General features: G+C 40.9%; 3 protein-coding genes across 3 annotated transcripts; all 3 read left to right on the top strand.

Moving 5' to 3' along the window:
- Positions 1 to 42822: 42822 nt before the first annotated feature.
- On the top strand, positions 42823 to 56992 carry LOC311078728 (uncharacterized protein). The gene is made up of 9 exons (XM_084107709.1): positions 42823 to 42928; positions 44924 to 45244; positions 45334 to 45684; positions 54423 to 54452; positions 54541 to 54615; positions 54911 to 54939; positions 55031 to 55105; positions 55255 to 55323; positions 55444 to 56992. Exons 1-9 carry the CDS (start codon positions 42868 to 42870, stop codon positions 55492 to 55494), a joined length of 1062 nt encoding a protein of 353 aa, XP_083963835.1. The 5' UTR covers positions 42823 to 42867; the 3' UTR covers positions 55495 to 56992.
- A 10820-nt stretch (positions 56993 to 67812) lies between these two features.
- On the top strand, positions 67813 to 84404 carry LOC311078700 (uncharacterized protein). Its single transcript, XM_084107678.1, has 10 exons — positions 67813 to 68089; positions 68460 to 68789; positions 68879 to 69268; positions 69560 to 69646; positions 82805 to 82864; positions 82952 to 83026; positions 83335 to 83363; positions 83455 to 83529; positions 83955 to 84023; positions 84160 to 84404. The coding sequence occupies exons 1-10, from the start codon at positions 68029 to 68031 to the stop codon at positions 84214 to 84216; spliced, it is 1233 nt and encodes a 410-aa protein (XP_083963804.1). The 5' UTR covers positions 67813 to 68028; the 3' UTR covers positions 84217 to 84404.
- Positions 84405 to 99918: 15514 nt separating this feature from the next.
- On the top strand, positions 99919 to 118430 carry LOC311078689 (uncharacterized protein). The gene is made up of 12 exons (XM_084107667.1): positions 99919 to 100066; positions 100456 to 100776; positions 100854 to 101204; positions 101509 to 101595; positions 110246 to 110308; positions 110435 to 110473; positions 110765 to 110827; positions 110916 to 110990; positions 111301 to 111329; positions 111421 to 111495; positions 117946 to 118011; positions 118141 to 118430. Exons 1-12 carry the CDS (start codon positions 100006 to 100008, stop codon positions 118162 to 118164), a joined length of 1254 nt encoding a protein of 417 aa, XP_083963793.1. The 5' UTR covers positions 99919 to 100005; the 3' UTR covers positions 118165 to 118430.
- Positions 118431 to 122177: the final 3747 nt, after the last annotated feature.

Genomic DNA, 122177 nt, shown 5'->3' with positions numbered 1-122177 from the left:
TAGCACTGTCACTCATATGGAGTCTGTATACTCACCTGCTCATCCTTTCTCCACATCTCTACCTCAGCAGTTGATTGTTCCTGTAAATATTGACTCTTGGCAAGGCCAAGCTTTGGTTGACACAGGATCGTCATATACACTGTTAAATGAAAAATTGTGGGTAACCATGGGTTATCACACTCAACAGCTCAGACCCTGGACTGAGGGACCCATTTATCTAGCTGATGGAGGAGCCCGGCAACCATTAGGATGGGGTGAAGTACAAATTGCAGTAGAAACATTAACTGTTCCCTTACCAGTGGTTGTCTTAGCCCCACAGATGCTTGCCTTTCCTGTTGTGTTGGGTTTAGACTATCTTTTCTTCAGTGGGCTGCAAATGGACATCCGGAACAATGTCTATTGGTTTCATCCTGATCAAAAATATTCTTTTCTGAAAAATGAAGCTCACTTCCATGAATGGCATAATTCTTCCCCTCTTGCTCTTTTTTCTGCGCTTCCCCCTGGTACCTCAAAGGAAGAACCAAACCCTCTGCATGTAGCGTGCCAAAACACCTGCCTAGATGAGAGAGGAAAGGAACGTTTTCTGATCCAACTCAAACAGAATTCTGATGTCTGCACAGAGGTTTTGGGTAAAACAAGTGTTTTGACACACAGAGTTTATGTTACCCAAGATGTTCCTATAAGACAAAAGCCTTATCGTGTTTCTCCTACGAAACAGAAGGTCATCAAACAGCTGATTGATGAGATGTTAGCTGCTGATGTCATCGAGCCTTCCTCTTCAGCATGGTCTTCTCCAGTGGTATTGATTCCCAAGAAAACGGGTGGTTACCGTTTCTGTGTGGACTACCGAAAGGTAAATTCAGTCTCTCAATCAGATGCCTATCCACTTCCTACAATCCAGGAAATTCTTGAGTCCTTGAGTGGTGCTGTTGTTTTTTCCACCCTGGATCTCAACAGTGGATATTGGCAGGTTCAAATGGAAGAGGAAAGTCGAGATAAAACTGCCTTCATTTGCAATCAGGGGTTATTTAATTTCAAGGTCATGGCTTTTGGCCTCAAAAATGCACCAGCGACCTTCCAGCGGTTGATGGAGAGAGTCCTGGGAGAGCTACAGCGAAAGAACTGTTTTGTCTACTTAGACGATATAATTATATACTCTTCATCAATGGAACAGCACTTCCAGGACATCCAGGCTGTTTTGGATAAATTGAAAGAGGCAAACCTGACTGTTAATATGAAGAAAACACATTTCTTCTGTACTTCTCTGAAGTTTCTTGGCCATATTGTGTCTGATACAGGTATCAAGGCAGATCCAGAGAAAACCAGAGCAGTCCAAGATTTTCCTGTGCCAAAGAACATAAAGGAAGTACAGAGATTTTTAGGTATGGCTGGTTGGTATCATAGGTTTGTACCACACTTCTCGCAAGTGGCTGAACCCCTGAATGCCTTAAAAAGGAAAGGTGTCAAATTCCTTTGGACTTCGCAATGTCAAACTTCCTTCCAAGCTCTGAAACAGCTCCTTGTGTCTCCACCTGTGTTGGGACATCCTAATCTGAATCTACCATTTGTCATCTACACTGATGCAAGTGAGGTCGGCTTAGGAGCTGTTCTCGTGCAGCAAACAGGACTGGGCACTGAGGAAGTCCTGGCATTTGCCAGTCGTACCTTAAATCCGGCAGAAAGAAATTACACGACCACTGAGCAAGAATGTTTGGCAGTCGTGTGGGCCCTCGAAAAATGGAGGTACTACTTGGAAGGAAAATTCTTCACAGTCGTTACTGATCACTCTTCCTTGATGTGGGTCTTCAAAACACAGAAACCTAACACTCGTCTAATTCGGTGGGCTCTTCGACTCCAGGAATTCAACTTCACAGTGGAGTATAGGAAGGGGAAGTATAATACGGTTCCTGATGCATTGTCTCGAGCCCCTGTTGACATTAATGAACTGGCCCTTCTAACTTGTTCCACTGCTTTATCTCTGAAGTCGAAGGGGAAACCCGAGAAAACAGAGGATCTGCCAATCACCGATCATGACATCTGGAAAGCACAGCAGACAGATCCAGACATTCACCATCTGTACGAACAAATAGTAGAATCAGGAGAAATCACTGTCAATTCCTCTACCAAATTTTCCATATTAGAGGATAAAGTCTACAGAGTTGTCCAGTTTCCACACAAAATTGTGTACCAAGTTTACATACCAAAACCTCTCCGATCTCAATTACTCCAGTTTCTTCATGAAGACCCTCTTGCTGGTCATCTTGGCAGATTCAAAACATTCAAAAGGTTGCAAACTTTGGTGTACTGGCCTAACTTGAACCAAGATGTCAAAGAGTTTGTACAAAACTGTCCCATTTGTCAACGTTACAAGCCTGAATGTCGTCGAATTCCCGGCCTCTTACAACAAACCATTGTACAACGTCCATGGGAAATGCTGGGAGTGGATTTGATGGGGCCATTCCCCAGGAGCTCCTCTGGGAATGTTTTTCTGATAGTTTTTGTGGACTACTATTCTCGCTGGATTGAGCTTTTTAGTCTACGCAAGGCCACAGCTGAAACTGTCTCACAGATACTCATCAGAGAAATACTTACCCGATGGGGGGTCCCAGATTACATCTTGTCTGATCAAGGATCACAGTTTGTCTCCTCCGTGTTCCAGGAGCTCTGTAAAAAATGGAACATCGGACGCAAAATGACAACTGCCTACCATCCACAGACAAATCTCACTGAAAGAGTGAACCGTACACTCAAAACGATGGTGGCCTCGTACGTCAGTGACAATCATAAACATTGGGACAAGCTCCTACCAGAGTTCAGATTTGCTCTTAATTCTGCCGTCCATGAGTCCACAGGAGTAACACCAGCAGAGTTGAACCTCAATCGCTCGCTCAGAGGTCCCATGGATGTGCTATTGCAACCACGAGATGTGTCTCCTGATGATTCTTGCTATGACAAATTGGCAGAATTAAATCAAATGAAGAAGTATGTTGAGAAGAAACTTCATTCAGCACGTCAACGTCAAAAACGTAACTATGACAAAAATCGGAGAGTAGTGTTGTATGAGGAGAAGGACAGAGTCTGGATGCGCACTCACCCTTATTCCAAGGCAATTAAGTTTTTTTCAGCAAAAATTGCTCCAAAATGGCAAGGCCCCTACAGGATAGTCCAGAAATTAGGACCTCTGAACTATGAAATCGTCCTGGAGGACACTGGAGAAGACTTAAGAGTGGTACACGTCTCTAGGCTCAAACCTTGCTTCCCCTCTGCACGAGAACTTGAAACACAACAACAACATCTATTACTAGAAATCTTTAAGGAGGACAGTGATGAGGAGGAGTTTCTTGGATTTACTGAGAAAAATATTGAAGACATCTGATTTGACGCCTTACCCTAATGGCCGGCTTTTCTTAAAGAGGGGGGAGTGTGACGATGTAGTCATATAATAAGCAATTAAATGTTCATTCATCCTAGATTATCAGTCATCTTTCATTTGTAAAATAATCCGAGTTCATTATCCATAAAAATCAAAACAATGTATATAGTATATGAATGTGTGGTCGTCATAAGATAGCGACGAAGATGGTGACGTCTTGGGGACAGGCCAGTTACCTTTATCTGGATGACGTGCGCTGCTCAAGGAAGTTGAGGCGGCTGCCGGAAGCAATGCAGTGAGTGTACCTCGCGGAGCTCCGCTCGAAGACTCCCGCGATTCATTGTTTTATCCGTGGCTAAGTGCTTCGTCTGCGTTCTAATCTTCCGCGCTCTGGATCATTAAAAGGAGAGCATTGTATCCTCGTTATGGTGTGACTAGCGGATGGTCGTTGAGACGCTGCAGGGCTAACAGTACGAGTGAGCAGTTCTAAAATCTGGGTGGAATTGACGGATTGGGAGCCTCCAGCCTGTATACTCACGTCTGGGAAGTTTCAGGAAAACGTGGACCAGACTAATAAAGGAAAACGGGGTCGTGAGTACATTACTAGGCCAGTTCTGGATGACTGTTTTCAAGTGACTTGACTTTTGACTTTTTGACTGTTTTTGATCGGGGAAATGTATGATTATGTGAACTATTGAACTATATTAACTAAACTGTTGGAATTACTGCTGATCATGTGACTTGAGCTTATTTTGTTTATTTTGTTTATTTTTTTGTAGCCTTTGTGGGGAACAATTTGGGAACTAATTTTTGTTTTTCTTTTTCCTATTCAACCCAAAAAGTCAGTTTTGAGACACTTAAAACTGTGTTGACATTTAACAATATACATATTTGAATGAATTCTAGTGTTTGTCATTGAATGCAGTAGTGGTCTATTTAAGAGTGTTATATATTATTATTATATATATTATTGCATTGCAATTCTTTTCTCAAATAAGTGAGGGGTTTTGTGAAAGACAAACAGACTACCCAAGACCTTTGTACGTTTTTGTACTGAACTAAATTAATGACAGAAAACCTGTCTGGCACCCCAGCATAAAAAAATCCAAACCAAAGAGTGTGCGAAAACGTTACAATGCGTTGTGCATCAGCACGGCTCCTCAGCACGGATGAATAATATCTTGAGTTGTATGTGTGGGCTGTCAGTCAATGCACCAGTGTGGATATTCACTGTACTTCAGAATTACAGATACGACCTTCAGGAATTATTTCCAAAATAAGAAGGAAAATGTCATCTGAACAAGTAACATGTCAGCCACTTTTGTTCTGATCAACTGATGATTAAATCTTATGATCACAAAGTTAGCTCAGATCACGTCAAACCGTGTAAATTATCGTTATACTTTGTTCTCAAATTGTTAATGTTATCAACACTACGTGACTATACAGTGTGGAAAATAAGTATTTGAACACCCTGCTATTTTGCAAGTTCTCCCACTTGGAAATCATGGAGGGGTCTGAAATTGTCATCGTAGGTGCATGTCCACTGTGAGAGACATAATCTAAAAAAAAAAAAATCCAGAAATCACAATATATGATTTTTTAACTATTTATTTGTATGATACAGCTGCAAATAAGTATTTGAACACCTGTCTATCAGCTAGAATTCTGACCCTCAAAGACCGGTTAGTCTGCCTTTAAAATGTCCACCTCCACTCCATTTATTATCCTAAATTAGATGCACCTGTTTGAGGTCGTTAGCTGCATAAAGACACCTGTCCACCCCATACAATCAGTAAGAATCCAACTACTAACATGGCCAAGACCAAAGAGCTGTCCAAAGACACTAGAGACAAAATTGTACACCTCCACAAGGCTGGAAAGGGCTACGGGGAAATTGCCAAGCAGCTTGGTGAAAAAAGGTCCACTGTTGGAGCAATCATTAGAAAATGGAAGAAGCTAAACATGACTGTCAATCTCCCTCGGACTGGGGCTCCATGCAAGATCTCACCTCGTGGGGTCTCAATGATCCTAAGAAAGGTGAGAAATCAGCCCAGAACTACACGGGATGAGCTGCTCAATGACCTGAAAAGAGCTGGGACCACCGTTTCCAAGGTTACTGTTGGTAATACACTAAGACGTCATGGTTTGAAATCATGCATGGCACGGAAGGTTCCCCTGCTTAAACCAGCACATGTCAAGGCCCGTCTTAAGTTTGCCAATGACCATTTGGATGATCCAGAGGAGTCATGGGAGAAAGTCATGTGGTCAGATGAGACCAAAATAGAACTTTTTACCATCCCAAGAACACCATCCCTACTGTGAAGCATTGGGGTGGTAGCATCATGCTTTGGGGGTGTTTTTCTGCACACGGGACAGGGCGACTGTTAGAGCATTGAAGATGGGTCGAGGCTGGGTCTTCCAACATGACAATGACCCGAAGCACACAGCCAGGATAAACAAGGAGTGGCTCTGTAAGAAGCATATCAAGGTTCTGGCGTGGCCTAGCCAGTCTCCAGACCTAAACCCAATAGAGAATCTTTGGAGGGAGCTCAAACTCTGTGTTTCTCAGCGACAGCCCAGAAACCTGACTGATCTAGAGAAGATCTGTGTGGAGGAGTGGGCCAAAATCCCTCCTGCAGTGTGTGCAAACCTGGTGAAAAACTACAGGAAACGTTTGACCTCTGTAATTGCAAACAAAGGCTACTGTACCAAATATTAACATTGATTTTCTCAGGTGTTCAAATACTTATTTGCAGCTGTATCATACAAATAAATAGTTAAAAAATCATACATTGTGATTTCTGGATTTTTTATTTTTTTAGATTATGTCTCTCTCAGTGGACATGCACCTACGATGACAATTTCAGACCCCTCCATGATTTCCAAGTGGGAGAACTTGCAAAATAGCAGGGTGTTCAAATACTTATTTTCCTCACTGTATATATTTAAGGCTATAAATGATCCGCTACCTGCAGCATCCTCACACGCAAAAAAGCCTACTAGCTGGTACTCCTTCTTTATGTATACAGACATGACGTAATGGCGCAGAGACGAACCGCGGCAAACTTGTATTTCACGTGGAAACCCACCAGTACCACTCAAATTAGAACCCATTAAAAGCTCACAGCTGTGAATCAGGCTACGGTAAGGAGATGGAAATGTTGTAGAGGTGGGTCTAAAAGACAATTTTCACCTGAGATTCAGACCCAGACAACAACCTAGTACTACCAGATGTGGGCCGGATCACTCACTCACTTACACACTCACTCACACACCTTTTCAGTGTTTTCAAGGATGCGGAGTGGGTGGGCCGTGTCAGTAGGGTGATTCTGCGAACACAGAGACAAACCTCGGTTGGTATGCGGGTTGCCTTGAGCCAGGCTGAGGAAGCTGTAAGTTTCATTGTGACACAAAGAGTAGTTTGCTTACCACCAATGTTTTAAATGTAATAACTTGGACTTTTTTTCCATAGATATTGCACCAGTACTACCAGACAATGTCCCACAGTGTTTAGGAAGAGAAAGGCTGCAACTGTTTTTTTTCTTTCTTGTTCTGGTCATGCGGTCCACAGTGTCTCCCAGGACATGAACCATCTCCATTCGATGTGCATACCTACACAGATACATGTGCACATTATCTGAGTGTATACACTCAGTTACATCTTGTCAGTCACAGCCATTTCATGATTACCATTTCCTTTTAAATTTTATTTCAGCAGGTATAGACAGGGCATGTCAACCAGCCAGGGTGTGCGTAGGGCAGTTGGGGTGGACGCCAAACTTTTATCAGCACACCAACTGGACTTAATCAAATTGGCCCGTATCGCCGGTGCGGTCCTTGATGAGGACTTGGTGGAGGCAGCCGAGCTCTTATCCTCTATGGCTGGGTATGTCTCTTCATTTATCAAGGACATAACACAAACTATTTGTACATTATATTACTATAAATGTTGTATTCCTCACTTATACTATAGTGGTGGGTTCTTGACCACTATTTCAAGGACAATTAGGAAGAAAAGAAATAAAAAGCTTTTATGTAACTCTCTGGGCGTGGGCCTGGTACTTCCGGGCCTCCACCGCTTGAAGCTTTAGAGCTGCGGCTTCCTGCTCCAGGTCTAGGTTGCTCCTTTCACTGAGCTGTGCCTGGGCGACGAGATTGTGAGCTAGACTCTCGATGATCCTGGCGAATTCTTTGTGGGTGTTTACTCTGGATCGGGTCGGGACATACTGGCTCACTGTAGGCAAGAGAAACACAGCACACACACACAGAGACCAATGCAAGTTCGTTCCAAGGATAACGAGCTATGTTAATACGGGCTATGCCGTCTATGAGAATTTGGGCTAACTGATGCAGACGGTGCCAAATAACTTGGGTCAACGAAGGACCTGAAATAGAGATTCTGACAGGCAGTAGCCTAGCGGGTCACGTGGTGACACCGGCTGCTTTGTTGTCACTCTATGGTTTAGCTTCCTTGGTGGCTTTAACAGGTTACTTTCTCTAACTGAAATAAAAGAAACAAATCACAACAGAACAAAAGGATAGAAAACGTCAAGGTAAAACAAAACACTAGTGATGACTAGGTCTGAAATTAAATAACACAGAATAGTAACACAGTACGTGTTAGGGAGAATAAGGAGGCCTAAACCTGCTACCTCTCGTAAGAGTTTCTGATAGGGTCAACAGCACGTGGGGCTATTGGGGTAGGAAACCCAAGAAGAGGGTGTGGCTTAGAGAGGAAAAGTGGGCCAAACACCTAAAATATACCCGGGAGAATATCTAATATTCTGTGGCTTATAATAAGTGAATGGGTTTTATAAATTTTAGTGTTCTATTTGCAGCGCGTTTCTGTATTTGTTTGTGTTGTGAACTTTTGCAGTGCGTTTCTGTATTTGGTTGTGAGTATTTGGAGCACACATGTGTTGTGAAACTGATGAAGATGTTTTCTTAATTTGCAGGTGTTTTTCTATTTGCATGTGTTTTCTTCAGTTGCAGCGCGTTGAGCTCTCTCGGCCACCGTAGCTTTGTGCCTTAGTCAGTGAGTGAGTTCGCGTTGCGCTACTTGTCTCACAATTCGAAACGCGCATGCACAAAATTATTAATAACCATACACACGTAGATTGAAACTGAATTGCTCACAAAACAAAGTTTGAAATGCTGCCTAAAATATTTCCACCATTAATGTAGCAAATTAGCTCTATGAAATATTAATAATCAATAATAACTGGTTATAATTGATTATGAATATTTGGATCAGTTAATATAATTAGCTTACTGTCATAAATTAATATTACAATCAATTAGCCTGTTTGTCCCATGAACACTCATGATTAATTGTTTATTAACTCTAAGAAATGTACATTTCCGGGGCATGGGAAATGTCTTTCTTAATTTACAGTACTACTAAGAGCAGTAGCCAAAATCTATATGATTAGTGACTCCAGTTATGAGCTTGAGACACGGACAACTTTACGTGTGACATGAGCAAGATTTTATTAACTAGTCTAAACACTTAAACTACTCTAACATACACACACATACATGCATACAGTTTACCAAGGGAAAGAGAGCTGAAGCAGAATACAGGAAAGCAAGAAGTTATAGCATTTTTGGAAATTCAGCAGATCAACAGCCTTGAGCAAACCATCAGTTTATTCTAACACGCCCTTCTTTAAAGGGGTAAGGATACTTAATGTATCAAATAATGAGACTAAGTTTGATACTTGCATGTCTCGCCCATCTGAATTAAACTGTCCTGATGCAATTTGTTGAGGCTCCAGCTGATCTTTGCTGATGTGGTCTTGATGAGAGAGAACCAGTGGTTTCCAGAGTATCTTTGATGAATGGAAAGACAAGGCCGCAGCCTGGCACAAGCTTGGTGGGTCCTTAGAAACTTCTAGTTCAACATCATCTTCACGTCAGCATTTCAGTACAGGAGTAAGAGAGAGCTAAAAGCTGATCTTGGGTTTTTTAAGTGTGAAGAAGTAACACCTTCTGGAGGTGCAAGAGCCAATGAGAGGATTTTCCTTTGAAGGGAAATTCTTTTACGACTATTGTCTTTGAACATGTAATCTGACTGGATGTTTAACACAAGAATCTTTAAGATGCTTATAATACTAATGATTAACAGAACGTAATGTAGATTTACACATCGGAGACGAAGATTGGATTTTTTAGATACCAAACATGCCACACAAATGATTTGGTTAACCATAATATGCAAAGTCTGAAACATTAACCCAATAGAGTTTACAAGAATACAAAAGACAACCACATATAAAGAAAATCATGAGGTGGGAAAATTAGATACATGTTTACACATTTCTCAAGTGGTTATATATAGAATATAGAGGATTAACAGGGTTTTTATTTCTCTTCCTCTGCAAGAATTTAAGTGAGAGTCACAGCTCTCTGGACATTCCTTTCGATCGTAAAATCAGTTTCAGTGTGTGTCCTGTAACAAGACACCGCGTCCTGCCAGTGTGTTAGCCTCATTTGGGATGTTAGACTTTTGGGGGATGTTTCACAGGCATTTGTTGGGAAAGTGAGTTTGCTGGATTATTCATTAAATAAATGAATAATTTGTGTGTGTCTGATTGGTCCAGACGCTACAATTTTTTGTTGTTGTTAAATATTAATTTAATTGGTGTGTACCTAAAAAGCTGATATCGGGTGTTTTTGATCAGAGAGAGAAAACATTTGCACTGCTAGGTGTACCCCAGAACCAGGTTTGGGAATCACTAAGATAGTTTATTATCACTCAAGATTTTTTCAGATGTTTTCCCTAATTTGAGTGTGTTTTATCTGCTGTAGAGTCTGAGTCATCTTTGACTGAACTTCACACAATGATTGAGTGGCTAAAGAACAACAGAAGCCCTCACAGCCAAGTCGAGGAGTCAGTGATACGCACAGCACCTCATCGTGCTGCATGGATTCAATCCTCTGGTACAAAAACTGTTGAGGAAATAAACAGAGAATATCCCAGATTTTACGATTTTCCTGGACTATAATTACTTGCATTTTAGGGAATGTACTGAAGGGTTGTCTTGGCCTGTAGTAGAAATCCTACATTATTTAGAAAAGTAAAATGCTTCAATTTAAATGTTTTTGTTTAGATATCACAGGACTTTGGAGTTTTATTCCCTGACAATGCAAACCGCCTTTATGAGTTTTGGGCTCCTGTCTTCATTGACCGGATTTTACTTTTTGCACTTGAGACTTGATTTGATCCATTGGTTTTTGAAAACTGTAAGCATTCTTTCTGTAAACTTGTCGTTCAAGATGTTTGTGGTGAAGTTGCCTTTAAAACCCTTCCTGCTGTCCTGCTATCATCGCCACACCGCACAGATGGGAAAATGGTCCAACTTATGCTGAAATAAAGCGCAGCTTCTTTGACATTAAACCAGTAAGTTTAAGCAACACTGTAACATCAGCTGTTAACTGGCTTTATATATATATTATTTGAGGTTCATTTATATTGTTGATATATTTTTTTTTACAAAAAGTTAATGCTTTGGATAAAAGCGTCTGCTAAATGATTAAATGTAATGTATTCACAAAACAAATTATTAGTATGTTTTTGCCTCATTTGCAAAACAATCTGCAGTTAAATGTTCTGAACAAACATAATCTTCTGATTATCCAGAATGATGTGCAGAAACACAAACATGCTGTTTATTATGGACATGTCAAAGCGCATGTTTCAAAAAAAGATCAGCTCTTTTCCAGGAGTACATCAGAAAATAGAATGGGGCATCGGTCTACAATCTAAACCCAGTGTGTTCACTGTTGCGTTTTATTTGCTTTTGACATGACGCCAAACTCCTCCGGTGTAGAAAGGTGTTTGCTGGCAGGTGCAAATATGTGACATGGTAACATAGTAAAGTCACAGAACTAATGACAGGACTACAAATGAGGTGTTTCAGGCAGTTCAGGAACATTGTTTTCTGTTAAATAGAAAGTCCTATGGCACTAAGTAGCCTACGTAATTACTTCAAATTCAAAAAAGCACTGTATAGGCCAATTAAATTGCATTGCTCTGTATACATATACTCTTTCTTTCAATGATTCTGCTTATCCACAGGTGTCATGACTAACCATGAGTTAACCTACTTTAATTATAGGGTTAGTTCACTCAAAAATAAAAATTCTGTCATTAATTCCTCACCCTCAATTTTATTTATGGGTGAACTAACCCTTTAACTACAATACTTTTACACAGTAAACGCTGCTGAATTTTTCTGCGATTCATTTGTAAATAAATATATTGTGTCCATGGAATGTTCGTCTGTAACTGTCAGAGAAGTCAGTTAATATTTCATGTTTATTTAACTATTCTGCTAAAGACTTTTATTTTGAAACTGCTTTGTAAAGAGCTGTTTGAGTGGAGACTTTTATTATGAAAAGCACAGTGACTCAGGAAGAAAGTTGTCTACACCGCATGGCGAGTTGAAGCTGTATTCCACATTTCTAATGAGTATTTAAGTTAATTTACTCATCTGAAGTTACAGAAGATATCACAAGATGCAAGATTAAGTTCTCCTTTGGTAATAAGCAGCCAATGAAGTAAGTTTATCATTTATATTGTATGTGATTAATGTGGATTGTGTTGCTGTGTGGAAAAGAGTGATATCTATACAAAGACTAGTTGCTGTTAAAGTGAATTTAACTCTGTTCGGAAAGTTTACAAAGATAACATTTATTTATTTGATTTATTTGTGTCCTTTTATATTTTTTATTGTAACTTTATTTTTGTATGTTTAGTTCTCACGGCATCTTGAGTTGGATGGTTATCCTCATGGTGAACCAGTCAATAAATCGCCTGTCATCAGAGAATCCTTGTGCTCGTGAAATTACTGGGGGGAGCTACAGTGAGAATTCATCTGCTCTTCACGGGTAGGAGAAGGAACGTTTCCAAATAGCAGTCAAGTGAGCGTCAAGTTAACTTCAAGTTCCATCATTCTGGATTCTACAAGCATTGTATACTCTGGTAACCAAGAAGCTAGTGACATGCACATGCACAGAGTTTAAAGGCATTGTCAAGTTAAGGCCGACAAGAAGATAAGCACAACCAAGTTCAAATTAAGGTGCTTGAAGTGGACTTATTCTTGCCATTTGCTAAAAAAGGACTCTTTAAGTGTTCAGTACAGTGTTTAAAGAAGTGCTGGTGTTGTGTACTTACCTTTTCGAGTTTAAGTGATTTTTTGAGCAGGTTTCAAGCTGCAAGTAAGAGAATTAATTGTGAAAAATAGCAAAGTGCAACGTCTAAAAATAACTTGATCTAAGTGTTATTGAATTTCGGTTACAAGTTTAATATACAGGTGATTTAACTGATAAAATACTAATTTAACTATAGTTAATCATCAAAAGAGAAACATCTGTCTATTTAAGTTCAGTACAGTTCACGTTACATGTACAACTATTCAATTAGAGTAGTCAGTGTAACTAAGAGATACAGAAAATGGCAGAAGGTGGTCAGTCTGCTAAGAGTGGCAAAGAAAATATAACAGATACTGTGCAATCACAGCAGCAGCTAGAATCCCAAGAATGTGTAGACACACAAGCATTATTAGCTGTTGATGACACAACAGAGCAAGAGCCACGAAGAAGTCAAAGAGCACGCAAACTTACTGAGAAAGGTAAAGAGTTACATGATGAAAGGCTGACTAAACTTAAAAATTGCTTTCAACGCTCTTATGAGAAATGGAAGATTCTTGCTAGAGATGCTAGACAAAGACTCATGGGGCGTCTCTCCAATGACATGTTGCACAGCCTCATAGATGCAATCAGTGGTTCTTCAAAGGATGTAAATGTTGCTTATGAAGAGTTGCGACAAAATGTGAGTCCAGACAGTGATACTCGCCGCAGAGTAGACACTTGTGAAGCAGTCACAAAAATGATAGTTGAGTCTGCATGGAGTCGTCTAGGTGAGGGAGTTGAGGGTCAAGATCCTCTTAGACCAGAAGCATGCTGTATTGATACAGGTTCGGTGTTCTCATCCATAGCCTCCAAATCAAGTTATGGACATTCCAGGTCTTCCCAGTCGAGCTCCAGAGGTTCAAGTTTTTCCTCCGCTAAGAAACAAGAGGCTGCTGCAGAAATTGCTGCAACTGAAGCAACATTAGAAATATTACAGCAACAAGAGCATGAACTGGAAGAACTACAAAGACTTGAGGCTGAAGATAAAAGGAGAATAGCAGAACAAGAAGCTGAAGAATTGAAGCGACGACTAGAAAGAGAAGAAGAAGAAGCTAGGCTACGTGTTAAGATTGAAGCTGAAAATGCTGCTAGACGGATGGCATTAGAAGACAAGCGCAGAGAGCTTGAGCGCTTGGAGACACTTAAAAGGTTGAATGCTGCAAAAGCACGAATGCAAGTCTACGAGCAGAACGAAGACTCACAGGAAGAAACAAGAGAGCTACTTCGTGACTGCACATCTGTAAAAAAGAAGCATGTACCAAAGTTAAGCAGCTCCGTGTTACAGAGCATACCTCCACAGGAAAGTGTAACAAAATCACATCAAGAAGCCAGCACTGCAGACCTTGTTAAGGTGTTAGCAGAATCTATCAGCTCAAGTCGTCTTCCTATACCTGAACCTGCAACATTCTATGGAGATTCTCTCAGATTTAGTGATTGGAAAATCTCATTTCAAACTCTGATCGACAGAAAAAACATACCAGTGAATGAGAAGCTTTACTACTTGCGCAAATATGTGGAAGGACCAGCTAAGAAGGCCATTGAAAGTTACTTCCTGCTAGGCACAGAGTCGGCATATCAAGCAGCATGGGACGTACTAGAAGAAAGGTATGGAAACCCATTCGTCATTGCTAAAGCCTTTCGAGACAAGCTTAATTCATGGCCAAGGATTGGTTCCAAGGACAGTGTTGAGCTGAGAGAATTTACTGACTTCCTCAGAGGCTGTGAAGCAGCTATGTCTCAGATTAAGGGTCTTGAAGTCCTCAATGATTGTAATGAGAACCAGAAAATCCTTTCCAAGCTTCCTGATTGGTTGGCCTCAGCGTGGAATCGTCAGGTCATAGAAATTGAAGAAGAAACTAAGACATTTCCTACCTTCAGTCGGTTTGTCAAGTTTCTAACACGAGAAGCTAAGATAGCTTGTAACCCAGTGACATCACTTCATGCACTGAAGTCTAATGAGATCGGAAAGGGAAAGGTACCAAGAAGTCAAGACACTAGAGCAAAGGTGTTAACAGTACAGTCCAGAGAAAAAGCAGATGCTGCAAAATGTACCTTTTGTGAGAGACCAGGACATGGTATTCACAAATGTCGTAAGTTTATGGAGAAGAATGTTGCAGAGCGAGTCAAGTTTGTCCAAATGAATAAGTTATGCTTTGGATGTTTGAAGCCTGGTCATCACTCAAAGAACTGTGAAGACAGGAGTGTCTGTGAGAAGTGTCAGAAGAAGCACCCATCATGTTTACATGAGGATCGTATCAAGGAAGCAAAGAGGACTCCACATTCAGGTCAGTCAAAAGAGAAGTTAAAGGAAAGAAACCCAGAGTTGGTACAGGATAAAGATACTGCAAGTGAAGCAATATCTAATCGAGTAATACAGGATGTAAATAATACTCACACCTCTACAATTGTTCCAGTATGGGTATCAGCTACCAGTGAACCAAATAATGAAGTTCTGGTATATGCACTTCTTGACACCCAGAGTGATACTACCTTCATCCTGGAAGAGATCGCTCAAGCTCTTGACACAAAGAAGGAATCTGTGCAGCTGAAGCTCTCAACGATGGTATCCAAGAGTACAGTTGTTCCATGTCAGAAGATAATTGGTTTAAAGGTGAGAGGATTTTATTCAGATAAGAAGATCTCTTTGCCAGTAACCTATTCTAGAGAGTTCATTCCTGCAAACAGAACTCACATTCCTACACCCAAAACTGCAAGAGTGTGGCCTCATCTAATGCACATAGCTGAGAAGATTGCTCCTAAACAAGTTTGTGATATTGGCCTCCTGATTGGCTACAACTGCCCTCAAGCTCTTCTTCCTAGAGAAATTGTGTCTGGTAAAGAAAATCAGCCATTTGCTCAAAGAACGGATCTTCTTTGAATTCCTCTGTAGATTACGGGGATGCTATTGGAGTGAGTCATCACATTATAGTGAAACAAGTGCTGCCAAGTCTACAGTCTTCTCTCAATCTTACAAGTGAAGTTCAGTACATATGTAGAACACAAATCAAGGAAGTAATCACTCCACCAAATGTCATCAAAGCTCTAGAGTCTGACTTCAATGAGAAAGCAGCAGAGAATAGTTGTATTTCTCAAGAAGATCTACGTTTTCTGTCAAAAATGGAAACAGGCATCAGACACAAAGAAGATGGTCATTATGAAATGCCTTTGCCTTTCAAAGAGGACAGACCAAACTTGCCCAATAATAAAGGATGTGCTATTCATCGCCTCAAAAGCTTAGAAAAAAGGCTTAAAAGAGATGAGAAATACTACAGAGACTATGTAGACTTTATGAATGAGCAACTACTTACGGTTCCTCTGGTGGGAGAAAGGAGATCTAGAATCCAAGCCACAGGTCTATAGGATGAAAGTACACCTTTTCGGTGCAGCCTCATCACCCGGGTGTGCCAATTACGGCCTCAAGCATATTGCTGCTCAAGGTCGTGGTTGCTTCAGTGAAACTTCCATTCGATTCATAGAAAGGAATTTCTATGTCGATGATGGGCTGACAAGTGTCTCAACTGTAGATGAAGCTATCACACTGATAAAGGAAGCAAGAGAACTTTGTAGCACAGGAAAGCTTCGTTTGCATAAATTTGTGTCAAGCAGTGAAGAAGTAAAAGCATCAATTCCTCAGGAAGAATGTGCTAAAAGTGTTGTCGAACATGACTTGGCTTTGGGTGAGCTTCACATGGAAAGGGCACTTGGTGTGAAATGGTGCATCAGATCTGACAGCTTCCAGTTCAGAGTATTCGTTAAGGAACAACCACTCACTAGAAGAGGAATCTTGTCCACAGTGGCTTCTATATATGACCCACTTGGCTTTGCAGCACCCTTCATTCTTGTTGGTAAGCAAATACTGCAGCAAATGTGTCAAGATAAGGTGGGCTGGGATGAACCACTTAAAGATGAGTTGTTGACAAAGTGGGAAGTTTGGCTTACAGATCTGCGAAACCTGGCTGATGTGAAGATTCAGAGATGTTATCTTCCGTTGACCTTTAAGGAAGTTCAGCGTTATGAGCTTCATCATTTCTCTGATGCTAGTGCATCGGGATATGGAGAATGCACATATCTCAGAGCTATTGGCAAATCAGGAGATGTTCATTGCTCCTTGGTTATGGGCAAAGCCAGAGTTGCTCCTTCTAAGGTGACAACCATACCAAGGCTGGAGTTATCAGCGGCAGTAGTTGCTGTACAAATAAGTGACTTGCTCAGAAAGGAACTGGAGATGGACAACCTAGAAGAGTACTTCTGGACTGACTCAAAGGTTGTCCTTGGGTACATTAATAATGACGCCAAAAGATTTCATGTCTTTGTTGCAAACCGCGTTCAACGCATAAAACAAAGTACAGATAATAAACAATGGAGATATGTGGCGTCTGAAGAGAACCCTGCTGATTATGCTTCCAGAGGACTTACAGCAGAAGAGCTCATATCCTCCAACTGGTTCACAGGACCAAAGTTTCTGTGGAAAGCTGAACTGCCCAGAGATGTTAAGGTGGGAGATATCATAGACAATGACCCAGAGCTACGAAAAGCTCAAGTTCATAAAACTCAAACAAAAGAAGAAAGATCATTGCTTGATCGACTTCACAAGTTTTCGGATTGGACAAGAGTGGTAAAAGCTATTGCAAGACTTCAGAGATGTTCCAAGGAAGTAAAAGGTCTAAGTGTAAGGGTTAATGAAGCCACCAGTATTGAAGAAAGACAGGATGCAGAGCTTACCATTATCAAAATGGTTCAACAATCAGCCTTTTGTGATGAGATCCAGAGACTCCGGCAACAGAAGGAGATTGAGTCCAACAACAGCACAAACAAACTGCATCGCCTGAATCCCTTCTTAGATGAGCATGGAATCCTCAGGGTGGGAGGTCGCTTAGTACATTCTGCATTACACCCACATGTAAAACACCCAGCAATTCTACCACGACATAGTCATATATCAACATTACTCATCAGACATTATCATGAGCAAGTGTATCACCAAGGGAGAGGAATGACTATCAATGAACTGCGATCAAACGGTTTCTGGATTTTGGGATGTAGCAAAGCAGTGTCTTCATATATCTACAAATGCACTAGGTGCAGGAAACTGAGAAGATGCACCGAAGAGCAAAGGATGGCGAACCTTCCTCAGGAACGTATGGAGACAACCCCTCCTTTCACATACTGTGGGATGGACTGTTTCGGTCCTTTCTACGTCAAAGAAGGAAGAAAGGAGTTGAAGCGCTATGGGCTTCTACTTACATGTATGTGTTCCAGGGCGGTCCATGTAGAAATGCTGGATGATTTATCCACTGACGCATTCATTAATGCTTTGCGTGCTTTCTTTGCCATACGTGGACCTGTGCGTCAACTTCGATCTGACCAGGGCACTAATTTCGTTGGTGCAAGACGAGAATTTGCTGAAGCACTAAAGGAAATTAACCAAGAACGCCTAAAGGAGTTTGGCTGTGAATTCATCATGAACACCCCATCAGCAAGTCACATGGGTGGCATTTGGGAGAGGCAAATTCGAACAATAAGAAGTGTTTTGACATCCATTCTGAATCAGTCATCTCAAAGACTTGATAGTGCCTCACTAAGAACATTTCTCTATGAAGTCATGGCTATCGTGAAATTACTGGGGGGAGCTACATCGTCACTATATATGCCAACTAAAGTATGTTTATCTTTTAAGATTGGAACTAATATGGTGCATTACCTAATTAGCCAGGATCCACACATCTTGGTGCTTGGGGACAAAGTGAACTCCTCCTAAGTTTTCATCATTTTCAACGGGGAGGCAATTGAAAAAGAGACCATACTTCAAGCAGTGGATGCAGGGGCGTCACTAGGCCCTTTTTAGGGGGGCTTCAGCCCCCCTAAACTTCTGCCCAGTCCCCCTAAAAAATATTTGATTAATACATTTTTTATCGCTTCAGTCCCCTTTTAAAAAACTCATTTGAAACGGCGAAAAGCTGCGTCAAGTTTCGGCTCCTCCCCTTATCTGAGTCTGCTTGGATTTAGCGCATTTTTCAATCTGCAGGGGCGCCGAGCAGAGCGAACATCAGAGAGTACAAGGTGTGTCGTGAGTGCATTTATTGATAGATTGCTATGATATTACATCTGCATCGGTGCAGTTCTTTGTCATAAATGCATTGCAGTTTACATAATGTAATGTTACTAGAGCATTGGGAGCAACACAGGACGGTTCGGTTTCTCATCCGAGCGCGAATTTTAGCAGCACGACTGACGCTTCAGTTTACGGTCAAGTACAAGTTAAGCATAAGTAGCTAAACTAAACATTTTATATTTGACAGTTTTTTAGGTCATAAATGTTAAACGAATGACAAAAATAATTAGAACACTAATAAACTTTTGTTGAGAATTAATATAATACAATTTGTAGCCTTCAGTAAATTAAAAAAGTTCAGCTTTAGGAGGGGAAGAGACAGGGCATGATCAGGAGACTGAGGGAAAAAGACAGAGTGATGGAGATGAGGAGAGAGCAGGTTTTAAATCTATTTCTTATCCTTTTTTGGCCTTCAAACGTCTTGAAATGCACATATCAGAGAAATAAAAATGTTTAACCCCATAACAACTTCAAATTTATGTCCTCTTTGATTATAAAGCCCTGTCTACAGCCATATATTAGGCCTAGATCAATAATGAATGTGTACATATTGTGAATGAATTTAATAAACTTAGTTACCTAGCTTTCCTGGTAGCTTTGTCTGAGAAAATGATTCATAAATCAACCTATCAGTTTACCCTATGTTTACTTTATTCACTGACAGACAAAAATGAAAAGCCTATATCAGTCAAAGCTCAGCTTTAGGAGGGGAAAAGACAGAGCAAGATAAAAACAAAGAGAAAAAGAGTGTGATGCTGATGAGGTGAGAGAAAAAAAAAACAGCTGCCGGCACATGGTTTTAAAGCTATTGTTATCCAATTTTTTTGGCCTTCAAAACATCTTAAAATGCACATATGTAGATCAGAGAAATCAAAATTTTCTCGGGGGAGCATGCCCCCGAACCCCACAAAATACCTTACATTCGGGACCTCAGTGATTATATAACCCTGCCATATGCATGTTACTGGATGAATGAATAAAATTAGTTAATAATGAGCATTAGACCATAAACTCTTTTTTTTTCATCATCAAATCATACCCTCATTGGGGGCTGAGCCCCTCTAAAATGAAAATCCTAGAATCGCCCCTGAGTGGATGTATGCTTCAGAATATTCTACATCTATGACATTAACTACCCAAAGCCTTCTGCTCTCATCTGAAAGTTTTTCCAGCATGCTGTCTATAATATTCCTGGAGGAGTTCCTTCATTACATTGTTACCTCCTTAAAAGCTTTGTTTTCAATGTTACTGATCATCAGTAGGTCCAGTAGCCAAACACCATATTAAGGTGTTTATAACACAATGCATAAAGTGTACAGTATAGCCTTTTTTAATAAGCATGTTTATTTTTTATTGTATTAAATTTGTGTACTGTATGTACAGATATATATATTAGGGGTGTCCCCGATTATGGATTTGCATAGTTGAATCAGAATCGTCAAGTCTTGCCTATAGTCGACTAATAGTCGAATCATGTGAATGGGGGCGGGGCTTTAACATTTTAAAGTTGCGATGTACAGAAAATCACACAAAGATATAGAAGAAATGTATAAAAAACATTTTGGATCAATAAAACTAAGAAAAAACACAATGACGGGGTGAAATGGGCTGTGATGCATGGGGCACCAGGTAAAATCTTGCCTAGGGCAGCAAATTGGTCAGGGCCGGCCCTGCTTGTACCCTACCTGTTATCCAGTCTTTCACTCTGTCTGTGTCCGTTGGAGTCTTTTCAAATTGTGCGCGCGGATAAAATACATTCTAAAATGTGAAAAGCGTTTACGGCTTAATCTCCTAAAATAATTAAATTAAAATATCAAATTATGTAAAGAAAACGCTTTACTATAAGGGTAACGCATTGCGTACATATTCTGGGTTCATCTGCTTATCTGCACATAGTATGGTTTCTTAATAAAGTATGTACTGTGTACATGCATTAAGCCACGTTAAAGTGCCTTTTAAGCGTTTTAAAAGCTCTTTTCACGTTAAACATTTTAGAATGTCCTGTGGAAAACCAACTTGTTAACGTCGGCAGAAGTGCGAACATGGTTTTCTTGATGCTAAATCCAGCCTTGGAGAATATCCTTTCTGACGGTGTACATCCACACTTTAGATTTTCTTATCCCAGACATTGTTAAAGATTTAAATCCTTGCCGTGAAGACGCTCCTCTGTCAGTCACGGATTGAAAGTGAAACTTAAATCTGTCACGGGGTGTTTGGATTTATTCACGCACATTAAAAAATATTTATTAAAAGCTTCTTTCTCTGCACATTTTTATGTACAGCATTATCATAATAGGCTGAATATTAACGTATTGACAGAAAACCGGTAGTTCTATGTGAAATCAGACATTGAGCGCGCTCATATAGCCAAAGTGACATGATCCTCGTTTCATAACACCTCTGCGAAGATTCGACCATGAGATCGGTAGTCGAATCAGGCTCCTCCAATCGAAGCATCGAATCTTCGACTATTCAGGGTCACCCCTAATATATATATAATATATAATATATAATATATAATACTAATATATATATATATATATATATATATATATATATATATATATATAAAATATATATATATATATTATTTTTGTGTAGGCACATCTATGTACGTTTTTAATTTATGTACAGTATAGCCTTTTTTAATAAGTATGTTTATTTATTTTTATTGTGGCACATCTGTGTATGTTTTTAATTTATGTACTCTGTGTGCACGCATGTTTTAAATGTAATATGTATATTTTAACATTTGCACATCATAATTGTTTGTTCTATTTATACACGTGTATATTTACATACTAGGCTCACTAATATTTATTGCATTCATAATGTAATACTTAACACATGTTAAAACATATTTATTGTGTTTATACAATGTCTATTTTATTTATTAAAAATTAAAAAAATTACTCAACTGTTGGGTTATTTTAACCCAGTGCATTGGGTTAAAATAACCCACAGTTGGGAAGGTGCTATACCACCCCATAGTTGGGTTATTTTTAACCCAACATTTTTAAGTGAGTACATATTAGTACCTGTGTACAAAGGTGCCTTTTGAAAAGGTTCTGGCCCAGTGACAGCTTTTGTTCCATTTTACTAAGAGTGATTTCTATCAGGATGACTCTGAACCAGACTGTCGATGTGGAAACAGACGATTCAGAACAGGACTATGTCTGGGTCAATATTACAGAAAACAGAAGTACGTTTGGCAGTAACTGCTATTTTAAGAAAAAAAAATCTATATACAGTACCAGTCAAAAGTTTGGAAACATTACTATTTTTAATGTTTTTGAAAGAAGTCTCTTATGCTCATCAAGCCTGCAGTTAAAAAAAAACAAACAAACAAAAAACAATAATATTATGAAATATTGTTACAATTTAAAATAATGGTTCTCTTTTTTAATATATTTTAAAATGAAATTTATTTTTGTGATGCAAAGCTGAATTTTCATCAGCAAGTACTCCAGTCTTTGGTGTCTTATGATCCTTCAGAAATCATTCTAATATGATAATTTGATACTCAGTTATTATCAATGATGGAAACAGTTGTGCTGTTTAATATATTTTTTTGGAATACTTTGTTCAGGATTCATTGATGAGTAAAACGTTAACAGCATTTATTCATAAAAACAGCATTTATTCAAAATAAAAACATTTCTAACAATATAAATCGTTACCATCACCTTTTATCAATTTAACGCATCCTTGTTGAATTAAAGTACTAATTTCTTTAAAAAAAAATAGTTATTGTTCCCAAACCTTTGAACGGTAGTGTATATTGTTACAAAAGATTTCTATTCTAAATAAATACAGTTCTTTTTAACTTTTTATTCATCAAATAATGCTGAAAAAAGTATCTCAGGTTATAAAACAAATATTAAGCAGCACAACTGTTTCCAACATTAATCATAAATCAGCATATTAGAATGATTTCTGAAGGATCATAAGACCCCAAAGACTGGAGTACTTGATGAAAATTCAGCTTTGCATCACAAAAATAAATTACATTTTAAAGTATATTAAAAAAGAGAACCATTATTTTAAATTGTAATAATATTTCATAATATTACTGTTTTTTTGTTTTTTTTAACTGCAGGCTTGATGAGCATAAGAGACTTCTTTCATAACATTAAAAATAGTAATGTTTCCAAACTTTTGACTGGTACTGTATATTACTGATTTAAAAAAAAAAAAAAAAATAGAGGGGACCTAGGATGATAACAGCACTGAACATTAGACAAGACAGTCCATTACCACACTCTGAGCTACAAGGAAACGCTGAACATTTCGACATAGCTGTGTTCCAATGTGAAGTCGAGAAGCACCTGGCTGCAGCCTGCAGATTTGGGCGGGGGTGCACCTCCACCACCTCTGTGCAGCCCCGCCCACAATGCTTCTCATTGGTTAGTGGCAAGTGATGACATCAATTGAGGCGGGGCTGCACCTGGGGCGTGGCTGCACGTCTCTTCCCTCCAACATCTCTTTTCATTGGTTAGTGGCGTGAAGTCATGACGTTCTAGCATGTTTTCATTTCCTAAGGTCATCGCTGCATGGTGAGTACACTACAGGCAAGCTACTCTTTTTTTTTTTGTTCTAATTTTATTTACATTTTATTTGACCATTTTTAATTCTGAAGTGGCGTTTAGTGTGATGTTAAAATGAAGTGGTGTAAAAATGAGATCGTGTAACTTTACTCATCATATCACACAAATAACTATAGGGCAGCGTAGGTCTAAGTGTGGTGTGTGTGTGTGTGTAGTGTGTAGTGTGTGTGTGTGTAGTGTGGGTGTGTAGTGTGTATGTTGTTTATGTGTAGTGTGTATGTTGTGTGTGTCTGTGTGGTTTTGGTGGGATTAGGATATAGTGTTAAAGCTGGGGTAGGTAAGAATGGTCTAAAAAAATAATTTTTCAAATTTGTTTAAACTTTATGTATATATCAATACATAATTAAAATGTAAGTATTCTGAAAAAGAAAGTATAAAAATCGAGTGTATGTAGACCTCTCACGGCTGTTTTAAAGACAGCTCATTATTTCCATTAAGTCCACCCTCTCCCTTCTGGGGTCCTTCCAAAGCCACGCCCCCAAAACACATGAACGCGCGACTCCGACAGCTGAGCTGAAGACGCATTATTTACCTGAGACGAGCGGAGAGGAAGGAGCGCAGTGCATGTAGCATCATGTCAGAATCACATGTAATAAAAAAATCTAACTTTATCATTATGAATATAAACAAATAAGATGTATTTTAGTAGCCTACTCACTATCAAGCTATCATATCGATATTGGTAAAGTTTAAAATATATATTTTTTGATTCGCTAACGAGCTAGTTATAACTATAAGGCAAAGCTAAAAACAGGTTGCATTGATACACGTTTTTCCATTTCCATTAGTTGCACTGTGATGAAGATGAATTTCGTGTAAGATTCATAACATATAACGTTAGGCCTACTAGCTGTTAAACTTGTATTTTGTTATGTAAAGTTCCCCCCACAGCGGAGCCTGCCGTGAACGCGCAGGCTAGTAAACATGCAGGGTCACCGATGACGACGGATAAACAGTTATGGCACATTCACTGGTAGGGACGAAATGCTTTACACTGACTGGCCTGCCCATACTTTGACTACAAACTTGGTCCTCAAATCATTACGTATTATGCAATACATGTAATGTAACTTTATAACGTTGCACTCTTTCTATGAGTTATAAATAGCTAGTAAGATAATATAACGGTAACTAACGTTGCAGTAGGCTATGTAAATAATTATTCTAGCGATATGTAATGCTAAATAAGGTTTGCTAGTACATTATTTTAGCAACATGACAAGCCAGTGAATTAGCAGGTTTCAATTGTTGCTTTGCGCAGTGCGTGAAATTTTATCTGTATGTTATGCGGCTAGAGTTTTAACTCGGAGTCAATGGGCTCCGACGGGCTTGTTTATCGTCATCGGTCTTTTTCCGTTTACCTGTCTTTGTTGTATGAGCAGGTTCCACTCGAGAAATTGGTAGTTTTGGTTGTTTGTCCGCCATTAGCACAGCTGCTCGGCACACCGGCAATCTTAATTTTGAATGACGGTACGCGCTGTGCAAGAGAGGGGCGATCAGCGCGTACGCGAACTTGATTGACACTACTAAGACACTCCTCCTGGCTCTGAAGGGATCTGATTGGTTCTTTACACTCGGACCGAGTGGCAGTGATTGGTCAGAGTTTTTACTGTCCTGCAGCTGCTACAGAGGTCTGATTGTTTTCATTCCTTTTTCTGAACACATAATGTATTGACTACTCTCAGGATGGAAGGACCATTTCACCCAGTATAAAAAAAGTGTTTCTGAACAGGATTACCTACCCTAGCTTTACAACCATAGGTTAAAACAAGGCCCTTAAAAAGAAATACAGTGGCAAAACTGAACCAGGAGAAGAAATATAGGATTGAAAAGTTAATAGTAATACAAAGTTATATTGTAGGATATTTTTTTCCTATGAATAAATTGATTAAATATATTTTGATATTATTGTTATTTATATATATAAATATAAGGTTATGAAAACCTTCAAGCTTTTAAAACTATTTGGAACTTTTAGGATAGGCTTTCTCAAGCCAAATTAAAGTTTGTGTTGACAAACTTTTTTAACTAGTTTGTTGTTCATAAAGTAAGTCTCTTAGGTACTTTGCAGACAAAGCCAATAACACTCATGCATATCTTGTCTAACATTTTCCTATAATATGTTTAAAATATATAAAAAAGAAATTCCTTGTATGACTGTACTATGTTAATGCCTTTCTTTAAAATTATTCAATCTTGTTTGTTCTGTATTTGATCTAAATTAGGTGTTGTGAACTGGAGTGCATTTTCCAGACAATATAGGCAAGAGTTCTGGGTGCCCTACTCGCTGACTCTGTGCTTGCACTGCACTGAAGTATTCAAAGACTGCCCACCTGGGTCTGTGGGTGATGGCAGAAGGAGTCCTGCGGGGCTTTTATTCTGAGAAGGAGGTTGAGGGCTATTGCTCGGTTGACTGTTTTTTTTCAGGCTGAGTAGATTGTGTGTGAGTGTACGTGTGTGTGTGTGTGTGTGTGTGTGTGTGTGTGAAGGCCTCATTATACTTCTGCGTCGGACCTACACCGGAGCCTATACGCCGTAGGCAACGTGTTGGTTTTAATTTATACTTCTGCGTCGTTGTCCGCGTTGACACACCTAGGGAGCATGTGAAACCCCGAGGAAGGGGTTCTGGCAGACCAATCACAGCGCTTGCGTCCGCGTAGAGTTGACGCGTTGTTAGATTTTTGGAGAGGTGCACGTCAGGGTACGCCGTAGGGTACGCGCGCTACACACAGCCTACGACGTAGCTACGGCGGCAGTTTGACACAGAAGTATAAATAGGCCTTAAGTGTACGAGTGTGTGAGTGTATGTGTGTGTGTGTGTGTGTGTGTGTGTACACGTGCGTGTGCATAATATGGGATACAGAGATTGACAGTGTAGTAGCTACAGTACATACAGTACAGTACAGTACTACAAAACGAAGGATACAAAAATGGATACTTCGCGGCCTACTCTTCCCCAGAATTCATAGCGCGACGGTGATGACGCAATTTTATTCAAAGAAAATGGCGGGTGTTAGTAATTAGTAAAATGTTGGCCGAGGAATTCACTTATAAATGTAAGTATTCTGTTTTAATTGATTAAATTAGCTAGCGAAACAAGTGTTAAAGGCATAACAAATATGGACCAAGCACTGAACCACCTGTGGGAAAACAATCAACTGAGTTAAATAAAGCAAATAATAAATTTAATATCAACAAAATGCCTTCTTGCTTAGTTTTTTGGTCTTGTTTCTAGTACAAATATCAAAAAATGATTACATTAAGAAGCATTTACTAGACAAGCAAAAGTTATTGTATTGTTTTGGGAATAAAATAACTCAAGTGAGTTTTTGCTTAAAAGAAGTCAAGTCAAGTCATCCTCATTTATATAGCGCTTTTAACAATGTAGATTGTTTCAAAGCAGCTTTACAGAGATAGACATATAATTTATGGTAACAGAGATTGTTTTGTATAATAAATAAGCAAAATAATTAAGACACACCCTGATGAAGGCATGTAGCCGTAACGCGTTAGGTGTACTTCTCACCAATTTTTTAAGTAAGCCAGGAATGAAATAAAGGCTTTTTAACTTGTTTCACTAACATTCGAGTGCCTTGGAATTCTTGTCTTCAGAGATATACTATCCCACAACCAAAGAGCACTGAGGCATACACCCCATGCAGCACTTCTTTTTTGCATTAAGCTTTGAAGCAAAATAATTATTTTAATAAGCAAAATAATCTGCCAAATGGGGCAGGTAAAATAATCTTGTTTTCAGTTTGATTTAAGATTATTTTGCTTAACCCATTAGCAGATTATTTTAGTGTTTTAAGCAAAAACTCACCTAATTTTAAGTTATTTTTCCCCAAAACAAGAAATGTTTTACTTGTCTAGTAGGCTAAATGCTTCTTGATTTAAGAATTTTTAGATGTTTGAACTAGAAACAAGACAGAATATTAAGTAAGAAAAGCATTTTTGCAGTGAATTTCAAGTAGGAGGGTATATTCAAGTAAATAAAACAGCAGCACAAATCCAGCTGAAATGTGGTAGATAAAAATACCTGAAAAACATAGCAGTGTCTGCAATACATCATTTAATTTACCCAAAATAGCTAGCGAAACAAGTGTTAAAACCCAGGGGTGTTTCTTAAAAAAACCTGAACTTAAACGAAAAAACTGCAGCTTCATTTATCAGGTGGTCTGAGGCAAAACCTGTTGTAATTCTGTGTTTTGTTTCAGGGGCCGAGGAGCAGACAACTGAATTTATCAAATAAAGGGCTGAAAATGATCATTTATTTACAGGGGCCAAAAACTCAGCCACTGTGGCTTGGAGGGAAAAGTCATAAAGTCATTAAAGTCATTGACCATTTGTAATATTTCCACTAGCTGCCTCTTGTATACAAAAATTAGCCCTCACCCTATACAAAGCTCACAGCAATGAAAGAACAACTAGATAAGGCAAAAGTCTTTCACTTAGTAGTTTTTTGTAGTTTTTTTTTTTGTCTACAAACGTTTTAAGCAAACTTGAGGATCCAGGAATATAATTTCTGGAGTATTTTGCATGCATGTACTGCTGTGTGATTTTCTAATGTTAAGATTACACCCCTGTCTTAATATTTTTCGTAAGTCTTTCCTTTTTCTCCTTTTTTAGGAGAATTCTGGAGAAAATGGACCTGCTGGGGAAGGTCACTTAAAAAAGAAGAAAATGGGACAACTTAAAAAAAAAAATCAAAGAAAGCAAGTTAATTGACACATCTTTGCTGAAATGTATTGTGGTGTTCTTGTTGTTAACAACAGGTATGGTGTATTTGCTCTGCCTTAGGATTGCAAGTGTCCTGGGACAGGTGAGGGGTTGAGCGGGAAATCCACTGCTGCAACTTGTCCGTGGTTTGTCCTCATGGATGAGGTCTTGGGACAGAGGCCTTCCAACAACCCCCCTGTCCTAATTGCCTCCATCCCCGAGGACAAACCAGGGCCAAGTTCAGCAGTGGCTGACCAAGATGAGGAGCCAGCCCCACCAGCCCCAGCCAACAGAAAAAGAGGCCATGACGAGCTCATTGAGCTAATGAAGGAGGACATGAGGTTTCAAAGGGAAACTGAAGAGAGGTGAGCACAAGAGAGCAGGGAGAGAATGGACAGACTGTTTTCTCTCCTTGAGAGAATGATCGAGAAACAATAATATAATTTACATTTGGTTATTAAAGCAATTTTTGTATGTATGTTTTTTGTCACTTATTAGTAAATGAAACAAAGTAATTTCTGTACACTGTTTGTGTTATGTAAGTTAAAACTGATATATGGAATTTAAGTTATTTGTAAATGAAGCAAGGCAATTTTTGTACATTTATTTTTGTAATACGAGTTTACATCTGGAAATAAAACACAAGTAATTGTTCTGGACTGTAACCGCACTGGCATTAGTACATTAATATTAATATTAGCTCAAATGATCTATAGGGAATTTTAATAATTAATCATGAATATGATTAATATTTTGCATTTTACAGTTACATTAATTTATTCGAAGTTGAAAATAGATCGATTTGTATATATGAATAATCAATCACAACGAATTATAATTCATCATTCATATATCAAAAATCCTATTTCAGATCGATTATGAGATAACCCTTAATGGAAATGAATAATCATCAAACGGGAAAACTTTGTCCAGCAAAACGGCCGTAAGATTAACTTAACAATTTCCCAACAAAAATTATCTCTTTCTTATAATTTGAAGAAAGCTATTTTCTGGCCATAAAAACAACTCTCCTGTTCTTATAAGATTAGGTTACTTAAAGTAACAAATCAGCTTTGTAGCTTAAGATCGAAAACATCTCATTGACTTTAGTTATGAGCAGGCAGACAGAATCAATCAAGTATATATGGAATTTAATAATTGGACTAATACATGGAACTAATGAATACAAAATACTACAATTTACACGAGTAAATATGTATGTACAGGACACGTAAACAAAATACAAGACTAAACGAATAACAGATGAGAGAGGGAGAGGATGAAAGGGAGAAAGTGAAACTAAAGTTCAGGATGAGAGAGATCACCGAAATGATCTCAGCATGGCAAAAATCACAGACAGTAACCTTGAGAGACAGCAAGGAATCAAATCACATTAAAAGTTCAATAAACTTATCTTGCAAAATGGTTCTCTTTGTTGCTGAAGAACGCAGAGTCGTGCGTGTGTCTCTTTAAGAAAGCAGGGCTTGCTTCGGTGAGCGCGTGCTGTGTCTTCCATGCGAGCGCGAGCGCGGGAGGTTCAAAGAGTCTCTTTCTTTGAGGTGAAGTTGCCGGGAATGATTCAGGCTAAGTTCATTCAGCCCGTGAATGAACAGAGGCGAATAGGAAAACGAAACTAGACTATAGAAAAACATAAAAAGAAATAAAAGAGAAGAAAAGAGAAGCAGGCCGAAGCCGGTCCGGACTTGGGTTTCCAAAGTTTTTGAGGAGGGAGAAGAGCGTGAGGAAACTGAAGGTTTAGGCTTTTATCAGTGTCCCGTGTACCGTCCCCTTTTTCGTGGTCGACGAATCCTCTTAGAGCATTCCGAGCAGAAGATTTTCTTGTGTGTTAATGTAGCCCGACCCTCGTGTGGAATCACGAGGGGACAAAGTATGATATTATGCTCAGGGAATTAAAAACGCATGGAACCATAACGTTTATCACAGTCTCTTATCAAAAATCTTCTTCGTCATGCAGAGGAGATCAAAACAATACTAAGGACGTATATTGACAAAGATAGCAACATAGAGATACATTCTTTTGTTGAACCAAGGCACTTAAAGATTACATCACTGTAATTCAAAAACACAACTATTCTAATATCACACTGGTGAACATGCAAATCACCTGGAACACTCTCTGTACATTTTTAATAGTTAGTAAAATGAAATTTTACTAGTGGAAGTCCATATATGTCAATGTGTGTGTGTATCTGTGAGGTCGGCATCTGTTGCATCTCGTGGTGCATACCACGTGAGGGGTTGGGGGCTGTTTGAGAATGTGTTACTCGGCAAAAACAAAGGTAGTTCTGTGGGCAGACTAACTTGACAGCCTGAGGCGTCATATAATTTTGCTGAGAGAAGCAAGATAGTCCTAGTTGTCCCAAAACAACTGAATGGGGTAAGTCTTGCAATTTTCCTTCAGTACACAAAGAACAAACGTTAGACACAGTAAGGGAATTGTGGTCGCAGCACGTGATAGTATGAGAAACAAACAGGGGCCTGTTCGTTGATTTCATTAGGTCGGGTAAAACATTAACCAGGGCCTGCTTGTAGAGACTTGTGTCAGAAAGCTAGTCAATTAGGGCTTTCTGAATATGAACGTGTAGTGTTCATATTTAGTCAGCATGAGAAGAACAATCATGATTCGCTACTTCAGAACATCTGACCGGACAGACGGTCAGTGTCGTTACATCTCCCCCTTTTCGTCGGATGAAGTCCCTGTGTGGACTTCATCGGACGACAATCATCACGATGGGCTGATGGCAGGTGAATCATGATGGTAGGATTGCAGGTGGATCATGATGGGGGAAGGCAGGTGGTTCTTGGAGCTGAGGCTTCAGCTCGATGAGGTTTGGCGTGGTCTCTGACTTGACACCCCCTTTCCGGGGATTCCATCTGAGACCTTCGGACACAGCTTTCGTGAGCTCGGCTGTATCGCATCTCGCTGAGTCTTCTGTACAGGATGGAGGCCAACCTAGTGTTAGGGTGTGGCTGATTACCTGCAGAGACGCACAGCTCAATGTCGGCAGCATTCCAGCCTCGGACCGCAGATGAAGTGTTCAGAACGGGCCGTCGAGCCGGTGCTCGGAGGGCTGTGTTGACAGGAGCAGGGTCAGTGAGTTGGGACCCCCTTTTCTCAATCCAGAGTTTCAGTCCTGGATTCAATGTGAAGTTGAAGTTCTTGGAGGATGGTAGTTTCAGTGCTGTCTGGTATTCTTTGCTCGGAAGAATGTACAATGCTAGGTCATCAAGGTGTAGGGTGACACTTTTCGGTACTTGAAGTCCCGTATTCTGGTTAAGCATGTTGACACGGCTGGTTATGTCATGCTGGTCGTGAGTGAGAGTGGCTGTGCGCACGGAAGTGTTGACGAGCCCTCTGTCACCTGCAATCTCTGCTTGCGTCTCGGTGACTTGTGTACGAGGCTTAGCGTCGGCAGGGCAGAGATGATGAATGTCTTTAGTCAAAGTACACATGTGCGGGTTTGAACCCGAGTACCGTTGTGTATTGCTGTCGTGGTAGGCCCCCACGTCTGGAGGGCGTACCTTGATGTGGGTGTCGCGTTCCCAAAACCTGACTTTGACAATGTCTGTAAGTCTGTAGACTTGGCTTGACTCGATGATAGGCAGATTTGGGAGAAAACCCACTTCTCTCTGCTCAGGATAGACGTAGAGTGGGATGGCGCTACCCAGAGAGTAGGCCAGGTGTTTTTGTAGAAGGTCAGCTGGCATGTCGATGGCGGAAGCCAGCACAGTTAGCACGAGGCTTGAGGGTATCAGGTGCGGTAGGATTGCGCCTGTGGCTAGGCTGTCACTGGAAGAGTTAACCTCCCACAGCATGTCTGTCGTTAGCGCTGTAACCAGCTGAGTCTGGACAAAGTCACTCTGTAAGACAGTAAACAGCGGCTTTATGGAGTTTGCGGTCTGGTTTGCTGCATTTACACTGGACGTACCAATGTTAAACAGAGTTCTGGTGGCAGCTACGACTCGGAGCAACACTCCCAGGAGCCGTCTGGAGTGGTGGTTGGTGCTTAGGAGTCCCGATTGTGTGACAGTCACTTTCTCAAGTTGGTTGAACATGTGTTCGACCTTGGCCTCGGCATGAGAGAGGGAGTCCTCTGTCCGTCGGGCACTTGTCCCGATGTATTGGGCTACGGAGCTGGGGTAGTGTGCTCTGTAGACCGGGCAGGCCTGGATGAGTCGAACATGCACTTGCTGGGGGCAGGTCTTGCGGTCGGTGATCTGGGGTCTTGGTCGTTCTCTCAGTGGCAGCTGTTCTCTGGTTAGCTGACAGTACAGCATGGCGAACCACAGCAGCAACCTGGTACAGACAACAGGGAGAGAGAGAGAGAAAGGGGAGGAAGAAGCCAGCAAGGGTTGTCTTTGATTGGACAGGGCAGTCTTTTTACTTCGTGGGCGGCGACTGGGTTTAGTTCGCCTTGGCCCATGTTTTGCCACATCTTGCTGTCGGCTTGTCGCTTGCTTCAGTGTCTCGTCAGTGTCTCTGGTGCTGCTGTGTGTAGCACATGATGCGTTATAGACGAACATTAGCAGTTTACCCCCCTTTGTGCGCCGTGGCATTACAAGCCTTGGCATTGTGATGTCAATCGGTGCACAACTCAGAATGTTTTTCTGTTCACGCAGCATGTGCGTTGTGTCATGCAGTGGTCTGAGGCACTGGTTGTCAGTGAGGTCAGATGGAATGAAAGGGTGGTTGGAGGGGTTTGAGAGGTGGGCATTTAAAGTCTTTATGTAGATGTCAGAAGCCCGCATGTCCGTTATGGTTGTCTTTGCAAACAGCGGAGCCAGCGTAAGCGGCTCTGAGGTAGGCAGTTGAGCTTGTAAAGTTCTTATGCTGTGTTTAATCTGCACTTTCTTTAGGGTGGGTGGGTGGGTTGAAAGTGACCACAGCTTGTTGTTTAGTGCGCCAGGCATGGCGATGGCTTGAGTGAGGTCATGTCGCTGCCGGTCAGTCATGACCTTGAGGCAGCAAATGTCAAAGTCTTTGGTGGGCTGTAAGGTGCAGGGTAGCGGATTCGAACCTTCAGTTGGTGCTGAGTCTGTGTCTTCCTGGCTGGCTGTGGGAGTTCCCATGAACTCTGTGACCTTTGTGACCTGACCGTCTGGCTGTGACTGGAGGGGGCAAAGTTCTCGTACTTGAGCCCAGACTTTGAGCTGTTTCAAGTCCAGTAACGGTTCAAAACGATCTAGAAGGTCTCTGCCGATGAGGAACGGAAAAGTGTCCATTTTTGAGATGAACACTGGATGGAGTAGACTCAGAGGACCAATTGTCAGGTGAATGTGAGCTACCTGTTCGAGCCGGATGTCATGTTGACTGTATGACTGTACGTTCAGTTCACAAGTTTGAGGTGTAAGAGTTTGATCTTGTCTCTTAGCTTCAAATTGGAGTCTTTTGAAAAGTTGATTTGAGATCACCGTAATGTCTGATCCTGTGTCTATCAGGGCTTCCATGCTCACTTCCTTTTCCAACGTGATGTTCAGGTAGAGTTTTTGGGCCACCCCCTTTTTGATCAGGTTGCCCAAAAACATTGGCATCGGGACAGGTGTAACGGTCATTGGGTGGTTAGGACCGGTCTCGTGTAGCTTGCTGTGGAGGCAGTTAGACAGAACAGCGTTTCCTGGTACCTTTGTATTTTGGTACCTGGTGTGAGGAAGTGTGCCGTCTCGTTCAGGGTGTGCAGCTGTCAGTTGTGGAGCTTTGGTGATGCTGTCACCTTGTGATGTGACAGTTAGCTCTGTGGTCTGTGGATGATGAGCAGTGTTCGAGGTGCTTGGCTCAGTCAGATGGCGGTCAGACGGTTTGGTTTGAGTTCTTATGCTTAGGCATAGGATGTCTGGCTCGTCCTTCTTGTCTTTCTTGCGACGTGTCTGGTGAAGAAGCTCTTTCAGCACCCTTAGGATCTCTGCTGTTTCAGACGTGGCTGCACTGTGGTTATCTGATGTGAGCTCAGGCTTGAGCTTACCAGTGTCGTGTCGAGAGTGGTTCCACTCTCTGTCGGGGCTTGTTGTCCTGGACGGTGGAGATCGGTTCTTCTTGGGTCGCCAGCCGGCTTCCCAGAATCTTTCAGAGCGCTCGCTCTGGTGCTTTGGACGAGCACCACCGCGATTGTGTTGCCCTCTGCTGGTTTGGAACGGTCGTGACTCTCTGTAAAAATGTCTGTGACTGTGGTGTTGTGGGGCACCCTCTAACGTCAGTTCTGAACAGTGCTCAGAGACAGAATAGATTGTGGGGTTTTTCACAGTCTTTTCAGAAATAGTCTTTTGCTTGGTGTAAGCTTTATGGGCTAAGTCACGCAGCTGTTGGGTAGACATGGTCCGTGCATCGGCCAAAACCCCAATATGATGGGATAAGGTTGGATGGAGATTCCGCAGGAAAAGAGTTTTAAAGGTAACATCCTGTTCCATCCCGGGCTCATTCCGTGCTCCGAAGAAGGCTTGTCGGAGTCGGTTGTAGTAGATCTGGGGGTGTTCACGCCGACCTTGCTTGAGGTCTACAGCAACGATGAAACCTTGATCGGAGTCTGGATCAGAGAATTCACGGATCAAAGCTTGCCGTAATTGTTGGAAGTCCGTTTTGACAGCCTCAGTTTGACGGTCTAGGAAGCTACGAACATCACTGCTAGCCGTTATTCTTAACAGATACAAATTGTCCCAAGCTGTCACGTTGGCGACAGTTTGCAAGTGAAAGTCAATGTCTTTTAAATAAGCATGAATGTCACAACCTTCTGCAGAATCTGGATCGAACATAGGAATGTTTCGAGCTAGCTTGTCAAGTTCTCGGGGGGTCGTGCCGTGGTTAGTGGCATGGGTTGTCTGAAGGGGTCCTCCCCCTTTTGCTGCTGACAGGTGTTCTTGAAAGCTGGCTGGTGATGTCTTGAGCCGTGGGCTTACATCTCCCTTTTCAGTTTTGGGTTCTTGGCTGAAAGGGTTGGGGTGGCTGGCCGGGAGAAACTCTGTGATGTGTGTTTCTCCGTTCCAGCCACTCTGCAGTCTGTAAGATTGTCTCAGTTCTGCATGAACAGTGTCAAGTTCATCTTGGAGCTCGTCTCTCTGCAGAGTAAGCTCGCCGATTTTAGCTCGGGCCGTTTGCAAATGTTTTTCGCAGGCCCTGGCTTTTGCTTCTGCTTCTTTTAATTCAGTCTCGGCTCTCTCTAGGAGAGCGTCACTTTGTTGGAGTTTTTCGGCGAGTTCTTTTCTGGTTTCTCTCTCCAACTGTTCTCTTTGGTCTGTGTCGAGGCGCAGATCTTGCAGGGCATTTCGAAGTCTTTCTACTTCTTTCTGTAGTTCTGGATCTGTGGCGTCCTCTTTCTCGCGTCGGTACTGGGTCTCGAGGAGGAGCTGATCTAGACGACTCTGGGTTCGGGCCTGGTCCCTCCGGGCCTCCTCCGCTTGAAGCTTAAGCGTTGCGGCTTGCTGCTCCAGGTCGATGTTGCTCCGTTCGCTGTGCCTCGCCTGGATGGCGACGCTGCTGACGATCCTGGCCCCGTCTTTGTAGTTGTAGCTTTGGGTAGGATCGTGTGTTATCAGTTCATCTAGCTCGGTGTCCAGTTGCGTTTGGCTCAGATGCTGCAGGTCACTGGCGTCCTTGGCTAAGTGCTCCCGACGGACCGCGGGACTGGATGCACGGGACATATTGGCTTCACTGTAGGCGAGAGAAGCACAGCACACACACAAAGAGACCAATGCAAGTTCGTTCTAAGGTTAATGAGCTATACTCATACGGGCTATGCCGTTTATGAGAATTTTGGGCTAACTGATGCACAGTTAGACAGTTAGCGGAGCCAATTGACTTGGGTCTAAGGACCCGAACTAGAGATTTGACAGGCAGTAGCCTCGCGGGTCACGTGATGACGCCGGCTGCTTGGTTTGTCACTCTACTATTTAGCTTCCTTGGTGGCTCTCAAAGGTCACTTGTCTCTAGGTGAAATGAAAGAACCAAATCACAACAGAACAAAGGATAGAAAAGATCAAAGTGAAACAAAACACTTGAAATGAGATAAAACAATAGTAACACGGTATGTGTTAGGGAGAATAAGGAGGCCTAAGCCTGCTGCTAGGGTTTAAGATAGGGCCAACAGGTGAGTGGGGCTATCGGGGTAGAAAACCTAGGAAGATGGTGTGGCTTAGAGAAGAGATGGGCCAAACACTTAAAGTATCCGGGAGATATCTAGTGTTCTGTGGCTTATTGTAAGTGGAATGGGTTTTACCAAATTTAGTTTACCTGCGGTGATTTGAGGCCACTCGGGTGGAAACCAGTGGCTCGGTCAACCTCTCCGACGGTTCTCCAACACTTGACCGCAGTGCTCTCGGGCAACCTCGTCTCTCGGTACCACGGTGTGCCCACTCAAACCACTTGCGACTTTAAACACAAAGTGGCAGCGCCAAGGTGTCAATCATCAGACGGCACGGAAAGATTGAGTTTTCCTCGGAACTCTCCTTTCGGAGTGGTCCTTTCAGCAGACCCCAGTTCGAGTGATTGTCTCAAAATTGCCTTGTGTGTCGCTGACGTTGACTTAACCTTTTGGCGGGCCAAATTGCTGATGTCGGGGTGGCGTGCCACAACCAGAGGTACGAGATTCGGAAGAGTCCGAGACACACGGCCAGTGCCAGGTAGCGTCGGACAGATGACCTCGCTCGCGGAAACCAACCCGAGATGACTGCAACTCACCACAGTGCTCTAGTGAATGCCACCTATAAATACACAAAGGATAAACAAGTGAAACTTAAAGTGAATTAAGGCTAGTTTGTTTAAACCAAATGGATTAATTATTTGTGTAGCAATCAGAGTCACAGGGTTTACTAAATAATAATAAAATGAAAAGGAAATTATGATAATGATGGTAATTATCGAAATAACCTAACCCAAAAGAGAGATAGAAAAGTAGAAATAAAATAATAGAATAAAAACAAAAATTGAAAATAAAAATCAAAATGAAATGACAGGAGGTACCCAGGAGAAGAGGGAGGCCGCAGTAGTGGGTTTTCACCACAAGGGGGCGTGGAGCACTCTCTGTGCTCAACCTGGCAAACCGAAAACTTAATTCAAATTAGAAATTCAAAATTTGTTTAAATTAAAATTTGAAATAAGCATGCAAGGAAATGTAAAAATCAGAATGATATCTTATAATAATCCAGATACACTAAAGTATCAGTCCTATTTATAAAAATAATCAGGAGAGAAAGACGATATAATAGAGTGAAAGGAGGAAAAATTTACACGAGTAAATATGTATGTACAGGACACGTAAACAAAATACAAGACTAAACGAATAACAGATGAGAGAGGGAGAGGATGAAAGGGAGAAAGTGAAACTAAAGTTCAGGATGAGAGAGATCACCGAAATGATCTCAGCATGGCAAAAATCACAGACAGTAACCTTGAGAGACAGCAAGGAATCAAATCACATTAAAAGTTCAATAAACTTATCTTGCAAAATGGTTCTCTTTGTTGCTGAAGAACGCAGAGTCGTGCGTGTGTCTCTTTAAGAAAGCAGGGCTTGCTTCGGTGAGCGCGTGCTGTGTCTTCCATGCGAGCGCGAGCGCGGGAGGTTCAAAGAGTCTCTTTCTTTGAGGTGAAGTTGCCGGGAATGATTCAGGCTAAGTTCATTCAGCCCGTGAATGAACAGAGGCGAATAGGAAAACGAAACTAGACTATAGAAAAACATAAAAAGAAATAAAAGAGAAGAAAAGAGAAGCAGGCCGAAGCCGGTCCGGACTTGGGTTTCCAAAGTTTTTGAGGAGGGAGAAGAGCGTGAGGAAACTGAAGGTTTAGGCTTTTATCAGTGTCCCGTGTACCGTCCCCTTTTTCGTGGTCGACGAATCCTCTTAGAGCATTCCGAGCAGAAGATTTTCTTGTGTGTTAATGTAGCCCGACCCTCGTGTGGAATCACGAGGGGACAAAGTATGATATTATGCTCAGGGAATTAAAAACGCATGGAACCATAACGTTTATCACAGTCTCTTATCAAAAATCTTCTTCGTCATGCAGAGGAGATCAAAACAATACTAAGGACGTATATTGACAAAGATAGCAACATAGAGATACATTCTTTTGTTGAACCAAGGCACTTAAAGATTACATCACTGTAATTCAAAAACACAACTATTCTAATATCACACTGGTGAACATGCAAATCACCTGGAACACTCTCTGTACATTTTTAATAGTTAGTAAAATGAAATTTTACTAGTGGAAGTCCATATATGTCAATGTGTGTGTGTATCTGTGAGGTCGGCATCTGTTGCATCTCGTGGTGCATACCACGTGAGGGGTTGGGGGCTGTTTGAGAATGTGTTACTCGGCAAAAACAAAGGTAGTTCTGTGGGCAGACTAACTTGACAGCCTGAGGCGTCATATAATTTTGCTGAGAGAAGCAAGATAGTCCTAGTTGTCCCAAAACAACTGAATGGGGTAAGTCTTGCAATTTTCCTTCAGTACACAAAGAACAAACGTTAGACACAGTAAGGGAATTGTGGTCGCAGCACGTGATAGTATGAGAAACAAACAGGGGCCTGTTCGTTGATTTCATTAGGTCGGGTAAAACATTAACCAGGGCCTGCTTGTAGAGACTTGTGTCAGAAAGCTAGTCAATTAGGGCTTTCTGAATATGAACGTGTAGTGTTCATATTTAGTCAGCATGAGAAGAACAATCATGATTCGCTACTTCAGAACATCTGACCGGACAGACGGTCAGTGTCGTTACAGGACATTGTTGAATTTTGTAATGGAAGTCATTTGTAAACTATACATTCTTCTATACATGCTTTTTTTTTTTTTACCATGTAAAATGAAAATGATTTCAAGTACTTTTTACAAATATTTACAACAACAGGAAAACAATTCAAATTAACGGTACATAAAACAGATTGGAAAAACAAAGAAAAAAAAGTGTACGCTTTCAGCTGAGCAGGGAGACCCTGGTGGAGCCGCTGGACCGGGATGGGCTCCACAATAGATACCCTGGTAAGGCCTTCTGCTGGTGGGATACTCTCCAGTGTTTGACTGCACATTTCCACTGTCCACTGCATTTTCTAACAACAGGTTTGCAGGGCTGACTCAATCAACGGCTGCCATGTCACTGAGATATTTTCAGAAAGAGGGAAGAGTAAAAGAAATACTCGCATCCTCAAATCAAACCATAAAATATTTCAACATACAACAATATTCAACTTTTTTTCTTATGCAGTGTAACTTTACAATTATCTTACTTGCCTGTTACAAATAGTCGTGTTCAATGGGAACCTCCTCCAGGGCAAGAACCTCTGCAGAGCTGGTCTCGCCACGGAGCACAACTGATTGTCATGCTCCCTTCATCCTCTGCATCATTCAATTAAAAAAAAAAAAGAAAGAAAAATAAAAAATAGGGGGGACCTAGGATGATAACAGCACTAAACACTAGACAAGAGAGTCCATTACCACACTCTGAGCTACAAGGAAACGCTGAACATTTCAACACCATGTTTCACTTCCTCAAATCTGCTTCACAGCTTTATCAGCGCTTTAACCTGTTCTGAGAACAGAGCTATTCTCTGAACGTGTTCAAATCATCCTGAAAAATCACCATCATCTGGAAATCACACTGAATGCTGCACTTGAAGTCCATTTCAGAGTCTTTCATATCTGAGTTCTGTCATGTTTGATGATTGATTAATCTCTCACTGAACTCTACACATGCTCTGTTCTACTAGTTTCCCTGTAGCTCTGATTACAAGATCTGCCTTCATACGACTGATTCTCTCGCTCTCAGCCTCCTTTATTGCTCTCTCTTTCTCCTTTATTGCTCTCCCTTTCTCCTTTATTGCTCTCCCTTTCTCCTTTATTGCTCTCCCTTTCTCCTTTATTGCTCTCTCTTTCTCCTCTATTGCTCTCTCTTTCTCCTTTATTGCTCTTTCTTTCTCCTCTATTGCTCTCTCTTTCTCCTTTATTGCTCTCTCTTTCTCCTTTATTGCTCTCCCTTTCTCCTTTATTGCTCTCTCTTCCTCCTTTATTGCTCTCTCTTTCTCCTTTATTGCTCTTTCTTTCTCCTCTATTGCTCTCTCTTTCTCCTTTATTGCTCTCCCTTTCTCCTTTATTGCTCTCTCTTCCTCCTTTATTGCTCTTTCTTTCTTCTCAGTATTCACCACCGTCAGAAGTTGATCATAATCTGCTCTGTATAGATGAGCAATGGCTTCATTCAGCGCTTCTCATTGTGACTCCTCTACTAAACTCCAGTATATTTTCTGCCATTCGGATTGAGTGACCGGTTTGTGATCCTGTTTGAACTGCTTCACTTTCTCATACAGTTTCTGCTTCTGAATCTCCTGAATGTGTTTCTTTGATTAATCAAACATGTCATTTGTAAAGTGTCCACCATCTTCTCTATTTTCCTCATCAGATCTTTGACTTGTAGGTATCCAGCAGACTTATTGTCCAGACAGAAGAACCTGTTTCCACAACTCTCTACAAGTTATTTAAGATCTAAATCACTTTCCTGTAGAAGCTGCTCAATGGTAGTCTGGCAAGCCAGATCTACATCAAGATGTTAGGTCTGGCAATTCACCATATAGACAGGCTCAATCCGAGGGGCAGGATAAACGGCTGTCTTTCAAATTCCCTCTGCACGCAATAGGACAGCTCTTCAACCAACCAGAGCGTTTTCCCAACAGCGGAGCTAACGTTAGTTGATAGATTCAACTTTTGCCATATCTGGCCAGCAAAACGACGAACACATCTTCCTTTTTTTAAGAATGATTTAAGTGCCGTTCTTTGCTCTTTTCTCAAAGAAAAGCTTAACTCCAAGTCCTCCAGAGTCGCGGCCAAGGCCGATTCGAAAGACCGTTGTTCTCCAGCAGCAGCAGCCATTCTTTGTTTTCAAGTAGCAGGAAACCGCAACCGTCGCAACTCTGTCGTCATTATGTTAAGCCCGCCCCGCCTACTCTATACACAATGTGATTGGCCTGACCCTTTTTAGGTTTTTGCAGCTCGAAAGTCAATGGAGAGTTTCTAGACTACCCTGGCTGCAAAATACATTTTGCTGCCGTATAGGGTGCGTCTAGATTTCTAGGCTAGCTCAATGGTTTTCTTTTCTTTCTTTAACTGTTTTGTGTGAGTAAAGAGGATTACAGTGTATTTTTCCATCTGTTCTCCAAACACTTCTTTGAGCTCCTTTATTGTGTTTTTCTCCTCCTCAGTGAATCGACCCACTTTAATCACGATAATAAAAGCATGTGGTCCAGGAGAGGAGTATGTTACACATTTCACTATTTCAATTTTAACCTTCTCATTATTGAGTTCAGTATCATAAAGTCCAGGAGTGTCGATCACTGAGATCTCTTTACCAAACCTCACTGTAGTTTCTGCCTGACACCGTTTCGTCACAGAGTTTAAACTGGTTAAAGATTTAAACAGGTTTACTATTAATAAAAATCAGCTTATCTCTACAGAAGATCGCCACTCGACCTATAATAAGTTAGAAGCACATACCTTATGAGTGCGATCTCCGGGAACCAAATCAGATTTTAAATCAAACCAAACCAAACCAAGGCAGACAACACACATGCTTGGAAGCTGAGGGCTCGCCCAGTCTATCGGGAGGACAATGTGCGCGCCGGAGGTAACTATAAAAAACACAATCATGGCTTTCACCTACCAGAAGAGGAACAACCTCAACCCAATGCCAGCCGCAGGACTTCATACACCACCCTGAAAATAGGTTAACGTTAGCTATGACAACCCAGCCAAAATCACCAAACATACCTGGATGGCGACTAAATGACGACACGGGAAGAAAGGGGCGGTGACTCGTGACGCCACACACTCTAGCCAGCCAGTTTATATACACTCTCCTGCATAGCACTGATAGGACGAAACTCAACGAGGAGACTGACCAACCACATGCAGGCAGGAAGAATTTCATTGGACCTGCCACATAAGGCTGTGTCTGAAGACAGTTGTAGTTCTTGTGTTTTTCTTTTCTTCAGAAACCCACTTTAAGAAAGAAGAGGAACTGTTTTCTGAATGTGTGAGAATTCACACCGGTCCGCCTAAACTGGGTTCAGAGATGATCACAGCTGTGTGTGGGTTAAACCAGTGCGGTCAAACTACCTGAGTTCTCACAGCCAGCGATGACATGCTTCTGAAAACACTAGAGCTCAAAGCCACAACACAAAGAGACTGTCACGCAGGTGTAGAAACACACACGAAGATGAAGATGAAGATGTTTAGGTAGGTTTAGGGTATAGTGTAGGTGTACGTTATTTTAAAGCGTGATGGTTAATCTTTTAGCGCCGGACATTTCAACTCTGAACTGCGATGATACGTACAAACTTCGACGTAATAAAACGTTGCCATATTCACGTTCATCTGTTCCGGAAAAAAGACTAAACACACTTTTAGCGCCACTCACTGGACATTTCACTTTGATGCAACATCGCATTTTACAGCAAATTAAATTCAAAATAGCCTTTAAAGCATCTCTGGATGCACCACAGGAACGTTAATCATTTCAAAATACCTTAAAAACTGTTTTAGAATTCATTTTCTACAATTTAGTCATATATATTGGAAACCTTTTCAGTAACAAAACAATTGTATCACTAATAATGTAATTATTTTATTTCTGGATTTTTATGTCATGCTGGAAACTGCTAAAAGAAAGGAGTGTGTTCACAGTATATGCACTTCTCACACGTTTCACACACACTTAAAGCAACACTTTTGTGTCACTAAACAGGAACTCTAGCAGGATTTCAACACTCATTTGATGAGAACAGAGGAAGTTACCAACCAGAGGAGGAGCTGATGATGTTTAAAGGAAGAGCTGTAACTATATAATGAAGAGGAAGACTGACAGAAACACAAAATGGCTGATAAGTGTGATCTGTGTCTGCTGGGACTGATCATTCTCTCTTCACTTCTCACAGGTAAAGAAATCTGTATTTTCTCTAAAGACATTTAGTGGAATTAGTCTGGAAAGAGTTCATTTGAACATGCTCAGTTTATTCTTGCACACATTCACGTTGTGATCTCAGAGTTGTGTATTGATACACACAGATCATACTGTATTATTCCTGATACTGGACATAGTGTCACTCAAACATCTGATGATGAAGAATTATCTTCATATTAAGAGTGTGTCAGTGATTTGAACAGCTCTCTGATAAAGACTAATAGTTTATTCTGGAGAGTGTGTTGTTTGCTTTAAGTGAGGAAAAATACTATGATTTAAAACTTCTGCTTTTTATGCTGGTATGTTTTGTTTTCATTTATTAATACAGTGAGGAAAATAAGTATTTGAACACCCTGCTATTTTGCAAGTTCTTCCACTTGGAAATCATGGAGGGGTCTGAAATTGTCATCGTAGGTGCATGTCCACTGTGAGAGACATAATCTAAAAAAAAAAATCCAGAAATCACAATATATGATTTTTTAACTATTTATTTGTATGATACAGCTGCAAATAAGTATTTGAACACCTGTCTATCAGCTAGAATTCTGACCCTCAAAGACCTGTTAGTCTGCCTTTAAAATGTCCACCTCCACTCCATTTATTATCCTAAATTAGATGCACCTGTTTGAGGTCGTTAGCTGCATAAAGACACCTGTCCACCCCATACAATCAGTAAGAATCCAACTACTAACATGGCCAAGACCAAAGAGCTGTCCAAAGACACTAGAGACAAAATTGTACACGTCCACAAGGCTGGAAAGGGCTACGGGGAAATTGCCAAGCAGCTTGGTGAAAAAAGGTCCACTGTTGGAGCAATCATTAGAAAATGGAAGAAGCTAAACATGACTGTCAATCTCCCTCGGACTGGGGCTCCATGCAAGATCTCACCTCGTGGGGTCTCAATGATCCTAAGAAAGGTGAGAAATCAGCCCAGAACTACATGGGAGGAGCTGGTCAATGACCTGAAAAGAGCTGGGACCACCGTTTCCAAGGTTACTGTTGGTAATACACTAAGACGTCATGGTTTGAAATCATGCATGGCACGGAAGGTTCCCCTACTTAAACCAGCACATGTCAAGGCCCGTCTTAAGTTTGCCAATGACCATTTGGATGATCCAGAGGAGTCATGGGAGAAAGTAATGTGGTCAGATGAGACCAAAATAGAACTTTTTGGTCATAATTCCACTAAACGTGTTTGGAGGAAGAAGAATGATGAGTACCATCCCAAGAACACCATCCCTACTGTGAAGCATGGGGGTGGTAGCATCATGCTTTGGGGGTGTTTTTCTGCACATGGGACAGGGCGACTGCACTGTATTAAGGAGAGGATGACCGGGGCCATGTATTGCGAGATTTTGGGGAACAACCTCCTTCCCTCAGTTAGAGCATTGAAGATGGATCGAGGCTGGGTCTTCCAACATGACAATGACCCGAAGCACACAGCCAGGATAACCAAGGAGTGGCTCTGTAAGAAGCATATCAAGGTTCTGGCGTGGCCTAGCCAGTCTCCAGACCTAAACCCAATAGAGAATCTTTGGAGGGAGCTCAAACTCCGTGTTTCTCAGCGACAGCCCAGAAACCTGACTGATCTAGAGAAGATCTGTGTGGAGGAGTGGGCCAAAATCCCTCCTGCAGTGTGTGCAAACCTGGTGAAAAACTACAGGAAACGTTTGACCTCTGTAATTGCAAACAAAGGCTACTGTACCAAATATTAACATTGATTTTCTCAGGTGTTCAAATACTTATTTGCAGCTGTATCATACAAATAAATAGTTAAAAAATCATATATTGTGATTTCTGGATTTTTTTTTTAGATTATGTCTCTCACAGTGGACATGCACCTACGATGACAATTTCAGACCCCTCCATGATTTCTAAGTGGGAGAACTTGCAAAATAGCAGGGTGTTCAAATACTTATTTTCCTCACTGTATATATCATAATGATCACTGAGATATACTGTGTTTCAGGAACCAGTGGAGTGGATGATGATGCTCATGTGTTCATCAGTTCTGGTGAAAATGCTCATCTGTCCTGTAATAATGCTCTTTCTAACTGCAAATCAACTACATGGATCTACTATAACAGTCATCCAGCAGCAGTTGAACTGATTACTTTAGGGATAAAGAATAAAGACACAGAGAGACATGAGAGACTGAGTCTGGAGTCTGACTGCTCTCTGAACATCAAGAACGTCACAGAAGAAGATCATGGATTATACACCTGCCGACAATATGTGAATGGACAGAAACAAGGATCTGATGCAGATGTTTCTCTGCATGTTCTTCATGGTAAGTTTATGATTATGTGGTCAATTTAAAATTCTCCCTTTAAACTCAGATGATGATTGAAGAGTCTCTGATTTGTGTCTTGTGTTCAGTTTCAGTGTCTCCATCATCATCATCATCATCATCATCATCATCCTCACAGACTGAGATCAGTCCAGGCCGCTCTGTGACTCTCTCCTGTCAGTTGTATTCATATACTGGATACTCCTGTCATTATTGGGTCAGTTCTGAGGGATTTGAGCTGTTGTGGGTGAATCAGGCTGGTGTTGATCTGAAGACAGACTCCAGATATCAGATATCATCATCATCAGATCAATATCGCTGTTTCATCATCACTCTGACTACAACACTCCTGAATGAAGATGACAACAGAGAGTGGAGATGTCAGCTTACTCAGAGAAATCAAGTCAAGACCTCAGTCAGATACACTGTCAAGTATTCAGGTGAGAAAACAGTGTTAGAAGTAGTGATGTAGTACTCGAGTCCGGTCTCGGACAGAACGATTTCTGCTTTCTCGGACTCGACTCGGACTTGTTCCTTCAAAGACTCGGTCTTGACTCGGACTCGGCATAGGCGGTCTCGTCCCCATCACTAGTCTACTAGAATACATACCACTAGAAAATTTTAAATTGCTCTGCATGTCCTAACTATGATAAAAAAAAAGTCAGGGTGGGCTTAACATGTTGATGACAGAGCAGCACTGTTGAAGCAGTTTAGAAAAATAGGCAGAATATGATGCATGTGGTAGGGATTTTTTTAATGATAGTAAAAGCATAGTCCATATTAAGACGTTAAGACTGCTCCTCTAAACAATTCCCAATCTAGCTTAGTCTGTAGGCCTAACTGTTGATTATTAACTGGGGTGATATTAAATCATGAATATGAAAACTGACATGTTTTTATGGTCTTGGTCTCGACTCCTAAAGACTCGGTCTCGACTCGGACTTGCTTCCTCAAAGACTCGGTCTTGACTCGGACTCTTTACGTTACAAGAAAGCTACTCCGTCCTCGCGTGGACCTACCTCAATTTCTCACACATTTCTCAGTCCCCTTTTAAGTTCAGGCAACTGGAATTGTTCATATTGCCTGAGGAATCCCTTCGCCTGTGGTTAAAAGCTTTACATTTGAAGAAACCATCGAAACGACCGTATGTTTGTTCTTTTCATTTCGTGAACACGACCTATAGAAGACCACCCGATACCAGAAAAGTGGCTGGGCTATGAAGTCTCAATAAAAACCATAATAAAAACTCCAAGGAGAAACAAAATCATTATAGTAACCCCTGTATACAATCTAGTGATCAGGCATAATGGCATGATCATGGCATTTATTTTGTATGATTTACAATTATTTATAGCCATCTACTTATTGCTATCCTGTGCTTTGGTTGCATTCTGATGGCATTATTAATACATTTGACATGCCAAAATACCTCCATATACAGGTGCTGGTCATATAATTAGAATATCATCAAAAAGTTGATTTATTTCAGTAATTCCATTAAAAAAGTGAAACTTGTATATTATATAGACTCATTACATGCAAAGTGAGATATCTCAAGCCTTTATTTGTTATAATTTTGATGATTATGGCTTACAGCTTGTGAAAACCACAAAATCAAAATCTCAGAAAATTAGAATATTACATGAAATCACACAGTAATTACACAGTAATCCCATGGTCATTGAACCAGGTTTTGGCTATTTTGGCAGTGTGGGCCGGTGCAAATCCTGCTGGAAAATGAAGGAAGCATCTCCATAAAGCTTGTCTGCTGAAGGAAGCATGAAGTGCTCTGGAAATGTCCTGGTAGACGGCTGCGTTGAGTGGACAGCACAGTGGACCAACACCAGCCGATGACATGGCTCCCCAAACCAACACAGACTGTGGAAACTTCACACTGGACTTCAAGCATCTTGGATTGTGTGCCTCTCTATTCTTTCTCCAGACTATGGGACCTTGGTTTCCAAATGAGATGCAAAATTTGCTCTCATCAGAAAAGAGGACTTTGGTCCACTGTGCTTTATTAAATCCAGAGTCAACGCAGCCGTCTACCAGGACATTTTCAGAGCACTTCATGCTTCCTTCATTTTCCAGCAGGATTTGCACCTGCCCACACTGCCAAAATAACCAAAACATGGTTCAATGACCATGGGATTACTGTGTAATTACTGTGTGATTTCATGTAATATTCTAATTTTCTGAGATTTTGATTTTGTGGTTTTCACAAGCTGTAAGCCATAATCATCAAAATTATAACAAATAAAGGCTTGAGATATCTCACTTTGCATGTAATGAGTCTATATAATATACAAGTTTCACTTTTTTAACGGAATTACTGAAATAAATCAACTTTTTGATGATATTCTAATTATATGACCAGCACCTGTATATATTAGTCCAGCGTTGGCTCGACCGTGTTTAGGGCGGTGCTGAAGGCGCCGGCGAAGTTTTGGCACTCTGCCAGCTAGACACATGAGTGTTTTCAACCAGGTCCGGTACCCTAACTGAGTGAGGCGGGGCTTTAGTTCTTTGTTGTATTCATCAGCTACGGCATGTGTAACATTTTTTCTGTCAACTCTGCATAATCCTTCGCGATCGATATCGTTATTTAGCCCAGGGAAGCGAGGAAACGGAAGTGCCGCACAAAAAACGGATATTGGACCCATGTTTACTTCCGCGTTCGAAAATAAGGTGAATACACGAGGGAAGAAAAGACGGTTAAGTCCCGCTGCGGCTGGACCACCGCCAAAGCTTCACGCTCTGTCAGTCCCCGTTGCCACGGCTACTGCAGATGTTTACCTCGCAGCCAACGAACCGGTATATCTACCCGCTCGCCTGCGCGCAACCACCGTTCTCACGGCGACCCAGAGAAATCTCAAATGAGCATAATGTCCGGTTGCACGGCTCACGCTGTATGTGTTTCAAATGCACTGAATGTGCCCACGTTTCCGTGTTCACCCCTGCACACAAGCACTATAAATCCCGTGTCTCTCACAGAGCCCACTCTCATAAAGTAGGCAGAAGCCGCTCGAGTGTTAAAAGTAGGTCACGTATCCACCTCACCGTGCCCACACCTACTCACTGCCCGCTCTGTCACACGGCCTCTCACGACCGTTTTTTCTTACATGTTACATGTTACATGTTTCTTACATGATACATGTTTTAAATATAAATCCTGTGCCCGCCCTCGAGCGCTCACACATACTAACGAACATTTCGCCCCCGTCACCGCCCTTGCGCGTCGCGCCTCACACTATATGTTCCCCGTCCAAAGCCACCGGGACACTGTGTGTAAAACGGCCAGCTATCGCTGTGTGCGATCCGCCGTATCTAAGCACCGAGAGCGCGCGCGCTGCACCCGCCCCTCCGTTTCGAGCTCTCGAGCTCGCGATGCGCGGCGATCAGAGCCCGGAGGCCATTCTGCCCCTGGCTGCACACGCAAGAGCGTGGGAAGCTCTTCCAGGCGCATCAGAATGGGTGCTAAGCACAGTAAAACTAGGCTATACTCTGCAGTTCGCTCGCCGCCCCCCGCGCTTTCGGGCGCATACCGAGACGAGAATGAATGGGGAAGTAGCACATCTACTTCGAGCAGAAATAGCCACACTTCTGTGCAAAGGGGCTATAGAACCGGTTCCCCCTTCTATGAGCGAGTCGGGCTTTTACAGACGATATTTCCTCGTTCCCAAGAAGGACGGAGCTCTCAGACCGATTTTGGATCTGAGATATTTGAACAAAGCTCTTATGAGAAGACCGTTCAAAATGCTCACAACCAGGCAGATCCTCGCGCAAATTCGCCCGAGGGACTGGTTTATCTCTCTCGATCTATAGGACGCATACTTTCAGATCCAGATAATACCCCGTCACAGGCCATTCTTGAGATTCGCCTTCGACGGTCAGGTATATCAATACACCGTCCTGCCGTTCGGCCTGTCTTTGGCACCCCGTACATTCACGAAGTGCATGGACATGGCTCTCGCTCCCCTGAGAGGTCAGGGGATGCAAATTTTTAACTATCCGGACGATTGGCTGATTCTAGCACAGTCAGAGGCCGAACTCATCGCCCACAGAACAGTGCTTCTCAGCCACCTGGAAAGCCTGGGGCTCACGGTCAACTGGACCAAGAGCTCATTAGTGCCCAGTCAATCAACCTCTTTCCTGGGCTTGGATCTGGACACTGTGGCAATGACGGCCCGCCTATCGCCACGGCGCGCGCGCTGCGTTCAACGCCTGGCTGCGTCCTTCCAAACGGGCAGCACCGCACCTCTCAAGACATTTCAGAGGATGCTGGGTTGTATGGCTTCAGCTGCAGCAGTGCTTCAGCTGGGTCTATTGCGTATGCGCCCGCTGCAACGCTGGTTGAACGCCCGAGTGCCTCACAGAGCCTGGGCTTCCGGCGGCATTCGAATCAGAGTGACTCAGAGCTGCGTTTCAGCACTGAAGCCCTGGTTAGCGGCCGACTGGTACCAGCGGGGAGTGACAATGGGAGCCGTCTCACACCGCAAAGTTATCTCGACGGACGCTTCCACCTCAGGTTGGGGCGTTCTTTTCGAGGGCAAACCGGTCTTTGGCCTGTGGTCAGACCAAGAGACACGCCTCCACATAAATTGTTTGGAGATGATAGCGGTCGAGAACGCACTCAAGCGCTTTCTCCCATTCATACGGGATCACCATGTGCTAGTCCGCTCGGACAACATGTCCGTGGTGTCCTATGTGAACCGACAGGGCGGTGTCAGGTCCAGGAACCTGTGCAACCTGACAGAACGCCTTCTTGTGTGGGCTCACCGCTCGTTGCGCTCGCTGAGAGCCACGCACGTGCCGGGCCATTTGAATGTTGGCCCAGACAGACTGTCCAGAGACATTATTCCCCCGGGAGAATGGTCCCTGCACCCTCAGACAGTCCAGTTCCTCTGGCGCCTATTCGGCAGAGCGGAGGTCGACCTCTTTGCGTCGAAAGACAACGCTCACTGCCCGATATTTTTCTCAAAGAGAGGACACGCTGTCCCAATCCTGGCCCAGCCTCCCGCTGTACGTTTTCCCTCCGATCTCCCTGTTACCACAGGTCATAGCGAGGATCAGGGAAACGCACCACCCAGTGCTTCTCATAGCCCCGCGTTGGGAGAACCAAGTCTGGTACCCAGAGCTAGTGAGGCTGTCGCACTCACCCCCATGGCCGATCCCGGTGAGAAAGGATCTCCTCTCTCAAGCCGGTGGATCGATCTGGCATCCCCATCCGGAGCGATGGTCTCTGCATGCATGGATAATCAACGGATACACGTTGACCTGCCAGAAGGGGTTGTGAACACGATCACACAGTCTAGAGCTCCCTCCACGAGACGGCTCTATGCATCTAAATGGTCAGTGTTCTCTAAATGGTGCACTACTAAGAGCTTCGATCCACGTACACGTGGGGTCTCGCGAGTGCTCTCCTTCCTACAGGAGCTGTTGGATAAGGGCAGGTCCCCTTCCACGCTCAAAGTGTATGTGGCGGCTATTGCAGCGTTCGCTGAGACGACGCGCAGCTGGGCAATAGGAAGGAACGAGCTTATTATCCGTTTCCTCAGAGGAGCTAGACGGATGAATCCCCCGCGGCCCCCCTCGGTTCCTATCTGGGATCTGTCCTTGGTCCTGGAGGCCCTGAAGGCTTTTCCCTTTGAACCGCTTGAATCCGTGGATCCAAAGTACCTTTCGCTCACAACCGTTTTTCTGATAGCTCTGTCTTCAGTAAAACGCGTGGGGGATCTGCACGTAGGGCTGGACGATTTTGGCTAAAATCATAATCGCAATTAATCAAACAAGTTACCTCGATTACGATTATTAAACGATTATTTAAAAAAAAATTCCTATGTCACTGGCAAGGCTTATACTGTAAATATGTTCACGGTTATTTTTTCTAATGAAAGAGCTGGAGATGTCCCGATACCACTTTTTCACTTCCGATACGATACCGATGCCGCTTTGGCTATTTGCCGATACCGATATCAATCCGATATCTTTAGTTTATTCTTGAACTAATACTACTAATAATATGGAAGCACTTTGCTCAATTAGCCACATAAAAACATCTCACTCAAATGGAGAACAAATACTTCTCCAGTATATAGTCCACAACAACAGCTGATAATGAAAGACTGCCACCCTTTATTCTAAAGGCCTTGAGATATGTTTGGTAATTGTACCTGAATGAATTTAAAATTAATTTGCTATATTTCAGATCAATATATTTGTTTCCTTAAAATTTAAATTAACTTTAACTTCTCATCTGAATTATAAATAATTTATTTCTGTATAAAATAATACTACCATTAAAAACACATTTGATTTTATTTTTTAATCAATGTAGAATGTGTTACTTAAAAATAAAAAAGATTAGTGCTCTGTTTTAGGACAAGAAATGAAAGCCAATGCAATATGATGAATGTCCAAAAGATGAGATCATTTTTGCTTTTTGATAATTTGATTTAAAAAAAAAAATGTACACAGTGTGTGTGTGTGTGATTTTGGTTGGGTGACAGTTGTAGGTTTCAGTTTGACAAGAGTTTACAGTTTGACAAAAGCACAATGTTTTACACAAATATAAGTAGGCTAGGCTAAACACTTTGCAGTTTTAATGATGTCCTGTATGAACAAATTGATGTTGATGTTATAATGACGAATGATGTTTTTGATGTTTTCACTGTTAGATCGCGCCCGTGCCTCTCTCTCTCTCCGACACACACACAGCATTGCAATCTTGACATCGCATCCTGTTCATAATGCTGCGTTCACACCAAACGCGAATAGAGCGTCAAATTCGCGTCTATCGCGTCTAGCTCTACGCTTAAAACATTTTGAATCCATTCGCGCGTCCAAAGCGAATAGGACGCGCGTAAGCGAGCGTTTGAAGCGAAATAGACGCACGTTCAGAGCCAAGGGACGGGGCGGAGTCACGTGACTACACATGCGGTAACATGTTTTAAGGGGAAAGTTAACACACAGTGGGCGGAAATATTAATAGGATTAAAAAAACGGAATAACCGACTTGGTAAAATTACGTCGGTTATAGGCTCTGAATTTCGGTTTCGATTACTTTTCGATTAATCATCCAGCCCTATCTGCACGCGCTATCTGTTAGCCCTGCATGTCTTGAGTTCGGACCAAATGACTCAAAAGTCATTCTGAGACCGAGACATGGTTACATCCCCAAAGCGATTGGAACCCCCTTTAGGGCACAATTCATCTCCCTTTCGGCTCTGCCAGCATCCGATAACGGGGACAGTGATAACCTCCTATGCCCTGTCAGGGCGCTGAGAGTTTACATCACGCGCTCCGCCGCTTTCAGGCGTTCCGAGCAGCTCTTCGTTTCTTTTGGCGGACGCACCAAGGGTCTCGCCGCCTCGAAACAGAGCCTGTCCAGGTGGATAGTGGACGCGATTGCAGCAGCTTACGCCTCCAAACACCTGCAGTGCCCTTTGGGTATCAGAGCCCACTCTACTAGAGGCATGGCCTCTTCGTGGGCCTGGTCCAGCGGAATTTCTATTCACGATATTTGTATGGCAGCGGGTTGGGCCTCCCCATCGACATTCATGAGGTTTTATAACCTGGAAGTTCCTGCCTTGCAGGCTAAACTATTATCAGTATAAGTGGCATGTATGCTCTGCCCAGTCGATTATGCGCAGACTACGTTCACATACTGGTGATATTTCTGGTATGGCACCAAGGGAAGGAGTATTTTGTGCTCAGACCGGCTGTGCCGCTCTGTTCCTTTATTCCCCGTTACGCGCTTGTGTACTGGTGCTGGCCCGCGCCGCTGGCCGCCCGCCCTACACTCTGTCGCGCTGGGATTATTCTCCCAACAAATAGACTGTGAAACCGCTCTATTTCTTTCCCTAATATGTGCTTACGTACTGTGTGGGCCCGCGCTGCCGGCCGCACTATTTACATTGATATGTATAGACCGGCTGTGCCGCTCTATCTATCTACGAAGTGAAGTGCTTTGTACATGTGTTGGCCCGTTTCTCCGACCGGCCACCTGTTTTCAGCGTTGTTTTCCCCGGTCTCCCTGGGATTCATGTGCTGGATGCTCGGCGCGCACGGCGTTGACAAGGGGTTCCCGATGCGTAAGCAACTTACGCAATATGAGAGAACCTCTCGTAAGAGAACGTACTCGGTTACCTAATGTAACCTCGGTTCTCTCTAGAAGAGGGAACGAGTATTGCGTAACCTGCCGTGACGCGCCACGAGCTTTTGCGCTTCAGACTACGAAAACCAGAATTTCAGCCTGTGAGCCCTGCCTATATACACACTGGCCACACCCATCTTGACGGTTAGAGCAGCTGTGCCGCTGAGCAGCCAATAAGCACGCTCATACAGCCTGCCATGGTCTGCCGGCTGCCACACTGCGTTGACAATGAATACAAAATTAAGGATAATTTTTGGCTTCAGATCTCGAAGAAAGAAGACTTTCCCGATGCGTAAGCAACTTACGCAATACTCGTTCCCTCTTCTAGAGAGAACCGAGGTTACATTAGGTAACCGAGTACGTTTTTACTCTTTTTTTTTTTTTTTTTTTACACTTTTTACTCGTGTTTGTAGTTCCTCCTACAAAGTGCAGTGGGTTGTGGGTAATATTAGCTGTTATAGTGAGCATGGATCCACACTTCCAAAATCCACCGGAAATAGTAGACCATCCGGAGACTTCTGGCACACTCTTCAACATACTATGCTTTGGAACACTTATTTTAATCTCACACACTGTTTAGGAAGGATAGTATGGACACTGAGACGCAGGGCGAGGCTGTGTTTACGTCCACTGTTTATGCTCATCCCTCGCTAATGTTGCACGAGTGTCCACTACTGGTGAACTCTTGAAATGAGTTTGAATGAAATGGTCTAAGCCCTTGATCACTTGGAATCCAATATGGAGCTGATTATAAATTATACATTCGTTTTACACACCATTATATAGGCCTGTGTGTGTGCTTGGGCTGTTGGAGAGAATATTTTTTTTTTTTTAAATAAATAAAAGTCTAATATATTATATAGAGTTGTGTGGTGTGACATGCTTCATGTCGCAATGCATGCTGGGAGCCATGAGTTTTATACTATGGGTGGCTCCCAGCATGCATTGCGGCATGAAGCATGTCACCATTGTCGATGGCTTTTGTCTTTGTATATAATTGTCCCCATTCATCCTTTTCACCAGGCACAGATCATTCAACTACAAACACACAAGGTACATAATCACAGTGTTTTGTCTTTGTCTATAATTGTCCCCAATCTGCCCTGTCCGTCTCTGACTCTGTGCTCGATCTCTTCTTCAGTCATAGTGATTTCTGTCGCTGCAGTCGCTGTTCTCCTTCTTGCTCTTCTCTGGCTGATCTGCAGAAAAAGAGCTGGTGAGTTTTCAGATTTACTCCTTTACAACAATTAAAAACAGTTCAGATGAGCAAACAAACACATCATGTTCAGACTGTAAGTATCATAGAAACATGTGGATTATATGAAATTCTCAAACAGAAGTTTATTCCTGCTGAGAAATCCTGTAATGTCAATATCACAGAGTTATCAAGTCAACAATCATTTTTATTATTCATTTTAATGCTTCAACAACATTTTTTTTGTTGAAAATCTTAATGCTTAACATTGTGTTTGATCAAAAATAGTCATATTTCATGAGGCACTTGTTTTCAGATAATAAAAGAGGGACTGGTGACTCTGCGGTGAGTTCAGTAATGCAGTGATTTAGATCTGATTACTGTCTTTAAAGCTCAATAAAGTGTCATTCATGCAGTTTAACTGTTTGTTCTGAAGGTCAAAGATGAGAATGACCATAAAGGGACGCATGAGACGATCAACATGTCCATTCCTCCCGCTGCAAGAGCCAATGTGAGTCCACTAAATCACCAAACATTACGCTCACTGTCTGTTCAATAATGTGATTTAAAAGCTTTTGTGTTATTCTACATATTATAGTGAGAGATATGTCTGGTCTGTGTGTTAAACTTGACTCTCTGCACGTTTGCATTGATGTTTAGGAGCAGACAGATGATGTGACTTATTCTGAGGTCACTTCTTCCAATACAAAGCCAGTAAAATCACTCAATGTGAGTAGATACCAGCACATGAGTTTGACTCTCAGATAAATGAAGCTCATGCTCTAATAATAATAATGATAATCGCTGGGGTTCAAACATTGATGGACAGAATATGTGCTGTTCTTTCAGGATCATGATGATACAGTGACTTATGCTGCCATCAGAGGAAGAGAAGATTAACCGCAGGATAAACTTTACGCCTCTGTGAACAAGAACAAGACCTTCACACATAAACATTAATGATACAGATCATGAGCTCATCATATCAGGAGCAGACGGGAAGATTTCATCTCTCTGGGGTTTGGAGGAATTATATATTTGTGTGTGAACGAGCAGATATTTGTTGAATGTCCTGTGAATATGAATGAGATTTATTGTGAATCATCATCTGGTCAGAGCACAGAATCTCATCTATATCATCACAGCTACAGTAAAGTTAGAGACTGAAGCCCTGATGTGTTTTCATACAGGCCAGACTCAATCTAGTGGCTCTCAAGCCTCTTCCATGACTGGAGTCTGTTTATCTGCTGGATTTCTGTCTGAAAACCTTCATCTTCATGCAGAAGCTCATGCTGAAATGATCCTCTTGCTTGTCACAAAATTAAATGTCAGTTATTTCTTTCTTTTTTTCACATGTGACAAAAAGCATGAAAAATCATGAGTTAAAAAGTTGTCTCTTCCATTCCTGTAAAAACAGACGTAACTAAACTTGCTCTTGGCTTTGTTGCCTTTGGCTTGCTCAGTTGGGGATATTTGGGGATATTTAATTTAATTAATCAATCAACGATACTATTGATCAGCATTACCAAACGTGGATGTTCCACTAGAAACAAACATTGATGTATTGTTTTAATTTAATACTGTGAAGCTGCTTTGATACAACCTATGTTGTGAAAAGCGCTATATAAATAAACTTGACTTGACTCTTGTTGGAAAGTTTCAAAGTTAGAATTCACGTTTTAAATGAATACTTGTGTGAAGGTAAAAGAGTGGCAAAATTTGAGAGCTTGTAGATTTGAATTTGAGAACAAAATATTCATATTTGTAAGCTGAAATTTACCCTTGTAGTTCTGATGTGAAAGTCTGAATGTTTCGATTCAGAAGAAGGCCTTAGGTTTCCATGATTTGGTTGGATGTTGCTTCTCAGCTCTGAAAGGTACAGTGCTGGAAGTTGAGAGGGAAAAAGCTGGGATCGTTCCTGATCTCTGACCCCATGCCTAAGTCGGATATAAGCTACAGCAATCAGCTTCACTAAACCACTGAAAGTGCTCTTTTAACACGGACATTTAAAAGGACAGAAGGATGGATTTTCTGCTTCAAGTGATAGGACTAGCTGAGTGAACTTATATTTATATTGTCTTGATGTCTGTGTCGTTTCTATAAATATTCAGATATAAGTGGCCAAAAAAGCCATTTTAAAGTAGTTAAAACATCCGACTGGTAAAATTGTGTGTGCTTTCCTCTATTTTAAAACCCACCAGCCGCCACTGGAAAACAGAAGTACGTTTAGTAGTAACTACAAAGCTATTATATTTGAGGAAAAAAATATTACTGATTTTCAATAAAAAAATAAATAAAGACAAAAAAAGACTGACCTTGGACGTTCTTAATGATAACAGCACTAAACACTAGACAAGAGAGTCCAATACCACCCTCTGAGCTACAAGGAAACGCTGAACATTTGGACACCATGGCCGTTTCTCAATATGCGTTCTTGTCTGTATTTGTGTTCTTGTGGACTTGTGAAACGTCATCAGTCGCTGCCCAAGTACTGTTCCCATTCAAAGTTCACATCTAGCCAAGTCCAGTTCAAATCCCCGGATGTGTTCTTGATCCGCCCCTTTTACCGAGGATGCATCGAGAGGTGACTTGTGCGGACTTGAGACAGCCAGGTATCCCAGAATGCATGTCGCACCAACCAGCAAGCGTCAATAGCAGAGGAGAAAACCCGCGTAATATCAAAATACTACTGTTATTGTGTCACAAAATGTAATTTTAAGAGTGTTTCAGGCGAGAATGTAGTTGTTTAAAGCTCAAATCTGTAGTTTATTTATAAAGATAGCACCTATTTGAAAAATGCCTCTGACGTTTTCGGAGTTGTGAGATCCAGGCGAACACCGGGCGTTCAACGCTAATTAACCCCGACTGGAACAGCTTTTCCTCGGCTAGTCCTTCTGATGTTTGCCGCTGGCTCTGTCTCTAGTCTATTGGTTAAACATGAGATACAATTCGTCTTTTGTATAAGTCGATCTTTGGTCTCATTAATCTATAGTTTGTTCCATGGCAAATCGTTTTGGCAAAGTGAAGTTTCACAACTTTATATATTTAGGCTATTTAACTTTAACTTTGTAGCCTATTAGAGAACTGACTTGTTTGACTGAATTGTTTGCTTTATTTCTCATTGTAGCTTCTTATAACTTTTCGGCTACTTATACTTTTATACTGGATATTATTGATCATTAAAATTGACATTTAACAAAAAGAGACAGGGTTGTGTAATTTTATTTTAAATATTTTTAAATATAAATTATTTTTTATATTTATTTTAGTACATTCTCGTCACTGTATGTACATGTATAATAAAATAAAATGACACAACCCTGTCTCTGTTTGTTAAATGTCAGTTTTAATGATCAATATGTTTCATATTTTTAAAATGAAAACAAAAAAAGCAGGGTTATGTTATATATTTCGTGTTGTTATAAATATATGGAGTGATAATCAATGTATGCGTTTGCCTGAACCACATTTATGTGGCCATTAATATGTTAAAGATTTTTTTAAATGAAAAGAGGCAGAGTGGTGTTTTATAACATATTTCGTTTTATTGTTGCCTAAAATATACGTTACATGAAGAGATGACCGTCCGGGGTAGCCAGAGCGAGCTGGGTGACGCGATCAAGAACGCTGCTGTTCCATTTGCAGAATAACCAGACTTGCGTCCTCTCGTCCTCGGGAGTTCGTTCTCCTGAGTCGAACTTGGCAAGTCCGAACTACCAAGGACGCAAGTCTGAAGTTTGCGTACTTGGTATTGAGAAACGGCTCATGTTTCACAGTCTCTAGACACTTCCTCAATGTGGAATTGACTCTCTTCTGCAGCCTGTCTCTAGTGGCCAGACGATGAATTGCAGTTTAAGGGCCAATCTCATTTCTCTGTCTTACCCCTTCCCCTTCCCCTTCCCCTTTGTCTTCCCCTCGATACCGAGTGAAGGGGGGTAGGGGGAAGAACGTTTCTCTAAGAAATGAGACACCACTCGATTACCGTTTACGTCATCTTCCCTTTCCGCTAGCTGGCTGCTACGTCAACAGAGGCAATACGCGTTGACATAAACAAACGAAGATGCCATCGTCTCGGGTTGTGATATCGATTGCCTGGTCTCTCTTTATCTTTGCACGCTTGTGTGCCATCAGTCAAAGACATTGTTTCATTGTATTTAACGGCGGCGCCGGCGACACCATAGCTAAGCAAAACATTAGCAAACGGCAAATAGCGCATAGCTGCTAGCTAGTGGTTAACTAGTGATTCAAAACAAAAACATTACAATTAAAACCGCTTGAACATTTTATTAAAAGTATCATAAAACACGAGTGTCATTAAACTCCTGAAAATACTTACATTTGTGCGACTCACTTCTGAGAAATTCCTACCCCTCTCTGTCAAGTGTGGTCCTCCGCAAACTTCGTTTCAAGGGCTATGTAGCCCTACGCCTTGGCCCTAGCCCTTAATCAAAATGAGAATTGGGACACCACTTCCCCTCACATGAACGCGCAAAACCGAGGGGAAGGGGTAAGAGTAAGGGGTAAGACAGAGAAATGAGACACAGCCTAAGTTACTCCTGTATCAGCTTCACAAGAGAGACCTGAAGGTGATTTCTATCAGGATGACTCTGAACCAGACGATGTGGAAATAGACGATTCAGAACAGGACTATGTCTTGGTCAATATTGCAGAAAACAGGAGTATGTTTGGCAGTAACTGCTATTTCAAGAAAAAAAGAATATTACTGATTTTATTTATTTTTTTTAAATAAAGAAAAATAAAAAAAATAGGGGGGACCTAAAATGATAACAGCACTAAACACTAGACAAGAGAGTCCATTACCACACTCTGAGCTACAAGGAAACGCTGAACATTTCGACACCATGTTTCACTTCCTCAAATCTGCTTCACAGCTTTATCAGCGCTTTAACCTGTTCTGAGAACAGAGCTATTCTCTGAACGTGTTCAAATCATCCTGCAAAATCACCATCATCTGGAAATCACACTGAATGCTGCACTTGAAGTCCATTTCAGAGTCTTGCATATCTGAGCTTTCTCTATTCTCCTGAGTAACTCTCTCAGTTAAATGATCTATAAGAGATCGCTTGAGGTTTTGCATATGTGATTCCTATTTCTCTTTATTTCGCAGATTTTAAACACACATAAACACTAACATTTTACATGAAGCATTGGCTTTATCACATTTGCTGTCGATGAATAAATGATGTTACTGCCATGATGGTGTTGTTCCAGCATCTACCAGCAGAGGGTTGATGAGATTATTCAGTCAATTCCTGACCCAATCCCAGATGGAAACAGTGATCAGGCACTCTTTTAAAAAGACACATTTCCGGCTATACTTTTGGACTCTGCTCATATATATATATATATATATATATATATATATATATATATATATATATATATATATATATATATACACACATATATATCATAAAAAGGTGCTTGTATCTAGTGTTGTTTTTGGCGGCCTGTTTTAATTTTAGTTTTAGTCTAGTCTTTGTGTCAAGCTGTCGTTTTAGTTTTTATTAGTTTTAGTCACGTTCATACTCTTTTTAGTCTAGTCAAGTTTTAGTCGACGAAAACTGATGACATTTTAGTCTAGTTTTAGTCGACGAAATTTGTATTTTAGTCTCTATTTAGTAATGCAATTTTATTTAACCCAGTCAATATAGTATTTCAAACAAGGTTATCTTATTATATTTAGGGCTGTGATGGTGGCAGTTTGTTGGTAATGGACCAACTACCAGCGGTGGTTGGGGGGTTGTTTAAAAAAATAAAAAATAAAAACTCGTTTTTTATTTCCACACAAAAGACGCGTGATAGCCTACCACAATGAGCTTTGAGAGGGATGTGGGACACGAGCAGGCAGAGGTGGACAAAGTACACAACTTCCTTATTTGAGTGAAAGTACAGATACTACTGGTCAAATATTACTCCGTTACAAGTAAAAGTTGTAAAGACCGATTTTTACTTAAGTAAAAGTACAGAAGTACTCGTTTTTAAAAGTACTTAAGTATCAAAAGTAAAAAGTAAATGTCAATGCATTGTTTTATTATTGTTGCATTGTTGAATGCAATACTTACAGTACCTTATGCCTCTGAATCTATGCCTGCCTACCCTCATATCAATATCACATTTATTTCTAGAACACAGTTCCAGTAGTGGGATTGAATATGAGATTGAATAAGTGCACTCAATAACGTCTACAATGGTTTCGGACACCCAAATGTCTGTTCCCTCAAATAGTGCCCTTGGCTTAGTTTTTTGGCTTTGACGTCAACCCGACTTTCATTTTCAACCAAAATCTAACGTCTGTCCGACGTCGGGTTCTGACGTAAATCTGACGTTCATATCCAAACCAAAATCATCCCCCGACTGACGTTACTAATTTCTACTCAAGGGCCTTGACAGAAATGTAGTGGAGTAAAAAGTATGATATTTGTCTTTCAAATGTAGTGAAGTTAAAGTAAAAAGTTTCCAGAAAAGATGATACTCAAGTAAAGTACAGATACTCAAAAAGTGTACTTAAGTACAGTACTCAAGTAAATGTACTTTGTTACTGTCCACCTCTGCGAGCAGGGAATAGTCCATCGATCTCTTTTTTGATATCTTCATGTTTGCTTGATGTAAAATGGTCTGAAGAGCGATTTGTATCCTCCACAAGGGCGAGATGTTTAGGCTATGTTTGAGATTGCGATGCCAGAGAAAGTGAAACTAAAAATCACCCACGCGTGTGAAACGCGCTTTACAACTAAACTTGACGCGCCCTATGTCTATAACAAGCACAAACTGTAGAATTTGACATGCAAGTACAAATGTAGGCTATCTGTCCTATAGCGTTTTTCTACTTTACCACAGTAAAGAATACGAATATAATAGGCCTAATTAAAAGCGAACCAATGAAGAAACGTTTATAATCCCCTTAGAACCCCGCCGACATTTGTATATGGGGCCCATGTGGGTTTGAAATAGGCTGAAAAATGGGCTCTGTATGGGATTGTCCGCGGGTTCCATAATGGCCCCATACCAACTGCCCACATGGATTTCATATAGGATGGCACTTGGTACTAGGTGGGACCCAAGTGGGCAAAATGCACAAGACCCATCTCTGTCCCAGCTTTAACCCAGTAGACATTTGTATATGGGGCCCACGTGGGTTTGAAATAGGCTTAAAAATGGGCTCTGTATGGGATTGTCCGCGGGTTCCATAATGGCCCCATGCTAATTGCCCAGATAGATTTCATGTAGGATTGCACTTGGTACTAGGTGGGGCCCAAGTGGGCAAAATGCACAAGACCCATCTCTGGGTGAGACGTGAGTGAAGATTTGGGAAAAGAAACAAGAGATTCCATGCAGGGATGAGTCACGATTTTTGAATATTCGATTTATTTAATTATATAATATCGAATAGGTTGTGCGATTATTCTTTAAAATAAGCTCTATGTTTTCGGTGCTGATGCGGTGGTGACGCGTTCATATAACCAGAGGGTGATGCTGCCAATAACGCACATAACAGCTGTCACAAATAACCGGCAAAAGTAATGATTATGAATGTGTCAAATATATCAATGAGACATTTTAATGGAATAACTAATGGAATAATATCGTTAAATTCGCTGATAATCATGTGACCAGATCGCAAACCAGCATTTAAAGCCGACAAAGCTATGGGTTCATGCCATAGACAGAATATAAACGGGTTCACGCACAACTCTCTCATTCGTCGTGGTGTTATAACATTTTGTCTCGTCTCGTTTTGGTCAACGAAAATGAAGAGACATTTTAGCATAGTTTTTATTTTGTAAACCACATTTTGTCTCGTTTTTATTCGTCAACAATATTGCATTATACATTTATTTTAGTCATCGTCACATGACCAGCATTTACGTTGCGTCTCGTCTCCGTCAGGTGATAAAGGTTCGTTGACGACAATATTTCGTCATAATTTTCGTTGACGAAAGCAACACTACTTTTATCCAGACTGTTTAATGTACAAGGGCAGCGTGAATGTTCTTCCACAGCTCAGGAACACTATCAACAAAACTGTAGCTGCAAAAATCATAAACATTATTTGTTTTAATCACACACTCAAACACAATACAACAATGTGTGCGGTAAAGTGTCTTGTTTAATTTTTCACATCTTCTGAAACAGATCTTCACACAAACCAGGAAATGACATCATGGCCTAAATGTGCTTGAATTATGTAAGATTCTGTTTCATAGATGATTTCAGTTTATTGACAATAAGAAGAAAGAGAAATCATTAGCAATAAGAATAAGTTTAGTCATGTTTGATGATTGATTAATCTCTCACTGAACTCTACACAAGCTCTGTTCTGCTAGTTTCCCTGTAGCTCTGATTACAAGATCTGCCTTCATACGACTGATTCTCTCGCTCTCTCTTTCTCCTTTATTGCTCTCTCTTCCTCCTTTATTGCTCTCCCTTTCTCCTTTATTGCTCTCCCTTTCTCCTTTATTGCTCTCTCTTTCTCCTTTATTGCTCTCTCTTTCTCCTTTACTGCTCTCTCTTTCTCCTCTATTGCTCTCTCTTTCTCCTCTATTGCTCTCTCTTTCTCCTTTATTGCTCTCTCTTTCTCCTTTACTGCTCTCTCTTTCTCCTCTATTGCTCTCTCTTTCTCCTCTATTGCTCTCTCTTTCTCCTTTATTGCTCTCTCTTTCTCCTTTATTGCTCTCTCTCTCCTTTATTGCTCTCTCTTTCTCCTTTATTGCTCTCTCTTTCTCCTCTTTTGCTCTCTCTTTCTCCTTTATTGCTCTCTTTCTCCTTTATTGCTCTCTCTTTCTCCATTATTGCTCTCTTTCTCCATTATTGCTCTCTCTTCCTCCTTTGTTGCTCTCTCTTTCTCCTCTATTGCTCTCTCTCTTTCTCCTGTATTGCTCTCTCTTTCTCCTCTATTGCTCTCTTTCTCCATTATTGCTCTCTCTTTCTCCTTTATTGCTCTCTCTTTCTCCTCTATTGCTCTCTTTCTCCTGTATTGCTCTCTCTTCCTCCTTTGTTGCTCTCTCTTTCTCCTCTATTGCTCTCTCTCTTTCTCCATTATTGCTCTCTCTTTCTTCATTATTGCTCTCTCTTTCTCCTTTATTGCTCTCTCTTTCTCCTTTATTGTTCTCTCTTTCTCCTCTATTGCTCTCTCTTTCTCCTTTATTGCTCTCTCTTTCTCCTCTATTGCTCTCTCTTTCTCCTTTATTGCTCTCTCTTTCTCCTCAGTATTCACCACCGTCAGAAGTTGATCATAATCTGCTCTGTATAGATGAGCAATGGCTTCATTCAGCACTTCTCATTGCGAGTCCTCTATTAAACTCCAGTATATTTTCTGCCATTCGGATTGAGTGACCGGTTTGTGCTTCTGTTTAAACTGCTTCACTTTCTCATACAGTTTCTGCTTCTGAATCTCCTGAATGTGTTTCTTTGATTCATCAAACATGTCATTTGTAAAGTGTCCACCATCTTCTCTATTTTCCTCATCAGATCTTTGACTTGTAGGTATCCAGCAGACTTATTGTCCAGACAGAAGAACCTGTTTCCACAACTCTCTACAAGTTATTTAAGATCTAAATCACTTTCCAGTAGAAACTGCTCAATGGTTTTCTTTTCTTTCTTTAACTGTTTTAAAGGATTAAAGTGTATTTTTCCATCTGTTCTCCAAATACTTCTTTCTCCACTGTGCTTTTCTCCTCCTCAGTGAATGTACCCACTTTAATCACGATAATAAAAGCATGTGGTCCAGGAGAGGAGTATGTTATGCATTTCACTACTTCAGTTTTAACCTCCTCATTATTGAGTTCAGTATCATAAAGTCCAGGAGTGTTGATCACTGAGATCTCTTTACCAAACCTCACTGTAGTTTCTGACTGACGGCGTTTCGTCACAGAGTTTAAACTGGTTAAAGATTTAAACAGGTTTACTATTAATAAAAATCAGCTTATCTCTACAGAAGATCGCCACTCGACCTATAATAAGTTAGGAGCCAGGGCCGGCGTGTGCACTTCTGCCGCTCTAGGCGAAAAACAATTGTGCCCCCCCTAGGGCTGGTCCGAATACAATTTTTTGAGCTTCGAAGCTTCGGTAGTAATGAACATCGAATATATGAAGCTTCAGGGAGAGGGGGCTGAACATATTCTTCTCTCTAATAAAGGCAGGAATCTCTATATGTCTGTCTGTCTGTCTGTTTGCATTTTGATTATTTCGAGAACCGTTCATCCAATCGACTTCACAAGGGAGTGCAGTGTCGCATTTGGTGCATTATAGATGGACACGCGAGACGCGACAAGTTCAGAATTTATAAACTTTTAGTAGCCTAGCCTATATAGAACAGCGCGAGCGGGAAGCGGCGCGCCTCACGCGGGCAGGGCTTATTTGCTTATTTATTAAACGCACACACACAGGTCTGTTAACTTAAGCAAGGCTACTTTTAAGGTAGTCTAATATTTTTCTGACTAAAAAATTACTGACACAGTAAAGGGTAGATTTAAATAAAGAAAAACGAAATTTAAATAAAGAAAAACAAAATTTAAATAAAGAAAAAACGAAATTTAAATAAAGAAAAACGCAATTTAAATAAAGAAAAAGCGAAATTTAAATAAAGAAAAAACGAAATTTGAAAAACGAAATTTAAATAAAGAAAAAACGAAATTTAAATAAAGAAGAACGAAATTTAAATAAAGAAAAACTAAATTAAGTTAAATTAAAAACGAGATTAATTTAGATTGATAATAACGGGTAAAAAGGCTATTACATTTTGTTTCTGTTATTCTATTTTCCACAATGTCAAAGCAACACAGCTTAACCCAAAACACAAGCTCAGGCTGTCCACACACACTCCGCTGTTCTGCTCTAGCCAGAGAATACTCCCGTTGTATGAACACTTTAGGCCAAGAGGAAGCAAATATATTAGTTTGGGTTCCTTCAACTGTCCATCCTATTAAAATGGCTATAGGTAAAAAAAATTAAAAAAAAAAAAAAAAAAAGAGTAGGCCTATTGTATTTCACCAGATTTTATAATGTTAAACATATTCAAGCGTGAATGAGAACCCTTTCGAGAGGGATGCCAGGTGTGCAACATTTTTTTTTAATAGAAATTCCGGTAAGCTGTGCTAGCGGTCTCTTGGTTCTGTGGTGGACTTGACGGCGTGTCATCCTTGCAAATACTCCCTGGATCAATATATTTTAACAACGAACCCCTCTGTTGTTGGTGTGCTTTCTCCTTCAAAAGTCTCGATTCATGAACGGGGCGGCAGCTCAGCAAATCATATAGCCTATTTTGTGAATTGTTCTTTCCCGGTTGGCTCACATTTTGCCGCCCTTACAAAAGTGCCGCTCTAGGCAATTGCCTAGTTCGCCTATATGGACGCGCCGGCCCTGTTAGGAGCACATACCTTATGAGTGCGATCTCCGGGAACCAAATCAGATTTTAAACCAAACCAAACCAAACCAAGGCAGACAACACGCATGCTTGGAAGCTGAGGGCTCGTCCAGTCTATCGGGAGGACAATGTGCGCGCCGGAGGTAACTATGAAAAACATAATCATGGCTTTCACCCACCAGAAGAGGAACAACCTCAACCCAATGCCAGCCGCAGGACTTCATACACCACCCTGAAAATAGGTTAACGTTAGCTATGACAACCCAGCCAACATCACCAAACATACCTGGATGGCGACTAAATGACGACACGGGAAGAAAGGGGCGGTGACTCGTGACGCCACACACTCTAGCCAGCCAGTTTATATACACTCTACTGCATAGCACTGATAGGACGAAACTCAATGAGTAGACTGACCAACCACATGCAGGCAGGAAGAATTTCATTGGACCTGCCACATAAGGCTGTGTCTGAAGACAGTTGTAGTTCTTGTGTTTCTCTTTTCTTCAGAAACCCACTTTAAGAAAGAAGAGGAACTGTTTTCTGAATGTGTGAGAATTCACACCGGTCCGCCTAAACTGGGTTCAGAGATGATCACAGTTGTGTGTGGGTTAAACCAGTGCGGTCAAACTACCTGAGTTCTCACAGCCAGCGATGACATGCTTCTGAAAACACTAGAGTTCAAAGCCACAACACAAAGAGACTGTCACGCAGATGTAGAAACACACACGAAGATGAATATGAATATGCATATTTTAATAGGTTTAGGTAGGTTGTCACGGTTGGCAAACCGTGGTCATTTTGTGTGTGTATGTTTTTGTGCTGATTGTCATCACCTAGACTGATCAACTGATTACTACCTCATCAGCACCGGCACACCTGTTATTTATTTAGATCTATCTATATAAGCATTGTCTCTTGTTTTGTTAACTGCCGGATCATTGTCACTGTTACCTGTCTCTGCTTCATGTCTTTGTTACCTGTTATCCTGGATTTCTGTTTTGGATTTATTTGTGTAAATAAATCTACATTTGTTACTTGCATTTGCATCCTCATCTATACGTGACATAGATTTAGAGTATAGTGTAGGTGTACGTTATTTTAAAGCGTGATGGTTAATCTTTTAGCGCCACTCACCGGACATTTCAACTCTGAACTGCGATGATACGTACAAACTTTGACGTAATAAAACGTTGCCATATTCACGTTCATCTGTTCCGGAAAAAAGACTAAACACGCTTTTAGCGCCACTCACTGGACATTTCACTTTGAAATTGTTGTGAAACGTGCACAACGCAACGTATTCTGCGTTTTGCAAAAATGTTGCCACAGGAACATTTTTCACATGAGCCAGGGTTGCAACATCGCATTTTACAGCAAATTAAATTCAAAATAGCCTTTAAAGCATCTCTGAATCGCTTTAAACAGCTCCGTCTGTGTCACAGCACACAAAACCAGCTGACCGAGAATTATCCCCGTCAGAGCGGCTCGTGCCACCGCCAAATCCACCGGCCAAAGGGAAAATGACTGGCATTTGGTGTTTGTAGTGTTAATAAAGGAGTCTGGATCTGATCTATTTCTCAGGGCTGGAGAGAGTAAAGCAGAACATTATAATCCATGTGTAGAAACTCTTCCTGAAGACATTTAATATCTGCTTTACAGACACTCATGAAGAAGTGTGCAAATACTTTCTGTTTCACCAAACTGGAGCTGACGTTAATCATTTCAAAATACTCTGGGAAACTGCTAAAAGAAAGAAGTGAGACTAACAGTAATTCTCTCGTGTGCAAAAAAAAGTAGCCAATAAACTGTTCAGATCAGATGTGTGAGACAGTGTGGTTGACAGAATATGCACTTCTCACACGTTTCACACACACTTAAAGCAACACTTCACTGTGACATCGTGTCACTAAACAGCAACTCTAGCAGAATTTAAACACTCAGTTGATGAGAACAGAGGAAGTGAATAACCAGAGGAGGAGCTGATGATGTTTAAAGGAAGAGCTGTAACTATATATAATGAAGAGAAAGACTGACAGAAACAGAAAATGGCTGATAAGTGTGATCTGTGTCTGCTGGGACTGATCATTCTCTCTTCACTTCTCACAGGTAAAGAAATCTGTATTTTCTCTAAAGACATTTAGTGGAATTAGTCTGGAAAGAGTTCATTTGAACATGCTCAGTTTATTCTTGCACACATTCATGTTGTGATCTCAGAGTTGTGTATTGATACACACAGATCATACTGTATTATTCCTGATACTGGACATAGTGTCACTCAAACATCTGATGATGAAGAATTATCTTCATATTAAGAGTGTGTCAGTGATTTGAACAGCGCTCTGATAAAGACTAATAGTTTATTCTGGAGAGTGTGTTGTTTGCTTTAAGTGAGGAAAAATTATTTTTATGCTGGTATGTTTATGGTTTCATTTATTTATATATATCATAATGATCACTGAGATATACTGTGTTTCAGGTATCAGTGGAGTGGATGATCATGAGTTCATCAGTTCTGGTGAAAATGTGCGTCTGCCCTGTAATAATGCTCTTTCTGACTGCAAATCAACTACATGGATCTATAACAGCTTCAGACATAGAGCAGCAGTTGAACTGATTGGTTTAGGGATAAAGAAGAAAGACACAGAGAGACATGAAAGACTGAGTCTGGAGTCTGACTGCTCCCTGAACATCAAGAACGCCACAGAAGAAGATTATGGATCTTACACCTGCCAACAATGGATATATGTGAATGGAAAAGACCAAAAACAAGGACCTGATGCACGTGTTTATCTGCATGTTCTTCATGGTAAGTTTATGATTATGTGCTCAATTTAAAATTCTCCCTTTAAACTCAGATGATGATTGAAGAGTCTGTGATTTGTGTCTTGTGTTCAGTTTCAGTGTCTCCATCATCATCATCTTCATCATCATCATCATCATCATCATCATCATCTTCATCTTCATCTTCATCTTCATCCTCACAGACTGAGATCAGTCCAGGCCGCTCTGTGACTCTCTCCTGTCAGTTGTATTCATATGCCGGATTATACTGTAATCATTTGGTCAGTTCTGAGGGAGTTGAGCTGTTGTGGGTGAATCAGGCTGGTGTTGATCTGAAGACAGACTCCAGATATCAGATATTATCATCATCAGATCAATATCGCTGTATCATCATCACTCTGATTACAACACTCCTGAATGAAGATGACAACAGAGAGTGGAGATGTCAGCTTACTCAGAGAAATCAACTCAAGACCTCAGTCAGATACACTGTCAAGTATTCAGGTGAGAAAACAGTGTTAGAAGAGCCTCATAATGTCAGTAACACTAAGGTCTATCAGTATCACTGAACCAGAACAAACTGAGGGAACAAAAGCTTCTTTGACTCTCACAGAAGAGTAACTCAGAGCATTGCTTCAAACTAATGAACTGCAGTGAAGGAACAGTCCAAATAATAAAAGAATTAAAACTTGACAGCAAAAATATCAACTTTTTATGTAATGTGATGATCAAAGTTAAAATATGATGGTCATATTGTACAGTATTAATGATCTGAACTAACATTCATCTTCACAGCTCAAGCTGATTCAACGACAGCAGTGAATCCAGTCCACATCACACACTCTCAGGATCCCTCAACTATAAACACACACGTTTCTAAAGGTACATCATCACTGTCTTTCTCACATCAGTGCTTTTCAGTGCATAATGCTAGAGTTATCTTCAGTGTTAACTCATCAAAATATGACAAAACAAATATACAAAAAAGAGAGAAACACAAAATAAGCCGTACACTCGTAATGCTCAGCAACAAGTTTAACATATAAAACTTCAGTTATTCATCAAGTCTGGGTGTCTTATGACGCCAATATGAAATAAACTGATTTAAATATCTTTTTAAAAAACTATATTTTTGACCTTAAAGAAAAATAGTTATCTCTGCCAACATTTTGTTTCTGTCTGACTGGAGAAAGTTTGTCCTGCCATTCACCTCAACAGCTCAGATGAAACTGAAGAGAAAATGGCTGACTTCACTTATTTTTAGTCAGGGAGCCAAAGTCTCAAAAGCTCAATAAAATGGGTTGAACCTGACATGGTCTGTCATACTTTTTATTTGTGTTTTTTCTGTTAACTTTGACCCTAAGAACCAATAATTGGAGGTTCTGCTCTGCCGGAAATATCGCGAAAAAAAATTGTGGCCATTTTAGTGTATACACCCTTTATTTTTTATCAGAAAAATGTGAAAAATGATTTTTTTCCTCAAATCCTCAGTGGATTTGGTAGGCTGTCAATAAATGCATTCCAGATACAAATAACACATTTGCTGACAACATCCACTGAAAAAATAACTCTTAAAACACATTTCTACATGATTTTGCATCAATTTAATGCAAAAAATTAGGCGTTTTCTCACTTTTTTCCAATATTTTCATCTTCACTTCATTGGCAATCAACTATTCCCCCAAGTTATGACATCAGTCAATATGTCATTCTTTTCACCAAACAGTATACTCATTCCACAGAAAAAATCATAAAAATCCAACCAAAATCAATGGATCTGTGATGATTTCACTAATAGTTGATCAGCAGGCTCAGAACCTCAATAGAATTGTAGGCTACTCTCAAAATTCCGAAAGACATGTAGTCCATGAGCCAGGGGGGTTGATCGGTATCATCGGGGGGAAAAATGCTATCATTGTTATTTGGCAAGGTATACACCCCTAGTATTAGAAAAATCACGATAGCAGTGCAGGGGTGGTAGCGAAATCACTTTTTTCAGCTCATGAAGTTACTAACCCCCTAAGATAAATTCCGTTTTTGAAATCTGGTGTATATCTGGTTTAGGCTCATGCTAGGGATATTGTCAATATTCTATAATATGGTGCTTGGTATCGCTGGAAAGGGGACCTTTTAGGCTTTCATTTAAGCCCAGTACTGAATCTGTCTGACAAACACAGAGGTCACATGACTTCTTTAAACCAGAAATAACACACATTTTTTCACAATTTCCGCCTAAACTGTATGCTTTATTTTATCCCTGTGGCATGAAATAACACCACGGACACAAAAGTCAACAACTTCAATACTCAAGGCACTCTGATGACTCAGAAAATGTATAATATACCCATACTATTTATTTGTGAGAGCCTTAAATTAGACTTGTGCAGCCAGCACAAGTCTTCAAAATAGAATAGAGCCAATAGAATGGACAAATAGAATACCCTAGTCCAGGGCCAAATGTTGTAATAAAAACATGTGTAATTGGTGTAACAAAATGTTTCTATCATGTATTTTGATATTCACCCACTTTCAGTTAGAATGTCAGAAAGTAGCTCATGCACTGAATGTTGATGGATTTTGACAAGGTTTTGTCAGTTTTGTGAAAAGATTGTTGGAATCAATCGCTGTAAAAATCTATTATTGTCTATCCATTCTAAAAGTCCATCTATCCATTATAAAAGTCCATCTATCCATTATAAAAGTGCATCTCTCCATCATAAAAGTGCATCTATCCATTATAAAAGTGCATCTGTCCATTATAAAAGTCCATCTCTCCATCATAAAAGTTCATCTCTCCATCATAAAAGTCCATCTATCCATTCTAAAAGTCCATCTCTCCATTCTAAAAGTCCATCTCTCCATTATAAAAGTGCATCTATCCATTATAAAAGTGCATCTCTCCATCATAAAAGTGCATCTATCCATTCTAAAAGTCCATCTCTCCATTATAAAAGTGCATCTATCCATCATAAAAGTGCATTTATCCATTATAAAAGTGCATCTATCCATCATAAAAGTGCATTTATCCATTATAAAAGTGCATATATCCATCATAAAAGTGCATCTGTCCATTATAAAAGTCCATCTATCCATTATAAAAGTCCATCTATCCATTATAAAAGAGCATCTGTCCATTATAAAAGTCCATCTCTCCATCATAAAAGTCCATCTATCCATTCTAAAAGTCCATCTCTCCATTATAAAAGTGCATATATCCATCATAAAAGTGCATCTGTCCATTATAAAAGTCCATCTATCCATTATAAAAGTCCATCTATCCATTATAAAAGAGCATCTGTCCATTATAAAAGTCCATCTCTCCATCATAAAAGTCCATCTATCCATTCTAAAAGTCCATCTCTCCATTATAAAAGTGCATCTATCCATCATAAAAGTGCATTTATTCATTATAAAAGTGCATATATCCATCATAATAGTGCATCTCTCCATTATAAAAGTGCATCTCTCCATCATAAAAGTGCATCTATCCATTATAAAAGTGCATCTATCCATCATAAAAGTCCATCTCTCCATCATAAAAGTCCATCTATCCATTCTAAAAGTCCATCTTTCCATTATAAAAGTGCATCTATCCATTATAAAAGTGCATCTCTCCATCATAAAAGTGCATCTATCCATTCTAAAAGTCCATCTCTCCATTATAAAAGTGCATCTATCCATCATAAAAGTGCATTTATCCATTATAAAAGTGCATCTATCCATTCTAAAAGTCCATCTCTCCATTATAAAAGTGCATCTATCCATCATAAAAGTGCATTTATCCATTATAAAAGTGCATCTATCCATCATAAAAGTGCATTTATCCATTATAAAAGTGCATATATCCATCATAAAAGTGCATCTGTCCATTATAAAAGTCCATCTATCCATTATAAAAGTCCATCTATCCATTATAAAAGAGCATCTGTCCATTATAAAAGTCCATCTCTCCATCATAAAAGTCCATCTCTCCATCATAAAAGTCCATCTATCCATTCTAAAAGTCCATCTCTCCATTATAAAAGTGCATTTATTCATTATAAAAGTGCATATATCCATCATAAAAGTCCATCTGTCCATCATAACAGTGCATCTCTCCATTATAAAAGTGCATTTATCCATTATAAAAGTGCATGTATCCATTATAAAAGTGCATCTGTCCATTATAAAAGTCCATCTCTCCATCATAAAAGTCCATCATCCTTGATGTGTCATTACAAGTGCACAGCCATGTGAGCGCTGGCTGAATTATTATTATTTTTATCCATATCTTTCACATCTACTGCAATCAGATTGACCCGCGTTCACTCTGAAGGAATCACTCACATGGCTGGGCACTTGTAATGACACATCAAGGATGTTAAGAGGCTAAAAGCAGGTTTAAAACTTGCCCCATTGAAGTCAACAGGGTGCAAATTTTAAAAAGAGGATAACATGGTGTAGGCAACACCGATTTTTGTCGTTGTTCTCTGTATTGACAGCACTTCAAATTTACCAAAAAATGAGCTCAATGTTAAAATTGACCGGAGTTCTCCTTTAAAAACTTTTACGTAGGAGTCTTAGCTTAAGAGCGATTCGGGGCCAATCTGAGAACAACTCTGAGCAAGGAAAAGACAAAAACTTTCATCTTAGTGAGGAGGCGGGGCTGACCCTGTTGCTATGTATGACACAATCTTTTGAAGACTGTGATTGGCTGGTAGTCCAAGAAGGAAAACAAATAGTGATTTTAAGTATAGGGTCTATTCTAAGCCTTCACTTTGAAATTACATGTGACTGTGTACATTACACACTGCTGCATTGTTGCATTTTCCCAGTTGCCAAATATCGTAATGTAGTGATTACTTTCATTTCTGGCGCTATTGCATTTCTGCGCTGTCGGAGATGTTAGCGCGTCTCTAAGATCAGTCACAAACATGATCCCTGCACGATCTAATCTATAGCGTCTTATTAACTCACTGTCATCCATTGTCTGCAACAGATTTCTTCTCCTTCGTCTTTCTGCCATTTTCTCCTCTGCTGAAGAAACTCTTCAGCCTCTTAAAAGTCCTCGTCCGTGCTCCTAACAATTTTGACCTTAAGACCTCTTTTAAGGGTTAAGATGCTTTCTGAATTACTTTTTTCTTTACTGGGATTTTTTCTTTAATTTTAAGAGTAAACGGCCACATTTCTAAGAATTTTCTTAGAATTTTGTCACTAGGAGCTACTCTTTGCATTAAGATTCTTTATGAATACGGGCCCAGGTATATTTGGCCTGTACTTGAACTCAATCTTTTGATCCAGATATACTTAAAAGCAGGGTTCACCAATCTCGGTCCTGGAGGGCCGCTGTCCTGCAGAGTTTAGCTCCAACCGGCTCCAACACACCTGTTTGAAAGTTTCTAGTATGCCTAGTGAGACCTTGATTAGCTGGTTCAGGTGTGTTTAATTGGGGTTGGAGCTAAACTCTGCAGAACAGCGGCCCTCCAGGACCGAGATTGGTGAACCCTGCTTAAAAGAATAATTAAGAATTCAAAGTATACTTGTCTTGTAGTTGTGTTAACTCTTTTGATTGAGTAGTCAATTAAATATACTTTTTTACATAGTTTTTTTTCATATACATACAGTCTTATGAAACTTACATTGTTTGAAAATATTGATTAGAAAATTGATATAAAACAGATATGTTTCTAATTCTGCATATCTGAATTTTTGTGTAGGCTAGTCCACTGGTCGTGTATATCAATTTACTCTAATTCTACTTTTTTGTTTAAAATGTTGCCTGCCTTTATGAAACTTACTGACATTCAAGTGTTAAGATTAAAAAAGGATGCATGAAGCTAATAACATGTTTTTAAAATTAAAGTACAGTTAAAGGTATTTTTCAAGTGCAAAAATAATAATGTTACATGTTAAGTGCAAAGTATAATGTTATGTTTACTTAAAGAAAACTTACAAGTACACTTGCAGTATAAACTACGAAACTAGTAGTTTACTGAGAGTACACATCATTGTGTACTTTCATAAACTAAAAAATGTACTACTTGTATTAAAATAGTAAACTACTAGTATACTTATAAGTTCACTTGTAGTACAGATGCATTACAAATGAGAAACCTAGTTGTGTACTTAGTTTACTACTCTTACAAATACTAAAAATACGAAAAGTGAGCCAATTTAGTCCCAAGCAGTATTGAAATAGTACACATTGATATTAATATACTTACTACATAAAGTATACTTAAAAATATACTTGAAAATTACTTAAGTATACTTCATAAAATGAACATGAAGACATGCACTTTTATGATGAAGAGATGCACTTTTATGATGAAGAGATGCACTTTTATGATGGATACATGCACTTTTATAATGGATAAATGCACTTTTATAATGGAGAGATGCACTATTATGATGGACAGATGCACTTTTAAAATGGAGAGATGGACTTTTATGATGGATAGATGCACTTTTATAATGGATAGATGGACTTTTATAATGGATAGATGCACTTTTATGATGGATAGATGGACTTTCATGATGGATAGATGCACTTTTATAATGGACAGATGCACTTTTATGATGGACAGATGCACTTTTATAATGGAGAGATTGACTTTTATGATGGAGAAATGGACTTTTATAATGGATAGATGGACTTTTATGATGGAGAGATGGACTTTTATGATGGAGAGATGGACTTTTATAATGGACAGATGCTCTTTTATAATGGATAGATGGACTTTTATAATGGATAGATGGACTTTTATAATGGACAGATGCACTTTTATGATGGATATATGCACTTTTATAATGGATAAATGCACTTTTATGATGGATATATGCACTTTTATAATGGATAATTGCACTTTTATGATGGATAGATGCACTTTTATAATGGAGAGATGGACTTTTAGAATGGATAGATGCGCTTTTATGATGGAGAGATGCACTTTTATAATGGATAGATGCACTTTTATAATGGAGAGATGGACTTTTAGAATGGATAGATGCACTTTTATGATGGAGAGATGGACTTTTATGATGGAGAGATGCACTTTTATAATGGATAGATGCACTTTTATGATGGAGAGATGCACTATTAGAATGGATAGATGCACTTTTAGAATGGATAGACAATAATAGATATTTTTACAGCGATTGATTCCAACAATCTTTTCACAAAACTGACAAAACCTTGTCAAAATCCATCAACATTCAGTGCATGAGCTACTTTCTGACATTCTAACTGAAAGTGGGTGAATATCAAAATACATGATAGAAACATTTTGTTACACCAATTACACATGTTTTTATTACAACATTTGGCCCTGGACTAGGGTATTCTATTTGTCCATTCTATTGGCTCTATTCTATTTTGAAGACTTGTGCTGGCTGCACAAGTCTAATTTAAGGCTCTCACAAATAAATAGTATGGGTATATTATACATTTTCTGAGTCATCAGAGTGCCTTGAGTATTGAAGTTGTTGACTTTTGTGTCCGTGGTGTTATTTCATGCCACAGGGATAAAATAAAGCATACAGTTTAGGCGGAAATTGTGAAAAAATGTGTGTTATTTCTGGTTTAAAGAAGTCATGTGACCTCTGTGTTTGTCAGACAGATTCAGTACTGGGCTTAAATGAAAGCCTAAAAGGTCCCCTTTCCAGCGATACCAAGCACCATATTATAGAATATTGACAATATCCCTAGCATGAGCCTAAACCAGATATACACCAGATTTCAAAAACGGAATTTATCTTAGGGGGTTAGTAACTTCATGAGCTGAAAAAAGTGATTTCGCTACCACCCCTGCACTGCTATCGTGATTTTTCTAATACTAGGGGTGTTTACCTTGCCAAATAACAATGAAAGCATTTTTCCCCCCGATGATACCGATCAACCCCCCTGGCTCATGGACTACATGTCTTTCGGAATTTTGAGAGTAGCCTACAATTCTATTGAGGTTCTGAGCCTGCTGATCAACTATTAGTGAAATCATCACAGATCCATTGATTTTGGTTGGATTTTTATGATTTTTTTCTGTGGAATGAGTATACTGTTTGGTGAAAAGAATGACATATTGACTGATGTCATAACTTGAGGGAATAGTTGATTGCCAATGAAGTGAAGATGAAAATATTGGAAAAAAGTGAGAAAACGCCTAATTTTTTGCATTAAATTGATGCAAAATCATGTAGAAATGTGTTTTAAGAGTTATTTTTTTCAGTGGATGTTGTCAGCAAATGTGTTCTTTGTATCTGGAATGCATTTATTGACAGCCTACCAAACCCACTGAGGATTTGAGGAAAAAAAATCATTTTTCACATTTTTCTGATAAAAAATAAAGGGTGCATACACTAAAATGGCCACAATTTTTTTTCGCGATATTTCCGGCAGAGCAGAACCTCCAATTATTTGTTCTTAGGGTCAAATTTAACAGAAAAAACACAAATAAAAAGTATGACAGACCATGTCAGGTTCAACCCATTTTTGAGACTTTGGCTCCCCGACTATTTTTACTCTAAAGGCTATTGCACACTGAGTCCGAAATTCGCATCCGAAATTTTCGCACGTTAAAAAATAAATACGACCTCACGTTATGTCAATCACGCTTGCACACTGCCTCCGAAACTTTCGTCCGTCAAAAAAAAATTCGGATCAGGTTCGATTTTCTGCGTTTTTCGCATCCGTAGCAAGCATTTTGAATGGTGTTTTCACAGTTCAGAGCCACCGTACAAGCGAACGACAAAACCCATGTATTATTTGGGTATAAAATATAACCTGTATACAGCTGTTCTGTCTGCCCAGCGCTTCCGCCGGCCGTGTGTGTGTGTGTGTGTGCGCGTGTGCCAGTCTCTGTAGCTGTAACGATCACCAGCTGGAGTGCCCTTGAGAGCCACCAGAGGGCACTCCACATAAGACTCTCCTATTCACTCACAAACTACAGTTCCCATAACTCACTGCCCGGACTCATCATCTCTGATTGCATTCACCTGTGTCTCTTCACCTGTGTCTCATCACCCTGTTAGTCTCAACCTATTTATACCATGTTCACTCATTCACACACTGCGAAGTTTTGTTTGTGTTACACTGCATCTCTGAGCGTTTTTCCCTGGTTTTCTTGTTTCTTGGTTTTTTGGATATCTTGCCTTGTTCCCTGGATTACTCTCTTGCCTCTGGTCCCTGCCTGTTTTGTTGGTTTGTTTATTTGTTTGTTTGGACTGCTTACCTGTGTTTCTACCATTGCCTGTTTATTGGATTTCGTCTTTGGATTACCCCTCATTAAAGCTGCAGTTGGATCTCCCCTTTGAGTCTCGGAGCAGTTTCGTAACAGAAAACTTCGCCACACCCAGATCCAGCAGCTATGACCTCCAGGAATGCAGCAGTACAGATCTCGCCTGATCTTCCCAGCATGAGCCGGGAGTTCGCTGGACAGATCGCAGCCTTGGCCCTGGATAGCCTCGATCTGTTCCAGTATACCTGGGGGTTTGTTCCTCTCGCTGCCTCTTGTTCTCTGGGGGACGAGGCAATTAAGTTGTGTTACCGGCTGGGGGCTAAGGAGGTCGACCCGAGGGAGCTCCCCGATCTCTCCGGTCTGGATTGGAGAGAGGCACTCTCCAGATGTCTGGAGAGCTTCCTTCCGTGGCACGCCATGTCACCGTCTGCCCTTCACGCCAGTCCAGCCGAGCCTGCACTTCACGCCAGATCTGCCGAAGCCAAGGCAGTAAGCGTCATGCCCGCCGCGCCTGAGACAGCAGGCGACATGCCTGCCAGGCTAGAGCCCTCTTCACCGCTGGTCCCGTCCAGCACAGAGCCTTCTTCACCGCTGGTCCCGTCCAGCACAGAGCCTTCTTCACCGCTGGTCCCGTCCAGCACAGAGCCCTCTTTACCGCTGGTCCCGTCCAGCACAGAGCCCTCTTCACCGCTGGTCCCGTCCAGCACAGAGCCCTCTTCACCGCTGGTCCCGTCCAGCACAGAGCCCTCTTCATCGCTGCCCAGCACAGAGCCCTCTTCATCGCTGTCCAGCACAAAGTCCTCTTCGCCGCTGGTCCTGCCCAGCTCAAAGTCCTCTTCGCCGCTGGTCCTGCCCAGCTCAAAGCCCTCTTCGCCGCTGGTCCTGCCCAGCTCAAAGCCCTCTTCGCCGCTGGTCCTGCCCAGCTCAAAGCCCTCTTCGCCGCTGGTCCTGCCCAGCTTAAAGCCCTCTTCGCCGCTGGTCCTGCCCAGCTCAAAGTCCTCTTCGCCGCTGGTCCCAACCAGCTCAAAGCCCTCGCCGCCGCTGGTCCCGTCAAGCTCAGAGTGCGCTTCTGCTGATCCAGAGACTGTTCACGTCACTTCTGCCGATCCAGAGACTGAGCTTCATGTCACTTCTGCCGATCCAGAGACTGAGCTTCACGTCACGTCCGCCCGTCAAGTGTCTCGTCCCGCCGAGACTGAATCTGTTCCTGAGCCTGAAACTGATCTGGATACTGAGCTTGAATCTGTTCCTCTTCCTCTTTCAACGCCTGTGTCTTTGGACAAGATGGCCGACTCCACGCCTGTGTCTTTGGACAAGATGGCCGACTCCACGCCTGTGTCTTCGGACAAGATGGCCGACTCCACGCCTGTGTCTTCGGACAAGATGGCCGACTCCACGCCTGTGTCTTTGGACAAGATGGCCGACTCCATGCCTGTGTCTTTGGACATGATGACCGACTCCACGCCTGTGTCTTCGGACAAGATGGCCGAAACCACGCCTGTGTCTTCGGACAAGATGGCCACCGCCGAACCAGTGTCTCCGGACAAGATGGTCTCCGCTGAGCCGGTGTCTGGTCCTGAGCCGGTGTCTGTTCCAGTTCCTGAGCCAGAGCCAGTGTCTGTGTCTGTTCCTGAACCTGAGTCGGTGGTGCCGGTTCCAGTGCCAGTTCCGGTGGTGCCAGTTCCAGTTCCTGAGCCGTTGGTGTCTGTTCCAGTTCCTCCGCCGTGGTCGCCCGAGGGGTCTTCACCGCCGTGGTCACCCGAGGGGTCTTCACCGCCGTGGCCGCCCGAGGGGTCTTCACCGCCGTGGCTGCCCGAGGGAAAGTCTCCGCTCTGGCCGCCCGATGAACTGTTGTCTCTGCCTTGGTCGTCCGATGGACTGTTGACTCCGCCCTGGCCGCCCGAGGGAAAGTCTCCGCCCAGGCCACCTGAATGGTCGTCTATGCCCTGGCCGCCTGAAGGTTCGTCTCCTCCCTGGCCGCCTGAATGGTCGTCTCCTCCCTGGCCGCCTGAAGGTTCCTCTCCTCCCTGGCCGCCTGAAGGGTTGTCTCCGCCCTGGTCGCCTGCACAGCCTGCTCCGCCCTGGTCGCCTGCACAGCCTGCTCCGCCCTGGTCGCCTGCACAGCCTGCTCCGCCCTGGTCGCCTGCACAGCCTGCTCCGCCCTGGTCGCCTGCACAGCCTGCTCCGCCCTGGTCGCCTGCACAGCCTGCTCCGCCCTGGTCGCCTGCACAGCCTGCTCCGCCCTGGTCACCTGCACAGCCTGATCCGCCCTGGCCTCCCATCCTGCTGCAGTATCCAGGTCCTCTGCTGCTCCACGGGCCTGGCCCTCCATCCCGCCCCCAGGTCCACCTCCGCTCCACCTCCCTCCTGGACAGTTTAGGAGCGTCTGGAATCCGCTCCTTAAAGGGGGGGCTATGTAACGATCACCAGCTGGAGTGCCCTTGAGAGCCACCAGAGGGCACTCCACATAAGACTCTCCTATTCACTCACAAACTACAGTTCCCATAACTCACTGCCCGGACTCATCATCTCTGATTGCATTCACCTGTGTCTCTTCACCTGTGTCTCATCACCCTGTTAGTCTCAACCTATTTATACCATGTTCACTCATTCACACACTGCGAAGTTTTGTTTGTGTTACACTGCATCTCTGAGCGTTTTTCCCTGGTTTTCTTGTTTCTTGGTTTTTTGGATATCTTGCCTTGTTCCCTGGATTACTCTCTTGCCTCTGGTCCCTGCCTGTTTTGTTGGTTTGTTTATTTGTTTGTTTGGACTGCTTACCTGTGTTTCTACCATTGCCTGTTTATTGGATTTCGTCTTTGGATTACCCCTCATTAAAGCTGCAGTTGGATCTCCCCTTTGAGTCTCGGAGCAGTTTCGTAACAGTAGCCTACAGGATCGATTGGTTCACGGAAATAGGTGGTCTTCTTTTTAATATGTGGCTCCAGTATCGCTTGCAAAGCTTCAAACTGTTCCACTGACATTCTGAGGTAAATTTTAAATCGCTCGGGATAATTTCGCAAATCCTTGATAAGGAGGTGAAACTCCTTCCTCTCGGCGCAATCTCAGGATTGGATGGACCCAATATTTCCTCTTTCTTTTTCTCTTTTTAGAAGGAGGGCAACAAAATCATCCTCACTGCTTGACGAATCAATTTAGTATTTTTTGCGTTTTTTTCCGCAAAGGTTTAATAAATACGCATCGGACTCAGTGTGCAAGGTTTCTGTGCGTGACGAATTTTAAGGCTGATGAACACGAAAAAACGCATGCGAAAATTTCGGACTCAGTGTGCAATGGCCTTAAGGCTGTGTTTACACTTTTTATGCTCATCCCTCGCCAATGTTGCACGAGTGTCCACTACTCGAGAACTCTTGAAATGTGTTTGAATGAAATACTCTAAGCCCGTGATCACATGTAATCTGATATGGAACTGATTATAAATTATAAATGAGTTTTACAGGCCATTATATAGGTCTGTATGTATGTTTGGGTGGTTGGAGCATTGTTGTGACCATTGTTGGTATTCATATGTTGATTCTTGATGTCTGTGTGTGTCTAAAAATCCCATAATGTATTTAAAAATCTAAATTCAGAATGTCTGATCTGTTGCCAGAAAGTGTTGTTGGTGAATATAGTCTATTAATATAATAATAATAATAATAATTCATTACATTTATATAGCGCTTTTCTCAGCACTCAAAGCGCTTTACATAGAAGGGGGAATCTCCTCAACCACCACTAATTATTAATAACAAACAACCACTTCTACTGTCACCATAATGGTGGCCAAACATTTTCAATAAAACATCAACATCTAAACCATAGATGTTGGCATTATGCAGAGTTCACACAGTAGTCGGGTCACTGTTATTTTCACACTGCACGACTATCCAGGGTAACAATCAGTTGCTGGTGTGTGTGTTCACACTGCATGACTTTACAAAAGAAAGAATCGCTGACAACTTCTGTCTGGTCCACAAACTACGTTTCACAACCAAACACACGTGAGAAGTGATGAGGAAATAACGCAAGATCACGCGTGCGTGAGACTGGAGTTCTCAAACGAGCCTGAAATTGTTTAGCCTGAAAATTAAAGCCTGCAAGAAGATTGCGATCCAAATTCTCTGTGCGCTGATTTGCAGTGAAAAGAAGAAAAAGAAAAACAGATTATGCAGGAGGAAATGTTCAGGGAGACGAGGAGAGCAATTATTGTGTTTCTGCAAAGAGAGTTGGGGGTAAATAAATAATTCTGCAATGTACTGCTGGTCAAGCAAATGTTTGTGCTTTATTTCTGTTTGATATGATCTATATATCTTAGATATTCTCTTGATAATGCACACTGCATGATTGTCACTCGCGTGAACGAGCACCAATTTACCTATGATTTCGGGCATTTGTCTGCGATTTCCCAAAACCTGTCGGCGGGCGAAAATCAGGGCTAATATCGTTCAGTGTGAACTCGGCATTAGGCTGTGGCTGAAGTCAGTTGTAGTTCTTGTCAGTGTGTTTTTCTTTTCTTCAGTGATTCTGCTTGTTAACAGCAGGTGTTCATCACTAATGCTCAATCATCACTTTAATCACTTTATCATCTCATTAACTTTAACTCTGATTCAGAGTTACTTTAACACTCTTTAGAGTGGGACCATATGTACTCTGAGCAGAGTTAAATTAAATCTGGGGATTGTGCTGTTTGTGTTCTCATGTTGGATTTCTCTCTTTAGTTTGGTAAAATAAAGTTTAAGCTGCTAGGTTTGCTATGCCTCACCTCTTCTTCTCCTCATTCTGGACATTATTATGATGCATCTCAACTAAGATTAATCCTTTTCAGCTCAAGCTGATACGACCACACCAGTCACAGACTCTCATCATTCAATTACAAACACACAAGGTACATAATCACAGTGTTTGTCTTTGTCTATAATTGTCCCCAATCTGCCCTGTCCGTCTCTGACTCTGTGCTCGATCTCTTCTTCAGTCATAGTGATTTCTGTCGCTGCAGTCGCTGTTCTCCTTCTTGCTCTTCTCTGGCTGATCTGCAGAAAAAGAGCTGGTGAGTTTTCAGATTTACTCCTTTACAACAATTAAAAACAGTTCAGATGAGCAAACAAACACATCATGTTCAGACTGTAAGTATCATAGAAACATGTGGATTATATGAAATTCTCAAACAGAAGTTTATTCCTGCTGAGAAATCCTGTAATGTCAATATCACAGAGTTATCAAGTCAACAATCATTTTTATTATTCATTTTAATGCTTCAACAAAATCTGATTGTTGTAAAAACTTAATGCTTAACATTGTGTTTTTCATGTGTGTTTTTCCATAAATACTCATATTTCATGAGGCACTTGTTTTCAGATAATAAAAGAGGGACTGGCGACTCTGCGGTGAGTTCAGTAATGCAGTGATTTAGATTTGATTACTGTCTTTAAAGCTCAATAAAGTGTCATTCATGCAGTTTAACTGTTTGTTCTGAAGGTCAAAGATGAGAATGATCATAAAGGGGCGAATGAGACGATCAACATGTCCATTCCTCCCGCTGCAAGAGCCAATGTGAGTCCACTAAATCATCAAACATTACGTTCAATAATGTGACTTACTAAAAGCTTTTGTGTTATTCTACATATTGTAGCGATCGGAGAAAATTATAGACTCACTTTATAGTTACAAGGCTCTTTTATTAACGTGAGCACCGATGCTCTTGCCTCAAAAACAGACCAGCGAACACAAATCTTCTGGAACTTCCTTTTTTACAACCCCGCCCCTGCATAACTGCGCAGGCTCGTTCATCAGAAGAACAGCCCACGCCTGAAAGTCCCACAAAACCAGAACACATAACACATGAAAGAAAATACATGCATCTAGATTGCGCCTGATATTGAGCATAAAGAGTCTTTAGACTTGCTACAATATTATTGTGAGAGATATGTCTTAAACTTGTTAAACTTGACTCTCTGCACGTTTGCATTGATGTTTAGGAGCAGACAGATGATGTGACTTATTCTGAGGTCACTTCTTCCAATACAAAGCCAGTAAAATCACTCAATGTGAGTAGATACCAGCACATGAGTTTGACTCTCAGATAAATGAAGCTCATGCTCTAATAATAATAATAATAATAATAATAATAATAATAATAATTGCTGGGGTTCAAACATTGATGGACAGAATCTGTTCTTTCAGGATCATGATGATACAGTGACTTATGCTGCCATCAGAGGAAGAGAAGATCAACCATAGGATAAAATTTACGCCTCTGTGAACAAGAACAAGACCTTCACAAATAAATATTAATGATACAGATCATAAGCTCACCTGTTTTGCCCTTTGAAATATTATAATAATATAGCTACAAGTGAGACTGTGTATCGTGATTCTGTACTATTCTGCTAGTTGAAAATGTATTATGCAGTAACTTACAATATTACTCTGAGCTTGTGTGTGTGTGACAGTGATTTATGTGCATACTTGTCAGTCACTCTTTTTTTTTACAGTCTATGGTCCGTCAGCTCGGCATAGCTTATCAAGAGAGCTTTATTATTCAGTCCATTTTAAATTCAGATTTTGGCTACCTCTCTAATGTGTCAAACCATAGATATAACCTCAGAAGTTCAAGTAAATGCGCTAGAAATCCACGCTCATTCAAGGATGTGCATCTATTGCATGGATGGATAGAAAGCACTGACACCTACAGGATTTCATCTGAAGGTACTTTTTATTTAACACTAAAATATAAATAAGCATATGTAGTCTATCTGTCCCGTGAGAGCAACGGTACCGCAGAACGAGTGTAGCCTCTATATCTATAGACACTTTTAAATCTGAACTCCAAAAAGCAACACAATTCTCAGACATCCATGAATGCATATTCACAGAGGAAAACAACTGGAAAACCCATCCATCCATCCATCCATCCATCCATCCATCCATCCATCCATCCATCCATCCATCCATCCATCCATCCATCTTCTTCCGCTTATCTGGGGACGGGTTGCTGGGGCAGCAGTCTAAGCAAAGATGCCCAGACTTCCCTCTCCCTAGACACTTCCTCTAGCTCTTCCGGGGGGACACCGTGGAGTTCCCAGGCCAGCCGGGAGACATAATCCCTCCAGTGTGTCCTAGGTTTTCCCCTGGGTCTCCTCCCGGTGGGACGCGCCCGGAACACCTCCCCGGGAAGGCGTCCAGGAGGCATCCGGAACAGATGCCCGAGCCACCTCAGCTGACCCCTCTGAGGAGCAGCGGCTCTACTGTGAGCTCCTCCCGAGTGACCGAGCTTCTCACCCTATCTCTAAGGGATCGCCCAGCCACCCTGCGGAGAAAGTTCATTTTGGCCGACTGTATCCGGGATCTTGTCCTTTTGGTCCTGACCCACAGTAGAGGGCTGCATTGGGATTGAGTCCCGCCAGGTCCCGCGGGACCCAACGCAAATCTCGCGGGAGCGGGCGGTTTGAACTTTGCTGCAGGTGGGAATGGGCAGCTAAAAAAAAACACTGCGGGATCGGGAGGTAGCCTAGCGACATGATGGAGATGTCAATAATGGCTCTTTTCCACTACACAGTACCAGCTCGCCTCGGCTCGACTCGACTCGCCTTTGTTTGGTTTTCCACTGTGTAAAAGTTGTAACTGTATCTGCTTCCAAGTACTTTTTTTCGTACCACCTCCGGCGAGGTTCTGGGCGAGCTGAGGCGATACTAAAATATGACGTGAAAACACGGCAGACTGCTGATTGTTCAGAGAGAATCATCACTATTCACTGCGTCATCATTGCACGAGCCAGATGGAGTATCCTGAATAAAAAACAGCAAAAACGAAAACAAAAACAGCATACACTCGATTTCCTCCATTGTCCTGTGTGTATGTGTCCAGAATACATGCCGGCCAGGGAAACGAAACAAACAACCCCATGAATCTCTTTAATAATAGCAATACAAATAAGTGTTTTTTCCTGCGGGACGGGAGAAGACACAAAATCAATGCATCTCTATTATTGTGCGGGAATAAATTCTCAGAGTTTTGCGGGTGCGGGCGGGAGTGGACATACATATTGCGGGAGCGGGCGGGAGTGTAACACATATGTTGCGGGAGCGGGCGGTAATGGTCAGAAATTCGGCGGGCGCGGGCGGGAGCGGGATGAAGAAAACAGTCCCGCGCAGGGCTCTAACCCACAGCTCGTGACCATAGGTGAGAGTCGGAACGTAGATTGACTGGTACATCGCCGCATTACTGCAGAAGCTGCACCAATCCGTCTGTCAATCTCCCTTTCCATCCTTCCCTCACTCGTGAACAAGACCCCAAGATACTTGAACTCCTCCACTTGAGACAGGAACTCTCCACCAACCTGAAGAGGACAAGCCACCCTTTTTCCGACTGAGGACCATGGCCTCGGATTTGGAGGTGCTGATTCTCATCCCAGCCGCTTCACACTCGGCTGCAAATCGTCCCAGTGCATGCTGGAGGTCCTGGTTTGATGAGGCCAACACGACAACATCATCTGCAAAGAACAGAGACGAAATCGTGTGGTCCCCAAACCTGACACCCTCCGGCCCCTGGCTGTGCCTAGAGATTCTGTCCATAAAAATTATGAACAGAACCGGCGACAAAGGGCAGCCCTGCCGAAGTCCAACATGCACTGGGAACAAGTCTGACTTACTGCCGGCAATGCGAACCAAGCTCCTGCTCCGGTCATACAGGGACTGGACAGCCCTTAGCAAAGGACCCCGGACCCCATACTCCCAGAGCTCCCTCCACAGGATGCCGTGAGGGACACAGTCGAATGCCTTCTCCAAATATATTACAACTGGAAAACAGCGCTGGTTATTCTCTCGATACTCGACCACGACGGAGTCCAAAGGCGTGGACGAAGTAATGGGTGTATTAAATTGTATGAAATTATCTCGAAAAAAGCACAAACACGGCAGAGATGCTGAGTTCAGCGGCTGGAATTAGCTGAGGTGACGTGACACTAACAGACAGCAGACTAGGCATGGGCGTATCGATATGAAGTATCAATATATTGATACTGATGTTGAGTATTAAAAGTATCAATACTCAAATATATATATCGATACTACAATGTTTTTTTGTTTGTTTTTTGACAGTGATTTTGTTTATTTGACAAAGCTAACGCGTACAATATGCATTGAACTGGATGAATAACCTATGTTAGTGAATAATTGTGAGGTAGAACCACTTCCCTGCTCATCTGAACTGAACACACGCAAATGCTGCAAGTCAGAACCAATCAATCACAGAGAGCGTTCACACACTGGAGATAATGCATTCAAACAGGGCTGCGTTTCCCAGAACAATGCTTAACAGAAGACTGAAAAAACTATGTTTGAGCTATTTCACAATAAACAAATTGTAGCCTACATAGTTTGCAATTACATTTTTTTTAATTAAATGTTAAAAGTTCATAGTGATGTTCTATTCTGTAACTTATTTTAATATAAACATACATTGTCAGAATGAAAATGTTGCATTTTATGGGTGCAACAGCCTGTCACTGGCAGTCCCTTATGAAAATGAACATTACAGTGACCGTAGTTCAAATAGGCCTATAATATTCTGTAGATTTCCATGGTTTCCACTACAAGTAAACATTTTAACAATGTGTAAATAAAAATAAAATCGAATAAATTCCAATTAAGGTATATTGAATGTTAAAATGCCTTTCAAATATAATGTTAAGTGGGTATCATTACCCATTTTAATCTTAGTAATTCAATAATGTAAGAAATTTTCAAATTTAAAAGTTCAGTTTAGGGGTATCGTATTGTTATCGGTACCGGTTTGTTCCAGGCTGTAAACATATTTTTTTCTGCTGTAAAGTTGGGCATTTTAACATGGGGGATATATGGAATTGACTCTCTTTTGCAGCCTGTCTCTAGTGGCCAGACAATGAACTGCAGTTTAAGTTACTTCTGTATCGGCTTCACAAGAGAGACTGTATTAGTATATATTAGTACCTGTGTACAAAGCTACCTTTTGAAAAGGTTCTGGCCCAGTGACAGCTTTTGTACCGTTTTTACTAAGAGTGATTTCTATCAGGATGACTCTGAACCAGACTGTCGATGTGGAGACAGATGATTCAGAACAGGACTATGTCTTGGTCAATATTACAGAAAACAGGAGTATGTTTGGCAGTAACTGCTATTTTAAGGAAAAATATATATTAATGATATTATTATTTTAAATAAAGAAAAATAAAAAATAGGGGGGACCTAGGATGATAACATCACTAAAGAGAGTCCATTACCACACTCTGAGCTACAAGGAAACGCTGAACATTTCAACACCATGTTTCACTTCCTCAAATCTGCTCCACAGCTTTATCAGCGCTTTAACCTGTTCTGAGAACAGAGCTTGTTATTGACGCAGAGCAGAGAAGAGGTAAACTAGGGTTAGGCTATGCTAAAAAAAAACAAATATCTTCCAAGCCATGGTAAAATAATATAACTGATTACATTGTAACTTAATAACTGTAATGTTAAACTATTAACAGTTTATGAACATTAAAATAAGAGGATATTTGCATTATTATATCATACTGCAGATATATCTACTAATGATGCTTAAAGTTAAATGAAAATTCATGTTTCTAAATGAATGATATTCATTTTATTGTGAATGTTTCATACATCCATAAAGAATAGAGCAAAATAAAGTAGGATATAAAAGAGTAGAATAGATTAGAGCAGAATAAAGTAGAATAGAGTAGAATAGTCTTTATTGTCATTATACGCAGGTGCAATAAAACTCTACACACCAAATTTACCAGTGTTAAATGAACACTGCTCAGTGTTTATATGAGTCCAGAAATAAAGTAAATCTGGTCAGTAATAAGTGTGTCACGGAGTCACCAGGTCAGCTCGCTCCGCTTCCTCGTTCCCTCTCCCCGGAAGTCTGATTCACCGCTCCTGCACATCATCACCGACTCACACTATAAAGAGACACTTCCCTAGTGATGGCAAAATGAGGCTTCCTGAACCACTGAGACCTCGCAGCCCATTGCTTCACTCAAAGGGTCATTACTCGAAGCTTCATTCAGCATTGCTCACTAGTGACACCTAGCGACTGTGCAAAGAATCAGCAGACAAATAAATCAATACTGAACCAATGACCTGAACAGACATTTGTCCATTGCCTGGGTGTAAAATGGGACTGGGGATATAGAGGAAACTGCAACACTGCAGGTTGGGATGGGTGAAGGAAGGATTACAAATTATTTTTATTGAGGAATAGAATTGTTTCAAGTGTGTTGGGGTTTAGACGATTCCTCTTCTCGGACAAAACCTCTCCAGCCTTGGAAAAGATCCTTTCGCATGGAACAGAGGATGCAGGGGAACATGAAAACGCCAGTGCCAGCTGATATAAATGACGAGACTGATGCTTATGTTGAGCCCAATATACTAGTGGATCCTCAGATCTTGTGAGATTTACTTCTGATAAATATCGGTCCACTTCTACAGTAGCATCTGCTGTTGCACTTGAGCTCCTTCTACTGTGATCAACCGTGCTGTCCAGCAGAGGCCAAAGGTCACCTAATAATAAAGGTACACAGTAAAAAAAAAATCCATTAACAATGGTTCACAGTACTAATCACTAATGTGAACATTCACACAACAAAGACATATACTACTTGCTGTTGTGTGAAGATTGCCCTGCTTCTGAAGAGGCTGGCAGCTGAGCTGGGGGTGTGTTGGTGGAAGCAGAATGGAGACCAGAACTTCTGATTACAGAAGCACATTCTGATTTTAATCTTGATACCGCTTCTTGCAGTTTCCCTTGACTTAAGAATCCCAGTGTTTTGAATCTGGGATCCAATAACGTGGGTATGGTCATCACACTTATTGATTCTAAATGTGCTGCATGTTCCCTGACCCTCCGCACAAGGCTGTCACCCAGATATGATGTTTTCTTAACAAAGTTCGGGAGGAGCACGTTCAAATAATCAAGCAATCAATCAATTAATCAATCAACTCATCAAACAATTACCATGTCTACCCTATCAGCATGAGAGGAAGCATATATATTCACTCTGTCTACTCACCTAACTTCCTTGACAGTTTCAGCATCCCTCCACCACCCCGACTCCTCACTCTTGGCTTGTTCTTTCACAGCCAGGAATACAGGGGGAGTACTCTGGGTTCGGGCCAAATACCGAGCCCGGAGCCCTCTCCTCGGACAGCACGCCAAATACGCATTTATTCTATCTGACTTATTTGTAAGTGTGAACTCGTGAAACCTTGTTAACTTTGAATTGAGGCCTTCTAGCTTGCTCGTTACAGCGTGATTAAGCATCTTCACTTTGGAGGCAGACACCCTTTCCTCTCCCGAAAGATCTACTGTGAATTATCATCCTTTGCGTAAAATCCCGAGTTTGTAAAACATCTCCTTGAAGTAGACCTGCGTTCGTTTTTAAACAATAACTTCATCCATTCTGTTCCTTAAGTAGCCTACAATAAAACATTAGCCAATAGATCTTAACTAAAATTACCATGGTAAACCGACAAGATAGACATATAGCCTACGATTAAAGTTAGCATTTAATATTTCTTTAATACGGCCAAATCATTCATAAAATCGTAAAGGAATGCGCATGCTCAGACCTGAATCGTCTACACCAATAAGATTGCGGTATTATAAACCAATTAAATTGGGTGTGGGCAGAGCGACACGTGTAGCCCCACCTAAAAGTGTCGCCCCGCCCCATCGTCCAGACTGCACTCTGGGGTACTACAGTAAACCAGCGGTGTTCACTCAGAAATGCTGAGGCACACAAACATAAAAATACATATTTGTTCATAGACATTAATAGTTTAAAGGTGGATTAACTCAGCAAGAGATTTTAACTGTAGTGACCTCGGTCTTCAAGTAGAAAAGCTCAGGTTCCATCTACCTTTTTAATAAATATCAAGTCACCTTTATTTATACAGCGCTTTTTACAATACACATTGTTTCAAAGTAGCTTTACAGAGATAACAGGAAAATAATGCAAGAAAGTTTGTTTTCTAGAAGAAAATAGCTTCAAAGTCCAGCTTAAGTCAGTTCAGTGGTGATTAATTTTGTTGTATAAATAAATAAATAAATTTAAATGTGTATATATATAGCCACTTTGGAGAAAACCGTGATGTCATCGTCCAGCTCAGTTCAGATCTCATATAATAGTGTCAACGCAGGCAGATCAATAATATTGTTGAATATTAAATTAAATGTCCAACTAAGCAAGCTAAAAGCCAATTGTGAAAAAGGTGACAAATGTTGTTGTCTGCAATTTGTAAAACTTCACAATAAAATTTGAGATATTCTGAAATGTTTGGTTCATTTTTCTTTATTTGTTCCATTAAATTTATTGCTGGGAAAAAATTAATCGCGATTAATCGCATCCAAAATAAAAGTTTGTGTTTGCGTAATATATGTGTGTGTACTGTGTATAATTATTTTGTATATATAAATACACACATATGCATGTATATATTTAAGATTTTTATTTATTTATATATAAATTATTTATATTTAGATATAATATAAATTATGTATAAATGTATATACAGTATATACATGCAAATATTTCTTAAATAAATACATGCATATGTGTGTATTTATACATACAAAATAATTATACACAGTACACACACATATATTATGCAAACACAAACTTTTATTTTGGATGCGATTAATTTTTTACCAGCACTAATTAAATTCCTTTGTTTATTTCATTAAATATTCAGATGTTTTTGTGAACGTATATGTTCAGACTGGGTGTTTATTTTGTCCTGTTTTTCTAAAAAATATTTGATTAAGAGACTTTTTTTCATGCAGTGGTTTTAAGGCCCTGACACAGGCGACGCGAGTCAACCCTAGAGTCGGCTTTAGTCATTGCTAGTTCTTTGACGTCGGTTTTGTGTTTCAGGGCCTTAATTATTTATTTATTTTTCTGTACAAAAAGCTTGTTTGCTGTAGCCTAACCTAGTAGTCCAGAGATAATTCAATCCTGAAGTCCTCCCTGGCCACCCCTCCCTCTGAGAACAGCCAGCACTGTGTCAGTCATTAACATATGAAAGGTCTTCACACCTAACAGTTGTCAGTCCTCTCACACCCAGCAGTGTTTCAGCTGTATATGTCCGTGAAATTTCCAAATTCCTGTATATGTCCGCATATGTGAGGTTTCCGGGTTTATCTGGAAATATACTGTTCCATGTTACTCTGATCCGCTTTTTCCCACATACATCCGGCAAACATAAAATTACACAGGAGTTTACCATGCCCGTATTTTGCCGGATTTGAGTCTTTTCATGCAGTGACAGTAAACAGGAGTATGTTTGGCAGTAACTGCTATTTAAAAAAAAAAAAAAAAAGAGAATATTACTGATTTTCAATTTTTAAAAAAAGAAAGAAAAATAAACAATAGGGGGGTCCTAGGATGATAACAGCACTAAACACTAGACAAGAGAGTCCATTACCACACTCTGAGCTACAAGGAAACGCTGAACATTTGGACACCATGTTTCACTTCCTCAAATCTGCTTCACAGCTTTATCAGCGCTTTAACCTATTCTGAGAACAGAGCTATTCTCTGAATGTGTTCAAATCATCCTGCAAAATCACCATCATCTGGAAATCACACTGAATGCTGCACTTGAAGTCCATTTCAGAGTCTTGCATATCTGAGCTTTCTCTATTCTCCTGAGTAACTCTCTCAGTTAAATGATCTATAAGAGATCGCTTGAGGTTTTGCATATGTGATAGTCCTATTTCTCTTTATTTTGCAGATTTTAAACACACATAAACACTAACATTGTACATGAAGCATTGCCTTTATCACATTTGCTGTCGATGAATAAATGATGTTACTGCCATGATGGTGTTGTTCCAGCATCTACCAGCAGAGGGTTGATGAGATTATTCAGTCAATTCCTGACCCAATCCCAGAGGAAACAGTGAGGATCAGGCACTCTTTTAAAAAGACACATTTCCGGCTATACTTAAAGACTCTGCTCACACACACACACACACACACACACACACACACACACACACATATATATATATATATATATATATATATATATATATATATATATATATATATATATATATACAGTGAGGAAAATAAGTATTTGAACACCCTGCTATTTTGCAAATTCTCCCACTTGGAAATCATGGAGGGGTCTGAAATTTTCATCGTAGGTGCATGTCCACTGTGAGAGACATAATCTAAAAAAAAAAATCCAGAAATCACAATGTATGATTTTTTTAACTATTTATTTGTATGATACAGCTGCAGATAAGTATTTGAACACCTGAGAAAATCAATGTTAATATTTGGTACAGTAGCCTTTGTTTGCAATTACAGAGGTCAAACGTTTCCTGTAGTTTTTCACCAGGTTTGCACACACTGCAGGAGGGATTTTGGCCCACTCCTCCACACAGATCTTCTCTAGATCAGTCAGGTTTCTGGGCTGTCGCTGAGAAACACGGAGTTTGAGCTCCCTCCAAAGATTCTCTATTGGGTTTAGGTCTGGAGACTGGCTAGGCCACGCCAGAACCTTGATATGCTTCTTACAGAGCCACTCCTTGGTTATCCTGGCTGTGTGCTTCGGGTCATTGTCATGTTGGAAGACTCAGCCTCGACCCATCTTCAATGCTCTAACTGAGGGAAGGAGGTTGTTCCCCAAAATCTCGCAATATATGGCCCCGGTCATCCTCTCCTTAATACAGTGCAGTCGCCCTGTCCCATGTGCAGAAATACACCCCCAAAGCATGATGCTACCACCCCCATGCTTCACAGTAGGGATGGTGTTCTTGGGATGGTACTCATCATTCTTCTTCCTCCAAACACGTTTAGTGGAATTATGACCAAAAAGTTCTATTTTGGTCTCATCTGACCACATGACTTTCTCCCATGACTCCTCTGGATCATCCAAATGGTCATTGGCAAACTTAAGACGGGCCTTGACATGTGCTGGTTTAAGCAGGGGAACCTTCCGTGCCATGCATGATTTCAAACCATGACGTCTTAGTGTATTACCAACAGTAACCTTGGAAACGGTGGTCCCAGCTCTTTTCAGGTCATTGACCAGCTCCTCCCGTGTAGTTCTGGGCTGATTTCTCACCTTTCTTAGGATCATTGAGACCCCACGAGGTGAGATCTTGCATGGAGCCCCAGTCCGAGGGAGATTGACAGTCATGTTTAGCTTCTTCCATTTTCTAATGATTGCTCCAACAGTGGACCTTTTTTCACCAAGCTGCTTGGCAATTTCCCCGTAGCCCTTTCCAGCCTTGTGGAGGTGTACAATTTTGTCTCTAGTGTCTTTGGACAGCTCTTTGGTCTTGGCCATGTTAGTAGTTGGATTCTTACTGATTGTATGGGGTGGACAGGTGTCTTTATGCAGCTAACAACCTCAAACAGGTACATCTAATTTAGGATAATAAATGGAGTGGAGGTGGACATTTTAAAGGCAGACTAACAGGTCTTTGAGGGTCAGAATTCTAGCTGATAGACAGGTGTTCAAATACTTATTTGCAGCTGTATCATACAAATAAATAGTTAAAAAATCATACATTGTGATTTCTGGATTTTTTTTTTTTTAGATTATGTCTCTCACAGTGGACATGCACCTACGATGACAATTTCAGACCCCTCCATGATTTCCAAGTGGGAGAACTTGCAAAATAGCAGGGTGTTCAAATACTTATTTTCCTCACTGTATATATATTTAGGATATGTTTGAGATTGCGCTGCCAGAGAAAGTGAAACTAAAAATCACCCGCGCAACTAAACTTGACGCGCCTTACCATGTCTATAACAAGCACAAACTGTAGAATTTGACATGCAAGTACAAATGTAGGCTAGGCTATCTGTCCTACAGCGTTTTCTACTTTACCACAGTAAAGAATACGAATATAATAGGCCTTATTAAAAGCGAACCAATGAAGAAACATTTATAATCCCCTTAGAAAATGGGTGAGATGTGAGTGAAGATTTGGGAAAAGAAACAAGAGATTCCATGCAGGGATGAGTCACAATTTTTGGATATTCGATTAGTTTATTTAATTATAGAATATCGAATAGGTTGTGCGATTATTCTTTAAAATAAACTCCATGTTTTCGGTGCTGATGTGGTGAAGCATTCATAACTAGGGTGACGCTGCCAATAACACACATAACAGCTGTCACAAAGAACCGGCAAAAGAAATGATTATGAATGTGTCAAATATATCAATGAGACATTTTAATGGAATAACTAATGGAATAATATCGTTAAATTTGCTGATAATCGGGTGACCAGATCGCAAACCAGCATTTAAAGCCGACAAAGCTATGGGTTCACGCCATAGACAGAATATAAACGGGTTCACGCACAACTCTCTCATTCGTCGTGGTGTTATAACATTTTGTCTCGTCTCGTTTTGGTCAACGAAAATGAAGAGACATTTTAGCATAGTTTTTATTTTGTAAACCACATTTAGTCTCGTTTTTATTCGTCAACGATATTGCATTATACATTCATTTTAGTCATCGTCACATGACCAGCATTTACGTTGCGTCTCGTCTCCGTCAGGTGATAAAGGTTCGTTGACGACAATATTTCATCATAATTTTCGTTGACGAAAGCAACACTACTTTTATCCAGACTGTTTAATGTACAAGGGCAGCGTGAATGTTCTTCCACAGCTCAGGAACACTATCAACAAAATTGTAGCAGCAAAAATCATAAACATTATTTGTTTTAATCACACGCTCAAACACAATACAACTGTCACGTTTCCGTTCGTGTTTGGACTGTGTTGTCATTGTCTTCGTCCTGTTCACTACAGTTCCCAGAATCCTCCTTGTCTCCACACCTGAACTCACTCCCTCAATTACCCACCTGTTCGGTTATTGTTTGTGCACCAGCACACTGTTTGGTGTTTGTTTTGAGTTTTCCCTGTTAATAAACCTTTTGTTATTTTGGTACTTCGCTTGGCGTGTCTCCTTCCTCACCCGGACCTTACAGAATAACCGACCGCATGATGAGCTGGGAGCTCACTGGACAGATCGCGGCTTTGGCTCAGGATAACCGCGATCTGTTGCATCACGCCAGTCCAGCCGAGCCTGTACTTCACGTCAGTCCAGCCGAGCCTGCAATTCACGCCAGTCCAGCCGAGCCTGCACTTCACTCCAGTCCAGCCGAGCCTGCACTTCACTCCAGTCCAGCCGAGCCTGCACTTCACTCCAGTCCAGCCGAGCCTGCACTTCACTCCAGTCCAGCCGAGCCTGCACTTCACTCCAGTCCAGCCGAGCCTGCACTTCACGCCAGTCCAGCCGAGCCTGCACTTCACTCCAGTCCAGCCGAGCCTGCACTTCACTCCAGTCCAGCCGAGCCTGCACTTCACGCCAGTCCAGCCGAGCCTGCACTTCACGCCAGGTCTGCCGAAGCCAAGGCAGTTCGCATCATGCCCGCCGAGCCTGTGACAGTTGTTGGCCCAGAAAGGCCAGATCCAGTTCCAAGTCCAGTTCCGAGTCCAGCCGAGCCCGCACTTCACGCCAGATCTGCCGAAGACAAGGCAGTTTGCGTCATGCCCGCTGAGCCTGAGTCAGTTGTTGGCCCAGAGAGGCCAGATCCAGTTCCGAGTCCAGTTCCAAGTCTAGAAGTCGCCTGCCTGGTCGAGCCAGAGCCAGAGCCAGTCTTCGAGCAAGAGCCAGAGCCAGTCTTCTCAAAGGCATTTTCGCCGCTGGTCCTGCCCAGCTCATATCCCTTTTCACCCCTGGTCCTGTCCAGCCCAGAGCCGCCTTCGCCCCCTGTCTCATACAGCCTTGAACCTGAGCCTGATAATTTCCCCAAGAATTTTTTTTTTTGTGGGGGGGGGGGGGGGGGGGGGGGTGCTATAAGTCCTCTGGGGGGACCGTGGAGACCTCACCGACACGGTTCCCAATGCCGTCCTGGCCACCTGAAGGGTCTTCACCGCCATGGTCACCTGAAGGGTCCCGCCATGGTCACCTGAAGGGTCTTCACCGACATGCTCGCCCGAAGGGTCTTCACCACCATGGACGCCCGAGGGTCCGACAGCTCCGCCATGGCCACGCTCACAGCCTGTTCTGCCCTGGTTCCCCAAGCAGCCAGCTCCGCCCTGGAGGCTTCCTGTCCTGGGCAAACACGCCTTCATCTGCCTCCAGGGCGCCCACCCTCCCACCCCTTTTGATATTATACGGCGCGAGGACGCGCCTTCGGGGAGGGGGGAGTACTGTCACGTTTCCGTTCGTGTTTGGACTGTGTTGTCATTGTCTTCGTCCTGTTCACTACAGTTCCCAGAATCCTCCTTGTCTCCACACCTGAACTCACTCCCTCAATTACCCACCTGTTCATCGTTATCATCATCTGCATCACCTGTCTTGTGTTCATCTGTGTCTGTATTTAGTTTCCCTCCTCACTCATGTCTTGGTCGGTTATTGTTTGTGCACCAGCACATTGTTTGGTGTTTGTTTTGAGGTTTCCCTGTTAATAAACCTTTTGTTATTTTGGTACTTCGCTTGGCGTGTCTCCTTCCTCACCCGGACCTTACAACAACAATGTGTGCGGTAAAGTGCCTTGTTTAATTTTGCACATCTTCTGAAACAGATCTTCACACAAACCAGGAAGTGACATCATGGCCTAAATGTGCTTGAATTATGTAAGATTCTGTTTCATAGATGATTTCAGTAAGAAAATTTGACAATAAGAAATAAGATTTATCATTAGCAATAAGAATAAGTTTAGTCATGTTTGATGATTGATTAATCCCTCACTGAACTCTACACATGCTCTGTTCTGCTAGTTTCCCTGTAGCTCTGATTACAAGATCTGCCTTCATACGACTGATTCTCTCGCTCTCAGCCTCCTTTATTGCTCTCTCTTCCTCCTCTATTACTCTCTCTTCCTCCTTTATTGCTCTCTCTTCCTCCTCTATTACTCTCTCTTCCTCCTTTATTGCTCTCTCTTCCTCCTTTATTGCTCTCTCTTTCTCCTCAGGATTCACCACTGTCAGAAGTTGATCATAATCTGCTCTGTATAGATGAGCAATGGCTTCATTCATCACTTCATTTATTCATTCATGATAATAAAAGCATGTGGTCCAGGAGAGGATAATGTTACACATTTCACTATTTCAGTTTTAACCTCCTCATTATTGAGTTCAGTATCATAAAGTCCAGGAGTGTCCATCACTGAGATCTCTTTACCAAACCTCACTGTAGTTTCTGCCTGACACTGTTTCGTCACAGAGTTTGAACTGGTTAAAGATTTAAACAGGTTTACTTTTAATAAAAATCAGCTTATCTCTACAGAAGATCGCCACTCGACCTATAATAAGTTAGAAGCACATACCTTATGAGTGCGATCTCCGTGAACCAAATCAGATTTTAAACCAAACCAAACCAAGGCAGACAACACATATGCTTGGAAGCTGAGGGCTCGTCCAGTCTATCGGGAGGAGAATGTGCGCGCCGGTGGTGGCTAAGCGCCTCCGTACTGAAATGCAGAAACCCGTACTGGCCGCGCTTTAATCAGTTTCACCCAAACCTCTGACTGTACACAGACAATCCTGCCTTTACAATACCAGTGGATACTTAGATAAAAAACACAAATCATGGCTTTCTCCTACCAGAAGAGGAACAACCTCAACCCAATGCCAGCCGCAGGACTTCATACACCACCCTGAAAATAGGCTAACGTTAGCTACGACAACCCAGCCAACATCACCAAACATACCTGGATGGCGACTAAATGACGACACGGGAAGAAAGGGGCGGTGACTCGTGACGCCATACACTCTAACCAGCCAGTTTATATACACTCTACTGCATAGCACTGATAGGACGAAACTCAACGAGGAGACTGACCAACCACATGCAGGCAGGAAGAATTTCATTGGACCTGCTACATAAGGCTGTGTCTGAAGACAGTTGTAGTTCTTGTGTTTCTCTTTTCTTCAGAAACCAACTTTAAGAAAGAAGAGGAACTGTTTTCTGAATGTGTGAGAATTCACACCTGTCCACCTAAACTGGGTTCAGAGATGATCACAGCTGTGTGTGGGTTAACTACCTGAGTTTTCACAGCCAGCGATGACATGCTTCTGAAAACACTAGAGCTCAAAGCCACAACACAAAGAGACTGTCACGCAGGTGTAGAAACACACACGAAGATGAAGATGAAGATGTTTAGGTAGGTTTAGGGTATAGTGTAGGTGTACGTTATTTTAAAGCGTGATGGTTAATCTTTTAGCGCCGGACATTTCAACTCTGAACTGCGATGATACGTACAAACTTCGACGTAATAAAACGTTGCCATATTCACGTTCATCTGTTCCGGAAAAAAGACTAAACACACTTTTAGCGCCACTCACTGGACATTTCACTTTGATACTGTTGTGAAACGTGCACAACACAACGTATTCCGCGTCTTGCAAAAATGTTGCCACAGGAATGTTTTTCACATGAGCCAGGGTTGCAACATTGACTTTTACAGCAAATGAAATGGAAAATAGCCTTTAAAGCATCTCTGAATCGCTTTAAACAGCTCCGTCTGTGTCACAGCACACAAAACCAGCTGACCGAGAATTATCCCCGTCAGAGCGGCTCGTGCCACTGCCAAATTTACAAGTCTACAAGTTAGTCATGGATATTGGAAACCTTTTCAGTAGCAAACTAATTTTATTACTAATAATGCAATTATTTTATTTCTAGACTTTAATGTCATGTGGGAAACTGCTAAAAGAAAGAAGTGAGACTAACAGTAATTCTCTCGTGTGCAAAAATAGCCAATAAACTGTTCAGAGCAGATGTGTGTGAGACAGTGTGTTCACAGTATATGCACTTCTCACACGTTTCACACACACTTAAAGCAACACTTCACTGTGGCATCGTGTCACTAAACAGCAACTCTAGCAGAATTTCAATACTCATTTGATGAGAACAGAGGAAGTTACAAACCAGAGGAGGAGCTGATGATGTTTAAGGGAAGAGCTGTAACTATATATAATGAAGAGAAAGACTGACAGAAGCACAAAATGGCTGATAAGTGTGATCTGTGTGTGCTGGGACTGATCATTCTCTCTTCACTTCTCACAGGTAAAGAAATCTGTATTTTCTCTAAAGACGTTTAGTGGAATTAGTCTGGAAAGAGTTCATTTGAACATGCTCAGTTTATTCTTGCACACATTCACGTTGTGATCTCAGAGTTGTGTTTTGATACACACAGATCATACTGTATTATTCCTGTTACTGGACATAGTGTCACTCAAACATCTGATGATGAAGAATGATCTTCATATTAAGAGTGTGTCAGTGATTTGAACAGCTCTCTGATAAAGACTAATAGTTTATTCTGGAGAGTGTGTTGTTTGCTTTAAGTGAGGAAAAATACTATGATTTAAAACTTCTGCTTTTTATGCTGGTATGTTTTATGTTTCATTTATTAATGTATATCATAATGATCACTGAGATATACTTTGTTTCAGGAACCAGTGGAGTGGATGATGCTCATGTGTTCATCAGTTCTGGTGAAAATGTCTCTTTGCCCTGTAATAATGCTCTTTCTGACTGCAAATCTAAAACTACATGGACCTACTATAACAGTCATTCAGCAACAGTTGAACTGATTACTGAAGGGATAAAGAAGAACGACACAGAGATACATGAGAGACTGAGTCTGGAGTCTGACTGCTCTCTGAACATCAAGAACGTCACAGAAGAAGATTATGGATTATACAGCTGCAGACAATATGTGAATGGACAGAAACAAGGACATAATGCTGATGTTTATCTGCATGTTCTTCATGGTAAGTTTATGATTATGTGGTAAATTTAAAAACTCAGATGATGATTGAAGAGTCTGTGATTTTTGTCTTGTGTTCAGTTTCAGTGTCTTCATCATCATCATCATCATCATCATCATCCTCACAGACTGAGATCAGTCCAGGCCGCTCTGTGACTCTCTCCTGTCAGTTGTATTCATATACTGGATTTTATTATGATGAATTCTCCTGTGATGATTGGATTCTTTATAAGGGATTTGAGCTGTTGTGGGTGAATCAGGCTGGTGTTGATCTGAAGACAGACTCCAGATATCAGATATTATCACCAGATCACTGTATCAGGACTCTGACTACAACATTCCTGAATGAAGCTGACAACAGAAAGTGGAGATGTCAGCTTACTCATGGAAATCAAGTCAAGACCTCAGTCAGATACACTGTCAAGTATTCAGGTGAGAAAACAGTGTTAGAAGACCCTCATAATGTCAGTAACACTAAGGTCTATCAGTATCACTGAACCAGAACAAACTGAGGGACAAAAGCTTCTTTGACTCTCACAGAAGAGTAACTCAAAGCATTGCTTCAAACTAATGAACTGCAGTGAAGTAACAGTCCAAAACGTGATGCTGGAAATAATAAAGGAATTGAAACTTGACAGCAAAAATATAAACTTTTATGTAATGTGATGATCATAGTTATAATATGATGGTCATATTGTACAGTATTAAACATCTGAACTAACATTCATCTTCACAGCTCAAGCTGATTCAACGACAGCAGTGAATCCAGTCCACATCACACACTCTCAGGATCCCTCAACTATACACACACACGTTTCTAAAGGTACATCATCACTGTCTTTCTCACATCAGTGCTTTTCAGAGCATAATGCTAGAGTTATCTTCAGTGTTAACTCATCCAAATATGACTGTCATATTCTACAGTATGATTGTCACATTGAGTTGCTCTTTTAATTTCATTTCATGGACTTTTATGGTGTGTCCCAATTAGCGTACTTATGCATATTCTAGGACATGTTTAGTATAAACAGTGAGAGTAGTGTGTTCATATAACACTCCGGTTCTTACACTCGATTCTCCCAGAAAGCGTCACATGAAGACAATATGTTGAGCTCATCCATGCAGCGCATTCACTGTCTATTTAACGGATCTTCTATCGCCCTATAATCCATTGCGCTCTTTAAGATCAATAAATTCGAGGCTTTTGGTCATACCTAGGATATCCAGATCCACCAAAGGAGGGAGATCATTTTCACATTTAGCTCCAAAACTCTGGAATAGTCTTCCTGATACTGTTCGTTGCTCAGACTCGCTCTTCCAGTTTAAACCTAGATTAAAGACGCATCTTTTCGGCCAGGCATTCATATAATATTTTTAATCTTACAGTTCAAACTACAATCCGGCCTCTAGTTCATAAATGCCAGAGGAGAACTGGCCCCCGACTGAGCCTGGGTTCTCCCAAGGTTTTTTTTTTCTCCATTAGGTCACCTGATGGAGTTTTAGGACACCATTAGGTCACTTGATGGAGTTTTTCGGTTCCTTGCCACTGTTGCCTTTGGCTTGCTCAGTTGGGGATATTTTGGGGATATTTAATTTTTTTATCAATCAATAAATTCCACTAGAAACAAACCTTGTTGTATTTTAATGTAATACTGTGAAGCTGCTTTGATACAATCTGTATTGTGAAAGGCGCTATACAAATATACTTGACTTGACTTGACTAGATCCATGAAAAACACCAAACAGACATAAAATACTGCTCATCCACTCACAAAATTATCAAAAAACATACATGTAAAAGTGAACAAAACAAATATACAAAAAAATAGAGAAACACAAAATAAGCCATACACTCGTAATGCTGTTATACTTGTAAACACTGTTTCCTGCACCTAAGTGTCTGGTCTCATATCTACACGGTTCAGACTTCTTACCAGCATATCTACCTGTGGATCTACTTACCTGATGTCCAGTTGTTTTCCTTCGTCACCGTCCATTGTCGATCGCCGTGTGTTTCATCATCAAAGTCATCATCTTCATCTGCAAAGACATTATTCAAGTTCAGCTAAGTGTTCACAAGTGTTTGTTTGTACACTCTACCTTGTCTGCCTATTTATGGATGTGACAGAAGACCAGACCAACAACATGCAGAGCACGAGCACCGCTGTCACGGATCCTTTCGCCGAATTGGTGAACGCAGTTCGTCAGTCACTTCCTCCATCACCCACCACTTCTTCACCTGCTGCCTCTGCCAGTCCCATGGCCCGACCAGCGACCTACAGTGGCAAGGCGGAGGATTGCAGCGGGTTTATTCTTCAGTGCAACCTACACTTCGAGATGCAACCTCATCTTTACACTACCGATCGAGCGCGCATTGCGTTTGTGATCTCACTCCTCTCCGGTCATGCTCTTCAGTGGGCTCAAGCACTATGGCAAGCCGAAGTTCCCGTTACTAAGTCATTGTCTGCATTTCTTCAACATTTCAAAGAAGTCTTCAGTCAAACCACGTCCACACTATCCGTCCATGATCATCTTTTTCACCTTCGACAAGGTAAACGATCGGTGGGTTCCTACGTCTTGCAGTTTCGTACACTCGCCGTGGTGAGTGGATGGAATGAATGCAGCTCTTCTCACAGCCTATTGTCAAGGTTTAGACCCTGAGATTCGTCAACTAATGGTTGTTCACAATGATATGATATTATGGGATTAGAGAACTTCATCCAGAAATCAATCCGAGTTTCCCAACGTCTTACTGCTTGCTCATCATTTCAACCCGCTTTGCATCCTCCGCCTCTGGAACCATCTGCCGCCCTTCCAACACCAGAACCTATCCAGGTAGATACTTACCATCTCACACCGGCGGACCGTCAATGGCGGGCGATGGTTAAATCATCTATGTTTGTGCTGTCGGGGAGAAGGACACATCATCTCCAACTGTCCCGTTCGACCTCCACGCCCAGCGGTGAGTACCATTCAACTCTCTCCTAAAATTGCAGCTCTGACTCGTACCACAGTAATCCTTGTAACGTCCCATTCAACTGTTCCAGCACAAAGCTCTCATTGATTCCGGCTCAGTGAGCAACTTCATCTCCCACAACCTTCTACAGAGGCTCAATGTCAAGAGAAAACGCTGTCCCCAGAACCTAGAGATTCACACCATCCTGGGTAAGCCGCTGGGTCGTAGTCGCATCTGTCACTTCTCCCCCACCATGACACTCCGCATCGGGTGCCTGAGAACAACATCTCTACCTGAAATTAGAGAAATGTGAGTTCCACACCTCCACTGTCTACTTTCTCGGTTACATCATCAACCAACAAGGCATCCAGATGGACCAGAGGAAGGTGGAAGCAATCCGGTCCTGGTCTCAACCCGTCACCATCAAAGAACTTCAAAAATACCTTGGATTTGCAAACTTTTACTGTAGATTCATTCACAACTACAGTCTTCTCAGCTCTCCTCTGACTTCACTCCTCAAAACACAGCCCAAGTCTCTATCCTGGAACCCAGAAGCCACCACTGCCTTTGCCACCCTCAAATAAGCTTTTGCCACTGCTCCCATCCTCATCCATCCTGATCCTGAGCTACCGTTTACCGTAGAAGTGGATGCTTCATCTACAGGAGTGGGAGCGGTACTTTCGCAGCGGCAGGGGAACACCCCACTACTCCATCCGTGTGCCTTCTACTCCAAAAAGCTGTCCCCGGCGGAGCAGAATTATGACATCAGCAACAGGGAACTCCTCGTCATCAAGCTTGCATTAGAGGAATGGAGACATTGGCTGGAGGGAGCCAAACACAAATTCAAAGTAATCACCGTCCGTATAAACCTTGAATATCTCAGAGAAGCTTGTCGTCTCAATCCTCGTCAAGCCAGATGGTCCCTCTTCTTCACAAGATTCAACTTCCTAGTTACTTACTGACCTGAACACAAGGATTCCAAAGCCGATGCTCTCTCTCTCGTCTTGAACCTGATCTGGGATCCACTACTCCTGAACCCATCCTCCCTCCAGCCATGAACGTCAGTCCCATCCTCTGGTCTATTGACGAAGACATTCGCCCAGCAAACGGAACCTGCTCCGCCAGGAGGTCCAGAACGGTGTATCTACGTGAAGGGACTCACGTAGATACGTAAAGGGACTCAGCTCACACCTCTCTGGGCTCTGGACACCCAGGTAGCCAGCAAACCCTCTCGCTCCTCACTCAACGTCACTGGTGGCCCTCTGTGACCCAAGACATCTCTCTATATCTCAAGGGCTGCTCAGTCTGTGCCATCACCAACACTCCCCGTCATCTGCCAGCAGGCAAACTAGTTCCACTAGAAACCATATTCTGATCCTTTGTCTCCTCACACAGTACCCAGTGAAGCTGAAGTACCTCCTCCCGAAGTCACCGAAGAAGAGCTCATTTACAGAGTCCAATCCATCGTCAACTCGCGATGACGGGGCAACTGGCTAGAATATCTGGTCGATTGGAAGGGGTACGGTCCAGAGCAGGGGCGGAGTGGGACCAAAAAATCTACCGGGAAATTTCGTAGACCACCGGCCCTCTGTGGTAAAAAACAACAACAAAAAAACAAAACGTTTGCTAAAAAATATAGCGGTGAATGAGAGAATATTAAATAGATTTTTTTTTGTTCCTCTATAGTTTTTTTCACAACTTTCTAAAAGAGGAAAAAAATTGCGAGAGATGGATAACGGCAGTCAGAAGAACTCAGAAGAGAGAAATATATGTCAATTTGTCATCACTCCCACAGACGCTGCATTAGAAACCCTCACAGAAGCATTAACTAGTTTTTTGTAATTTTATTAAAGGTAATATAATATAAAATAGTGTTATAAATGTAAATACATATTTTTTTAAATTGAAAATATAAAAAACTTTCCAGGATTTATGCGGATGATGACCGTTAAAACGCGTCATCATCACCCTGTTGAAAAGGGTCCATGGCATTTTCACGGTGACACGACACCTTGCTCGTTAGCTTCTGCTAGTGTTAACATAATCCGTATACACTTAATATAGCAGCAGCAGCCAAGGGAAGTTACTCGTTTTAAAACTAGGAAATCTGCCACTAGTAGATAGTCACTCAATAGTAAACTATTTATTTGTCTCATATTTACCACAGCTACTTTCAAATTACACAAGCTTTTGGCTGGCTGGCTGGTAACTTAGCTGGTGCTAATTCCCATCTGTGCCTAGCTTTGACGACATGTGCTTCAGTTTATTTCACCTGTAGTATCTTTGCTTGTTGATGCCCGGAACATGTCTGTTATTTTGGAGCATTTCACTGCCTCCTCCTCCATAATTTTTTTCCTTTTGAGTCTGACCTTCTCAGCACCAGATTTTTTTTTAACACTTGTGCTGAGGGGGTGCTAGATCATTGACGGGGGAGCGGCACAGTTATACAAATAATAATTGAGCAAAACTTGGCCACTAAATATTTAATATTCAATTATTTTAATGATCACAATTAAAGTTTTAATTTTATTAAATTAAACAAGCGCAACATTCAGCATTCAATCAAATATTCTAAAAGATGTATTATTACTAATAAGGTTATTTCAACATAATATTTCGTTATTTCGACATTTATGTGCGTACAACAAGCAAGATGTGCATTTGTAAATCCGGTGATGCGTGCATTGATTTTTAGTAATAAATTAGTGTTTTCTGACAGTGTCGAGTGTCGGCTGCAAAGATGAAGTTGACGATCGCCATATTCATAGTGAACGCGCCTATAGAGAGAAATGCATGATTATGTAATCAGAGAGTAGCCTTTTTCTTTTCGTTTTGAATTATTTCGTTTAAAGATATTTCAAGCTTTGTGCATTTGATGTATTTCTCATCTCTGTGTGAGGCATACACTGAGTTTCGTTAAGTTAGGATGAGATGCGCTCCAGTTAACGTGCAATGCAATTGACCGCGCGGGCGCCTCCATGATTATATTGTCTGTTTGTTATATTTGCTTCTTATTAAATCCAGGCAATTGGATGATAAAAAAATGATTAAAATTAAGATACAATTTATACAAAACGAAATTCACTTTAATGAAAGGTTTTCTACAAAACATAATGAAATGAAATGGTCAAAATCATGTCTGACCCACCCACTCCAAGTCTCTCGATATATAGCGCATCATATCTTACTTGTGCTGTTCACTTTTCATAAATCAACATAAATGGAAAAGAAATGACATTATAATATTTTAACAAATATGAAACTAAATGCGCTTATTTAATGGCTACAACAGTAGGCCTACAGACTCTCTATTTGTGCAAATTGCTGCACATTCATTTAATTCTGAATTTTGCACAAGTTGAAAGACGTTTGTTCAAATCAAGTTCACGGATAATTGTGCGTGCATTTATTAATCATTATCATACTAAAATCATAAAAATGCTATGTAGTGTGGTGGATTTTAATTAATCAACGATAATTAATCAACTAACATTTGTTTTTCTTGCAGGAATAAAATTCATATGCTTTTAATGTTTCCAAACTCTTTGGAAAAACTTGTGACTGACTGACTGTATGTGTCTATGTGTAAAAATAACAGAAAGGGGAAGTGAAACTAGACATGACTAGTTTGCAAAAACTTGTGATAAGTAAGCACAAGGTTTGAGTTTGCTTTACCTAGTAACAGAGGGGTTTGCAAATGAAGAACCAATCAAATAGTGGGGATATTATGTAATGCAGCATGAAATTTATGCCATACCTCTATACTATAAAAACTGTTGTATCTGTGTTTTACGGTGGGATTCTCAATGGAATTTGTCTGAGATCCTCCGGCCTTGCTTCTTGGGAGAGATTCCCTGAGAACTGCTCGGGAAGATCTCATGGCCGTGATTAAAGCATTTAAAGGACATTTGCAGGTCTGTTTGTCAATTTATTCCTGCGCAGGAAGCTAGTTTAGGTAGGAAGCTAGTTTAGGAAGGAAAACTAGTTTAGGGAAATCGAGTCAGAAAAGCTGGTGATCTATGGAGTGGGGACGTTGAAGACGGGAACCAATAGATAGAGCCAGGTAGTTAGGTTAAGTTAAAAGCTGGTGATCTATAGAGTGGGGACGTGAAGAACGGGAACCAATAAATAGAGCCAGGTAGTCCGGTGATCTATAGAGTGGGGACGTCGGGGACGGGAACCAATAGATAGAGCCGGATAGTTAGGTTTAGGGAAAAAATCTACCACAGTAGGCCTATAAAAAATCAGATGAGCCCAGAATATAAACGCAACGTTTAATTCCACGTTAAGCAATTTCCTCCCATAGAAAACCATTAGGCCTATAAGAACGCTTAATGTAGCTTAATGCAGATTAGAATGCCCCCTTATTATGTCGAAATAACGAGATTTTATGTTGAAATAATGTCTTAATATCTCGAAATAAGAAGATAAGTTTTATTTTTTCTTCAAAATGCGGTTCAGGGCTTTCATAGAATAGCCTACAGCCTGAATATAATTGCTTCCAGAAATTATTTTTGGGGGTGCTTTCGGGGTGCTTTGGTCTTTCTTGGGGGTGCTGAAGCAACTGCTAGCCCCTCCCTAGCGCCGCCCATGCTCAGCGCCACCTTTCAGTTTTCTTTTTTTGCCTTTCCATCATTTAACTCACTCTCACGGACGTTAGACTTCCACTGATCCCCCTATGTTTTCGAAAATCCTATAGACATGGTTGGATCTGCCGAACTGTTTGAGCACTTTTATATACTGTATTGAGCAGAGAGGCTGCACAGTTTGACCAGCGGGAAGCGGCCGCACATCAGGCCGCCAGACGGTGTTGCTAAAATAACTCGCAATGTATAACTATTATCAGACCGGCCCTCGCGGCCTCAAAACACTACCGGCCCACCGGAAAAAGTCCCGACTCTCCCGATTGCCACTCCGCTACTGGTCCAGAGAAATGTTCCTGGGTAGCTCGAGATGACATACTTTACCCCTCCTTTCTAACCCAGTTCCACCAAGATCATCCTACTCGCCCTGCACCCAGAGGTCGAGGTCGTCCCCGTCTTTGCAGTTTCCGGCCGTCTGGAGCTGCCCGTGGAGGAGGGGTATTGTCACGGAGTCAACAGAGCCATCACTTCCGCCCACTGCACCTGATCACTGCACTCCGCCCACCAGATCACTGTCACCTAAATTATGATCAACGACACCTGTACGTCATGATTGTACTCCCTTTATAAGTCACTGTTTCCTGCACCCCAGTGTCTGGTCTCGTCTCTACACGGTTCAGACTTCTTACCAGCATACCTACCTGGATCTACTTACCTGATGTCCAGTTGTTTCTCTTCGTCCCTGTCGATCATCCTGTGTTTCAGCATCAAAGTCATCGTCTTCATCTGCAAAGACAATTTCAGCTAAGTGTTCATCATATCAGCATTGTAATCATCGTTCATCCCATCCTGCATCGCTCAATCTGCATTTTAATAAAGTTTGTTTGTTTGTACACTCCCTTGTCTGCCTATTTATGGATGTGACACTAAGGCTGCGTCTCAATTCGCCTACTTATATTACGCCCTAAAAGTATGTATTCTTTTTGTGAAGAAAAGGTGCATACTTTTTAGTGTGTAGCAGAAGAGTAGACTTGTTTTGGGACAAATTATCACATCATACAATTGCATCTTTAATGGTTGCTCTCTGTGGATTAGTTACATGCTGCTCTCTGTGGATTAGTTACATGCATCTGGTCACGCAAACTGACCTGTCAATCATCTTACAATGTGTTGCTGCTGGTCAAGCAAATGTTTTTCCTTTGTTTCTGTTTGATATGATTGTAAATATATCTATTAAAATGCTGATATTCTGGTCTGTACCCCGCTGTCCTGTATCTTGCTCTCTCATTGGCTGTCAGTCATCGCCGATGTAGTTTTCAGTCAGAACACATTCACACAGCAGGATTTTTAAATCTCAGACAGGTCCAGATAGTTACCATGCTAAATATCTCACGGCCATCTGCGACTCTCTCAGATCGCGTCTTTGATAATTCACACTGTATGATTGTCACTCGCGTGAGCGAGCACTGATTTGCCAGTGATTTCGGGCATTTGTCAGCGATCTCCCAAAACGTGTCAGTGAGCGAAAATCAGGCTTAAAATTGTTCAGTGTGAACTCGGCATTAGGCTGTGTATGAAGTCAGTTGTAGTTCTTGTCAGTGTGTTTTTCTTTTCTTCAGTGATTCTGCTTGTTAACAGCAGGTGTTCATCACTAATGCTCAATCATCACTTTAATCACTTTATCATCTCATTAACTTTAACACTTATTCAGAGTTACTTTAACACTCTTTAGAGTGGGACCATATGTACTCTGAGCAGAGTTACTGTAAATTAAATTTAGGGATTTTGCTGTGTGTGTTCTCATGTTGGATTCCTCTCTTTAGTTTGGTAAAATACAGTTTAAGCTGCTAGGTTTGTTTGCTGCGCCTCACCTCTTCTTCTCCTAGTTCTGGACATTATTATGATGCATCTCAACTAACATTCATCCTTTTCAGCTCAAGCTGATACACCAACACCAGGCACAGACTCTCAGGATAATTTGACTACAAACACACAAGGTACATAATCACAGTGTTTTGTCTTTGTCTACAATTGTCCCCAATCTGCCCTGTCCATCTCTGGTTAAAATATAATGGTAATATTGTACAGTATGAATCATCTGAACAAACATTCATACATTACAGCTCCAGCTGGTTCAACGACAGCAGTGAATCCTACACGAGGTACATGATGATGCTGATGCTTTTAAGCCTTTGATGATGTTATTCAAAGAACATCTTTGTCTAACATAATTCTATAGAAAAATGAATGAATTACCATATAGACACTCTACCACATATATATATAATCAGTATGTAAGAGTTGAGTTGACTTTTTCCTTTTGTTTCTTGAAAGAAGAGAAATAAACAATAAATAAATCACAGGGCATTAATCAAAAGTCAGAGGTAGATCAGAATCATTTGAAATCTCATTTAGTACCGATGTCTATAATTGTCCCCAATCATCCTTTTCAGCTCAAACTGATACAACACCACCAGTCACAAACTCTCAGGGTCATTGGAATAAAAACACACCAGGTACATAATCACAGTGTTTTGTCTTTGTCTATAATTGTCCCCAATCTGCCCTGTCCGTCTCTGACTCTGTGCTCGATCTCTTCTTCAGTCATAGTGATTTCTGTCGCTGCAGTCGCTGTTCTCCTTCTTGCTCTTCTCTGGCTGATCTGCAGAAAAAGAGCTGGTGAGTTTTCAGATTTACTCCTTTACAACAATTAAAAACAGTTCAGATGAGCAAACAAACACATCATGTTCAGACTGTAAGTATCATAGAAACATGAGGATTATATGAAATTCTCAAACAGAAGTTTATTCCTGCTGAGAAATCCTGTAATGTCAATATCAACGAGTTATCAAGTCAACAATCATTTTTATTATTCATTTTAATGCTTCAACAAAATCTGATTGTTTCAAAATATTAATGCTTAACTTTCTGTGTTTTTCATGTGTGTTTGATCATAAATACTCATATTTCATGAGGCTCTTGTTTTCAGATAATAAAAGAGGGACTGGCTACTCTGCGGTGAGTTCAGTAATGCAGTGATTTAGATTTGATTACTGCCTTTAAAGCTCAATAAAGTGTCATTCATGCAGTTTAACTGTTTGTTCTGAAGGTCAAAGATGAGAATGATCATAAAGGGACGTATGAGACGATCAACATGTCCATTCCTCCCGCTGCAAGAGCCAATGTGAGTCCACTAAATCATCAAACATTACGTTCAATAATGTGACTTACTAAAAGCTTTTATGTTATTCTACACACTGTTAGACCTTACCAGGTTTTTTTACAGTAAAATACTGGCAACACTGTTGCCAGTAATATACTGTTAATTGTACAGTTCTTTACTACAATCTACAGTATGTTACTGTAAAAATGCACTAAATTAAAACTCAAGTTAACTAATTTCACTTGCAGAAACCGACTGCCTTAAATTGACCAACTGTCATTTAAATGTATTAACTAAAATTTATAATACATTAATAATGTGAGCAAAGTATTACTGTGAACTTCTTTCATTTGAAACCACAACAAAACCTTTGTAAATAAAGAGATTTCCACTGGACCAGCAACGACACAGTCACCGCCTTTTAAATAAAGCAACACACAGCATATCATCAATGTTAGTAGATCTTCTGCTGGACTGAAGCACAGGCTCTACTCTTCTGCACAATGGTGACCCAAAAAACAAGATTTTACAGTAAACTACTGGCAACAGTGTTGCCAGTATAAACCTGTTTTATAACTTACAGTTTATTACTGTTAAAGATGAACTGAACTGGAATTTTGAGTAAAGGTAATATAACAGATGTATTTTATTTATTCCCATTGGTACAATTTTTAAAGTGGCAGAATTTGTTAAAAGGGATAAAATGGTATGTTGAAAATGTTGTTGTTGTTATACGGGCGCCGCCATGTTGGATTTCAACATTCGGCTACGTCACTGGAATGGTAAGCTACTCCGTTGCTAACCAACACTAGCAGAGCAGCCATTGCATGCAGCCTCTGGATTTCGAGTCCGTAGTGAGCATTTTTTTAGCGACAGACTGTTTAGAGAGTTGTACTTTCAATACAGCAGGTTCACTGGTGAGGGTTAGGCTAAACCTGAGGCCATTCTGTCAATGTTAAACTTTTCAGGCTGTAGTACAGGGCAGACCGATAGACCAATGGCAAGTACTAACACCACCGATGCTATCTATGTTACCGCAGAGACAGGGCGCTGAAACGCTCACCTCAAGGCAGAGGACAGAGAAGTATGTTAAATGTTATGATAGCACGTTATAGCAAGCTAAGCAAAGGGCTGGATGTGACGTTGTCACATACACAAAACATGTAGCCTACATATTCACTTACACGCACATATAACGTGTAACGTTAGGCTTTATAGCGTTCAACAAAACTGAGACACTCATTAATTGAAATTGAGTAACAAAATCAAGCTAGATACCAAACGATCCAACCTAGGGAAAGAGCTAGCAGCTAACGTAAACACGTTGGAAGCACTTTTGTCAAACTCCACAAGCTAGCCACCACTCCGACCATATAAACTGTATAAATCATGACTCGTCTCGATAATAATGCGTTTACTAGCTGCTAATTAAACCACAGCAGGTCTGTAAACAGATTCCAATGTCCTACCCACCCTGAAGCTAGCTGATGTCATCGTCTCAGGGCACATTGTTGATACAGAGGGAGTTCACTTTTTTTTAATTTATTTTTTTTTACGTTTCTTCATTCGGATCCATTTACGATCCATTCCATTCTGAATAAACAAACGACGCAGTTTACATGCTTCATCCTTGTTGCATTATTCATTAAGATAATAATTAATAAATGCACGCACAATTATCCGTTAACTTGATTAATGTTGCAGTCAGATATGTTTTATGCACAAACAAATGCCATTCAACGTGCACAATTCAGAAGTAAATGAATGTGCTGCAATTTGTACAACTAGAGAGTCTGTAAGCCTACTGTACGTGTTGAAGCCATTAAATAAGCTCATTTAGTTTCATATTTGTTAAAATATTATAATGTTTTTTTTGTTTTTTTTCATCTATGTTGAATATAAAAAAGTTAACAGCACGAGTAAGATAGGATGCACAATATATCGATAGATATGGAGCGGGTCAGACATGATTTTGACCACTTAATTAAGATTTGCTTTGTAGAAAACTTTGTATAAATTGTATCTTAATTTTAATATTTTCTTCATCAACCAATTGCCTGTATTTAGAAGCAAATATAGCAGACATTATAATCATGGAGGCGTCCGCGCCTCCACTTGCATTGCACGTGAACTGGAGCACATCTCATCCCAGTAGCGGTTTTTGGCACGGGCGAACCGGGCAATCGCCCGGGGCGGCATTTTTGGGGGGCGCCGGCACGAGCAGAAAAAATAAATAGATAAAAAATCTGCGCCGCGAAGCGGTTTTCTATTATCTATCATTTCACTGTTGTGGGGAATTGGCAAATTTGCGCCCCCTGCAGCTGCAGGCGCCCCTGCTTGCTGAGAAGATGTCGTGCACAGAAGCTGTTTGTTTGAGAAGGGGAAAGGGGAGGGGGCGCGGAGGCGCGGGCGCGGATGACAGTTCACCTCTGGGTCTCTCCCAAATGGAACGGACAAGGGGGGGGAACGGGGTATCCATATAGTTATCTAAGTCAGTCACACCTCGACTTTCTTCCAAATAACGCACATTTCATATAAATACAGGCTTCTATATTTCCTGCACATTTTTGTTTTTCTGAATTGTCTGAATGGTTAATAAAAATAGGTAATACAAAACGATTACTTGATCACCACCACCAAGGTGAATTGGTTTAGTCTTGACTTCTGGTCGTGACTCGTCGTGAGTGACAGTTGGTATGGGGGGGATCAGGGGAAATCTGTTGATTGTCGATGTCGAGTGCCAAATAAGAGATGGACAAGAAAGGTCAAAGCCATCAGGTGCCCAATTTAGAAACGAGCGAAAGATAAAGGTATGCAACTATGTTTTCTCTGTATGATTACGGTATCCATGTCATGAATGAAGGGGCAATATTAATTGGTGGGTATAACTCTTATTTGTTAGCCTTTTTGCTATGATTCTTGCTATGCTTAACAATAATTCGGTTTTAACTCAAACACGAGATCTAACGTTAATTTCACCATAATATTGTGCTTTGCAACAAAACTGTTACAAGTTCAGTTATTACACTGCAAAAAAATGCTTTTCTTACTTAGTATTTTTGTCTTGTTTCCAGTCCAAATATCAAACATTTCTTAAATAAAGATGCATAACGTTATTTTACTAAAGTAGTAAAATGACATATTAAGTCTTGTTTTCTGGGGAAATAAATAAAAATTGAGTTTTTGCTTAAAACAAGCAAAACTTGATCTGCCAATGGGGTAAGAAAAGGGGGGCGCTCGAAGGGGGTCTCGCCCAGGGTGTAATTCAATGTATAACCGCCACTGTCTCATCCTAACTTAACCGAAACTCAGTGTATGCCTTACAGACATGAGAAATATAGAAAGCTTGAAATGTCTTTAAAAGAAACAATTCAAAACGAAAAGAAATAGGCTACTCTCTGATTATGTAATGATGTGCATTTCTCTCTATAGGCGCGTTCACTACGGAGATGGCGATCGTCAGCTTAATCTTTGCAGCTGACACTGTTTATTAATAAAAATCAATGCATGCGTGTCACCGATTTTCGAATGCACATCTTGTTTGTTGCACGCACACATATTATGTAGGCTACATATTACGAAATAACGAGATATTATGTTGAAATAATTAGGCTAATTATCATTATTAAAAATAATACATCTATAAGAATATTTGATTGAATGCTGAATGTTGCTTGTTCAATTGAATAAAATTTATACTTTAATTGTGATAATTAAAATAATTGATTATTAAATATTAAGTGGCCTATGTTTGCTCATTTATTAATACTATTTGTATATAATATATCTAGCACCCCCTCAGCACCTGCGTTAAAAAATTATCTGGAGCCGCCCCTGGTTATAACGGCCCACGTATTAAAAAAATGGTCAGGTTTAAATCGGGCTTGGGTTCATAATTACAGTTAATGTGTCGGGCCGGGCGTGTGGTGGTAGTCAGATACCCATGCCATTAAAATTACTCATTTTCGTCTGTGTATAGGACCTGCAGCTGCAGCTGCCTATATACCTTCGCAGGTTTTACCATGCCGGTGACGTCATCGGAATTGCCAGTGTTCTTATACTAACAAACGCAATTTTTGTGTTGCTTAAAAAATGAGCTATATTGATATTTTTTTAATTCAAATTTTTTGTGTAATTTACTTTTAATTTTCATAAACAACACGTTATCAACGTTGATTATTTCAGTTCAGTTCATCTTTAAAATAGATTTTGTGGGTGTGTCTTTTTATCTTACACTGTTAACCCTTTCAACCCCACAGGGAAATCCACACTACAAAGAGTAAAAGTAACATTGAGACAGTGTTGCAGTGAGATAATTAAGAGAATATGTAAGTGATTGTTGAGCATTAGTGATGAACACCTGCTGTTAGAACAGAAAATAGAGAAACACAAGAACTACAACTGACTTCCAGCCATTACACATTATTACACTTATTGTTAACCAGTATGACTTTTTGTCTGTCATACTGTACATCTACAGAAGTTGTTATTGAGATGTTTCATTGAAAATGTTTGGTTTGAAGTTACCATTATAGAGATCAGTGTTTGCTTTAGTTGGGATGCTGATGCTAAAGAATTAGTGTTTCTTTTGCTGCTTGAGCTGTTCTTGTGCAAGTCACACTTGTGCACACACAGTTTATGAATGATTGCAGTTATAATGATTATGATGAAAAAATCTTCATATTGCCTGTTCATTCACTAAGGAGTTCATTCTCACTCGTTCAGAGTTTAATCCTCAATCAAAAGTGTTACATTACCACCACTGTGAAACCACAGCAATAAATTACAATGACTCTTTTTTTTTTAACACATCATACATAAACCAAGAAAACAGAGCTACAAGTCTTTTAGAAACACAGAGATATCACAATTTAGCACATGAATCTCAACAATGGTGGCAATATTTTTTTTTTTTATTCATGCAGCAGTGCATGCTGGGAGTTTTATATTATCCTGGAACCCAGCATGCATTGCGACATGAAACTTTTGATTGTCACCATTGTTGAGATTCATGTGCTGATTGTTGATGTATGTGTCTGAGTAAAGCAGGAATTAAAAATGTTTTAAAGCACTATCTGATTACGATATTCTTCAGAAGACCTGAATACAGAAATATTGATTTCATGTTGTAGATTCACAAATATATGCAAAATATGAAATACCCATTAATTCAAAGAATATATACAGGAAAGATCAGAGAACCAGACATGTCCAGGAAGATTGTGACATCATCACAAAATCCCAAAAACATCTGATCAACTTCCTCTTGACTTTTTCTTGCCATAGCAAATGCGTTTTATAAACTCACTGTTACAGCAGCCAGAGAGAGATAAATGGTAAGAAGTCAAGGGACAAGAGACCAACTAAAGCAAATACTGATCTCCATTATGGTGACAACAAACTTTACTATTAACTAAATCTCTGTTAATTCTCAACAAGAACTTTTGTACATGTATGAAAGAAATAATCGTAAACTAGTTTCACACTCTGTGGCTGGAAGTCAGTTGTAGTTTTTGTGTTTCTCTTTTTTTTCTGTTCTTGTTTCTCTGTCCTTCAGTGATTCTGCTTATCAGTGTTCATCAGTGTCTCAATTCACTCTCTTCTTTTCATTCACTCTGTCAAGGGGACTATATTAGTGAACTAATGTAGGGAATAGTGAATAAGGGTATAGGGTGTGATTGGGAAAACAGCCTCTGAGTGTTGACTTTGAGCGCTGTTAATTTACAGTATATTCCTGTAATCTATTTTTGTTTTCTATGGTATATTACTGTTTTAATGGAAAATGGTATGATATTGTCAGAATTTGGCCTTTTTTTACAGCAAGGGTTAACAGTGCATATAATAGTGAGAGATATGTCCATAGCTGTCAACCCTCCCGTTTTTTCCGGGTTTCTCACGTATTTTAGCTCTTTTCCTGCTGTCTTCCCGTTTTAGTATTTTCCCGTAAAATATCCGTATTTTTACGCTCTGATTGTGTTAACTCAGAACACGCATCTATCTGCAAAATTTGTCGTTGTAATTTCAGTGTTGGTCATGGAGGGAAAAATGATGTTTCGCAACATGACAAATCACTTAAACACAAGCGCGCGAGTGAGTCTAGGCACACAACATCTTTATGATCATTCGTGGTGTACCGTGCCTCGTCTGAAGCTGACCAAATATTGAAAGCTGAGGTGAAAATGTCGATGTTAATTGCCAAAAATAAAGCAGTTTAAACATATCCATTGGTCTGTCATTCTTTAATATATATTGTGTAACGTTAGTTATAAACTCTTTAGACTGTTAATGATTAGTGCTTTGTTTTTGTTTTTTTTAGTTTGTGGGTAAGAATCGTGTAAAAAAAAAAATCCCTTATTTTGGGGATGGATTCCGGGAAATCTCCCTTATTTTCAATGTTCAATGTTGACAGCTATGGATATGTCTGTTTTGTGTGTTAAACTTGACTCTCTGCACGTTTGCATTGATGTTTAGGAGCAGACAGATGTGACTTATTCTGAGGTCACTTCTTCCAATACAAAGCCTGTAAACTCACTCAATGTGAGTAGATACCAGCACATGAGTTTGACTCTCAGATAAATGAAGCTCATGCTCTAATAATAATAATAATAATAATAATAATCGCTGTGGTTCAAACATTGATGGACAGAATCTGTGCTGTTCTTTCAGGATCATGATGATACAGTGACTTAAGCTGCCATCAGAGGAAGAGAAGATCAACCGTAGGATGAACTTTACGCCTCTGTGAACAAGAACAAGACCTTCACAAATAAACATTAACCCCCTGAGGTCGGCAATCACGCCGACGTGATCTGCTCGCTTTTTTTCCTTATCAGTGCAAAAAAGAGTCAAAATACTCTTTTGATTTTGACATACTTGTGTTATACATCAATCGATTCTGTTAAGTGTGTATTTTTTGTGTATACTCACAATAAAAACAAAGTGTTGTGCTTTTTGCCAAATAAAGAAAAATAAACATGAAGCGAGTTCTGCCTTCTGTCAGTTAAGTCCATTCTGAAACACTTCCGAAAATGAACCATAACTCAGCGAATACTCAGTCAAACAGTCACACAGGCATGAAGCTTGAATTCTCTTCTTTTAAATGAAGTAATTTTTATAAAAAACAAATATTCTCAGTTTATGTAATTTGTATAAAGAGAGAGAGAGATGTTGAATAGCACATGCTATTCAAACGCAAATGTGAGGCGATCCATGCAAACCTTTGAGCCCACTTCAGCTGGATAACAATGAACACTCACCGCGAGTTCACTTTCAGACTTGTGTACTTTAAGACGCTGTGAGGAATAATAGGCTACTATCTTGATAATAATCCTGGAAAATTTACCTCAGAAGTGCTGGAAGTTTCATTTCGAGGAGCAACAGATCCGGCTGAGGAAGAGGTCAGTTCTATATTTGCTTTGTTCTAATCGCAAGTGTCTACGCAAAAAAGACTGTTTAAATATGAATCGCGTTTCTGTGTGTGAATGAATGAACAGCTTTTACCAAACTCTATTGCTATACTGAGATGAGTAAAAATCGACTACAAAAATTGGATAGATTATAAAGTTTTTACTGTAAAATACTGTTCATACATTATTCTCTCAAAAATACAAACATGTACATACATGTTGCTCACATATTATGGTAGCCCTGTTTGTGCTAAATAGAGTGTAATTACACCTTTGCCATTCATATGTTTATAAGCAACTGAAAAAAAACACAAATGTCAGGGCATGTCAGAACATCTCAAGGACCCCAAAAACACCTTAGACCCCAGAGGGTTAATGATCCAGATCATGAGCTCATCATATCAGGAGCAGATGGGAAGATTTCATCTCTCTGGGGTTTGGAGGAATTATATATTTGTGTGTGAACGAGCAGATATTTGTTGAATGTCCTGTGAATATGAATGAGATTTATTGTGAATCATCATCTGGTCAGAGCACAGAATCTCATCTATATCATCACAGCTACAGTAAAGTTAGAGACTGAAGCCCTGATGTGTTTTCATACAGGCCAGACTCAATCTAGTGTCTCTCAAGCCTCTTCCATGACTGGAGTCTGTTTATCCGCTAGATTTCTGTCTGAAAACCTTTATCTTCATGCAGAAGCACATGCTGAAATGATCCTCTTGCTTCAGCTTGTATATCAGCTGTTTCTTCTACAGAGAGACGTCTGTCTGAGAATTACATCAATGTCTGCTCACATTATATTGTCATAAAATAAGAATATTAAAATAGTAAATATTTTCAAAAGGTACAACTTTATATCTAAAGCGTGCATATTGACACCATAGACTGTAAAAAAAAATATGTGTGTAGTGTGCGTGACGTCACCCGTTGGTTTCTGAAGAGCATTTTTGAAGCCTAAAGTGGGCGGAGCCGGCTGTCGCCATCTTGGCAGCACGTCACTCCTGGATAACAGAAAATGGGCAAAAAGGCGGGACGTGGGTGAGCTGAGGCTATTGGTATTGACCTGTTGCTGAAACCACGCCCGCCTAGCTCGACGTGGTCGAGTTAGCTCAGGCTAAGGAGCTAATGCTATATGCTAAAGGCCTCGCTCTAAAGTGACAGCTGATGATGTAAAGCCAATAGTTAAAGTTCATGTTTTTGCCCTTAGAAATATTATAATAGTTAAAAGACATAGCTACAAGTGAGACTGTGTATCGTGATTCTGTACTATTCTGCTTGTTGAAAATGTATTATGCAGTAACATACAATATTACTCTGAGCTTGTGTGTGTGTGACAGTGATTTATGTGCATACATGTCAGTCACTCTTTTTTTACAGTATATGGTCCGTCAGCTCGGCATCGCTCGTCAAGTTCGTGGAGAGCTTTATTATTCAGTCCATTTTAAATTCTGATTTTGGCCGCCTCTCTAATGGGTCAAAATCATAGATATAACCTCAGAAGTTCAAGTAAATGCGCTAGAAATCCACGCTCATTCAAGGATGTGCATACTGCATGGATGGAGAGAAAGCACTGACACCTGCAGGATTTCATCTGACAGTACTTTTTAATTAACACTAAAAAGATAAATAAGCATATTTAGTCTATCTGTCCCGTGAGAGCAACTGTACCGCAGAACGAAATTGTCAGACATCCATGACTGCATATTCACAGAGGCAAACAACTGGAAAACCCATCCATCCATCCATCCATCTTCTTCCGCTTATCCGGGGCCGGGTCACTGGGGCAGCAGTCTAAGCAGGGATGCCCAGACTTCCATCTCCCTAGACACTTCCTCCAGCTCTTCCGGGGGGACACCAAGGCATTCCCGGGCTAGCCGGGAGACATAGTCCCTCCAGCGTGTCCTAGGTCTTCCCCTGGGTCTCCTCCCGGTGGGACGCGCCCGGAAAACCTCCCCGGGAAGGCGTCCAGGAGGCATCCGGAACAGATGCCCGAGCCACCTCAGCTGTGGGTTTGAAAAGCAAAACGCACCAAACAAAGGCTTCATGTTTTTACTCTAATCTCATTTCATATCATCATAACGAATGGAAACATTTTAAGTAACATATGATAATCAATATATTTTTCTCTAACGTAGCTGTAGTTGTTACTGAAATCTTTTGGAATATTTATAGGCTGCTATAGGCTATTGTTATTATTATTTTATACAGCACTGTGCATAGCCTATGCCTACAAGGCACACCAAACCTGGTGTTCATTATTGTTGGAAACATTTGTGTGTGTATTCTGTTCATTTTAAAAAGCAATTTTAATCAGAAAAATCTAAAAACTATTCCCAAAATCGTGCAGCCCTATACTATAGTTTCTCTTGATATCAGCATGTTCACAGGTTTTTTTTTTTTTTTTTTCAGGGACCAGATGCCCCACGGTCATGCTGAGTCCTGCTGACTTCAACATTCACATGAGTCTCTGTACATGAACATGGTAAAGTGAAAATCAAACACATTGGAAATGAAAGGTATGTACAATGTTTTTAGGAATGGCAGAAAGGTCTCTGTCTTTGGATCATTGTTTTCAATAATGTGCTTTTTTGTCATTTGTTGTGTATCTTTGGATTATGTTGTGTTGTAAATAAATCCAAACAATCTAAAAGCCATTCTTTTTTAAATCTCCTCATTCTTTGTGCAAGGTTGCTCAAAATGACAGGGCCTGATAGCTCCTAATAGAGCCATTAGGGGAGTGTCTTTGTCTTTCTCAGGTGTGAAAGGCTTACATATTAATGATGTGATCACGCCTCTTTGCATTAAGCTTTCTTACAGAAAACACGTCTTACAGTTTTTAAATCAATATATTGTCTTATCTGAATGAGCAGTCAGGGTGATTTTCACATAGTTTTGGAGCAAATATTCTAGGCTACGTGATACAATTTTCAAAAGTCTTGTGAAGAAATAATCAGTATGGGTTTCATGACCTTATTTCAGTGACAATTTTTTTTTGTATTTTCACAAACCACGCATAAATGTCATTATCTCAAAACTACAAACGTTTACATACATGCTGCTGATATATTATTGTAGCAGAGTTTGTGCTGAATACAGTGTAATCAGACTTTAGCCATGAAAATGTAACAAGTAACAGAAATAAGCACAAATGTCAGAGCATGTCAGAACACCTCCAGGACCCAGAAAACACCTCAGACCCCAGAGGGTTAAAGGTACATATTAGTACCCGTGTACAAAGGTACCTTTTGAAAAGGTTCTGACCCAGTGACAGCTTTTGTACAGTTTTTACTAAGA

Source organism: Abramis brama, assembly GCF_963993115.1.
Source record: "Abramis brama genome assembly, chromosome: 1".
Taxonomy (NCBI): Eukaryota; Metazoa; Chordata; class Actinopteri; order Cypriniformes; family Leuciscidae; genus Abramis; species Abramis brama.
This window is presented reverse-complemented; position numbering and strand designations above follow the sequence as displayed.

Bases quoted from the DNA above. Each gene is read 5' to 3' on its own strand.
- LOC311078689 (XM_084107667.1), top strand. From the start codon at position 100,006: ATGGCTGATAAGTGTGATCTGTGTGTGCTGGGACTGATCATTCTCTCT. The intron at 100,777-100,853 runs GTAAGTTTATGA...TCTTGTGTTCAG, and splicing joins TTATCTGCATGTTCTTCATG to TTTCAGTGTCTTCATCATCA. The intron at 110,991-111,300 runs GTGAGTTTTCAG...TCTTGTTTTCAG, and splicing joins GATCTGCAGAAAAAGAGCTG to ATAATAAAAGAGGGACTGGC.
- LOC311078728 (XM_084107709.1), top strand. From the start codon at position 42,868: ATGGCTGATAAGTGTGATCTGTGTCTGCTGGGACTGATCATTCTCTCT. The intron at 54,453-54,540 runs GTACATAATCAC...TCTCTTCTTCAG, and splicing joins TTCAACTACAAACACACAAG to TCATAGTGATTTCTGTCGCT. The intron at 54,940-55,030 runs GTGAGTTCAGTA...TTTGTTCTGAAG, and splicing joins GAGGGACTGGTGACTCTGCG to GTCAAAGATGAGAATGACCA.
- LOC311078700 (XM_084107678.1), top strand. From the start codon at position 68,029: ATGGCTGATAAGTGTGATCTGTGTCTGCTGGGACTGATCATTCTCTCT. The intron at 69,647-82,804 runs GTACATCATCAC...AATCCTTTTCAG, and splicing joins AAACACACACGTTTCTAAAG to CTCAAGCTGATACGACCACA. The intron at 82,865-82,951 runs GTACATAATCAC...TCTCTTCTTCAG, and splicing joins TTCAATTACAAACACACAAG to TCATAGTGATTTCTGTCGCT.